At 29.7% G+C, this 126,115-nt stretch overlaps 10 protein-coding genes and 1 long non-coding RNA gene across 19 annotated transcripts; 5 read left to right on the top strand and 6 right to left on the bottom strand.

The window, feature by feature from the left end:
* The first annotated feature begins 5,680 nt into the window (after positions 1-5,680).
* Positions 5,681-14,224, top strand: LOC103572858 (uncharacterized). Of its 2 annotated transcripts, none has more exons than XM_053738093.1 (9): positions 5,681-7,554; positions 7,640-7,985; positions 10,781-10,956; positions 11,026-11,088; positions 11,161-11,288; positions 11,580-11,807; positions 11,870-12,025; positions 12,132-12,586; positions 12,669-14,224. In XM_053738093.1, exons 1-9 carry the CDS (start codon positions 6,358-6,360, stop codon positions 13,604-13,606), a joined length of 3,687 nt encoding a protein of 1,228 aa, XP_053594068.1. In that variant the 5' UTR covers positions 5,681-6,357; the 3' UTR covers positions 13,607-14,224. The 2 variants fall into 2 exon arrangements, with proteins under 2 accessions (XP_053594068.1, XP_053594067.1); XM_053738092.1 differs by having other exon boundaries at positions 12,129-12,586.
* Positions 14,225-15,045: 821 nt separating this feature from the next.
* On the top strand, positions 15,046-18,898 carry LOC103572854 (uncharacterized). The gene is made up of 5 exons (XM_008551648.2): positions 15,046-15,999; positions 16,154-16,438; positions 16,513-16,931; positions 17,018-17,172; positions 18,452-18,898. The coding sequence occupies exons 1-5, from the start codon at positions 15,336-15,338 to the stop codon at positions 18,756-18,758; spliced, it is 1,830 nt and encodes a 609-aa protein (XP_008549870.1). The 5' UTR covers positions 15,046-15,335; the 3' UTR covers positions 18,759-18,898.
* Positions 18,899-19,843: 945 nt separating this feature from the next.
* LOC103572857 (piwi-like protein Siwi) lies at positions 19,844-24,058 on the bottom strand. The gene is made up of 11 exons (XM_014444796.2): positions 23,957-24,058; positions 23,181-23,321; positions 22,965-23,097; positions 22,725-22,853; positions 22,413-22,636; positions 22,164-22,349; positions 21,886-22,059; positions 21,532-21,814; positions 21,095-21,447; positions 20,586-20,994; positions 19,844-20,509 (listed from the first exon to the last, which is right to left on the bottom strand). The coding sequence occupies exons 2-11, from the start codon at positions 23,301-23,303 to the stop codon at positions 19,860-19,862; spliced, it is 2,664 nt and encodes an 887-aa protein (XP_014300282.2). The 5' UTR covers positions 23,304-23,321; positions 23,957-24,058; the 3' UTR covers positions 19,844-19,859.
* Positions 24,059-25,846: 1,788 nt separating this feature from the next.
* Positions 25,847-28,591, top strand: LOC103572851 (uncharacterized). The gene is made up of 5 exons (XM_008551645.1): positions 25,847-25,935; positions 26,058-26,191; positions 27,670-27,797; positions 27,871-28,202; positions 28,277-28,591. Exons 2-5 carry the CDS (start codon positions 26,149-26,151, stop codon positions 28,440-28,442), a joined length of 669 nt encoding a protein of 222 aa, XP_008549867.1. The 5' UTR covers positions 25,847-25,935; positions 26,058-26,148; the 3' UTR covers positions 28,443-28,591.
* Positions 28,592-37,666: 9,075 nt separating this feature from the next.
* LOC103572852 (uncharacterized) lies at positions 37,667-42,944 on the top strand. The gene is made up of 9 exons (XM_008551646.2): positions 37,667-37,932; positions 38,036-38,174; positions 38,596-39,335; positions 39,561-40,005; positions 40,067-40,254; positions 40,335-40,473; positions 40,844-41,058; positions 41,140-41,290; positions 41,371-42,944. Exons 1-9 carry the CDS (start codon positions 37,836-37,838, stop codon positions 42,890-42,892), a joined length of 3,636 nt encoding a protein of 1,211 aa, XP_008549868.2. The 5' UTR covers positions 37,667-37,835; the 3' UTR covers positions 42,893-42,944.
* A 384-nt stretch (positions 42,945-43,328) lies between these two features.
* LOC103572853 (S-phase kinase-associated protein 1-like) lies at positions 43,329-44,138 on the bottom strand. Its single transcript, XM_053738402.1, has one exon. The coding sequence runs from the start codon at positions 43,824-43,826 to the stop codon at positions 43,329-43,331; it is 498 nt and encodes a 165-aa protein (XP_053594377.1). The 5' UTR covers positions 43,827-44,138.
* A 1,111-nt stretch (positions 44,139-45,249) lies between these two features.
* On the bottom strand, positions 45,250-49,408 carry LOC103576187 (piwi-like protein Siwi). 2 transcript variants are annotated; one of them, XM_053738823.1, is made up of 11 exons: positions 49,317-49,408; positions 48,629-48,793; positions 48,413-48,545; positions 48,173-48,301; positions 47,861-48,084; positions 47,612-47,797; positions 47,314-47,487; positions 46,960-47,242; positions 46,523-46,875; positions 46,014-46,422; positions 45,250-45,937 (listed from the first exon to the last, which is right to left on the bottom strand). In XM_053738823.1, exons 2-11 carry the CDS (start codon positions 48,767-48,769, stop codon positions 45,288-45,290), a joined length of 2,682 nt encoding a protein of 893 aa, XP_053594798.1. In that variant the 5' UTR covers positions 48,770-48,793; positions 49,317-49,408; the 3' UTR covers positions 45,250-45,287. The 2 variants fall into 2 exon arrangements, with proteins under 2 accessions (XP_053594798.1, XP_014300280.1); XM_014444794.2 differs by having other exon boundaries at positions 48,629-48,796; positions 49,317-49,406.
* A 1,273-nt stretch (positions 49,409-50,681) lies between these two features.
* LOC103572850 (ESF1 homolog) lies at positions 50,682-53,801 on the bottom strand. The gene is made up of 3 exons (XM_008551644.3): positions 53,601-53,801; positions 51,036-53,276; positions 50,682-50,947 (listed from the first exon to the last, which is right to left on the bottom strand). Exons 2-3 carry the CDS (start codon positions 53,262-53,264, stop codon positions 50,834-50,836), a joined length of 2,343 nt encoding a protein of 780 aa, XP_008549866.1. The 5' UTR covers positions 53,265-53,276; positions 53,601-53,801; the 3' UTR covers positions 50,682-50,833.
* Positions 53,802-54,372: 571 nt separating this feature from the next.
* LOC103572849 (putative uncharacterized protein DDB_G0291812) lies at positions 54,373-58,267 on the bottom strand. Of its 2 annotated transcripts, XM_008551643.3 has the most exons (5): positions 57,913-58,267; positions 57,642-57,762; positions 56,642-57,568; positions 55,201-56,509; positions 54,373-54,916 (listed from the first exon to the last, which is right to left on the bottom strand). In XM_008551643.3, the coding sequence occupies exons 1-5, from the start codon at positions 57,913-57,915 to the stop codon at positions 54,781-54,783; spliced, it is 2,496 nt and encodes an 831-aa protein (XP_008549865.1). In that variant the 5' UTR covers positions 57,916-58,267; the 3' UTR covers positions 54,373-54,780. The 2 variants fall into 2 exon arrangements, with proteins under 2 accessions (XP_008549865.1, XP_008549864.1); XM_008551642.3 differs by having other exon boundaries at positions 55,201-57,568.
* Positions 58,268-66,659: 8,392 nt separating this feature from the next.
* On the bottom strand, positions 66,660-69,554 carry LOC128667580 (uncharacterized). The gene is made up of 3 exons (XR_008403517.1): positions 69,020-69,554; positions 68,795-68,935; positions 66,660-67,333 (listed from the first exon to the last, which is right to left on the bottom strand). It is a non-coding gene; the product is annotated as an uncharacterized LOC128667580 (long non-coding RNA).
* Positions 69,555-78,147: 8,593 nt separating this feature from the next.
* Positions 78,148-123,733, top strand: LOC103572848 (NADPH:adrenodoxin oxidoreductase, mitochondrial). 6 transcript variants are annotated; one of them, XM_053738284.1, is made up of 5 exons: positions 78,148-78,926; positions 117,703-117,827; positions 117,884-118,102; positions 118,170-118,385; positions 119,931-123,733. In XM_053738284.1, exons 1-5 carry the CDS (start codon positions 78,824-78,826, stop codon positions 120,762-120,764), a joined length of 1,497 nt encoding a protein of 498 aa, XP_053594259.1. In that variant the 5' UTR covers positions 78,148-78,823; the 3' UTR covers positions 120,765-123,733. The 6 variants fall into 6 exon arrangements, with proteins under 6 accessions (XP_053594259.1, XP_014300336.1, XP_014300335.1 ...); XM_014444850.2 differs by having other exon boundaries at positions 78,150-79,078; positions 119,931-123,732; XM_014444849.2 differs by having other exon boundaries at positions 78,150-79,085; positions 119,931-123,732.
* Positions 123,734-126,115: the final 2,382 nt, after the last annotated feature.

Here is a 126,115-nt window from a genome sequence, read left to right as displayed (position 1 = left end):
CTGGTGGGAATTCAGCACATCCGGATAATCAATCGAGCATTAAATACAATGAATATATTTTAACAACGGCATTTCCATCATCTGCTTTAACATTAATACCCTCTGCAGCTTCTGTTTTATCAGCTTTTAGTTACAATCCAACCATCAATCGAAACAGATTAACAATCAATAATAAAAATAATCAAATTAAAATTCCATCAATCACATCTAAAAATTTTAAAAATAAAAAAAATAACAAAATGACACAACTATCAAGTACATTAAATTGCCCAACTCAAAAAAATTCAATTTCACCTCTAAAAAGTGCTAAACTTTTAGAAAATAAAATAAATATTTTTCCAGTTCCCTATAATTAATTATAAACTGTATAATGATTATATAAAATAAATAATTTAACAAAAGGAATGTACGTACTTGAATAAGTTTTGTTAAATTTAATAAGCCAATGAACTCAATTCATTAGACAACAAAAAAAAAAAAAAAAAAAAAAAAAAAGTTTAAACTCAGGAAATCTTAGTAACTTTAATCATAAATAAAAAAAACAAGTACTAAGGAAGGAAAAAAAATATTTGTTCTCAAGAGACTTGGGAAGTGAATCTACGGATAAGCCAATTAAATTCACAAAATCGGATGCCTCGTTTATGCAGGCATGAGCACGCAGGGCGATTCTACCGAAAGATGTTATTACTTATTCGTCGCGGTTTAAACTCGGAGTTTATTTAGAAATTCCGGATGAGCATCTGCGTTCGGTTTGCGCGCGCCACGTTTTATATTTTATTTTCTATTATTATTATTGTTATATCCTTTTTCCTAGATTTTATAAATTTTTTCATTTTTATTAAATATATTTTATTGACAGCATCCTTGTCTGATTACTGTACTGGTTTTAGCTCTATATTCCTTCCTCTGTACATTAATGTGTACAGTATTTGGATATTTAACCGGGTAGGGTGTGCGGGGGTGAGGATTCAAGAAAAGTAGCTGTTGCAAGGATCACAAGGGGTAGCCAAAGAAGGGATGGCTTGGATACCGCCTGATATTTTTACATAACATTAAGTTGTCGGGAGGAAGCGGTTTCTAAGTATATATACATATATAAGTGGTAATATGTATGTGATGGTGGTAAACTACCGGAGGAAACTGAGAGAAAGTGAGAAAGGAAGAAGAGGAAAGTATGAGAGCAAGAGAGGGAGGGTAAGGGTGGCTTGGGTCACTAATGGAGGTTAAAACGTGAAAGCGAGGAGGTGAGTGAGGAAACGCTTCTCGCGTCTCGATCACCGCGAAACAGTTGCACATCCGGTGTGGCTTTCAACCCTCTCGTATACTTTAGTACTCTGCAAGACTTCTGTGACATCAGGCTGTGTGACGACTTTTTAGTCAAGTAGTCGTCAATATTTTATTTTATTTATTTTTTGTACTTGTTGATAAAATTCTGGCTTTAAAAATTTTTCTTCAACAATTTATAATAAAATATATATTTTGTTTAAAGAGTATTATAAATGTGTGTACTTATGGAGAATATTTTGTTTGTTAATTATTGGATAATCAAAAATGTATTATCATAAGTTACTTTAAACGTAACATATATATTTGTATTTATATTTACATATATGTACTGAGCTGTTTACACAGACCGAGCGTTTTATTTGTTCATCATCACGTGTAGCAATTTAAATACAATAACCAAAAAAAAAAAAAAAATAAATAAATAAAACATATTGACTAAAACCTGTTAAAAAATAGGAAAGAGTATCCAATTATTAGCTTAGCATGGTTACATTATTGACAATAAAAATGATATTTTTCAATTCCTTGTAGAATTTCTCAATCTGTATCATGATAGAGGATGGTCCCTTATTGTTATCCACATATCGAGTATGAAAGAAGCGAGACAGGTATATAAAAGGCTTACATGAGGTAGAATCGGTAGAATTGAGCGTGAGAGAGCAAGAGATCATGTTCCCTCTCGAAATTGCAGCCAGGCATCCTCGACATGTCGATAACAGGCCAGCTCGGTCCCGCGGCCCACCGATACATCCTCCGATATATCCCTTGCACACATTGAGAGCCAACCCTATTGCCTCGTCAACCCCTCTCTTATTCGACCGCTAAATGGCCAACCACCACCCAACACACCATCCACTACCGTTACTCCCATCTCCACTATACCCCCTATACCTACTACCACCCCATCATGCTGCTCAATTATTGATACTTAGTATCCCACTCACTCTGATGCTACAACTTTACCAGTTAGATGTAATGGTAATAGTATATACCAGCTTTCATATTATACATATATATATTTTCACCCTTCCGTACCTAGTTTTCCTACTCTATGTATACCTTTACTTGTTCGCTTCTTGCTCTCATTCCCAGATCTGGGACATCCATTCGTTTTTTCACTTCATTAGACTCGACTACATTCGCTGATGTTCTCTATATATATACGTATACGTTGTTCTGGTCTCTCAGGGAAATAATCGAGAAACGAGAGGAACACCCTGCGGTTATAACCCCGTATCGGTACTTCCTATAATACCGCTGAATCTCGATTATACGCTACACCGTTGGTGTACGTTGCTTTCGTTTACGGTTTATCGTGGCTAATGAATACTTGCCAGTTGCGACATACACGGATCGATCATTAATTATATATGCGTACATATATAAATATAGTTATAGATATTTTGTTTCTTATCACCAACAGTTTCTTTCATTTCCTCCATTATTTATTTTTTATTTTTTTCTCTTATACTTATAATGATGCTAAATTTTATTTTATAAATGTAAATATGTATAGATATATAGTTTTATATTGTGTAAAACTTTTGTTAAATAAAAGGTATAAGAAAGTGTCGAATATATTTCTATTGTTACATTCGATATTTATTCTTAAGTTTAAGAAAGTTTATTTTTTTCACAAGCACACAATGACATTCTATTATCACTGACTTCCTGTAAAACTCTTCGAATTCGTCGTTAGTATCCTTTAAATGAGCACCGGGACTTTTCCGAGTTTTTTTTGTATTATTTTTTGAGCCCTCGGGGCTGACCGCGAGCTCAATATGACGGTTGAAAAGTTTAAAAAGTGATAAGAAAATAAAATAGAAAAAGAAAAAATGATTTAAATAAGTATAATATTGTATATATATATTCAATATAAAGATTGCAAAGAGAAAAAAAAATAAACACAGAACAAAAGTGTCTCAAGCATCGACTCTTTTGCGACTTGTCTCGATTCTTGCGTGGTCTGTACTAGTATCCTGTCTAAGTGTATTAGACTCGGTAACAAGTCAACATTTATTTCTCGTCTCTTTCTCCTACTGAGTAAAGAAAAAAAATAAAAAAGTGTATAGAGATGAGTCTAAGGTCCGAGGAGTACAGCAAGTCATAGAGGCTTATACGGTCCACACGAGTCCCGTAACACCCCTATAGATGCGCCTTTACCCCGCTAATGGCACCCTCGGGGTATCCCCGAAGAAGCCTCTCGTATTTATTATTTAGCTTGGTACGAGATGGGAGAGCCCAAACAGCCGTCTTGATGTTCCACCTTAACCAAACCCTAAACCCTCATACAAAAAAAAAAGAAAACCAAAAAGAAAAAAAAAACCTTGGACGATTTATCCGCAAACATCGACGTGAAAGTCAAGAGCTAGGACAAATTAATATCGGCCGATCGCTTCCTTCTTCGATTCTTGTATACAAGTATCTTGAATCTAGAAAGAATTATATATAGACATATATACGTATAAGGTTATTGAATATTGTGTTATACACACATATATTTTATATATCTCCAATTTATTTGTATGTGACGAAAAAAAAAGCTTATACCGCCTGCCGATGATAAATCGCTGATGGTCAGTCGAGCAAAAGATCCTGCTTGCCTGACATGGACGTGTAACCGTTTTCATAAATTCCATCGGCAATATTTTTATATAGCTATATCATTCATTTCTATTTATCAATAATATACAATAAAACTGTAATACTCGGTAATAAATTATTTTTTAATTACTACAAAAATCTTATTTCTTTATTTAAAAATCTAGAGCAAAATGAGACACTATTTTTGAGAAAAAAAATAAAAGTTCTTTAAGTGGGCAAGTTGATCAGCCTGGACAGTCAAGTGAATTAAAAGTTTATTTTTCTACAATTGTTGCCCATTTTACCTCAGCGACAACTATTTCCAGTTGTTAATAATTGAGATTAAAAAATTAGGTGCATTGTTGGAGCTGACTAACTTGTCTTATATAAATATTTATACTTTATAATTATATGATGGTTTATATTGTGTTGATTATATGGGTATCGATTATATCAGCATATTGACATTCGATTGTCTGATGTATATCGTATAGAATCGTATATTCGTGTATGGAAGCTCTCTACTGGGAGTTGTTAGGCGTCAGCTGCTGGACGTTATTGATACTACATTTATCCCGATTTGACGAATCGTCATTGTAACCGGGCGACCACCGTCGAGCTTAATGGTCCAACCCGTCCAACCGATAAAAAGAGATGAAATTATGAAACAAATAAAAAAGAGAAGCAACAAATTTTACCAAACCCAATTGGATACATATTTTCGCTCTCATGACTCGACAACTTCTCGATTGTTGTTTCATTCAGTCGTAAAAAAAATCAATCGCTTTTTATTCTTTTTCTTACAATAGATCTTACAACTTGACAAAAATCAATTCCTGCGGATAAATTATTATTTTCCTAACAGATTCCGTTTAAACAAAATCACAAAAATCCCAAAAAGAAAGCTACCGAGCGAAAAATCATCAAGTAATGCCATCTTTTGGCGTACATGTGTATTCTTTTAAAGTTACCACTTTCGTTATTGCCAATAACTTACTGCAGAAAACTGTAAGGCGATTCAAATAAACTGCAATTTCATCCCTCTCATAACATATATATTTTTCATACTCATACAGTTATCATTAAGATATGATTAATGATATATCTAATTACATTTTTTTATCGTTAGATTAATAACTTTATATAAAATAATATTTATTTTCTCTGAAAAAGCTAGCATATCTATCTTGAAAAAACAGACTACTGAGAAAATTTAAACAAGTACTATACATAACACTACACTAGTATAAGTAACATGATTGGTTTGATCTGGTCGATCTGATCTCTGGGATCCGATAATTACGTACATATGTGGGTGGCCTGAGGCATAAGGGGCATACGAGATGAGACTGAGAACTCTGAGAAATACAGAAATCAGAGAGGGCCCACATGTGTACAATCATTCGAGATAATACGAGACTGAAGCAAACTGAAGCTCAGTTTCTGGATCAAAGAGAATGCTGCTGTAAAATCTCTACCTGATTTCTTGACGAACCTCTCCCCTCTCTTTATATAGCCAGTCCTTGATATTATATATATAGAAAAGGAGCCCGAAGAGAGTGAGAGGTGGTAAGGTCCAGAGGGAACACAAGAACTCATACCATTCCAGTACAGTCCGTACAGGCACATTCCAACTGATTCTAACCGTAGTCTGTGAGCAATACAACCACTTTAGCAAACCAGGCCCTCGTTTTAATCCCCACTTCTTGGCTCTCACGTTCTCACGCTCTCACGCTCTTTCCTCTGTTATTTATCTTTCTTTTTCTTACTCTCACCCATTGGTGTAGAGTGTTAGTGTATGGGGCCCCATTCGAATTCGTATTTGTATTCGGAGTACAAGTAGAGTCTTTGCTTTTATATATTTATATATATCTCCCGGTTGATGGTTGATGCTTGATGCAGCGCTTCTTCACTTGTACGGTTTTTCTTTCTCCTGTCCCGACTTGTACCATCAGACGTACTCAGTTACGCGATCGGTCGAGTCGTTCTCAGTTGTTGGCTCTCGTTCTTTTTAATCTTTTTCATCTTCTTGCTCTGTGTGTTGATTATTATTCGTGAGAATTCATGACAAACGCTCTATACTCTATTATAAATAAACCTCAGTGATGATGAAAAGTTATCATATAAAGAAAAAAAAATAGAATCGTTTGTGCTATTTTTAAGTGCAATACCAAAGTTACAACATTAGTTTATGTTTATAATATAGAGTAGTGATGGGAATATTATATGGATATCGAAAAAATCAAAGTTTTGTTTTGTGAGATGAAAAAGCAACAGCTTGGCTAGACGTAGCCGGATGCAGCGGTTAAAATAATGACGACGTTCAAGGACCTTTTGGATGGTTCATTGGGCCGACAAGTATGATCAGCATTCGAGAATCGAGGGTCAACGAGCCGCGTCAATTCAACTTTTGTAATTAACTAAATTAGACGTTAGTGTTTATAATATATATATACATATACGGGATCGTAAAACAGGTTTACAAAAATGTCTCAACGAGGTACATCTCCGAGCTGTGGTATTACGGATATTACCAATCAACCACGAAATCTTCGAGTACATGATTATGATGGGGAAGATAATAATTGGAACAATCGTAAGAGTTGTAATAGTCGTCAGACACTGCAACCAGAATTAAATCATTTGCATAATCTTCGTGTAGAGTCACCTATACATTCAATTCAACACACAAGATCACGTCCAAGTCACAGTCCAATTTATCCCGCTGAATCAACATACACCACACGAATGGATCTTTCAGATCTAACCGATATTGGACTAGTAAGTAACCGTATTGATTTTGATTCACAGAAATCCCGGTTACATTATCCATTGAATCATCAAAACAATACTTACTGCAGTAGAAATTTATTATCTCCCGAATCACCTTACTTGCTCCAATCACATTCATCAATAAATGATAATAATGATGGTGGTAGTAATGAAAAACCTAGTCATTATCATTGTACAATAGAGGATCAAAAACATAGAAGTAATAAACACATGGATGAAAGATCAACGAGTCCAATGACTTCGAGTTCAGACGCTACGGAAGTTGTTACTTCATCACGACAAGCTTCTAAACATCGACAACATTCATCTCATCGTCATCGAACAGTTGGTTCGACAAAGGACAGTCATTTGTTTCACAGTACAATAAATTCTGGTCAATTAACTCATCAGCATTCATCCCCACTGGCTGATAAACATCGTCAACCAAATATATGTCATCGTTATCATGAAATCGGTCGACCGACTTCTGGTTCCCCTGTTTGTGATTCCGGTATCAGAGAAGACGATGGGTCATCTTCAATTCAATCGAATCATCGTGATCGTTTATCCAGTTGTGATGACATTAACGCAATGTGTTCAATAGTTGTAACTGGAACAACAACAACCAGCTCAACCTTGTCTCCCAATCTTCTATCTCCATTACCTAACAACGCCACTGTAGCGAATTATCATCATCGTGCCAGCTCTGGTATCTCCTGTGAATCATCAACATCCTCGCCTAGTATTAGGAATCATGGTACGCTTGAGAACTGCGTGACTGAGAGGCATCGAAATTTATCCCGGCATAATCACACAATGCAGCCTTATGCTCTGAATCCTACACAACGTGTTCAAAGTGTTCATGCACGTGAAACGAAAAGTCCACTTCTTATGGGCTTTGATTCTATCCAAGTAAATAACTTACATTATTATTTATATATCATTACCGTTAAAATACCGCTATGATATTTTTATTTAATTATTCTTAAATTTTTAGATGTCAACAACTTTATCAAAAAATAAATGCCACTGCCACATTGACCATTCGCAACAGCAACAAATTCAATTGCAGCAGCAGCAACAGCAACAGCAGCAGCAGCAGCAGCAGCAGCATCATCAACAAGAACAACTTCAACAGCAGACTCATCAACCGCATCATCATCACCATCATCATTATCACCAGCACCAGCAGTATAGTAATCAAGACAAACGAGGGCCAGATAGCGAAAACAATGATAACAGTATAGCTGCAGTAACATCAAGAATTCATCAACCTCCTGCATTACCACCTAGACCACCACCTCGGCCTAACAGACGCTGCGATGCAACACCGTATGATCTACGTAAGTAATTCATATTATTATTATTATTATTATTATTATTATTATTATTATTATTATTATTATTATTATTATTATTATTGTTATTATTATTATAAGCGCGATATTTGAAGTTTATGAAAATTTATTCATTACATAATTTCAATTTATCTAATGATTATCATGACAGTAAGTTATGAATAAATATTAAAATTAAACAGGGCGAAATAAGAAAAAAATGGATGAAATTTTTTCTTTGTTGTCTAGCTGAGAAATTCAATTTCCGATCCACCGTGTTCAGCGCTTTTACATATAGCTCGATCGATTCTGTCGTATTGCAAGCTCATTCACCGCCTTGTTTTTCACCCTTGTCGTCTCATTCTCACTCACTTACTCACTCACTCACTCGCTCACACTTATTCCTTTTTTATCTTTTATTTCAACCCCTCTTAATCCAACTAGCTGTTCGATTGGCGAATTGGTCACCCTCGATGAGTAACTCGATTAACAGATGAATCAAAGCATCAGGATCCAATAGATTCCCTAAAACTCCAAGGCAAAGATCAACTTGCTTAATATCCTGCTACTAACTATCACCAATATTATATATATATATATATATATATATATATATATATATATATATATATATATATATATATATCATTATATGTATGTGATCTATAAGGGTTTCAACTCATTAAAGAGAACCATACACTAATAATAATAATATTTCAAAGTACCAGTGCACTTGTTTATCGATATATTTTTATAGTTTTTTAAATTATTTATTTGGCCGTAGTCGACTGATTTTTCAAATTTTTTTTTCGATTTCATTCATCATCATCTTAATAAGCAATCGTTTTATAAGAAATAAATCTGTGTGCAAGCTCTGGATAACCCATTCCATATTCCAATTGCATACATTAAGAACAATTTGTTGTATTTCATGCTGTGGCAATTTGGTAGCATCAAAACTAAACAACAGAGGAAAGATTCCCGCTTGAAATTCAGAGTCAGTACTGATAATCACTGATGATCATGCCTAGATTCACTGATAGCCAGACATTGCTCTACAAGTGTTGCAGTGTAACATTTACGGCTAACTTAACGAGAAAGTTTCTGGTAAGCTTGGCTGAATAATACTTTCCTTTAAGTTGGCTTCAGAATACGGCAGTAGCTTGAATGTAACTTGCCGTCAATTTCAAGTGAAACTTTCAATCAACTTAACGTCATTGTTTGACGTTAATACTTGTAGTCAAGTTAAATAGCAAATTACAGACAATTTACTATCAACTTAAAGGTAACTGCTTGCTCTCCAACACTTACTTTTAACTTACCTTTAAAATACGGCAGTAGCTTGTAGTTAACTTATGGTTAGGGTGGCTATCAGGGTTCTTGTTTATATTTTTCACCCCAGCTACTGTTACCAATGCAATCTGCTGTACCAACTCGCGATATTTTGGTGAATATCACCCGCCTCTTCTCTTGGATTACATCATCCCCGAGCCCGGGAAAGAATATCCCTCTGATGATTACACTTGTTCTTTCCATCATCCCCTGTAGCTTTACTGGCGTCGCTTTTGTCGTTTACAAAAAAATTTTATCGACCAGTTTGTTATCAAGAGTCCCGCGCAAACTCGAAGAAAGATAAACGAGTGGCCATGGTGATGACAGCTTCGATTTATCCGCCAACAAGACACTATTATGGCTCGTTATTAACTGGAAGATTATATTTAATTGTGATAATAAAATTACCAGTATGTTTATTGTCTTTAATAACTATTTAAACGTTATTGATAAAACTTCTGAGATAATATTTCCGCGTTACTGGACACGTGCAATTAAGTTTGATGTTATTTTTTTTTGTGAGTGACTATAAATTATGGCATTTAGATACTTGTTGATAAATAATTTACCATGGAATTATAATTGCAATACAGTACAAATTAATAAATTTCAAAAATGCAATCGGTATCTGCAGCAACATCTAATGAAACGCGAAATGTAGCAGCTAGTGTTTATTCATTGAGATCTAGATCAGGGTCATTTTTGTCCTCTTCAAGATCACTATCAAATAAAGTTATGGACAGTTATCCAGTGTTACAAATAGTACGCTGTCGTCTAGCTCCTGAAGCTCCAATGGAAGGAACAATAGGGTATCCTTTCACAATGACCCCACACTCTCATTCACATTTACCACGTACTGGATATAATACTACTCACTTGCCACGGAATCAGTATCGTCATCCTTGTGGTACGTTTTTAAATTCCCCAAACTAAATTATAGATTTCTTTTCATCCGAAAATTCTGCAACAGACTCATCTATCTTTATTTATATATTTTCTTATACTTCTTCTTCTTTCTTTGGAAAAAGGTAAAAATTTAAAATCATTTATAAATATATATAAATTCTCATGCGTGAGAAAAGTTTTTTCTTTTTTTATGGGTTCTATACAATGAAATATTTAGCTCCGACTTCCTTTTCTTTTGTGATCAATGACAAGATGCAGGTAAAAAGGTCCAAGATTTAAAACGAACGCAGGTATTTTCGTATAAAATAAACCTTGGAAAAATTGAAAGCATTCAGAAGCAAGTGAGGACTAGATTGTAATTTGTTGCGGTCTCCTGATTTTTCACTTCATTTAAACATAGATAAAGATCGAACGACCAACGATATACAATATTTTTTAAAAATAAATTTTTATTATTGTTGTCATCGTAATCTCAATGCTCAACCGGAAATAATAGTTGTAGAAGCTATATATACTTATTTTAGTGTGTCGCTTATTGTTTATTTACGATGGTTTGCTTACAGGAACAGATAATGGGGAAGGTAGTTGTTGCAAAAAGTATGTCGTGCTTTGCTGTCTCTGTGGAGGTCTTAGTGCCGCTGTTGGATGCCTATTCCTCGCGGTTCATGCCGTATTATCAGCCCACACAGCAAGTCTTGCACTATTTGAGACTGTGCCATCATACATTCCAGGAACAATGGTAAAAATAAAATTTATCATAGTAGATAATAAAAATAAAATCATAATTTTTTTCTTTCTTTTTTTCCAGTTAATATTGATGGGATTATTTACGATGATTTTAGCGAGACGAAAACATAGATATAGTCTTTTGGTAATTTTTAAATTTTAATATTTATAAAAATTTTTCAATTGATAATAATTATAATAATTAAAATGAATGTAGATGAAAGTATGCGGTTCAGTTGGAGTCGTTTGTGCACTAGTCTGCGTTCTCGTCACGGTCACAACAACAGTCGTCCACATGTCAAGGCTACAAGGTCTTCGCGAGTGTGTTTATACAGCACGTGCAAGGTAATTAATAAAGATATAAAAAGATATAGTCAATAGTGTATAAATATAAGGGTCTCATTATAACTTTGAGTGTGACGTTAAATATTCATATATATATAAAAAAAAAAATAGTAGTCAAAGGGGATAGTATAAAGGATGAGCTTATTTTTCCTTTTCATACTGGTTATCTTGGCAGCCTTGAATTAAATCATTTAAAATCTATTGAATATGTACCCTCGAATTTATAAATAGTTAAGCCCTTTAATAAATTCCTATGGATATACATATATATAATAATTACATATATTTCAGATCATGCACTTGTTATGGGGCACTCCAAGGTCGCAGTGGCGATCAAGGTGTACTTTTTGAAGGTACTCCTCACTGTGAAGCTGTCCATGGTGCTCTGTATGCTTGTTTACGAGCACTATTTGGTGTTTCTGTAGCTGGTATTTTAGCTTGCATATTTTCTTGTATGCTTGTTTACCAATTACTCAGTCATGAGAAGAAAAAAATGTACTGGGAACAGTTAGAATTAAGGTAAACATTTAATTCATAGATTTACTTATTTATTTAAAAATTAACATTTATTGATAAATTAGATGCAGATCTCTGTATGGACATGGAGGTGGTGCAAATATGGCTGGGGCACCAGTAGGCTCTTGCGGTTGTTGCAATGATTGTGGTGGAGTTAATCCCTGGTGGGCACAAACTCCAGGGAATTTATATACTCCAAATCCTGACTTAGCACCGTCTAGGTAATCCTCATTGACTTAAATCTAATATTCCATTTACTATTAAACTAATATTCCGTCTAACGCTTTCTAATAACTAATATTTGTACACATTTTCTTTAAATAGAAGATGGCGCTTACCCTGGTCACGGTCACGAGGTCCAGCACCAACTCCCGATTCTAATTACGGTTTCCATGCACAATCTATGAGACAAGCCGCCGAAGTTAATGATTCAACACGAGAAAATACAACAGCAATACAAAATCCCTATGGTCTTCTTGACTCCCGACAACCTCACGCTTCTTACTCCGTCCTTAATGCTCAAAACACCTCCTATACAGCCAGCACGGGATCTTACAGTGTGCTTGAGACTCCTGTTCCTCTATGGGGACCTCCACCTCCCTACAGTGATCCCAATAGTCCAGCAAGAAGACCGCAAATAGTTGAACCTAAAGTCGCGTCTTCTGCTGGATCTACAACTTGTTCTACGCCAGCTGCTGGTGCATCACCAGCTCAACCACTGCCTCCGTCATTGAGAATTGTCGCTGTTAAAAGATCACCTGAGAATTTTGATAGCAATGAAGGTAAATAATAATAATTTTATTGCGTTTTTTAAATTTATAAAATAACAAAAAAAAAATTGAATTATTTTTTTTATTTTTTTAGGTGATTCTCATGAATTGAGAACCCTACAACATTGTACGCCTTCCGATAACTATGAAAATACAGAGAAATTATCAAATACCATAGAGCCAGAGTGCAGTGGAGCGCTCGAAGGGGCGGTAATAAAAACTAGACGGTCTCGAAGAAATTTGAAGGGTGTAGAAAATGACGCTTTTCAAAAAGAATCAAACAACCAAATGTCCAACAATAAACAATCAGAAAGTGAATTATACTTTGGGGATGTTTCTTCTTGTTGTGGACCAGAAAGTAGTTTATATGAATTGACCGTTGACAAAGAGTTAACAGAGGAAACACAGCAAGAACAGCAGCAGCAGCAGCAACAACAACAACAACAACAACAACAACAACAACAACAACAACAACAACAACAACAGCAACAGTCAGATTATATTCCACCACGAATGACTAAACAACGTCTTTCGAAACGATCTCGACTACCACTTCCGTTATTACCACAAAATCAAACATCGCCGACGCATCAAGATATAAATCTTGATGATGCCAATGAACGGAGTTACAGTAACAGTGACGAAACAATGGCAACTTCAGAAGGATTTCTAGCTCCGGATGCACAGTACGAAGTTATTCAGCAAGGCGCACACTATGGTTATTATATTTCTAAAGACAATGACTATCTAGATGCACCCTCGAGTTACTCCTTTTACTCACGTGATCCAGTTAATTCTCAGATGCCAGATGAATATCGAGGTGCCGTTAAAGACGAAAATAATGAATTAGCTAATTCATTGAATGAAGTTTGTAGTTTAGATAATGATTTATCACACGATAAAGTAGTTAGTAAAAGACCAGAGCATCAGTGTTGTGCGAATAATGTCGATGATATTAATAATTCTGAATGGCAAAATGTCGATCAACAGTCAAACTCAGACGACGACGGTGTCTGTCCAATTAACGTTTAATTAAATAAATCGTTCAAATAATTATAATGACTTTTTTTCGGTTCGTAGACTGAGAGAAAAAAATGTATATTTTAAAGAAGAAATGCTTGAATTTTATTTTTTTTCTCTCAGTATAAAATATCAACGGTAGTTAAAGTGAAGAAAAAAAGGCTGTCTATAAAATCATTGTAGATAAAAAAAAAAAATAAATGAAATCGAGTAGTTAAATTAAAAACTAAAAATTACCATCATAGTATTGCACTTAGATGAAGTAATTAATAATAATTAAAAGTTAATTGTATTTGTTGTTGATTAAAAAAAAGATAAATAATTTTCACCCGCCGCGATGGACCAAGGACAATATTAAGCGAATAAAAAATTAATTATATTAATAATATTAACTAATTACTGTTTTTTTCTTTCTACATATATGTGTACACACAATTTATCGCACAAATGTTAATATATCAATGTGCAATTCATAATATGAATAATTATTATATAATTTTTCGAAAATAAATATTTTTTAAGCAGACTGAAGAATACAAAAAATATAAACAAAGTAACGTAAAGTAAACAATAAATAATTTATTATAATTAAAATTCTTAATAATAATAATTACAGTTAAATAAACTAAAGCGTACCTTCAAACAACTTCCGGTTGTGAAGTTTGTCTCTGATTATTGTAGAATATAATTATAAATAAATAAATAAATGAAAATAATTTTTTTTTATAAATAAAATAAAAAGAAGAAATAAAAATTGACTAGTGTTATTTATATTTATAATATATTTAAGCTGTTATGAGTCATTGAATCTATTTGATTAACTTTGAGGATTGATAGTACCTTCCGTTAACTATCAATACACGCACGTATCTTTACACAAAACAGCAGCTGTGTGATCTGAACGATCTGGAAGAGCACACGCGGGACACGCGCCCCAAAATTTCAACGGTCGCAAACAGCTGCTCTGACAAAATCCAACTGTACGCTCGGTTTATTCAAACTTCTCATCCAATGTCCCTTTAATTCATTTAAATTTCTCTTTAATCAACAATTTATTCATTCAAACAATTTGTATCCATACAGACGACAAAGTTATTTTGTAAAGCTATTTTATTTTAAATTTAAAAGAAGAAATGTTTCCAAGTCCAGTAAACAAGCAATGCAAGTTAAGTTAAATTTATTATATACATATTAAAAGTGAGCATAGAATTATGTTACGTATGTTGCGATAGTGGTAGGGGTAGTGGTGATCCTGGTGATCCCAAAGTGGAAGTAGTGGGCAATGTAAGGAGAAACGACACCGGGCCCTACCCGTATTACGAATGAACCCTGTAATGCCTGTGACAAGCAACCCCTCGTCCCTTCCACTGGCCAACTAAAAACCGTCATTCTGTTCGTTCTTTTCTTACCAAGTGCCCCAGTGCAGCTGCCACTGTTCTGTAATGCTGCACACTCACATTTAGCTTTCCAGTCCACTTTCAACCGCCAAACTCTCCGGTTTATTATTTTCAGTTACAGTATTTTTTAAAAATGTTTTAATATTTTTTATTTTACAATAATTAAATAATAAAAAAATGTGCAGTAAAATAAATGTAATGACACAATTTATCAGTGCGCCAATTCAGTCTGTTAATTTTGCTCTAGAAACTTGGAGAAGGCCTTCGGTAGTCAGTAGTGCTCTGGTGATCATCATTCGTCGTTATTGATATAATTTTAATAAAACTTTTTTAAATAAAAAAAAATGTCACAATCAATACCGGGATATTGTTACACAAATCCATCGTTTTGCCGGCAATCGGAGCAGATACCAGATGATCATGGTGATGAATTGCCACCGCCGCCACAGTTTCAAGAACCCGATGAACTTCCGCCACCTCCGCCTCTACCACTGGGCTCAACTACGGTAACAACATCAGTTCACATTCAGCAACCACAAAATTATGGCCAGGGACACGCTAATCCTGGATTCCCAACGAGATCTGATCCCGACGCTATTGAATTAGATCGTTATACGAAACCAACAACTGATCGTTATTGTTATTTAGACGAAAATAAAAAGAAAGATATCATTCAGGAGAGATGTATTATTTATGATCGGAATACTCGATCGAGATATGAATACATTGAAGATGATGAACCTCCTCCTCCACCTCAACCACGACTTGAAAGAAGAGCTTCTTTAACACGGTTTGAATTAATGAACCACCGTAAAAATTATCAATTCATTCGCCAAGGAAGCTATCATGGACAGCAGCTGCAAGCTCTTGAGGATCGTAATGTAAACCAAAGAGTCCGTCGTTATCGCCAAGACGGAAATGACCGTTATGCTTTGGTGCCTGCAGATGAGGGTGCCATAGATGTAGAATCCAGTTCTTGGATAAACGCCGGACATTCTTCCCCTCGTGGTATGTATACTTGTATACATGTATATGTATATATTTCCTTCATTTACAATAATAATAACCGTATAAGTACTCATTAGTAAGCATTACGGGTCTTTGTTGTTATTTTGTATGGTTATTTACCGTCTATTCATTGAATCACCCCCTCAACTTTTAGGACGTTACGCAAGGGTACCCATGCAAGATGATGAACCTCCAGTATTACCAGATCGCAATAATGTTAGCATTCAGCCAGAGCTAAGAAATAATAATAATAACAATAGTTTTTCATCAAGAAATAATCTTGCAACGCAAAAACTACACGAGATATTGACTACACCAAGAAAACCACGATCTAAATCTGAAGATCGTAATTTATCACCTGGTAAAATTGACCGGGGAACGCCACACAGAGGAGGTTCTCAATTTACTCCGCCTATCAGTGCAACTACATCGCCAACAGGTAATCTATTAGCTGCTTATAAATTAGTAACTGATAAAATAACTGAATTTAATTTTAAAATTTGAATAAATTAGCTCGAGGAATAGTGGCAGGTTCAAGTCAAAGAGAAACGCCAATAGGTACACCTCAACGGGCATTATCACCATTAAGGATTCCCCAAACGTCTACACCGAACAAAGAAACACCTTCAGCACGCAGATGTCTTCCCCTTAATGAACAACAGGACATCTGTCCAGCGAGTAATTGTGGTCGTACACGATATTCACAACGTCGCGGTGGAACAACATCTTTAGCGACTTTCCCTACAGAATTATCGCAATTCAGTGAACCACCGCCACGTTATGCATTCTTGGAATCAAACTCCGAGTCCATGCCAATGGTTATTGGATCACCAAAGTATCAAATATTGTCATCACGTTCTGAATCACAGGCGCAACTAAAAAGGAATCCGTATCAGAGTATTGAAAGTGCATTTATTGCAAGAACAGCCGTAGTAAGTCATTATCATTCATTATTATTTATACTTATTAAATATAATTATATAATTATATAATTAAATTAATTAAATTATTTTTATAGGTACCTCCATTATCACCACCAAGCAGTGACGCTAATACGACATTAGCCAGTGGGTTAGAAAAGAATGAAAGAAAAAGTGCACCTTTGATCCTCGTATTAGTTGGCATTTTGACTTGTGGACTAGCACTTTATTTGTCATGGACACAAGGACGCCAGTGAGTATTTTTATCTTAATTAATTTTTTACAGTATATACTATAAAGGGGAAATGTAAAACAAGATCATTGACGTTTATCTATTAGTCATGTAGCATTCTATGATAAATTATTTTTATTGTATATGGAATATTCTACCTCCGAGTCTTACATGTCTCTCTACATTTGAGTAATTTTGTAGTGTTGCGTAGGGGAGAGTGGGGTCAATTGAACCAAAAATACTTTGACATTTTTTTTATATGAATAAAAGCAAAAAGATATTTTTTTTTTGACGAAATTAAAATTCATCATATAGACTATCATTTCTCGTAAGCACATAACTTGACAAATGATAAAAATTTTCAATAAATACGAAATTGTACAACTGCATCAAATGGTTCAATCGTCCCCTTTGCGGGGGCAATTGAACCACTAGTCGGGGACAATTGAACCAAGAGTATTAGAACCACAAACTAATGTCTTTAATGAATAATTTACTATTCATTACAGCTTAAAACTAAAATTACAACACTTCTAATAATATTTATTATTTTATATAACATTATATGTTAAAACAATCACTTTAAAAACTTCTGTCAATATAATTATTTTTTTTCTTGGTTAGTTTAGCTTGTTTTCACATTCTGTCAAGATGCGCGCGTATGTTTGATGCTCACAGTGTGATTCGTGTCGTTCAACCGTCCCCGAGAGTACTGGTTCAATTGACCCCATATGATTTTATTGAAATAATTAATTTTAAAAAAACATTCTAGAACTATTTCACTAGAAGTAAAGTTAGAAATTTATGACTAATATATATATATGAAGGTATTACAAAAAAAATGTTAAGATTACATTTGAAAATTAAAAAATTATTAAACAATTTGTCGAGAGCTGAAAAAAAAGTTCAGATGCCTAAAAACACAAAAACTTGAATTTTTAAAAATTAAATCATCATATTTGTTCGAAATGTTGGTCAGACTAAGGATTAGTGTATTGAAATATAATTCCACGAGGACGACTCATTTTTATTGTTTTTTCGATTTTTTAAGCTTACTGGTTCAATTGCCCCGTGGTTCAATTGACCCCACTCTCCCCTACAGCTATTTTTTAGGTTTAAAAAGTTCGAATTTAAATTTACTTGACATTAGATTCTATTTATTATCATTATTAGAGAAAGGAGGGGCAAAACGGGGAACTTAAGGAAATACTAAATCTTTGTTTCCTTCCACTCCTATATGTTAATATAATGTTGAAAAAATATTTGTAATTGTATTGACATGAATTTATTATTTTGAAAGGTATTATTTGGATAGTGCGGCTGGTTGCGGGGTATGTTGTGCACTGGCAGGAGCTTGCCGCAGTCTTCGACGTCCTTGGACAGGATTAGGTCTTGCTGGATTATCAGCACTCAGCTGTGGTGGATTATTGTTGCTTGCTGTTAAGTCACCTCGTACAGGAACTCCATTGCATGATATTACTGCCGGGGCACTTTGTGGGGTTTCTTTACTTGGAGCTGCTCTGGCTCTATTGGCTCTGCTTGCACCCAGATGCAACCTTGGTCGTCATCGTCGTGTCCACTCTTGGATGCCACGATTTTCCCCATAAAATACTCAAAATTTTATAAATATAAAAATATAAATTAAGTGTTTTTAAGTCATTACATTATATTATTGTCAATTTTAATGATAATTATCAATAAGCATTAAACACTATTGTTTTGTATAAAGTACTAAAAAGTTTTTTAAATTAATTTTGTCAATTTATATTTAAGTTTAATTATTTATCATGTACATTTTAAACTTTTAAATGATGAAACAATCGATGTTCATCTTAATTTTAAAACCACAGAATTTATATTTTACACGAAATAAACAATTATTATCAAAATTTTTGATGTCAGTAATTTCAGATTTATAAAAACTATATTAAAATTTATAAATCATAAAATTTAATTTTTTTAACAGTTTTTAAAATTTAATGCGTTGCTAATTTCACAGAATCGTTAAATTAAAAAAGGAATTTTTAAATTTAAACTTACAAATACTTGCTAATGGAAATAAAAAAAATAAAAGCATATAAACTTTTTAACAAAATTTTATTTTAAACAAAATTTAATATATCAAAATATATTCTGCTTCATAATTTTTATGAATTTTTTATCCTTAATTTTAACATAATTAAATATAACAAATTATTTGTTAGCCTATTAATAACTATATTAATTACAGTCAATTTTCATTGTAACTATAAATAAGATACAAAAAAATATTCTATTTTATTTATTTTTTTTTTTTAAAGTAAATATCTTAATATATCAAAAACAATTTTTTGATAACTAGTTTAGTCTTGATAGGATTTATGTTATAAGTTTTGTCTTGTTAAACTTTCTCAATTATTAAAAATAACAAATAGATAATTATAAAAATAGAAAAAATACATACATGTATATAAGTAATTCGATTTTCGTAAAGGTTTTAGTACATAAAAGTACTAAATTATTGTAATTTCCCATTAGAATAGATATATAAATATAAATATAAAATGCAAAAAATACAAAAAAAAAATATAAATATAAAATAAAAATAAAAATAAAAAAAAAATATAAATAAAAATAGTGAATATTGATTACTGATAAGTAAATTAATCTGAATATAATTAAAGAGAAATAAAATGGTTATTTCTCGTCTTTAATTTGCTGAAAATACTTTATAAAAAGTATAAAAGACTTTCCAAGTGGCTACTTGGTGATCGATGAATACTTTGAGCAACTAAAAATGCTAATTTGTGAGCGTACTGACAAGGTGCCGGCACTCTGACAGTTCCGCTCCAATTGAAATACATGTGAGTCAACTGGAATGTCAACCGTTGGATACTAGACACATCCAACCCAACATTGTCAAAAATAACATTATAAGCAGTAGGTGAGACAGATCCTTGTCTTACACATTGAGACACGATAAAGAAATCGTATCTCCATGGGTTTGTAATAACATCATCTACAACAGTACCTGGTGGTGGATTTTCACGACGATTGTAAAACAATCGTGTGTTGATACGTTTTGTGACGATGATGAAAGCTAGTTTTACTAGTTCGGCACGTCCATAGAACTTGGCAAGAGCTTCACGGAGATGATTTACTTCGTGTTCCAATACGTATGGAATCTGTCCATCACCTACACCATCACGATAGACGACAATACGGGAGGGAAGTTTACCTCCATTTAAGTCAGAATATTTACGAAGCGCCTTTATCATATTGACACTGAATTCATTGGTCAATTCTTCATTGCTACGATGAGCGCTGACAGCCGAAAAGTATCGAGTCATTCCGCGATCAAGTGATGCAACCATAGCACCTGAAAACAATTCATTTAATTATTTAATTCAATTCTTCAGTAGTTTTATTCTTGTAATAATAATAAAATAACATACCAAAGTCAGTTCCACGCTGATTAGGATCGTGACAAACATCAAATCCAACCACCATCAATCCTGACATTCCAAAGTCAATACTCCAAGGAGCGCCACCAATCTTACAATTTATCTGTATTGCTATTTTAGTAGCTATTGACATGGCTCCTTTAGATGCTAAATTTTTTTGAAGTATAACTTGACTTGGAACAGGACGATCAAGACAGCACTTTTTCTTGATAGCTGAGTAAACATCAGCGCGTGATCTAGCTGAAATACAGCAAATAAGTTGTGGAACTGAGCGGCTCATCACACGCTCTAATTCTTCAGCATACGATTGAGCCGAATCATTACGAATTTCACGGAGTTGAGGCTGGCTAATTACGAATGACATTCCTTGACTAACTTTAATTATGTTGCTAACAAATGTCTGTAATTATTTTATAAGCATATAATTAAAACTCAAAATTTGTTAAAAATAATTAAAAAAAAAAAAATGTATAATATAAGAGAAAGACATTAAATCTTACCTTTGCATCAAGTCTGGCACGTTCGGGAACAATGAGAATCCAATCAGACAATTTAGTGCAGACAATTAGCCTTGCACTGCGGAAATGTCGAGTCCAATCAGCAGTTTGAGTAGCTGATTGTTTCATGTTTCCAAAAATAATGTTCTCTGAAGTTATTACCCGGGCGGGAATTTCAACCAATTTAGTATCCAATTTTAAATTCCACTGACGAAACTCTTCAACAACAGTTGGTTCATCTTGTAACCGTTTATTGAAGTGCAACAATCTTTCAATACGTCTGTCAGGCGTAAGACGAGTGAATGTCGCTAACTTTGCCATCAACTTGTAGTCAGTACGCATTTCATCAGTCAATCCTGAAAATAAATTTAAAAAGTCATTAATTTAATTTATTATTATTATTATTTTTTTATTGTTTCTTAATAAGATAAAAATTTTACCGGTGGCCCGACAGAGTTCAGGAATCGAATAAAGTAACTCGTCTTTTCCAGCCCGGCGATCTCGCAGAGGTAAACGAGCAACAAAAAGAGGTTGTGATCGATTGCTAATATTAATGCCGTATTTATTACGATAGTAGTCCATGTAACTAATTGGCGTTTCATCCTTTCCCATTTTAAATGTTGATGTTGGATTTTTTGAAAAATCAATATCATCAATGCGATAGGTGTTATTATTATAGCCAGTCAATACTGTTATTCCGATTACTTCAGCTTTGCAGGCCCCCTAAAAATAAATAATAATCACTTACATGAAATTTATAATAAATATATTAAAAAATATCCTGTTAAACTCACTTGAACATCACCACCACGAGCATTAGCACGAATTCTACTCAAGATATCCAATAAATTATCTTGACGCATTACTTTGTGGGTGATTTCCACTCCCATCAGAACCTCACGTTCATGTTGACGAATTGATGTCTGATAACCCGGCCACAATTCGAACCTGTATTCAGGAATTTCTACCTAAAATAATGAAAAAAAACAAAAAAAAAAAATTATGATTAATTTTATGAAATTATTATATAAAAAATGTTGTATTAATATTAAATAATTAAATAAAAATTTACTTTTGCACGAGCATCGAAATAATTGCGTCCAACTAATTGGAGACGGAGATGCTCCAATCCTTTACGAGCGATGATGTTGAAAAATTGTGGATAGTGCGGATCACCCTTGGCTAATTCTCCTACTAATCGAATACTGATTGTTATTTTTGTACTATCAGATTGTCGTTCCGAAAATAATTCCATTGACTGCAATAAAAAAAAACAATCACACAAAGTACATTAAAATTTTAAAATGAATTAAAAACTTACCACTGTTCTAGAAACTCCGTGATAGCGATTACAAGTATACATAACACTACCATCAAACATATAAATTCCCAATCTTTCTTTATGAAGACGAAGCAGCCCTTTGCGAACGACAGTTCTGTCTTCCTCGGGAGCGAAATCGACGCGATATTGTAACAAACACCAATCTGGAGCGCTCAAAATCTTAAAGAAGTTGGCTTGCAATTTTATTGCGTTACCACCTGCTCCTATAATCATTATATCATCATCGATATAATCGTTAAAAAAAATGTTGATAAAAATATAAGTAAATTTATATAAAAAATATGTAAAAACCTTTCTTTGATGATTTAACATGAGCTGGCCGTGAATTCAAAAGATCTGCATTCTGTAATTTCCTTGCACGCGATGCTCCACGTCCAACATTGCTTGATGACGATGACGATGATGTATCACGCCTAGCTCCTAGAAAAATTTTATATTATATTGTTTAATTTAATTTTATTACATTTTACATTTTTTTTAATATTTTTTAATTTGATAGATAAAATTAAATAAGATAAGTATTTTTCATACCAACTGGTCGAACATTAGATGTAGGAGATCCTCGACGATCAAGTCCCGGTCGCTGATTATCTGTACAAATATTCTCAGCGGGTGCTGGTCCACGGATGGACTCATCTACACTCTGTGAACGAGAATATTTGGCCTGCACCTTAGATTATAGCAGTCTATCCACAAGGAGGCATAATAATAATGAATGGTTATAATGATAATTATTTATTAGTTTACCAGTGGAGGTCCATATGCTTGGGATGTATCAGGGGTTGAAGATGGTCCTGGATGGCGTGCCCAAGCTCCTTGAAGTGGTTGTTGGGGTGTCGGACTTGCCCTTCCTCGGCTTTTACCGGTCATTTTCGAGCTAAATAGAAACTTTAAAAAGAGCAAGAAAAAAAAAATTCATAAATATTCACAAAAATAAATTTTATTAAATATGTTTACTTTATATAATTATAATCTATAATAATTATTGTAAGTATTAAATTGAACCTTCAGTTTTTTTTTATTTGATTAGAAAATTCGTGGTATTTTATATATCCTATTACTATTAATGAGAAATTATAATGGAATTGAAAAGAATAAAAGCCGATTATGGATTAATAAAATACCCGGAACTACTTAACTTTGAAACAAAGAACCGAATTCTTTACATTTTTCGTACAACAGTCAGCGTCAATAAAATAATTAAATTTAAATTATCAATTATTCTAATGATATAAAAACTTTTTACGCTTTGAATTGAATTCAATTATTAGTAAAAAAAAATGAAAAAAAAAAAAAAAACAACGCGCATTTTTTACACTCAAATATTAATGTTTAATTAATTTAACTATGCGCGACTTTGTTTAGCTCGTATACAAAAAATGATGCCGTAAGAAAGATGCACGACTTTTCTAGAATATAAAAACCGAAGAAATAGATTTTCAGCAAAAAAAAGAATTAATTCATTAAAAGAGTAATGAATTTGTCAAGATGGAAGAAAAAGTTAAAAAAAAATAAAAACTCACCAATACTTATAATAAAGAATACGCGTTTTTTCCACATGAATGCTGAATAAGCTTTGATTTATTCTAAAGCTCAAGCTACCATCTCCTTGCGGCTCATACCAATTAAGGGTCATACTTTTTCAGCTTAAATAATAGAAAATATTAATTCGAGTAGGATCGTTGATTGGTCTGATTACTGAAATCACAGAGGAAAGGCAGTTGTATATAATTTAATCAACCACCACCAATCTAATATTGAATACCTATATAGTCAAAATTTAAATCTCTACTATAAATATATAGATCTACTTTTTAAAGTTCACTTTATTATTATTATTATTATTATTATTATTATTATTATTATTATTATTATTATTATTATTATTATTATTATTATTATTATTATTATTATTATTATTATTATATTTTTTCCTATTATCATAATGAAAACATCTTCCTAACAAAAGCTATATATTCATACAAATTATTATGTATAAAGAGAGAGAGAAAGAGAAAAAAAATGATATTGGACTTTGATTTAATTTTAATTTATTTTTATACTGAATTAATAATTTTTTTTTAAATACTAGTATTGTTTTATAATCGTTTTATTATTATAATGCTAAAAGCGTAATTAAAATAATTTTTAATGTAGTTTAATAAATTTATTTACCCGGAACTTTAAAGAAACATTCTTCTTTTTTACGAGTAAAGACTTATATGGAAAGATATTGCCATCAGCTTCTCTGATTTTAGTATAATTGTATCAGTACCAGGAAAGTGTTAAAGATAAAAAAATTTATCGAAACCATGAGGTAATTCGATTAATCAAAGAAATAAAAAATTATATATTTAAATTTAAGGCTGGGCCAAACGAACCAAATTTTTTTCTACAGCTTCCGAAAAAATGTGCAAGGCAAACTTTTTCGTAAAATTTTAATTATTCGAGTGACACAAATATACTAAGTTATATTTAAGCTTAGACATTACTTTCTCATTGGTTATTCTCCTTATTCGTATCTTCATCTTTCTCTTTGGACCATTTATCTTCTACTTTGACAATATCGTCATTGATAACAGGAATTTTCATTGGCGACAGGTTTAAGTCTATAATTATGGCAGCGTGGATGATGGCGAAGAGATGGCTGGTAAATTTTTAAATTTTAAGCAAGTCAGAAGCCCAGTCAATGATATCATCGCACTTCTTCTCTTGGTTTTCGTCATCTTCAGAAATCGGTGGATTGTCATTTGTGATACTCATTCAATAACTTTTTTAAAGATTCTGGCGTCGATATTAGATGGGGATACCAGTTGATCATCCGAATATTGTCATTTAATCATTTTTCATCTCCCAAACCAAGATCCTCCAACATGGTTTTTATTTTTATTTTTATGGTCACCGACATCTTAGCAACTTTGATGTCAACCTCAAAAATCTGATTGTCGTTGCTCTCAAGTTTTATTAAAGACATTTTTATTTATTTAAATAATATTTTTAACTTCCACAAATTATTTAATCTTTTTTTATTTAAATATTTGTTTTTAATATTTTTATGCGTCATCATACAAAAACCGTTTCACGCGTTATCGAGTTATCGGTTTAACGACGAATCGACGAATTGATGAATGACGAAATGACGTTCTCTCTATTCGAGTGACAATATTTAAGACGTAATTACTAATTACTAATTACAGTTTGGAGTATTTAGTCAATAAAAGTAATATTCGAATTTGAAAAATTCGGTTATATATATATATATGTATGGAATTCATACAGAATTCCTTCATTATCATCTGCTACTTTGCTTCTAATATATGTATGTATCATTACTAGATGTCTCTAGCCCCTTATTATTTTACAAATAAAAATTTATTATCTCTGTGTGAGTACACAGTGTAATAATAAAATGTAAACATGACTGTTAAATACATGTATATATTTTTAGAATGCGCACGAGTCATTTTTTGTCGTGGTATTGAATCGTCACATTCGTCACAAGGTTAGTAAACTCATCGACAACAACAATATCATAAATAGTGATATAGATCATAAAATTTAAATGCTAAAGTGATAAATGTACGTAAACAAAATATTTATAAAATTTAAAATTCATTATTACAGGTCCTTAAGGTCACAATAATCAATAACTCTTGACATAATCAACCTGTGATTTAGGATTTAGTATGTAGTGAATTGTTTTGAGGTAATCATCATGAATGTAGTTGATGGAAAATTAGTTGTTCTTGGTTCTCAAGGTATGCTTTACTTTTTTCTTTTTCTTTTAAATCTATTAACCAAAAATATTCATTTTCGGACATAAAAATAAAAAAATAATATTTAACATATTGTTGCATGTGTTAGTGAGTAAAACTTAAAATTAATATTACGTATTGGGATGTTATCAGCAAGTCAACGACTGGACATCGTAGATATTTTAAGATTATCTGTTTAAGAATGTAAATGAAGATTATTTTAATTATTCTCGACATGTGTAATATTAACACATTTATCAACTATTATAAATATCTCTTTTTTTTTCATCATGATAAAAAAATATTCATATTTTTATGTTACAAATAAAAAAAAATTTTAAGTGCAAATATTTATATTTTAAATATTTAATAAACACGAGATATTTTTACAGCATTGACGCGACGTCCCATTTTTATCATAACAACACAAATACAAACCACGATACTGAAACTACCCGACTTCTAACAATTTTTTGATTTAAAAAAAAAATAAATTATTAAAAAAAAAATTATTTAAATGAATTGCACATATAGTTTTTTTAATTTTATATAAAGTCAAAAAAGTTTTTGATTGTCTGCTAACTTTAAGATCATTACAAATCGACAAATTCTTTTTCAAAAATTAACAGAAAGATATTTTAATTCCAATTATTTTTATTCATTTTTAAAAATAGTATTTAACATATTTATATAAACTTAAAACTTGTCGGATGTCTGATATTGCCAAGATCATTTTTTTTTTTTTTTTTTTTTTTTTTTTTTATCACAGTGTAATAATTGACAAATTAATTTTTCTTATCAAATGACTCTATTAATAGATGACAATTATCGTTTTAACTATCACTTGAATAATATAGAAAGTTTATATAATATTTTTTTATTAAATTATTCATAACATATAATATTAGTCTATAAGTATTAAGATTTACAAGTTTATATTTAATGATATTAATTAATTACCTTTTAAATATAATCAATTATTTAATTAATACTATTTTGTTTATAAATTAATTATATATTTAGTAAATTGAATGTTGAATATTTTTTTTTTATTTCTTTAAAAGAACTTGATTAAAATACTAATTACTATACGCGTATGTTATCATTCAGATATCGATATTTATATCACAATATATTTATTTATATTGTTAATAACACTAAGTCAATTATTTTATGACATAGATTAAAAAATGTTTATTATTAAAACATGTTATTATAATCGCGTAAATTAAATTATTTATCTTTTATTTTTTAATATTTGTGCCATTTTGTGACGGATTAATCGGAGGTCAGATTTAAACAATTTTTATTTCAACAAAACTTTGTAACAAAAGTGTTTTTGACAAAACGTACTTCAGCTAACAGATTTTTAAACAAAGATTTTAATAATGTATTATGTCATTGCGTATTTTACGTATTATTTTATTCAAAATTTCAGTGACCAAAAAACATAAATAAATAATAATTTTTGATTACAATAGGTGTCGGCAAAACTAGTATGATTAGCCGATACTCAGGCAAGTTATTTAATCCATATGCTAGTCCAACAATTGGCGCATCATTTTTTAATTGTAATCTAAATGTAGATAACACAAGAGTCAAAATCCAGGTAATTGATTTATTTAAATAATTTTAAATGTTTAATAATCCACGTCGAAATAATTGATTAAATATATTTACAGATTTGGGATACAGCTGGACAAGAACGATTTAAGTCAATGGCGCCAATGTACTATAGAAATGCAAATGCTGCTCTCTTAGTCTTCGATATTACACAGTACAATACATTTACAGCTGTTAAGTCATGGGTAACTGAATTACAAAGAAATGTTGAAGGACCAATGGTATTAGTTGTTGTAGGAAATAAAAATGATCTTTTAGATCAACGTAAAGTTGACTCAGAAGAGGCTCGAAAATATGCAACATTAATTGGTGCGAGTTATTATGAAACTTCTGTACTTCATGACGAAGGAATCCTAAGAGTTTTTCAATCCATTGCCCTCGGTCTTGTAAGGTAAAATCTAAAATATTATTTATAATGTAATTTCATAGATATTATTTATCGTTATCATATTTTAATATTTTAAGATTAAATAATGGTGAACATCATACATCGAATCTAAGAATTCAAGATTCACCAAGCTCTGGAATAGGTAGCTTTGATTCCGATTTTCCTCTTACGCCATCAAGTGAAGAGTCACTTGCCACTTCTATTGCTCATGGAATACATGAAAAACCACCAGCGTGCTGTTAAAAATCGTATTAAAAAAACAAACAAAACAAAGTTAGATTTAATTGTTAAACAAAAACTCTATTGTGTTATATCGTATTTAAAATAGATATCAGGTGTTATAACTGCTGACAATTATTATATAAACTATGCTGATAGTGAGCACAAATCAAGACTGCCTCAGCATTCTCGTATTATTTATAAATTTAATTAATATCACGCTATTTTTGTATGAATAATTATTTTTCTATAAAAAAAAAAAAAAAAAAAAAAAAAAAAAAAAAAAAAAAAAAAAAAGGCTAATCAATATTTGAAGTTTTTATTTTTTTTTTTTATAAACAATTAAATTCTATTAGCTGTTAAAATAAATAACACATAATTTATAACTGAAAATTTGATAACAAAGCCTTGTATAAAAAATATAAAATATATACACAATTATAGCTGAATATTATAAATGTCTGCCAAAGTCAACTATAAATAGTTTAACAATAATTTATTTACTTTTAATTATAATTTAGTAAATTTGAGACTTAATTCTCACTAATTAATATTAAATCTGGGCATTATTTATAGAAATTATACGATAGTAATTTGTGTGACCAAAAGTTATTCTGGTGATGACCAAAAAAAAATAAATCTTGACAATTTTGATTTTTAATGACTAGTCTGTTAACACTCATTTCAAAATATTACTTGTAGTTAATTCATAATTTGCATAACAAATATAAATTCCATTAGAGAGAATTTCAGCTAAATGCATACACGATAAGATAAAGTTGAGTAAAAATAACTATATTTTTACTGATGATGACAATTTTACTCATGATTTATATAAATTTAAGAATTTAACTTGCGACACAAATTTAAGTTATTTTATTTTTTCTTTGTAGTAGCATTTAAGTAACAGAAGACTGTGTAAAGAAATATTTTTACTAATCAACTGATCTTAATCGATTATTCTATAGGTTGATGAAAATTGAAAAAAATCCTGATAAATAATAAAAACCGTTCATAAAGCACCCCCAGCGCTTTCACGCTTGAAGTTGTGATGATAGACCAGTTTGTGCGGACCAAGTTTGTTTCCTGTATGACTATTATTGTTTTATTCTTACGACTATTTGTTTTCTTATATCTACTACTATACTAACCTATTGTACTTTAAATTACTACTATTTTCTTATTACTATGACTTAATTACTAGAATAATTATTACTACTTATTACTACTTGTAATTTATAACTAGTATTATTATTTATAACTATGACGAAAACCTAAAAACTATGGTGCTATTATAATTACTATTTGTACTTAAAACCTATTTATATAATACTTAATTACTACATGTTTACTTATGATCTACTTATTTATGATTGAACATTTATTTGTCTCTATTTCTTTTGGATATACTAAAAACTATCACTATAACTATTTTGACTTATTATTTACTATGGCTGTGTATTATTATTACTAATTTTTGGTGTGATAGTACGATTATACGAGTGTATAGTGTGAGTGTAAAATACGCGCCGAGTGGAAATTGTTCTAAGTCCCGAGCCGACGAGAATCAAAGGGAAAGGAAAGAAACATGAAAAATAATTCTATATAAATCGTTCAAAAGATTCAAGAGATTGAAAGAAATACAAAATAAGACAAAATATGTAAAAGAAATAATGTGAGAGAGTTTAATTTAACTTAGTCTCCCGAGACGTTCTCTAGAGGAAGACCATTCCCTGGACAACATCTGGAACTTCGGCTACCCCGAGTCCGACTGGACCAAGGTAAGCGAAATTTTTATTCTCGGGGAGATTTAAGGGTCCCCACTCTGAGGCCTTCTGCCAAGGGGTGGTAAAACTAGCCGTGTAGGTTGGGGTTAAGCGGAGACCATCCGCTTACCCTTAGGGAAGGGGAACTCGTGCAGGGCCGACGGGGAAGTCGACCAGACACCCCTGAAGCATCCGGGAGAGGGTAGACCCGCGTTACTAGTCCGCGTAATTTTGTGTGTGTGTGTGGGAATTGACCGCGTAACCGTGTGTACGTATTTAAAAATCATAATAAACCGTGATGAAAACCTTGCTTAAATAATTGGTAGTAGAACAAGAGCTCGAAGCCTATGTAAAGGTGTTGATTTGAATAAAATTTAAAGTATTATATTTAATGATGTCTGTCAATCTTGAAAACCCCTTTTGTTTTTAACCCTGGACTCCGGCGAGCTAAACCGAGCAAAAAGGGGTAGTTTTGTATATTTTCTAATTTTGCTTTCTGGGATATTTTATGTTAACTTAAAATAATATTGGCTTATTATTAAATTCCTTGCATTCAGATATTGTTTATCTATTTACTGGTTTATCTTTTCTGGTTCTGGATGGTTCATTTTTCAACTTATCAAGTAATTAATAACTTTTAATTGGCAACTGAAATTAACCCCAGTGTTACCCGTTACAAGGTGTGCAAAACTTTCATAAATAAAACAAATTTAAAAATAAAAACCTAATGCAATATTAATTAGAGGATTTAATTAAAAATATTGACTCAAATGGATTTTACAAGTCTGTAAATAATCTGGGCCTAATCATAAGATTTTGAATTATTAAAAAAATTCATATAATTCGTAAATTATTGTAAAAAACAGATTTAATATCAGAAATTTGAGTTTAATACTTTAATTCAAAAAATTAAACGTACTTTGAACGTCGTGAATTATTCAATTTAAATTGCGAATCAAACAGCAATTCAAATATTTGGTTCAATGTTATCAAAAAATAGTAAGTTGGACTTTTCGTTTAGAGTACGTATACTTATGGTCTGTTCGGATTCTCCGCCCGGCGCTTGCAATATACCCGGGAAAATTTAAATTCATAATTAAATTTAATTAGTAGAAAAAAAGTGAATTACCAATTAAAAAAATATATATTAATTATTAGTGTATTGATTGAAGTGAAATTTAAGTAAAACGAATCTTAGTATTTCGAATCGATCATTAATTAATAGAAATTAATGTTAATTTCGTGTGCAAAAAAAGCGTCAAAGTACCCTGGGGTGGCGGGTCCGAACACACCAATTGAAATAAAACAAAAAATATATAATTCATCAATTATTTTAAATATATATACACATATCTATTTTAAATATACTTATACATATGTATATGTGGGCCGTAGTCCCGTTTCTACGAGACACGTTGGAGACACAGGACTTCGTTCCGTGACTGCAAGACAATCTACGAGACAGGTTGGAGACACGGGACTACGGCCCATATATACATATGTATAAGTATATTTAAAATATATATGTGTATATATTATTCAAATAATTCTAATAATTAATATATATTTTTTTAATTGGGAATTCACTTTTTTTCTACTAATTAAATTTAATTATGAATTTAAATTTTCCCGGGTATATTGCAAGCGCCGGGCGGAGAATCCGAACAGACCATATATGTATTTAACTGTTGTATAGCAGATTTAAAAGCAAAAGCAAAAAAAAACTGATTTAAATAAATTTACTCGGAGTAATTCAAACTTGCGAAAAATGAATTTGTTGTTATTTACTTTGTTTGAATACGGAAGAAAAAAGTTTATTGTAAATTATTTCTCCTCAGGAAAAACTAAGAAAATAAGACTCGGGAGTTCGGACCATGGGCTACTTAAGATAAACATATAAAAAATTCAACAAATTCTATAGTATAATTTTCATAAAAAATCTATAAAATTATTTTGCATATTGAACATTTATTTATTAATAAATACTATAAAACAACAGTAACTTAACTTGTTTTTTTAGTTAAAACTATCTGTTGATTAAATTAAGTAAAGTAATTTTAAATGCATAGCGACAAATATTTAATTACATAGTAGCTTTATTAATAAATTGTAAAAAATAATTTAATAAAGCCTAAAAAAATACTTGTTATTAATTAAAACTATTTTTTTAAAAAATAATAATAATTAAGCACTCGGCTATGTATAGATTCTACGATACGAAAATTAAGTTAAATTATTTTATTAAAAAAACTTGAGAGATAAAATAGGAAAGAGAATAGAGAATAAAATCGTGAGAATTAAAATGCAATTGTAATGTTAAAGAAATGAATTTTTTTCTCATTAATCTCACAATGGAGTATCAGCCGACTCTGTCTTGTGTTAATTTCATATTAACTGTCTTGTGTAAACAGGCTTTCATTAGACATTAGATACCACTCTAAACTATATAATAATAATAAACATATAAATTGTATAATATCCGATTCATAACCGAGATAAGTTTCTTTCACGTATTAACCGGATGTCGATGCATGAAACTTCTGGGCACTTGTTTAAATTTTAATACAGAAAAAAATAAAAATAATCTGCGAAATAAACATTTGAGACTTGAGTTAAATAAAACGATAAAGTAATTAGTGATTGAAAATAAAATGATTGTAACAAAAATAAAAAATTCGTATAACAAACTTTTGACTGAAATGATTCATGATGCATGTTATCGCGATAAAAAATAACAATGATAATAAAACAATGTAAGAGTATAAATGAAAAGACAAGAAGAAAAATAATACAAAAAATTTAGTAGTAGTAGACTTGCAAGTAAAACTGAAGCGATGCGTCATCCGGCAAATACAAGATTGTTAGTATACGAGTTTCTCGAAGCGTGACACGGTTTTATTTAGACCCGTTCAATTCTCATTGGGCAAGAATCAAGGATCTACTCTGCATGTTCATTAATATTATAACCGAGATATCTCCAAGGCAAAAAAAAAATAATCACTCCGTTAAACGTATGCCAATAAAATTAATTTAAAATTTTAAATTATTAACCGTTATCATATTAATAATTGCATAATTAAAAAACAAATTGATTTGTTTATTATTTACTTTACTCTCAAATTGAATGAATGATTGTCGAGAATGTCGAGATACAATTATCATTAAATTTGCGTGCGTCTAATTACTTTAAGAGTAACTAATTTACGTCGCTCAATCGTTTATTTGTACAAACAAATGACAAGATTGTTTCGCAAACTCAACCATCCCAACAATAGCTTGTAAAAACAACATAATGCTTTTATGAACATCATGTTTTAACTTTACAGCCCTCTATTATTTTGTTCTGCCTAAATTACAATAATTGTGGTTATTAACATACTTCTTTAATCGGTTTTTTTTTCTTTTATGCAACAAAATATTTACCACACCCTCATACTTAATTTTTTAATTTTCAACAATTTTAAAGCTAAAACTTGATGATTGAATTTGGTTTTTACAATCATCACTAGTTGATTAGCATTATAGTTAATTACAAAATAATCCAATAAGCTCTAATGGTATTTAAGTTATGGGTTGAAGACGAAAACAACGACAACGACGACCTATCCTATTATAGTAAAAGTATACAAAGGAAGGAAGAGAATAAATAAGAATGTGAAAGAGGTGCTTGTTTAGTGTGGTATAAAATGATGATACAGTTACCTGATCCTGCCAGTTGATGCGAATTCTACTCCAGTATACAATCGTTTGTTTTTACAATAACGAGATTACTCTCTTGTGTTATTATTATGTAGTAATAAATTACTAAATTACGGGAAAGGAAATCAATCTTACATGACTTAAAAACAAAACTTTTATATTTTATTTACTGTATACATAATATTTTAATTTTTATATTTTAGTGTTTTATAATTAATGAGTGTGTGTGTGTGTGTGTGTTAATGGTCTTGGAGACTTGATGAAAGATAAATAGTTGACTCATAGACAACCTTCAGGGCTAAAAAGCTTTAAGATTTTACATAATAATAATTATTGGAATGAGAAAGTCATGGTTTATGCTGATGATAGAGATGATAGATTGTGGAGATGATGGAGAGACGTATAAAAATTAAATATCCGATGTGGGAATACACTAAAAATTATTTTTTATTTTTTATATTTTGTTTTACTATTTTTAAATATAATGTTTATGCGCTGGATCTTACTATTGATAACCGTTTATTTGTTACTCCAAGTGGTAATTTTTTTTTTTTCTAAATTTGTAGTTAATTTTTAAATAATAAAGTTTACTTTATTCAATTATTTGATAATAAATTAAATATAGAATAATTAAAATTTTTTATTACTTGTCCCAAGCCAAAATATTGAATTTATTTTATTATAAATCTGACTCCATTATAAATATATAGTTTTGTCAAATTATAGTTTTTCTGTAGCAAATGATTTTTTTTTTATATCACTACTTTATAAGTAAATTCTTTCCTAAATCTTTAAAATTCCCTTAACTGTACCACTATTCGTCTCGTTTCTTTATTTTTAACTAAATTTCGTTCAAATGAATTAGCAATTTCCGACTGAAAGAAAAAATAACTATTCGAGAAAAATTTTAATTTTTTTATCAACAAAAATATTTAAATGGTTGAAATAAATTGAACAATATTTAATTTTTCATTAGATTGTTATAAAAGAATAATAATTGGTTCACGTCTTGAAAATTCTTCAATAACAACGACAATCGAAGCATCAAGTGTTTCAGATTGCGAGACCGCTTGTTCAGCCAACGGAACATCCTGTGTTTATTTTAGTTTTGGGTAAATTATTATTATTATTATTATTATTATTTATATTAAATCTTAAGGACACTTGTAATGTTGATAAAAAATTAAAGCCTAGTTTCTGAATTTTAAATATTTATTCTTTATGTCATCATTACATTTAATATTAAAATTTTATCCTGTAGTGTCGGAGCAAGGGGAAATGGTACGTGTATGCTCGGACAAAATATAACTCAAAGCACAAACCCATTCACTGCCGATACAGATTATGACATATATGCTAAAGGAAGAGTATCTTTATTGGGATGTCGAACTAGTAAAGATTGGTCAAAAAATATTTTATCAAATTTACTGCTGCCTATTGCTGCTAATAATCAGCATAAAATTAATTCAAATTTAAATAACAAACAAACTGCACCAACTTTGACTATCAATAATAATTTAGGAAGAATTTTTGGCAATTCAAATTTATTAAATACTTTTGGAAATTCATTTTTCACCAAAAGAATAAATCAAACTAATTTAAATATTAATCCAATACAAACATCTAGCACAACTCCGTCATTTAAAAATAATGCTCGAACAAGAATACTTGATATTTTGATAAATAAAAAACAAAATAACTACAAAAATAATTATCTAAATAAAATAAATGAGCTTAATAGTAATCCAGTGCTTCATCAGGATGACTTTGAATCTTATTACTTGAGTACTGGTAAAGACATACAAATTCCTGCAGCAGAAGAAAAAAAAAATAAGGAATTAACATTTTATGGAGAAAAAATAATAAATCCACAAAATAATTTTTATACATTTCGTAGTCAAAAAGAATTATTACCACCAGTTATTGATGACTATAATTATCCTACAGCATTAGAGTACTATTCTGATTTCGGTAAAAAAATTCATGATCAATCAAACTTTGAATTTCAATCTCAATTTCATGATGATGATAATTATTGGATCAACTCTGGGTAAATCATTCAAATAATATTCTATTTACTTCATTGAATACAACATTTGAAACAAAAAAAAATTTTCTATTTTTGTAGTTATGAAATTAAACAAAATCCGTCAAAAGATTTAGAGGCACAATTATTTGGATCAAGTGGAGTTGAACTGAAAGGAGATAAAGGTAAGAATAAATCAACTTTACAATAATCGATTTTATTAATAAACATAAATAAAAACCGATTTTATTGGGTTGTCATTTGTCATTTATTCTTATATAGACTATTAGAATAAGTAAATAAAAATATTTCAGATAAATAATAATCACTATAAAAAATGAAGATGATATAACAATTATCGATTGTTAATTTATTAGCACGATTTTACATTAATAAGCTAATTGACAAATCGCTTTGGAAAAGACGGCATTGACACAGTTTCAAAATGACGCACGAATTTACGTACATTAACCCTGTTACATTCTCTCACTTATATTAACTTCCGGTGAGGATCGTGCGAGCTGAGAATAATGACCACGCTCGTCATTACGTCGTTAATGAACAATGTAAATGTGCATTTTTTACACCTATATCTTTCTTCAGAAACAACACATACACATTTTATAACTAAACAAATAAATATTCAAATTAATAATCCCATACAAATACTTTTAAATCTAATATTTATAATATATTCACTTTTTCTTGCAACAATTATTACTGTTATCTAGTTTGAAAATATGGAAAATCGGTCGATTAATTTAAAAAAGTTGTGGTATGGGCATTTAGAATTTTAAAAATAACGAAAAATTTGACATTTATGTTTTCTTTCTCTTTTATAATGTTCCAATGAACCAATTTCATTGAATTCTTAAACCATTAATCTCATTTTTTTTTTTTTTTTTGCGTTAATTCCATAATTGATTGATAGAAAGAAAGAAAATTGGTTGAAAGTAAAAGTGTCTTTGTACTATGGGGGAGAGGCGAAGTTAATTAACGGAAGAAAAGGGAGAGGCATGCTGTATTATATTGTGCACAATCTAATTTCATTTTCTTTTTATCTCTTACATTTTACTTCATCTTCATTTAATTACCTTACTACTTTATCTACATTTGTATATAAAAATATTTTTTTTTTAATATTTGAACATTAAAGTTTGCGTGACACATTTTTAATTTAAAGTAATCAAAAAACAACAAACATTACAAAATTCATTAGATTATACAATAAAAAATAATATTACTTAAATAATTATCAGGTTTTTCATGATTCTGGAACGTAATGCTGTTAAATAAAGGAAGTTGAAACATTTAAGAATATATATGTATATATATAGTTGAAATAATTTAAAGAACTTTCAAGGTCAGCTAAATTTTTTTATGTCACGACAATTAAAAATTATTTAAATCTTGTTATTCATTTTAAAATATATGTTAATAATTACGTTGGCGTAAATATGGTACAGGAATTAAAATAAAGTGAGTTTGATGGATGAATTATAATTTATATGAGTGTTGAAAATCATGTATACATACAGGTAATTGAATTGGTAGTAATAATTATGATGATGATAATGATGATGAGGATGATTGTAAGTACTCATAATTTTATTTAATCCTACGATACATCAAACAAAGCCCCTCCCTCACGGTGTAATAAAATCCTCCCACCATTTATAAACATTCACTTTTCCGTATATAATAACGATGTAAGTCTTTGAATTTTGCTATTATTTTTCATTTCTTTCTGCGGTCAGTTTATGTATTTTATTAACATGTTTACATATTTTAAATTACTCAAACTATCCGTTTGATCTTCACCACATTTTGATTATTATTTATTTCAATAAGTCAAATATAAATTATGTTGACATTATATTTATTTATAAGTAGATAATTAATCAATTAATTAATATATTTATTAAAATGTTTAAAATGTGGATTTTATTATTTATGACTTTTGTATCAAAATCAATTAGTTTAGATACGGTAATTATAGTGCGTGATGCAGACTGTAATGATCGTAAGTTTAATAATAAAATCGATTAAATAATAAAATTAGTGATAAAATTGTTTTTTTTTTTTTTTTTTTTTTTTTTTTATAAATTTTGTGATTTATTTCTCAGCTTGTTTTCGAAGATCGGTCTCGGGTAAACGGATTATCAATTCATACATACGAAGATCAATGGATTGTAATAGATTGGAAGATTGTTATCGGATGTGTGAGTACGAGAGATCTTTTACATGTGAAGGTTTTAATTACAGGTAAATTGAAAAAAAAAAAAAAATATATAAATTATTACAATATTATTACTATTTTATTACAATTGTTTCGTCATTATAACGACAAAATGATAACGATAAATCTTAACGATTATCCACGCTTGGCGTGATTGTTGTATCCTCAAAAGGGAAAATATCTAGGTTAAATTATAATTCATGAGCATCATGCATACAAGTGATGTGCATTCAGTGCATTGTTTATCCGATTTAGCATTGCATCAGTGCGGATGCAATTTTTCGATACTCGCGTGGACAAAATGCCCAACAATTTCACCATATCAAAATTTATCCATATTTTCTTAAAAAAAATTAAATCTTGAGTAACAAATTTATAATTAACTTTTCAACATCTTTACCTAGATAACTTATTTCTTTATTTTATCTATTTGTTTATTTATAATAGAGCTCAAACAACCGGTAAAAGTATTTGCGAGTTAACATCTACGCCAATAAATCGGGTTAATGTACATAGAGATTTTACTCAAGATAGTCGTTGTGACTTTTACGAAAGAGACTGGACGCATCACTGTTTCCATGGGCATGATAAAAATAGACCATCGTCACAAAATTGGTGGTCTAATTCTAAACCGTGGAACCCAGATGGACAGAAAGAGTATCCATTTATTCCAAAAGACTTTTGGCCTTGGAATACTGATGAACAAAGAGGGTATCCATTAATTCCAAAAGATCCACGACTGAGATTACCTCCAACTCGCAACCCTCTCGTCACGCAACCGGCTCCTTATGGAGGATCGTTTAATGAAAATACTCAGCTGACTATCGACTTATCGAGACCAATTGATCAAGGAAGACGTCCAGAATCAGGTCAAAGACATGATGATTCGTGGTTTCGACCTGGATCAAATGGAGATAGGCCCCTTCCTGTAAGACCTATTGAAGATTATTATCCTGTTTATGATAATCATAGACCTGAAAGGCCTGAACGACCAACAGAAAGTGACTTTTATAACTATGATAATAGAAATCGGGCCCCCGAAAGACCTTATTTACCCGCAAGGCCGGGAGATTTTAATGGAAAAAATGGAAATCGATATTCATATGGTCATCCTGTGTCAGACAGGTGGCAAGGAAATTATTTTTCAAAATATCCTCAAAGAAAATTCGGATATGGTTCTGATCCAGGTAAATATTTAAGGTAAATCAGGGCAAAATAAAGTCACTATAATCCTCGTAAGTGTTTGTTTTTAATTTTAAAATTCTTAGTTAAAAATTATCCAACTTGCTCCCATTGATTAATCATTTGTTTTATATATAAAAAATGGTGTCTCATTTTGCCCTGGTCTTCTCTATATATTTTACTAACAATAAATGGACTTAAATGGACAAAAAAAAAATTTGTATTTTTAGAAACAAATGAAATAGCTCCATATAATCCAGAACGTAGAAAACCACTGAAACCAGGACATTGGGACTCATATGGCCCATCATACGCTGATGGTTATCATACTCATTATATTGGAGACTATAAACCAACTCAATTTCCTATAGCTCGAGAACCGCTTTCACTCCCACCCTCACCTCTGCCACTTCACCCACCGCCAGTATCTAATGATCATGATTACCCTCCTGGACCATATTATAATTATGGAGGAGCTTATGGTTACTCAAATACTCCAGCTTTGCCGCCTAAAAATTTACCTCATCCGTCACGACTGTGCTCTGTTAGATCTGCTGGTGGGTTCAGACTTGCACGAGGTATTATACGAAAGAGTTATCTCACTCCGAATTTAGAACAGTGTCAAAATTTGTGTGATGAACAAAAAGAATTCTCTTGTCTTACATTCGCTTATAGGTAAATTCAAATAATTTTTTAAATCTTTTTGTTATTTATCTGTTTATAATTTATTTTATAGATATAATTTAGCTGCAACATCACCCTCAGACAATTGTCTTCTCAGTGATATAGTCTTTGAAAATCTTGTATTTTATACAGACCTTGAGCCTGACCGTGATTATGACATTTATGCAATGACGAAAAATTCAAAATGGTGTCAAGTTAGAACAAAACCGTCAAATCCTAGACGTCCACATCCACCGGATGGTATGAAATATTTTTAAATAATACTTTTTTTATTTTCTTAGATTCTTTGATATTTTAATAAATAAATAATTTATTTTCAGAATGTTTTTGGCGTGTTAGGAGTGGTTTCAGTATGCCACCGTCAATGATAAAAAAACCAATACGCGTTGACGGTATGGGTGAATGTCAAGTTAATTGCGTTGGTTCAAGAGATTTTACCTGCCGAAGTTTTGTCTTCAGGTAATTTTTTGTTTTATTTTTAATAAAAATTCTGTAAATTATAAGATATATAAATTTAATAAGAAGAAACAATTTTATGTTAATATTTTTAATTGCGATAATTAGACTTAAATTAACTTGTTTCTGACTGATGGCTGCCAACACTTAAAAGTAATCACAAAAAATATAGTAAACTCTATATAGAACAGTTTTTTTTTAACCCTTGTCATACAATATACTTTTATATTCATATACTCAGGTATTATTCTAAAAATAATCAGAAATACTTAATAACTTTATAATATTAATATTTCCATTCCCTTTATAACCCGCTATAAAAGTTTAAAATATAAAAAATTATTATCAGATAAATAAATAAAAATTTTGATAGATATGAAAGATATTCTGGAAATGGACAAGCGAATTGTTTACTAAGCGACTGGCCAGCAGTAGAAATAAAACCAGAGGCCATGCAAGATATGGACGGTGCCGAATTATATGAAAGAGGCAGTTTTGGACGTGGTTGTGAGCCTCATCATCCAGTAGCACATCCTGATCCTGGTGCACATCGTCCAGTTGATCGTAGACCTTTTCGACCGGACGATGGTAAAGTTTACTAAACAAAATCTATTTATTAATTGATTATAATATTTTTAGTATCTATGGTAAATAATTATGATATGATAGCTTCCTGTTATACTGGGTTCGACAGGCCGTGCAAATTAACCCCGTATGCAATAATATTTACGTTAAAAGTTGGCTCTGAAGCTGAATGTCGTCGAAAATGTTCAAATATGAGACATCGAGATTCACCTCCATGCATGTCTTATAATTACAAGTGAGTTTTAGCCTTTTTTCCATCAAACAAACAATTAAATGTTTTCTAGAACTGACAAATATAATATTTTAAAATTACAGAATTAGTAGCGATCCTCAGGGTGACAATTGTTATCTCAGTGACGTTTCTTCACGAGATTTACGACTTGGCTTAGACTATACTCATGATAATGATTACATACTTTACGTTTGGAAGGAATTAGAATCAAGATGTTCACCAGACGATAGTTATGATGATAAACAACCAAGTTATTATCCACTTCCTCATTCATCTGGGCACAATATTCATCGACCAATAGCAGATAAACCATATGCAAAACCAAATGATCCTTATTATTACGATATAGGAGTTCCAGATCCAATAATACCAACAAAACCAACAATTACTGTATTAGGTCCAGCTTATGATATCGGTGGATATTCAGGAGGAAATGAAAACAATGGGTATCATGAAAAATTCTTTTTTTCAACACGACCCGATGAGTCATCAGTGTTCCGTCATTTTACCGTAAATGGAAATCCTTGCAAACGAGGAACAAAATGTGAAAGAAATAGATTAGCTGGATTTTGGACTTGTCAACCAGAAGGTTCGGAGCCCGATAGTTGGGAATATTGTTGTGACCCTGGTCATCAGTGTGGATTTTCACATGGTTATAATTATCCTTGGTGTTATGTAGGCCCTTCTGTAGATCAATGGAGACCTTGTAGTGAAAAATATCATCCTTATCAATTGAATCCTCGGCCATTAAGACCACCAATAATAAATCGTCCATTACGGCCTAGAATTGATAATTGTGAGTATCAATGCAGACATTGGCCTATTACTTATCTACATGGTGAACCTCCACCTAATGGTACTAATTCTGTTGCACTACCCAATTATGCTACAGACTGTAGTTCAAGTGAATCTGATAATAAATATAAAAAAATTTTAGGCGAATCAAAAAATTCAAGTCGATATAGAAATCATACTAAAAGACGTGAAATAGAACCATCATTTTCATCTTCAACTATATTTTTATCAACCTCAACTTTTTCAATACCATTATCATCATCATTATCATCATCTTCTTCTTTCCCCTCAACAACACCATCAACAACTTCTACTTCAACTTCTTTAACTACTCTATCAAATAAACGTAAAAGAAATAAAATAAATTTAGTACCAATAAGAATAATTAGAAATAAGTCAAATAGTACACATGGAAAATATGTTATAAGAAGATTAAAGCCGCGTTTAAAAGGATCAAATCTTGTTAATGGATCATTTAATTACTCACAAAGATTTTCACGGGATGAAAACACTGGACAGTATTATATAACTAAAAAATTATCAACATTGTCTAATAATACTAAACGAGCACAACCTACAGGTAAAGTTGAAAGAGTTATAATACGGGATAATTTTATTGATGATAATGATAATGATAACAATAAAACAATAGAGTCTCAGCTTGTAAGGATGTTGTCATCTGAATGGCCGAACAATACTCACCTTGTAACTATTCCGACCGTGACAGTGAATGTGATAAATGAGACTATTAATTTAAATGATACTAAACAGTGGGAAAAAGTGACAACTATTGATAGCCCAGATAATTGAAAAATTAAAATTGTCAGATGAAAATATACTATAGACGATTTTTTTAATGTGTACAACGTGTAAAAAAAATATATATATATATATATATATATATATATAATAAGATAAATATTAAAAGTTTTTTTTTAAAATTAGCTGTTAATTTACAGAAAATGATATTATATATTATAATTTTATAATCAAAGTCTTTTATGATGACAGTTTATTAACATATAAACTAAAGATTTTAGTAAATTCTGTGTACGACATATTTTTAAAAATTTTGCGAATTAATTATAACTTTTAGCGAATAATTTAAGATACAAAATAAATAATTTAGAGAAGGGGGGTTGAGAAAAGGTTGTTTATAAATAAAATATTTAAAAAGTAATTACATATAAATAAAATTACTATTTTATTGAAATTTTTAAAAATATTTATACATATGCATATTTATTTAATTGTTTTTGGAGCACCCAGGTTCTGGGTTATTAGTGCTGGTGTCATCATCAGCAGGAGCAGGGTTTCGAGTTGGAAGATTAAAATTTTTTCGTATTTGAGTTGGTGATTTTCTTCTAATCATATTCGCGACTGTTTTGCAAGTTAATTTCAGAAGAGCCTCAATGTGGAGGTAGTTGGCGGCTCGAATGATATCGAAGAGTGTGGGCTGATCAATGTCAACGAATTTTTTGTCCCATTCGCAGGTCTCGTCAGTACTTTCCTCAATACTACGAACTTGCTCAATTGGTGGTGGATCATCTTTGTGATATTCGGCCCACTCGATTATTTTTTTCAGAATCGCCGAATTAACAAGTGGCAGTGGAATCACATCGTCATTTTCATCTACTTGTTTAAGATCCTCAAGAATTATTTTTATCGTGGTTGAAAACTTTGCCACTCTCTCTTCAACTTCAAACAGTACACCATCGTTGCTCTCAAGTTTTACAATTTTCATATTTTATTAATTAATGTCACACTTTTATTAGCGAATTATTGTTTTCTTATTAAACTGGCTCGTGAGATTTTTTATCACACACTTTTATAATTTAAATTAAGTAATAGATTCACTATCAGCGAATAGACTTGACATTAACAAGAGTAAACTTTTTGAAAACGAAATAGATGCGTGTGTTTACTACAAGTTTCAAAGCTTTTATAATTCTGATGAGCCAAAGCTAACATTTATTAATCCATCCATCGAAAACAATAGATAAATATATATTTCAAGAGACTGGTATAGTGTAGTTGTTATGACGTTTGATATTACAACTCGTCGACCAATAATATTGAGTTCCCAATCAGGTATATAATTTGTAATTTTAAGAAAAAAACATTTGGGAACTTATTATAATGTATTTATTAGTAAGTAATTGAATATGCATTAGTTAAATCTATTTTCAAATTTAACCAAGCTCATCTTGATGTGGCTGAAAATATTCTATAGGAATATAATACTTATAAGTATTTAATTAAAGAGAGTATAACACAAAAACTTATGGCTATATTTAGTTTATATTTTTACTATATAATTTTTGCGAGACTCGTTTTTTTTTGTGTAACACTTTATTTGTCAAATAACGTACCTATGTAAATTTTAAAATGTTTTATAATTTAATTATTTTTCTCGGCCTTTATGTCTATAATTCGAATTTATTTAATTGACCATATTTTTATTGTGATGAAAGTTAACTTAATAATAATATTTAGCAACTATATAATGTTTAAAAACTAGCTTACTTTACAATAGATTTTTTTATATTTGGAATGAATTATGTGGCAATCACAAGTTATTTTTATGATAACATTGAACTTACTACTATAAAAAAAAGTTATTTAATTTAATATTTGCATGTAAATAAATTAGAAATAAAAAAAAATATTATTCATAAATGTTGGGATTAATATATTAAAAACTATCCATTGTTATATATATATAAACATTTTATTTTTGCCAACACACAATATTTTGATTAACTAAAACGAAGACAACAATTTTAATTTAAACTTTTAAATTAAGTTAAATTTTAGTCATGATAAGATATTTTTAATATCATCAATATATCTGTTTTAAGTATATACGTCATCAAATATTTATTTAATTAGTTTAATAATGAATATTAATACATAACTCTTAAGTATCTACATGTATCAAAATAATATAATACAATAATTATTTATCAATAATAGTTAATTGGTTTCGTCTTATTTAAATATTTCAATTATTTAAAGTAACAAGAAATTTTTATAATAAAAAAAAAATAAAAAAATACATATATATATATATATATATATATATATATATATATATATATATATATATATATATGAATATATATATATATATATATATATATATATATATATATGTATATAAAAAAATGAAAAAATCAGCTTAACTTGTATAAATACAAAAAATTTAAAGAAAAAACAAAAGACTTTCCAAGTGGCTACTTGGTGATCGATGAATACTTTGAGCAACTAAAAATGCTAATTTGTGAGCGTACTGACAAGGTGCCGGCACTCTGACAGTTCCGCTCCAATTGAAATACATGTGAGTCAACTGGAATGTCAACCGTTGGATACTAGACACATCCAACCCAACATTGTCAAAAATAACATTATAAGCAGTAGGTGAGACAGATCCTTGTCTTACACATTGAGACACGATAAAGAAATCGTATCTCCATGGGTTTGTAATAACATCATCTACAACAGTACCTGGTGGTGGATTTTCACGACGATTGTAAAACAATCGTGTGTTGATACGTTTTGTGACGATGATGAAAGCCAGTTTTACTAGTTCGGCACGTCCATAGAACTTGGCAAGAGCTTCACGGAGATGATTTACTTCGTGTTCCAATACGTATGGAATCTGTCCATCACCTACACCATCACGATAGACGACAATACGGGAGGGAAGTTTACCTCCATTTAAGTCAGAATATTTACGAAGCGCCTTTATCATATTGACACTGAATTCATTGGTCAATTCTTCATTGCTACGATGAGCGCTGACAGCCGAAAAGTATCGAGTCATTCCGCGATCAAGTGATGCAACCATAGCACCTGAAAACAATTCATTTAATTATTTAATTCAATTCTTCAGTAGTTTTATTCTTGTAATAATAATAAAATAACATACCAAAGTCAGTTCCACGCTGATTAGGATCGTGACAAACATCAAATCCAACCACCATCAATCCTGACATTCCAAAGTCAATACTCCAAGGAGCGCCACCAATCTTACAATTTATCTGTATTGCTATTTTAGTAGCTATTGACATGGCTCCTTTAGATGCTAAATTTTTTTGAAGTATAACTTGACTTGGAACAGGACGATCAAGACAGCACTTTTTCTTGATAGCTGAGTAAACATCAGCGCGTGATCTAGCTGAAATACAGCAAATAAGTTGTGGAACTGAGCGGCTCATCACACGCTCTAATTCTTCAGCATACGATTGAGCCGAATCATTACGAATTTCACGGAGTTGAGGCTGGCTAATTACGAATGACATTCCTTGACTAACTTTAATTATGTTGCTAACAAATGTCTGTAATTATTTTATAAGCATATAATTAAAACTCAAAATTTGTTAAAAATAATTAAAAAAAAAAAAATGTATAATATAAGAGAAAGACATTAAATCTTACCTTTGCATCAAGTCTGGCACGTTCGGGAACAATGAGAATCCAATCAGACAATTTAGTGCAGACAATTAGCCTTGCACTGCGGAAATGTCGAGTCCAATCAGCAGTTTGAGTAGCTGATTGTTTCATGTTTCCAAAAATAATGTTCTCTGAAGTTATTACCCGGGCGGGAATTTCAACCAATTTAGTATCCAATTTTAAATTCCACTGACGAAACTCTTCAACAACAGTTGGTTCATCTTGTAACCGTTTATTGAAGTGCAACAATCTTTCAATACGTCTGTCAGGCGTAAGACGAGTGAATGTCGCTAACTTTGCCATCAACTTGTAGTCAGTACGCATTTCATCAGTCAATCCTGAAAATAAATTTAAAAAGTCATTAATTTAATTTATTATTATTATTATTTTTTTATTGTTTCTTAATAAGATAAAAATTTTACCGGTGGCCCGACAGAGTTCAGGAATCAAATAAAGTAACTCGTCTTTTCCAGCCCGGCGATCTCGCAGAGGTAAACGAGCAACAAAAAGAGGTTGTGATCGATTGCTAATATTAATGCCGTATTTATTACGATAGTAGTCCATGTAACTAATTGGCGTTTCATCCTTTCCCATTTTAAATGTTGATGTTGGATTTTTTGAAAAATCAATATCATCAATGCGATAGGTGTTATTATTATAGCCAGTCAATACTGTTATTCCGATTACTTCAGCTTTGCAGGCCCCCTAAAAATAAATAATAATCACTTACATGAAATTTATAATAAATATATTAAAAAATATCCTGTTAAACTCACTTGAACATCACCACCACGAGCATTAGCACGAATTCTACTCAAGATATCCAATAAATTATCTTGACGCATTACTTTGTGGGTGATTTCCACTCCCATCAGAACCTCACGTTCATGTTGACGAATTGATGTCTGATAACCCGGCCACAATTCGAACCTGTATTCAGGAATTTCTACCTAAAATAATGAAAAAAAAAAAAAAAAAAAAAAAAAAAAAAAAAAAAAAAAATTATGATTAATTTTATGAAATTATTATATAAAAAATGTTGTATTAATATTAAATAATTAAATAAAAATTTACTTTTGCACGAGCATCGAAATAATTGCGTCCAACTAATTGGAGACGGAGATGCTCCAATCCTTTACGAGCGATGATGTTGAAAAATTGTGGATAGTGCGGATCACCCTTGGCTAATTCTCCTACTAATCGAATACTGATTGTTATTTTTGTACTATCAGATTGTCGTTCCGAAAATAATTCCATTGACTGCAATAAAAAAAAACAATCACACAAAGTACATTAAAATTTTAAAATGAATTAAAAACTTACCACTGTTCTAGAAACTCCGTGATAGCGATTACAAGTATACATAACACTACCATCAAACATATAAATTCCCAATCTTTCTTTATGAAGACGAAGCAGCCCTTTGCGAACGACAGTTCTGTCTTCCTCGGGAGCGAAATCGACGCGATATTGTAACAAACACCAATCTGGAGCGCTCAAAATCTTAAAGAAGTTGGCTTGCAATTTTATTGCGTTACCACCTGCTCCTATAATCATTATATCATCATCGATATAATCGTTAAAAAAAATGTTGATAAAAATATAAGTAAATTTATATAAAAAATATGTAAAAACCTTTCTTTGATGATTTAACATGAGCTGGCCGTGAATTCAAAAGATCTGCATTCTGTAATTTCCTTGCACGCGATGCTCCACGTCCAACATTGCTTGATGACGATGACGATGATGTATCACGCCTAGCTCCTAGAAAAATTTTATATTATATTGTTTAATTTAATTTTATTACATTTTACATTTTTTTTAATATTTTTTAATTTGATAGATAAAATTAAATAAGATAAGTATTTTTCATACCAACTGGTCGAACATTAGATGTAGGAGATCCTCGACGATCAAGTCCCGGTCGCTGATTATCTGTACAAATATTCTCAGCGGGTGCTGGTCCACGGATGGACTCATCTACACTCTGTGAACGAGAATATTTGGCCTGCACCTTAGATTATAGCAGTCTATCCACAAGGAGGCATAATAATAATGAATGGTTATAATGATAATTATTTATTAGTTTACCAGTGGAGGTCCATATGCTTGGGATGTATCAGGGGTTGAAGATGGTCCTGGATGGCGTGCCCAAGCTCCTTGAAGTTGTTGCGACGAAGAACTACCACTTGCCGTTCCTCGGCCTCTTTTATCATTTTTTTCGGTGTCCATAGTTTGACTTGCCTATACCTGGAACTACTTAAAACAAAGAACCAAATTCTTTAAATATCTTCGCAAAAAAAAAATCTACGCTAATAAAATAATCACATTAAATTAAAAATTTCTTTTTTTTTAATTATTTTAATGATAATTAAATTCATGTTATAAAAACTAAACAGAATTTTTGATTAAATGAAATTATTTGCGCAATGAAAATAGAATACAAAAAATCTGAAAATATCTATCTATTATAAATTTTTGAATAATAAAATACAAAAAAAAAACAATCACGTATTTTTACATCTAGATATTAATTGTTAAAATTTATAAAATATTAAATATAATCTAATTTTTTAACTGTACGCTAAATCTTAATTAGTTATACAAAGAAATAATGCCATGAAAAAAACGCGAAATTTGGAAAATCAAAGAAACGTAAATAATTTATTATTAAGCTAAATACTTATTTAATTATAAATGAAATTATCAATAAACTAATAAATTTGCAAATGAATTGCAATATAATAAAAAATATATATTTAATAGATTAAATAATTACTGATCACGATAAGATTGGTGAGACTCGCGCCCGCGTCCGTTCACCTCAGTAGCTGAGCAAGCTTTAATTATCGTAAGCTCAAGCTGCAAGCTACCTACCTACCTCTCCACCTCTCCACAAATTATCACAGTCATAATTATGCAGCTTGAATAGTAGAAAATTTACATTCGAGTATAATCGCTCGAGCTCGGAAAAATAATTTCAACGAACCAACTCATTAATAACTTGTTGATTGGTTCGATAGCTTAAACCAAAGAGAGAAGGGAGTACTCATAATTTAATCATGATTGCAACCACCAACAATTATTTATTTTTTCTATTATCATAATGAAAACATTATCATACTTTATTATAGTTATTTTTTTTTCTTTTACTTCTTTCTTTATTCTTGGAAAAAAACTATACACTTTTATATGTGGATTTAAAAAACAAAGAGTAGAAATTATTGTAAATTTTTATTTAATCACAATTATTGTCTACACTTTAAAAATCTTTATTGCAATAGTTTAGTATAGTATAGAATAGAGTTTTAAAAACCAAATTTTCATCAAGTGTTTTATTGTTCAAATTTTTATTATTATTTTTCAATTTAGCAGTTGAATTTGGTAATTTTTTTTTTGGCAATAGAATATAACTCGTACATTTTTTAAAATTTTAAACAAAAAATTGTAGTAAAATAATAAAAAAAATGAAATACGTAAGTTACAAGCGCTTCTATTAATTGATAATAACAGTATTCATTAAAATTCTAGGAAATTGTAAATAAAAATTATTATTTGTTTAAATTATCTATAGCTTGTATATTCTTCAACTTTTTTTTTTCATTCGTATGTTACATAGATGATATTATTGATAATAGAAAAAAAAAAATATTTATATATATATATATATTTTGGAGGAATCATAAAAATTTCTCAATTTTTATGGATATCATTTATAGGACAAAAATTTTGTGAGTAATTTTTAATAGAAATCTTTAAGCAGGATAAATTCATGCTTTTTTAGGTTGAAAAAAAAAATATACGTATATACAAATTTATTTAAAAAAAAAAACATCATCAAATTATTTATAGTTATTTTCTTTATGATAAAAATATATCAAGAAATAATTTGTCAGATTTTAATTACTTCATAAGCTTCAAAAATAAAATTTACCGGAAAGAATTTCAATACAATTTTTTTTTTTTTTTTCAACACATCTGAATTTTGCTAGTACTTAAAATTTCCTGGTACTGAACAAAAGTCCACAGTGAAAACACATGAATTATTGATATCATTTATCGTTGATTTTCTTATACTTTTAACTTAACTGTAGTTGGATTATCTACATTTTTTAAATTTTTTCCACTAATGAAACTTGATTGGTAGTTTTATTATGGATATCATATTTATTAAATACTTGAAAAAAAAAAAAAAGAAATATGTACACTTTAAATAATTCATTAGTAATCTGAAAAACTTATGTAATCTCTTAAATTCTACTATATCAATTCTTATCTATTATTAATATAATTAAATTATTTTTTTTTATTTTTTGACATATTTTTTGTGTTATATTTAACACGATTTACGAGTGCCTCAACGTCAAAATTCAACGTTTTATTGTCCTTAGGGCGTTTTATTGATGCCTCCTGAAAAAGTTTAAATAAAATGTTAATTTAATAAAAAATAATTGTTATGAATTATTTAAGAACTAGATAATAAACAAAAGAAAGTTACCTCTATTGGATTATCATTCTTTACTCGTCTTTTAAGTTTTTCTTTTACAAGAGCTTCAGTTCCTTTAGTTTTTCTATAATGGGGATCAGTGGGATCAATATTGTATTCATGAGAACTATAAATCGCAACAAATCTTGGATCATCGACATTGACTGTAAAGTTATCTTGACAATTATTTTTATCCTCTTCAGTCTTCTTCTTTCTTAGTCGTTTCTTTTTTGATTTTGATGATGCCTCGTTTTCTTCAATTTTATTCATATCAAAATGATTTTTCAGTTTTTCATCTTCCCTATCTAATAAAAGTAATTCTAGTTCAGCATTATCTTGTTTATTTTCATCATCATCAGTATCATCGTTACAAAGGGTTGAATTTTTTTTAGATTTTTTATTCTTTGTCTTATTAGATTTTATTTTCATAATTTCATTTTTAAAATAAGGATCATTGATATCAATATCAGACGGAATAGAATCTTCACTGTCAGATACGTTTCCTAACTTTTTTTTCTTCTCTTCTATTTTACTCTTTTTTTTTTCTTTTCGTTTTAACAAATATTTATCAAATGGTGCTAATTCATCTTTATTATTCATTTTCTTTTCAACTAATTTTTCACTTTTTTCTTTAAGATTTAATCCCCATGTACACTCTATTTCAATATCATCTTCTTTCTTTTTATTATCATTTTCTTCCATTTCTTTTAATAATGATCTGAATCTATCGATTCTACTTTGTTTTTTATCATTTTTAAATTTAATTCCATCATTTGAATTATCAAGATTTTCATTATCTGAGTCATCATCACTGGAAGATAATTTAACATATGTACTAATAACATCGCTACTAATATCATCTAATTGACCAGAATTAATTTTTTTAATAAACTCTTGTCTTCCCATATTATTTTCATCCCAAGTTGATTTAACGTTAACCTGTTGCAGTGCCGTTGTTATAAAATTTCTCGGTTTATATTTTGAAACATCTGGATATTTATCACAAACTTCTTTAGGTTTTTGATTAAATACTTTATCATCAGTAATAACTCTCAAATCAATTTTAGTTGCAGTTGATTCATACTCAATACCATCAAGAGCTGTATAAATTTTTTCAGCACTTGATTTTGAATCAAGAACAATAACGGCAACATAATATTTCAATCTATTTAATTGATATTGTCTTATTTTTTCCATTTGATTATCGGATTCTTGATCGTTTTCATCGGTTTCATTATTTAAATTATTATTGTCTTGAGTTTTTTTAGCTTCTGTTATTTCAATAGGTCCTTTTATATCTTCTTCTTTCATACGTTCAATCCCAAATTCTGTTGGATAAATAGTGACTGAACGAACTAAACCACCTGGTGGTAAAAAAGAAGTAAATAATACCATTAAATCAACAGCACGTATTTTATCCCAATCCATATTACATAGTGCCAATCGTTCCGTTGGCTCATCAACTTGTTCCACATTTTTATCTAATTCACCCCAATTATGCTCAATATTTTCCTCCTCTTCTTCAGATGACTCTTCTTCTGATGAACTACTTGACAAAAGTACACCCTTACCTCTCGCATAATCAACAGAAAGATCTTTAAGCTTTTCTGATACTTTAGATTTTAATTTAATATTTGTGTTGTTTTTTTTCTTGTTTTCTTTATTTTTAATTTTATCTATCTTATTTTTTATAACCTCTGGTTTGTCCACATCTGAATAATTTTCATCATCATCTGTCTCAGCAGAGCTATTAGTTTCATAATTAACTTTTTCAATGTCATCAATCTTCATTTTGCTTGAATCAGTTTCATCTTTTTTCACACAAGTTTTCTTCTTTATTTTTTCATTTTTATTAACTTTTTTTTTCTCTAAATTTTTTATTTTTTTATCAGCTTTTACTGATTCTTTTTTCTTTGATAATTTTCTATTTTTTGTAGAATTATCACTCTCGACTTGATCATCTATTTCATTATCACCATCGTTATTATCATTATCATCATCAGCAGCAGCAGTATCATCTTCACTAGATAAATCATAATATTTTCTGAGATTTTCCGATGAAGACTGATTAACTGGTCTTCCTCGTTTATCAACAGTATATACTACACGAAATTCTTCATTTTTCAACATTGAACTGAATCTTTTATCTATCTTTATTTTTCTTTCATTCTTAGGCATACCTCGGAATTTTGGATTTTTTGGAATACCCGCAAAACGTGGATCTTTCAACAATTCTGCCATCGTACAATTATTCTATAAACAAAAAATTTATATATATATTCATATAAAATTATTTATAAATTTCTCAACTGTTCATATAATTTTATTATAGATTAACAAAAAATTTTCAATAGACAGCTTTATTTATTGTCCTTATACGATTTAAATTGTTATTATTTGTATATCTTTTTGTGAATCTTGTCAAATGGCAACAATATACTAAGTAATAGTTAAGAAAAAAAAATTGTAATAAAATAAATTTACAGTATTTAATAACAGTAAATGAATTAATAATAAACGAAAAAAATGTTTAGTCAACAGAATGTTAAAAATAAAAAAACAGAAAATAATACATACTTTGTTCTTCCAGTGGTATAAAAATATTAAATATCTTGTTTTTTCTTAATATTTTATTAAATTTATGACAAAGCTGTCAAATATAATATTTGAAAAATATTGTTAATATTATAAACAATTATTAGGTTAAAATTACTAAAACACGTGTGTTTTGAGGTTTTAAGGAATTGTAGAAATCGTGGAGCCAGTGCTGCCAGAACGTGCGATATTTTTTCCCCTCCTGAGGTGAAATAGCATTGAGTGTAATGGCAAGAGGGGGTAAAAATATCGCACGATCTGGCAGCACTGCGTGGAGCAGAGAATCAACTCGGGAAAAGGATATGTGGCGCTGTCATAATAAAACTATACCATCGATATCGACATTAGATGGCCTTACTTAACTAACTCGAAAAATTATAGCGCGTTATTTAAATTAAAAAACTTACAACTAAATATATTTTGTAACCCTTTTACCATCGTAACTTATTAGTTTCGGTTCAGTTTCTGAAAATAAAAATTTAAACAGATCTTGACGACTTGAGGTCCTCTAGGAATCTAACGAACCGAATGATGAATCCTAATTTAAAGTTTTGGAAAGGCAAGGTGAACATGGGAAAATAATTTATTTTTAATACTGTAATTCAGTCTGTCATAAATTAAAAATTTTATTGTTTTCATTAACAAGAACTATATCATAAGCTATAATGTCTTTTAGTTAATATATATGTTTTTTACATACTATTAATAGTGACTCAAAGTGATATATTATTTCTTTTTTCAATTTCAAATAAAAAGTCGATTATCAAGTTAACATTGATTCCAATTATAACAATAAATAATAGTTGATGAAAAACCTTTCCAACAAATTCATCAAGTTAACATTCTTACAATTTAAAATATAACTTTTGTTTATGATTTATATATCAATTTATCGAATGGTTATTTCATAATTGAATAGTAAAATAAATTTACCAATTTTGTCATTAATCAGAAAAATCAAAATCAAAATGCTAAGATTCGCAAAAAAAAAAAATCTTTTTTTCTGTAAAAATATTAGTTTTATTGATTAAGCATTAAACGATATTGTATCGTCATTATTTAATAATAACTAAATCATTAATTTACGAATTATAAATATTAACAAAAATTTAATTAGAGTTAATAAAAAAATGGCTATTTAAAATTAAAAAATAATAATTATTCACTGTCGTCTTAATTTAGTTCCTAAACGTGGTTCTTTGAGATTAGTAGGAGCTTTCCGCCTTCTTGGACGTCCAGAAATTCTACTACTGGCATTACTGCTATCTGAATCACTCTGTTGATCAAGTTGTAGCGATCTATCAATATTTTGAAAAAATAAAAAATGAAGTATTATCAAATATTAGTGTCAATATATTATTAAAGTGACAGCTAAACAATCAAAGATACAATCAATATTAAAATTAATAAACAGTTTTTAAAGAGACTGTTAAAAAAAAAATAGATTTTTCTATCAATAATCTTAAAAAAAACTAAAAAAAAAAAAATAGTTTAAATAAAAATATTGTTTTATATAATATCATTAAGATTGATTTTAATAAAAACCATACATATTAGAAATAAAAAATTTAAAAAATCTTACAAAATAGAGTTTGAAGAATTCCGTGATGTTATTGACGTAATTTTCTTATTACTTTCATCTAGTTTTTCAAGCACAACCTTAGCACTGCTAGGATCTTTTCTTTTAACATTTTTTCGCTTACATTTCGATATTTTTTCCAATGGACTAGATGGTTCTGAGTCACTGGAAGATGCAAATCGATGTTTATTTATTCTTTTTCTTTTAAGTACATCTGGATGTCCAATAAAAGAATCACGAGTATTTTCAATGGTCTCAAGGTTTTCCAATTCTGTTGATGTACGAATCATTGATTCATTTATTTGTGGAATCAAGGCTGATGAATTATTAATACTATCCATCAATGATTCTCTTATACTTGTTCTAGGAGTAGCCGGCATATTTATAAGTCTTGTTATCATATTTATTTCAGTTGTAAAATCTGGTTCGGGTTCAACTTGTGGTGTTTCAATAAGCGGCCGTTCTAAAACAGGTAAATCTAATTCATTTATATCAAAAGGTAAATTACGAGTAGGACATGGTCTTTTTTTAATAAGCATCGTAAAGTCATCATCATCATCATCAATAGGTTGACGACTTCGTGCGACAGTAACATTTGTCGAAACTCTTAATAAATTATTATTTTCAAAATCATCAGTTTTTCGTGCTCGTGTATTAATTGAAGCCGCTAAACTACCCCACTCACCACATTTTTCATCATCATCATCATCTTCATTATCATCATTATCACCATCATCAACACGAGTAGAAAATTTACGACTCTTTGGACTGTCCGTATCAGCAGAAGAATATTTCGATACATTTCTAGTGGTATTAATAATATCATTATCATTAGAAACATAATTATTTATTCTTCTAGCTCTTGTATTAACTGATAAATATTTTGAATAATTAACTGATTTATTATTATCATCGACATTATAGTTATCATTATTATCATTATCATCATCACTACTTGACGAGGAGACAGTACAGCTATTTTTAGCCCATTCAATTTGTGAAGAGTCATTAGGATCATCTTCACTAGGTGGTTCATCTATTTGTGCAGAAGCTGCTACTGCTACTGCTTCTACTGATGCTGGTGATGACAATGATGATATAACATAAGTTTCTGACGGATTAATACGTGAACAATTTGAAACTTTGATATTATTATCAGCATCAGAATTATTTTGATCAATATCAACAGGTTCTGAATTATGCATCCAACTTGGTCCTTCTAATGGATCATCCTCATTGTTTGAATTCTTTGTTTCATGTTTTCTTGAATCAAAACCATATGTAGGAGCTGTCCATGACTCTGATAATTTATCTGTAATATTTACTGCACTTTCATTGTCCAATACAGAAATATCTCGATCATTTGACGATTCAACAATAGAATTGTCTTCTGATCTACTGATATTATTACTATTATTATTCTTATTATTATTAATAGTATTACCATTTTCCATAAAAGTTTTAACGTTTATGGTTTGTGTATTATTTCGTAAGAAACGTGATACATCTTGCAATGCAACACGTGGACTTTTAAACATTTCCGGTAAAGTTTCATTATTGAAACGTGATTCAAGATTAACAACAGACAAACGTTCAGAATTACGTGATTCACGTCGTGAATTTCGACTAGTTCTTTTACTTGTTGATCGTCTACTAATATTATTATTATCAGACAAATCATCAATTTCATCGCTTATTCTTGCAGCTGATACGCGTATTCTTTCTGGTAATAATCTTTCTACACGTCCAGTTGAAAACCCATTTTGTTGATTTACTGGCAATCTTATAAAACTGGTTGCTGTTGCATTATTATTATTATTATTGTTATTTGTTGTTGCTGCTTCTGCTGTTGTTGTTGTTGTTGAACTATTATCAATTTGAAGTGAACTGCGTTCTGGTGTTGATATGATACTTTCTTCGATATCACTTAAATTTGGTGATGTACGTACACGTGGCATATTTATTCTACTTAAATTAATAACTGGTTTTGTTATTGTATGTCCACTAACCATTGGTTGAACAACACCACGTGCTGGTGATTTAACAACTGATTGTCTTGATGATTCTCTTCGTGGCATTGGACTACGTGATGAACTAATTCGTAAATGAAGTGGTTCTGTTTGTACGATTGATCTGCATGATTGTATTGTATCAGTAAGATAACCAGTTGCTTTTACAAGTAATTCTAAGCCTTGTTTTGAATTCTGCAATATCTTTGATAATATTTCATCACGTTTGTTTAATGATATTTGCATTTCTTGAATTTGACTTGTTAATGCAAGACTATGAGAAAATGTATATTGATGATCTTGTTTTTCCTTAGATAATGCACGTGCAAGAGCATTATTATTCGCCTTAAGTTTTTCATACACTGATAAAAAATAAAAACAAATAGTAATAACAAAAATTATAAATTTAAGTAAATAATTTTAATAAACAATTACATAAATTACGAGGTTTTGAAATTGATTTCCGCTTCAATTGATTCCTTTTCACCAACACAGTTGGCCTTTTAACTTTTTTATATTTATTAGATGACGGCGGCATTATTTTTGATTGTTTAGCCTAGATAAAAAAAATTAAAAATAAAAAAATTTATATATATATATATATATACATACATATAAGAATAATTATTTAATTATAAACTCGCCAATTAAAATAGTCAACTTATTTTATAATACGATTAAAAAAAAAAATGTAAATATATTTTACCATGACAAATAATTCTTCAAAAGTATTAAGAAAAAATCAACTTTTGCAAACTTCTGATTAACGTTAAAAAAATATTTTTTTAACTATTACCGACTTCATCAAAATTATGATATTTTTTTTTTTTGTTCAATGGTTTAATGTCACTACTTTTTTTTTTAACACTTGAATTGTTTTAAAATCTTACTACTAATTTATTAATTAAATGTTTAAAGTCTATAAAAATAATAAAAACCGCTATACATAATTCTATAATTTTTTCAGATATTTAAAGATTAAAAGTAACATGTTTTAGTTTTTTTATAAACGTTACAGTACTTTAAGGCTGGGCCGTAGTAAAAAATTTTTCAGACCTCGATTTTACGCTCTCGGTGTTTACGGTGAACTCAGGAACCTTGGTGGCAACGTAAATCAAGTCGATAACAAAGAGAGCACCCGAAAAGCGGTAATTCACAGGAGCGTAGTAAAATCAGGCACTTATTGCTAGGGACCATTCGAAATTTTCGATAAGTTTTTTCGGTACCCAGTCATTCATTTGTAGTCAAATTGTAACGGGGTAAAATTTAATTTATCATCAAGGAGAATCGTGGTTTTTCACGGCTGGTCAGTTACCCGAGCCGAAACCCCAAAAAAGTACCCGTTAGAGTTTTTCGACTTGTCGCCGGGTGCGCTAATTGAAGAATCTCGGACTTCTGTCCCAAAATTAATTAAGTGGGGAGGCCATTTTCCGGAAGTTGCCGAAAATGGCTGAGCTGAAAATATATAACCACAGGCAGTGTGCGTTCTGGCAGCACTGACCACAGGCCACAGGAACACAGTGCTGCCAGAACGTGCGATATTTTTACCCCCTTCTGAGGTGAAATAGCATTGAGTGTAATGGCAGGAGGGGGTAAAAATATCGCACGTTCTGGCAGCACTGCAGGAACAGGACAGCAGCAAAATCGGACAGAGTCGGTCGAGCTGACAAGCCTAACGGACGTCCATCTGCCGTGAGCCTTATCCAGAAGACCGGAAACCAAGGAAAGACCAAGGGAAGCTAGATAGACGCCAATGGTATCATCCGGTGAATGCAAAGTTTAGTGTTAATATCGAAGTGCTGTGCGTAAATTAATTCTCGGCAGGTAAGCCAGAATTATTAAATTAATTAACATCGAGAATAAAGTTATCAGAAGTGTTAACAACTGTGCGTCTTCAATAGAGCAAATTCTCGGCAGGGGAAGCCAGAATTTATTGTAAAGAAATAAAATAATAATTAACCACGTGTTTGGTCAAATCATTCTCGGCAGCGAGGCCAGAATTTATTAATCATTAATTGTAAATTAAGGAATAAAATTTCTCGGCAGGAGGCCAGAAATTATAATAGTTATTAAGTCATTGTTATACAATAAATTAATCGGTAATTTACTAAGATAAAATTTACAAGACTGAAAATCAAGTGCTGTGGAAATCGTGATAAAAGATTGAGAATTTAATTAATTAAATTTGAGTAGAATAAATTGATGTCAGTAAATTTATAAATTCTTCAAGAAATTGAAATTGAACGCGAACAAAGAAAGACACGAAATAGAGAGAGATAGACTGAGACGCGCGAAGTACAGAGGGATAGCGTCAGTTACTCGAGTCAGAAAATCTATCACTTGATAAAAAATTTTTACGGGAAAATTTTGTGAATTAAAGTGAATGGTTATACAAAAGAAAAAATTTAAAAATAAGTAAATTTAAATTTTAGGGAGAAATTTTGAAGAAAATTTAAATTGTGTGTGTGTGAGTAAGTCCAGTGGGCAGTAGATTGATAAAATAAAATGTGTGTGTGTGTGTGTGTGTGTGTGTGTGTGTGTGTGTGTGTGTGTGCGTGCGATATAAAATGACTCCAGGGGAATTTCTAATTAATTATTTTGAAATAATTAGATCCAGGGGATCTGGCAAGTTGCCGATTTTGTTTTAATATAGATCCAGGGGATCAGGCAGGTTGCCAAAATTGTATAAGTCCAGGGGACTCAGTGTTAAATAGATCCAGGGGATCAGGCCGGTGGCCAATTAAATATTTTAATTCATAAAGTCCAGGGGACTAATTAATCAATGTAATAAAGTCCGGTGGACTCCGTTAGTTAATAAAATAATTATAAGTGAAGTAAAACCCGGTGGGTAAAAGTGTTTTGTGATAAATAAAATTGTTAATTATATTAATTAAAATATTGTGCAATAAATTTAATTCCTCATCCTTTCTCACTCTTGTAAAATTCAACGACCCTGAATTTTCTAAAATTAACATCTCCGGTTCTGGAAGGCCGAGTCTTATCTTCCATTGGCGCCCTTATTAAGATCAATTAATAAAGGGGCCAAATTTAGCAAGGTTGAAAATTACCCTGTTACAAAATCTTAGATTATTTGCAAAGTAGCTGCAACTTGTTGTCAAATTGAAGGAAGCTTCTACGAAGCAAACGTTTGCTGTACAAATCTGATTATTTGAGTGAAAACAGAAGTTGATATACATTGGCCGTCAAATTGAAGGGACTTCTACTCAGTACACTTTTGATTTCAATTCGCTCTAAATCTACAGTAACCCCTAATAGCCTCTCTTTTGCTCAAAATTGACAGTAATTTGACAATTGTAATTACCGACATTTTCTACCCGAATTTGTCAACGATTTGACAGCAACAGCTGAAAAGCAAAATTTGAGGTTAATTTTTTTCAATTTAGCGGTAAATTTCTTACTAAAAAAGAATTCTAATAAAAATTTCCTTGAATTTTTGTCAAATGTTTGTCAACTTGAGGCTTTTCCCTTTTTGACGACAATTTGTATGGCAACTTTCAAAGTAAATTGGCATTCTAATTTAGGTCGTAACTTTACATCACATTGTATAGCGAATTGTTCATAAATTATCGTCAAGGAAACTTTTGTGAGTAAACTTCTGAGAAAAAAACTGTGCTATTAGGAACCATTAGACAAAAGAAACTTTTGCTGTGCACATGGCTGTTTAGCTAAGGTAAGAGCCGAAATAGAAATAAGTATCTTGTAAAAACTTACTCTCGTTTTAACATCCAATATCGGCTGTAAATTTTGAATAACTAAATTCCAAGATTAGGCAGAATAATTCTCGTTAATTTGACGGCAAAGATACGTAAACTTCTAAAGGTCTACTTTACATTCGACAAAAGTGATGCTTCTACAGTTCGTGCACGATTTCTATTCAATTTGCTCGAATTCTATGGCAGCAATTAGGCAGTAAAATGAAGCTAACTTTTTTTGAGAAACTATCGATTTGGGACTATACAAATTAATAGGAAATTTACTCCGTATTCTCCCTAATAGCCACCTGAGCTTGAAATTGACAGTAATTTGACATTGAAATTGCTTGAACTTTGCTGCCCGAATTTGCAAACAATTTGACAGCAAAAGTTTAAAAGAAAAATTTACGGTTAATTTTTGCTTAATTTAGAGGTAAATTTTTACTAGAAAAAAAAGTCGGTAATGTTTATTCATACCATTTCATAAAGTAAACAAATTTATGCATGAATATGTCTACAATTTGAGGATAAAAAAAATATTTTACAATTTTTCAAATCATCTTGCCGACTAATACCGACAGGTATAGATTTTTGTCAAGATGAATTGCCTAATCAACGTCAACTTGTAGATTTGAGTGAATATTGTGTACAGTGCTGCCAGATCGTGAAATATTTTTACCCCTTCTCGTGGTGAAATAGCATGGAGTGTACTGCCAGGAGGGGGTAAAAATATCCCACGATCTGCCGCACGGCACAAATTGTGTATCTAATCAAGAAATGTGTAAAATTCATCTATTCAGTCAAGACGTTGATGCTGATACGCCAATGATGAAAAATTATCAGTTCTTTTTAAAAAAGTTATTTCGTTCTACTTTAGCTCTAAAACAAAAATTTCGAATTCTAAGAAAATAGAAATAATTATAAACAAATAACATGTTTGCTTCAAAATTTTATTATGATTAAATAAATAGTATCAATACACTTTTAAATTAATAATGAATATAATTAAAGCAAATAACATGATTAATCGAAGTATGAAGTAAACGTCTATTCATCGTCGAATTATTTTTTATTATGCGAAATAGTGGTTTTAGAATGTATAATTTTTTTTTTTTATGTTTTATAGCAGTGTTTCCATTGTCAAAGATTAAAAATTTGAAAAACGGTTAATCTTGAAGCAAGCCAACTCCAAAACTTCCTACTATTTTCGAGCTCCAAAAAATTATTGTGAATCATTTTCGAGCTCATCAAGAACTATACTTCCTTGCTTAAAAAAAAAAATTCGCATCGTTGTATGTATTCAGCTTATATTGGCCTACATCACATTCACATAGAGCTCATTCACTCTTAAAAAATTTATGTATTTTCATAAATAATGTTCTTTCGTTGGCGATATATTCATACCTTAATTATTCTGTTTTATGATTAGTTCAATGATTATAAATTCACAGTTGGGAATAAAATTGGTTGGTTATGGAGTTCTCCATCAAAAAGAATTGGATGAAAGATAACAATCACATAAACAAACCATTATCACAAAAACGGATGAAATCACGAACGTCCTTGACTTCATGATTATACCTCATGAAATTTATATATGATCGTGGATGATCAAATATGATAGTATCTGAATTTTTACTCAAGTATACATATTGTAATTGAATATATCGGAGAAGAAATAATCCAGATATGACAGGATGTGTACATATTTTACCAAACATAATTTTAGTGTGATAAGATTTCGGGTGAAAAAAATCATATGTATTTACTATATGATTATACACTGGTCACAAAAATTAAAGGATATAAAAAAAATTATAAATTTTTAGGTGATTTTCAATACGCTGTAACTCGGTGAAAAATGGTCGTAGACTAAAAATGAAAAAATCCAATTGTAACGTTAAGTTTCTAGTTTGCAGATCTTGAATTCTAATTTTTTATCATGCACGGTTCCAGAGTAATCCTAAAAAATCCAACGGAAAAAAAATTTTCCAAATTTTTGCTCGCCTTCCAACAAGTATATGGGCGTCAATAAAATTTTTTGTTCAATGTTTTTCAATAACTACCTTTGTTGGTTGAAGAAATAAAGTTTGTCGCTAAAAAAAAAACTTTTTGATATTAAAAAAATGATTGAAAACCAAAGAACCGCTGATTATATGATTTTTGGCAAAATCGATATATTTAAAGGTTCGAAACTCTAAGAAAGAAAAATCGCAGCGTTTGAAAATTTTCAGGGTTTTTTTAGGACAGTGAGGTTGAAAAAAAATCAACGGTATCCTTTGTTCAACCGTTAGATCCAAAGTTATACCAAGATTTCCGAATATCCTTAACTATGCGAATTTTTACCTGTTTTTTAATAAACATTATCGCTTCAAAAAAAATTGGTCTATCGATTGACCCTGCGAGCCAGTCCCCAAACTTCCCGCTCATTTCGAGCTCCGTGAGCTCGAAAGTATTGTCAGGAATACAGTTTCGAGCTCAAAAATACTTTTGTATGTCGTTGTTTTCGAAAAAAACGTTTTATACCATTTCTTTCTCCCACGATATTTCATTGACAAATGATTTGATTTTCATGTTTGAAATAGCAATCGACCCGTTTTAATAAAGTTTAGAGCTGATCCGATTTTGAAATCGTTTGGTTTAGTTATTTTAAAGATATTTGCAAAACCGTTTTTTACCATTTCTTTTTTCCACGATACTTCTTAGAAAAATAACCCGATTATGATGGTTGAGGTGGAAATCGACGCATTTTAATAAACTCTAAAGCTGATCAGATTTTGGAATTGTTTAGTTCAATTGTTTCAAATATATTCGTAAAAAACGATTTTTTAGAATTTCTATTTCCCACGATAACTCTAGAACGAATTATCCGATTGAAATGGCTAAAGGCGAAATCGACGCGTCTTATTAAGCCCGAGAGCTGATTAGATTTTGAAGTCGATCGTTAGACTCGTTTCTGAGAAATCAATAAAAAACTAAAAAAAAATTGTTTTTTTCGTAATTCGCCAATATTTTCGAGTCTACTTGATCAAATGATCTGAAATTTTCAGAAAAGTTGATGGCCAACAAGCTGTTTTGATTACCGCCTCAACCATCCAAATCGGTTCATTAGTTAAAAAGTTATAGACCGGTCACACACACACACACACACTCGGACATCATTCTAAAAACGGTCAAAATAGCTTCCTAAGACCTCAAAACGTCAACATCTGATGAAATTTCGATTTTCGCAAATCGGGGTGAAACAATAACTTCCCGAAATTTTCGAAAATAATCGATTTTCTTAGTCGGAAGTTAAGAATTTTTCCATCAAAAGTCACTAATTTTACCTTATAGAAAATGTATTTCAGTTTTCAAAACCTCACTTCCATTCTCTGTACGGCCAATATGTACAGAGTTATTGATCATCAAATCCAAAATGGACTTTTTTGCTTTGATCAATGATAACTCGGTGCCGAATTGTCATTGAGACGTTTTGAGGCTGGCAAATTAAAGGGCATAAAGTTTTTTAAAAAATCCATAAGGTCAAATTATCAAAAAAAAATTATTGAAGCTCATAGACTTGTTGGAAGACGAGCGAAAATTTGGAAATTTTTTTTCTTCGGTTTTCTTAGAATTCCTTTGGAACAGTGATGATAACAAAATTTGAAGTCCAGATCTGAAAACTAAAAACTTGAGACTATACTTTGATTTTTTTATTTTTACTGTACGACCATTGTTCACCGAGTTATAGCATGTTGAAAATCACCCAAAAATTTAGAAATTTTTTTATCCCTTAATTTTTGTGACCAGTGTATATAATTATATGCAATTCATATCTAATTATATCTAATCCATATTTAATAAGATATAATAATATGTACACTAACGCAAAAAATTTAAGGAAAAGAAAAATTTTATAAATTTTTTGCTGATTTCTACAAGGCTGTACTTTATGAAGAATAATCATATCGAGATTCGAAAAAGTAATTTTAAAGCTTGAAATCTCTACTTTCTGTGCATTTCCATCAAAATGTTTCTATAGCTACAGCTATTACGCAATGTCAAAAAGAAAAAAGAATTTTCGAACACAAAAAACAAGTTTCATTTTTTTTTATTTCTTTAACTCTTTTGACATTTTTTAGAAATTTTTTGTTTTTTTTTTTCTTTTCCCCGCCCGGGTAAAAAAAATTATATATGATTCAATATAATTATATATAATTCTACATAACTATATATGATTTCTATGGAATTATATATGATCCATATAGAATTATATATAGTTATATACAATTATATATATATAAGCTTATAATTATATATAATTATGCACAACGCCCAGAAAAAATCACAGATAATTATATATAATTATATATCGTTTTATACAATTAGATATAATTGCATATAATTATATATAATACCACGAAAAAAATTACATATGGTTATATATAATCTAACTTAATTATATATGGCTATATATAATTAACAAGCAATCTCTAGATTATATAATAGGTACATGTGTTTTACTACAACTTGAATTTCCAAATAACTCGTCATTTCACTATGTTCTAATTTCAATCGTTCGATTAAAAAACACAATTCATTTTCACTTTCAACGAAAAACTTTCTTTAAAAAAATATCTCCAATACTAAGAAATAAAAATACTTTAAGCAATTAAAAATTTTTCAATTCAAGCATAAGAATATGTCAATTTGAAAAAAAAAAATTTTGAGTTGAAATAAAAATATCAAAATAATTATTTACTTAGTGCAAGGTAATTTTGATTTTCCGGATTTTTCTGGATTTGAGTTAAATGTTTTTTCTATGAAGTTATAATTCACAAAAACAACCGATAGTTGTAAAATGTATATGTAATCGATACTAAAAAATGGAATTATTTTATAATATAAAAATTAGGGTGTGCCGAAAAACTCTTTTTACAACTTTAAGTTCAGAAAATTAATGTTTTTTAAACTCGATTTTTCCTCGATATGGAATACTTTTTATAGGAAATTAAATTTCCTACAAAAGCGTGCTTTTGAAAATTTAAAAAAAAATTTTTTTGATATAACATAAATGAAAAAATAACAGACAATTATTTAATACCGAGGAAACTAAATTTTTGTCGATCTTCGAAGCCCCGTATCTTCTTCCTAGTTTATTTGACGTACATAATGCATCAGCACTTTTTTGTAGAGAATTTTATTTCCTACACAATTATACCAGTCGAAATTTGAAAAAAATTTTTTTTCATAGTCTTAATAACGAAAAACTAAAATGAAAAATTTTCGCGTTTATTTTAAATTGAAAAGAAAACCCCCATTTGTGACAGATCAATTTTAAAGATATTTGGCTAAAATTTGGTGAAGATTTTTTTTATAATATAAAGTAACTTTTAGGCCTATAAGAGGTTCAAAAAAAAATATTTGTTTTTTTTCGGGGCACCCTAATACATATATGGGGTATTCTACGTCAAATCAGACGGTTTTAAAAATTTTAATTTTTGATTTCCGTCATTTTTTCATATTTTTTGGTACTCATCAAAAAACTCATCCTCTTAAATTTTGAGATTTTTTTTATCATTGGTTCAAAAGATTAAATTTAAAACAAAACCGCGCTTTTTAACGTTTTATGCTGATAATTTTTTGAAAAATGGTTTAAATAAAAAAACTCAAAAAATCAAAAAGTTTCATTTTTCCATTTACTTTTAGAAAAAAAAAAAATACAAATAATTCTTTGGAAAAATTTCCGCAATATTTTCGAGTTTTAAAACTTTAAAGTTGTTTTATGAAAACCATGCATATTTTGATTTTCCTGAGAATTTGTGACAACAAATTAATATCTATTCCACAACTTTTCAGGTGGTTCCGGTTGTGGGACTTATATATAACTCGATTATATATAATCATATATGAAAAATGGCCAAATATAATCATATATAAATATATATAATTGTATTTGGCCATTTTTCATAAATAATTATATATAATCAAGTTATCATTAAAAAATATTTTTGAAAAAAAAAAAACTAAAATAAAATAAAAAAATTAAATACCGAATTTTTGATTTGGTTATAATCGCGCGAACGCATTACAAATTCAGAAAGAAGAATTGATAGAAGTAAATGATGAAAAAATCCTGGACGTCTGCTGAGTTCGAACACGGCGCTCCTCTTGGCTGGTAGTCCTGAACATTGATCACTGGTCCACATCACGAGAGTTCAAGTCATGTGCTTAATTGATGTATTTAGAGTGAAATGCCGGTAAAGACAGAGTTCATAAGTTTTCGTGATGGATTTTTACAAAATTTAAAAAAACTCCATGAACTTATATGAAATTTTATAAAAACAATATTTGTCGGCCTCGATGATAATTATAAAAAATTATATAAAATTTTATTAAGTTTCTTCAAATTTTTTAATTTTCTCTTGTGATCTGAAATTTAAAAAAACTTATATTAAATTTTGAGAAACATTAAATAATTTCACAAAATTGTATGAAATTCAACCGATTGAAAAATTGGGTACTTTCGATCTTCGAATACCATGAGAAAAAAATTTTTTTTTTTTTTGAAACACCCTCATGATTGTATACAATTATATATGGGTATGTGTGTAAGATTATATATAATTATATATGATTATATATGACACTCTCCGTTTAAATATTGCATTATATATAATTGTATACAATTATATATGGATATATATATAAGATTATATATAATTATATATGGTAATATATAAAAAAATTTCTCCGAATAGTATTATATATAACCATATATAATTATATATGGCGCTACATATGACTTTCTCCGTTTAAATATTGTATTATATATGATCATATATAATTATATATAATTCTATATGGATGTATATACAAGATTACAAATGATAATTATATATGATCATATATAGTTATATATAATTATGTATGATTATATATAAACATTTTTTCTCGGGGATTAATTTACAATCGAAACCTTCCGGAAGTATCCGATTAAATTCGATTGAAAGTCAATCGGAAATTTCCGATTAACTTTCAATCGGAATCATTCGGAAGTTTCCGATTAAATCCGATTGAAACGGATGGAATGTCTATCAGAAATTTACGATTAAATCTGATAGGACGTTTTCAATAGGATTCAATTGGAGTTTTTAATCAGGGATTATCAAGTCTTGTTCAAAAATAGTACACTTTTCATCAGCAATATCTAATATATTCCTGTAGAGATTATGATCAATAAAATGCTGGTATTTCTCTTGAAAATTAGTATTGAAAATATTGCGAAAACCAAGATCATTCTGATTATTATTAATAAAAAAAATTCTCATCTGAAAAGCGACCGGGAAGTTTACGATACAATCAATTTTATTTTGTACTTACTATTTTATGAAAGCTATGAATCAAATCTGATTCTAAACATATACATTTTGCCGCGATAAATACATACTGAAACTCATGATTTTCCTATGAATTATTTTATTTTGAAATTACCTAATATTAACGAATAGATTTTTTTTTTATTGGTGGTTAAAATTAGTATCGGGCATTTTCTGATTCAATTCTACATATTTTATTACATGTATTGGATATTGTAAGTAGCTTCCAATAGGTTGATCGTAGTATAAATAGAGAGCTATCACTAGTATACACCGATGACTGCTTATTCAAAACTACATTAGATGATCGGAAATTTTTTTTATTGGAATTTGTCAGATTTTTTCAACAGGGTTAATTTTTAAGTTAAATTTAAGTTTAAATTTTATTTTTTTAATTTGTTGAAATTGAAAAAAAAAATTTTATTCCGCATGAGAAAATAAACTTCTCAAATACCATATAAAATATCAATGTAACCGTAATGATTGTTGACATTTCTAAAATCAATATATAAACCTATTGAATAGTCCCAACTATTAAGTTCATGGTTTGGCAGAGTGGTACAAGCTCCGACTGATACACAGAAGGATCCAGGTTCCCAGAAAAATACCGAACACTTTTTCATCGATAGAAAAATTAGTAATGAGTAAACAATAACTATAAATAAATAAATTTCAATGAATGTTGATGATCAATACAATTAAATAATTATTTTGTTAGTTTATATAATTTTTGTCAAACCTATATGTTGATCATATATAATCATATATGATCAGACATAGCCTTATATGAATGCTCATATATGGTCCGACATAAGATTTTTTTTACGGGGCCAAAAAAAATGCCACTTTTTTGTCGGTTATACAGTATTGCCAGACCCCTCTGAACATATTTTGCTATAATTCCCAAAAACTGTACTTTCAGCAATTCGGAATTTTTATCATCGTATTTCGATAATACCTGCAAATTTATACGTAAAATTGTCTACAATTTGAGCGTAAAAATATACTTAACAATTTTTTAAGTCAAATTAACGATAAATTGACATAAAATTTGCCTAAAAATTAAAGACAACTTTTTTCTAGTCAACTTTTGAAGTGAATTTGCATTCAAATTCGGGCAATTTGCATTCAAATTTACGTCAAATTCAGTTGTAAGTTGCATACAACATGTCATAAAAAATGGAAAAGTCCAAAGTTGACGGAAATTTGAGGAAAAATTCAACAAAACTTTTGTACAGTAAACTTTTGCTCAAGCAAATTGTGCTATTAGGGTTAGTTGACGTCTGCCGTAACTGCCCTAACAATTACTCCAGATTGAAATCGACAGTAATTTGTCAGTTGAAATTATCAAAATGTGCTGCCTGAATTGGCCGACAATTTGATAGCAAAAGTTGAAAAAAAAAAATTAGCGGTTAATTTTTTTTTTATTTAGAGGTTACTTTTTTTGGCTAGAAAAAAACCCTAGGTAAAGTTCCTATGAAATTGTTGTCAAATGTCGTCAACTTCGGGCTATTCCGTTTTTGACGAGAATTTGCATACAACTTGCTATACAATTTGACGTAAATTTACTACCCGAATTCGAATGCAAATTCATTTTGAAAGTCGTATACGAACTATTGTCAAAAACGGAAAAGCCCGAATTTGACAGACATTTGACAAAAATTTCATGGGAACTTTTATTAGGGTTTTTTTCTAGTCAAAAAAAGTAACCTCTAAATTAAAAAAAAAATTAACCGCTAATTTTATTTTCAAGTTTTGCTATCAAATTGTCGGCCAATTCAGGCAGCAGATTTTGATAATTTCAATTGTCAAATTACTGTCAGTTTTAATCTAAAGTGGCTTTTAGGGTAATTTCGTACATCTAATAACATTGTGGCGCTACCTGTCAATACCTTATTGGCGAAATTTGGAAATCAGGTTTTTAATCAATGGAAACAAATAATTATTTTTTAAGTTAATTTTTTAACGGAAGATTTAATATCATTATACAGAAACAAAATATCATTATACAAAAAAAACATATTATTTATTGAAGACTACTAATGGAAATTCTAGTTTTTTAATTACATTTTTGTTGTAAATAAATTACTGTTTAATTTGTTTTCACCAACAATCACCGACAAATGGTTTCCTAGCAATTTAAATAAAAAAATATCGAAATAGAGGGGTTCAATGAAAAAAATTAAAGGTTAATTTTTATTTAGTTTTTCATAATTAAGCAATTAACCCTCAAACAACTTTGATAGGTTAACCTTGATCGACAAACGACCAACAAACGATTGCAATTGAAATAAATCGGATCGGTTTATATTGAGTTGGTTTATAATGAGGAGTTAAGTTGGAGCTCAAATATACAACTTCATTAAGCGATTTCTGATAATCAATTTGGAAGCGAGCTAGTGGCAACCAACTGTAGCAACTTGCTACCAAGTTGGCCGCAAATACTGTTCCAATGTATGTCAATAGCTGGCATTCCCTTAGTTGACAGGATTGACGAAAAGTTGCCTTCAATTTTCTCAGAAAGTTAGTGACAGGTTGCGGTAGTAGATTATCGTCAACTTTCTACGAACGTTGGTAACAACTTGCAGTCAATATTTACGTCAAAATTTTAAACCCTTTCGTTGTATATATAGTTATATCCGCTAGACAGTACCACAATCAGGAAATTTAGTGCTATTTGTATATATATATATATATATATATATATGTATGTATATTCATATGTCCATGGAAATTCTGAAAAAAAAGAAAAGCATACCCTTGGGTCAAAGGGAGGGAGGATAAGTACTTTGCACCACTTGTTAGTTGTAATAGATGAAAGATGCTGGAAGAGGGGTCAAACCACTAAACCATTTGATATTTAAAATTATTAACAGAAAAGCCCGACGTTGATAATATATATTACGCTAATTTTGATGGGGACTGTGGTTAAACAACTGCAACTATTTGTCTTATAAAAATAGATCAAGCAGGTTATAATGTTTGGCAGTACTAAATTATTAGTTAGTACTATTATGTTGTTTCTAAAAAATAATACTATAAACAGTATACCCTCACGTGTTATATATCACGACTACGCATTACTTTAAGACGAATTTTTTGAGTTTAGTTTGGAAGTCGATTTTTAATAGTAATGCATTAAAACTATTCACAATCAACACGACAAAAAGAAAACAAATCCTACCAAAAACAGATTCTCTGTATAACATCGCGCCAAGTACACGTTTAAAATTTTTTACAAATAAGAAAAAATTATTTTTTACAAAAAAAATAAATCAAATCGAGAAAATACCAAGTACTTAAAATCCTACCAAAAACAGATTCTCTGTATAAAGTCGCGCTAAGTACACGTTTAAAATTTTTTAAAAGTAAAAAAAAAATTATTTTTTACAAAAAAAAAGTCAAATCGAAAAAATACCAAGTACCTAGTATGATGCAAAATCATAACAAACATTTTCATAAAATTTCAAAAAAAAATTGTATAACAAAATTTCAATGTACTTGGTGTGCTTACAAAAGAGTAAAAAAAAACATGTTTGATTTTATTAGAAATTAATTTTGCTTGAGCACATGTAGTAACGCACACCAAGTACATTGAAATTTTGTTATACAATTTTTTTTTGAAATTTTATGAAAATGTTTGTTATGATTTTGCATCATACTAGGTACTTGGTATTTTTTCGATTTGACTTTTTTTTTGTAAAAAATAATTTTTTTTTTACTTTAAAAAAATTTTAAACGTGTACTTAGCACGACTTTATACAGAAAATCTGTTTTTGGTAGGATTTTAAGTACTTGGTATTTTTTCGATTTGATTTATTTTTTTTGTAAAAAATAATTTTTTCTTATTTGTAAAAAATTTTAAACGTGTACTTGGCGCGATGTTATACATAGAATCTGTTTTTGGTAGGATAGAAGATTCTCTATTAGATGTTTAATTTAATCGCAAATGTCATGAAAAAATTGTATTGATGATTATCAGTTTCAAATTTTGGGTTAGCAAAACGAATTATCTTTACTTGAATTTTAATGAAATGAAATAGAATATTAATTAATATTTAATATTGTGATTTGAATTTGCAAAAGCCGAGACCCTTGAAACAATAAATTATCTACCTGCTAGTGTCATAAAAAAATTCTGTTGATTGTCAGTGATAAAAAAGAAAAGTAAAGAGTATTAGATTGTTGCAATTCATGCTATAATATCAATGAAATATTTTTAAAAAGTAGGCATTAAACAGTGGCCGTCAAATGATATTATTAATTGTTTTTTTGACAATAAATATTTCTAAAAATATGATGAGAAACTTTTAAAATTTTATGTTATTCAAGTCGACTTTATTCAGATAAATTTTCGTAAAAATCAATATGTAATGAATTTAGAGTTAAAAATTGTGATTTTAATGTGTAAGAAGCTAGTATCCATAATGAAATGATTAATTTGATTATAAGTGCCATTGAAAAAAATTATGTTGTCATTGTAAAATTTTAGGTTAGCCAAAAGATTTTGTTTATAAAAATTAACAAGTTTCTACTTAACAATAAAAAATTATGATTAAAATTTGAAAAAACCAAATTTCTTATTAATAATTAATTTAAATGTAAGTGATAAAAAAAATGTATCTTGATTGTCCGTGATAAAAAAAAATAAATCTAGACATATTGTCTATATTATAGTGTTGTTGTTTTTTTTTTTAATTGTCCTATTATAAAAATATAAATTAGATATCAAGAATGAGTGTGAATGTAACAGACATGTGACAAATTTATAATTATAAATAAGTAAAGTAAATAATTAAAAAACGAATATTTATAAAAAATGCACTTATTAATTTCAAAACTTTTTAATTGTGCATTTTTAAAAAATTTTATTTTATTAAATTGTAATAAAGTTACATTGTAATTGTTTTAGGAAATTGTAATAAAAATCAATAAGTTACTACTAATCAAAAATAGTGATTTAAATGGGTAAAAGCTGAGACCCTCAATAAACTGATTTACTTAATTGTAAAACATCATCAGAAAATGAAATTGATTTTCAGTGATGATAAAAAAATTAAAATAAATTATATTGTAGAAATACTAAGCAGTGGTAGTCAAACAATTGAGTAAATTGTTTTTGTTCACTATAAATATTGATAAAAAATTAAAAAAATTTTAGATTGACTAAATAAACTAAGTTCATAAAAATTTCAAAAAATTAACAAGTTATTAATTAACAATCGAAAATTGTGATTTAGATGTGTAAAAAAAAAATCTGAGATACTCAATAAAATGATTAATTTAATTGCAATTGTCATCAAAAAATTGTATTGATAGTCAGGGATAAAAAAACATTTAAGAATATTGTATTGTTGCTATTTCTAAAGCAGTGGCCGTAAAATTATTTTTTAAACTGTTGTTTTTTATGAACTTTTATAACGATATTATGAAAAATTTCAACTTTTTAAGTTAACTGAATGATTGAAATTTTTATAATTTTTTTATGAATGTCAACACTTAATTGATTCATATAGTTTAAAATTATGATTGAAATGTATAAAAGGTGTTCTCTTTATCAAATAAGCTTTTGAATGAATAATTACTGATTGTGATTAAAATTTGAAAATCTAATATCCTCAATAAGATGATTAATTTAATTTCAAGTATCATTAAAAAATTGTCTTGATTGTCAGTCATGGAAAAAAATAAAAAAAATATATTTTAAGTCACTATTTTATATTTAATTAGTTATTACAGACAATAACAGATTTATTCAGTAACGGCAACAAATACTTTTTGAATTGATTTTTTTATTATAAATATTTATTTCAATAAATATTTATAATAAAAAAATATAATACTTCAGTATTATTAAAAATTTCTAAAATTTTAGATTGGCCGAATGAATAAGGTCAATCGAAATTTTAATTAAAATAAAAACTTATTAATTAGTAATAGAAAATTGTGATTTAAGAATGTAAGTAAAAAGTGTAAATAAATTGCAAGTGATATTTTGTATTAAATTCAAGTTGACACTATTGTTCTTATATTATATGAAAATAACTTTAGCACTCAATCCGTCCAATTTATCAATTATGGTATTAAAAGGTAGCTAAATTAAAAAAATTATTTAAATTACTAATATCTACTTTTAACGGTGATACATTTTTAATTTGTTTATTATTCTTGAATTTCACTGCAAAATTATCTGTTTGTTTATGTGCTTACAGTAATAGTCACAAACTTTGCTTATTAGTTTTTATTCTTTTCAAATATTTTTATTAATCCAAGATTACTTATTTATTTATATTAAGATTTTGGATATTGAATCATTAAATTGAAGATCAATCCATTATAAGACAACAATAAAATGTATATTACTTGCTAGTTTGCTTGAACTTAGCAATATTGTTTAAATATTTACCTTATACTATAATTGATATTTCGCGTGCCAAAATGTATAAGGCCGCCTTGCTACAGATTAGTAGCCTATATAATAATGTTTTTAAATTCTTTAGCAAGTCTGCCTCAAGATCGATAGGTGCTAGTGTCTTTTATACGTATGTATCAAAATACATACTTGCTGCAGATACTTGTGACCAGATTTAAATTGCAAGCCTAGTGCAAACCTTACTCAAGAAATTTGTGCTATATTATAACTCAATTCTGGAGGAAGACTATAGTTGAATATAGTTGCACATGGTTTTCTCAAGATCTGCTCAAGGCTCAAAATTGACCTTGAGCCTTGAGCAGATCTTTAGCAAGTCATGCGTAAGTACCTGCCGTAAATTACTGGCGCAAGAAATGCATCAGATACTGTTTCATTGCCCTGATTAAAAGAAACGATTTGCAATGTTAAATGCCTATAAGAAAAGTGATTCAAAAATATTCAAAGTTTTCAAAAGCATTGAAAAGTATTTAAAGTTTTTTTTTCTAATCATTTTAAATCATTTCTTTTAATAAGGGTGCACGTGTTCAAGATATCTTTAATATTCTTGTGGAAGATACCATGAGCAAGATATACACAAATCTTGACATAGGTTTCTTGATACACGATCTTGCAAAAGATACATATGTAGAAAAAGATACTAGCAGCTAAGAGTCTAGCTCAAGAAATTTACTCCAGAATCTTGCTCAAACACGGTTACTAGGGTAGGAGTCTATGCTAACAAAATAAAAAAATTGAATTTTACTAATTTTTTCTTTAATTCTTGTTTTGGATTGTGGATACGCCATAAATCTTAATAATTGGAAAAAAAAGAAATATTTTTTGATTTTTTAAAATCAAAAACATTGATATCATCGTGTATTTTGTGATTTTTCAAGACATATTTTTCGTTTTAATATTAAAAGAACGCATTATTTAGACTACACCTTTTTAACTGCAACATTTTTTTTCATCTTTAGGTTTAGCCTGAGCTTTTTATAAAATTCCTTAGAAAAATAATTTATGGGCCCTTCTAGCTTAGGTCACAAAATTTCCAAATTCCTAAAGCTAAAAAACGCGTAGTTAACGACATAGGCTCTTTCAGTTTTAAAACATCGATATTTCATTCTCATGCGTAAAAAATTTTTACAGGTCAATTGGCGATAAAAAAAAATTCATGCGCCTTTTTACTTTTTGGCACGCGATTTATATAACTAATTTATTATTGATTTATTTACCAAAAAAATAACTATTTTCAGACTTGTTGTGTTTAAAGGTGATATCAGGTGTTTCTATTTGTAAATTAAGCATAGTAACTGAATCATAATTTTTATACTAAATAATTTTACTATTAGGGATTTCAATGATGCAAATAATATAGTACTTAATGATAGAGCTATGAAATAAGTATTTTTATTTGTTGTTTATTATTAAAAATTCAAACTATTAATTTCTAGCTGCTAATATTTGTTGAATTTTCATACTTTTAATTGATATGAACGAGTGTTTATGTATGGAGTTATAAGAAATAATTTATATTCTTTACAAAAAAAAAAAATACCGAGTAGAAGATATATATCTTGTGGTCAAAAGAAATTGCCGTAGAAAGTGTGCAAATTAAAAACTAAACAAAGGTTTAGTGTACTTGGTCTGCGTAAATATGACAATTACATGCAGCAAAATTCAAAATTCTCTTTCTATTTTCACCATAACATAATTTTAATTACTTGTTTCTTTAAATTCTTTTAAAAAAGCGATTATATAATACACATGCGCGATAAAGCTATTAATGCGCATGCGTGATGATTTTATTTGTGCGCATGTGCAAAGGCAAAGTGTCTCCCACTACTCATGACGTCACCATTTGACAACTATTTGAATCATAATAATTATTTTTAATTAATTAACAATAAATAAAAGTTATTTTGTAAAAAAACGTATTGGTATAGAATGAGCAAAAGGTGAGCAATTTGTTAGTTTGAAAAGTTTTAAGTAAAGTCTTTATATTTACTTAGATACAAAAAAAAAATTTTTTATATTTTTAATTACCAATAAATAATTAAGTAATTAATTAATAATGTGAGCAATTGCGGATTACAATTGAGCATTTTGTGAGCAATTAGGAGCACTTATTCATTATTCCCGATTGTTAAAGTTCCATGCCAACTTTTTCTCGGTCCTTAAGGCTGGGCTGTACTAAACGAATTTTTGAATTCTACTTTTCTTTTAATTTATTAATCAATTGTTATTACAGAAATTTTTATAGCTTCCGAAAAAATGTATAAAACAAACTTTTTCGGAAAGTTTTTATCATTCGAGTGACGTAATTATTCAAAATGTAATTAGAAAAGTAAAATTCGAAAATTCAGTTAGTACTGCTGCCCACCCTTAACTAGACATAAGTACTAATGGATACTGTATTAACTTCAAGTGACTGAATATAAACCTTCTTCCACGAAGTATAGATACCAGGAGTTCGAACGGTAAAGGATTTTTCACATTATTTATGTACACAAAAATGGACCCAGATCATAGTTCTTTTTTTTTTACCACTGGCTGCGCAAATATTCAGGACGTACCGATATTATTATTATTATTACAGTCGAGTCGCGTTGTAAGTCCTATTAGTGTCTCTCTCATATTAACGCGAGTCTGGTTAAAAGAAAAAGATACAAGCCGCTTATAACGCGACTCGACTGTACGTGTAAATACGCACTGGCTGACCTGGCTTGTGAATATAAAAATAAATTAAATTAACTATAAGTAAAACAAATTAATTATTCAAATTCAAATAATAATTTAAAATTCTTATTTGAGACTTATACTGTTAATAAATAATATGTTTAACAATAAGTTATTTATTTTTTTTTTCATCAAGTATGTTTATCGTGATACTGCAATAAATAGGCATTTGACGAGTTTTAAAAATATTTTTGCTAGTAAATTTTCATAGCGACAATTTTGAATACTTTTACATGGAAATATTAAAAATAAACTACAAATTCAACTCTTTCAAATTTTCGTTAGCATTAATCTACTTTTTTTAAAAAACAAAATGGTTTGGTGTATAGTAATTTTTGTATTATTATTTATTATTATCAGATGTTTTTAACTTTGCAGATTATCTTTTAAACTTGTCGATATTATTGGGTCGGAAACACTTGAAAAGTTTCCAAAAATTTTCTAAAACTTTTATTTAATTCCAAGTTTCTCAAAATATTTTTTTTTTTTAGAGCTGTCCAGTAGCAACAAGAATTCCCGCATAAATTTAAACGGGTACTTCTTGAAAAATAGCGAGCTCTACCGGCAAAATTCCGATCCCCTAAATTTATAGTATTATTTTAACATTACGTTCGGACTCCTACTACACTCGTTCTCATTAATGCCTGGTCCCCCAGACTATAAATTCTTTACCAAACAGCGGGACATTAATGACAATAAGTGTATCTATACTTCGTGCCTTCCTCAAACAACAATTCGAAATAAATACGGCCGTTCTTAACATCTTTCTCTTTTTAGCTACATCGGGATCGAAAACAATATGGAATTGGTATATTTTGAAATTGAAATTAACAGCGTTTTAGGATAAAAATAGTATGCCCCAAGTGTTATTGTCAGACAATGACGTTAAGTTGATTGAAAGTTTCACTTCAAATTGACGGCAAGTTTTTCTGTCAAATTACATTCAGATGACGATAGTTGGTTTACATCAATTAGCACGCAAGTATTATCCAGCCAAGGCTTACTAGAAACTTGTCGTTAAATTAGCCGAAAATGTTTCACTGCAGAACTGGCTGAGCAATTATATTTCAAGTGTGGCTATCAGGATAAGAAACACGGGACTACTGATGGGTGAATTTGACTGTTGGTTGAGCTCAACTGGCTATTTGGGATACAGCTTTTATACATATATGTATACGTTAAAATGACACTGTGGCAGTAAATAGAAATGCAAAGAACTATTGCATACTTATTTTTATAACTTTTTTAGTAAAATCATGTAATGCATGTAAATCAAAGATAAATTTTTTAGTTCATCACTCATTCAAAAGTCGCCCATTGGAAAGAAATATTTGTAGTTAATTTTTGCTCAGAGTATAGGCATGTTTCCAGACCTGTTAATACGGTCCTGATATGATAAACGTATATAATATAAATATGTTGTTTCTTCATTTTTTGAGAAAAGTATTTATAATTGGTACAAAACTTAAGTGTGAAATTTTTCTAAACAGTAAATGTACGGCTATATTCTTAACAAAAAAAAATTTATTTTTAGTTAAAACTAATTTTATTCAATTGAAAAAAGTTTGGGAAAAATTAGAAATATGAATTTATTGTTTAGGATTGACTAATTTTCGAGTAATTTATCAATCATTTCTAAGCGTACAGGTAACAGGTTAGAGTATAAAACCAACATTATTTTTACTTCATTTAGTACTTACTTATTTAGGAAAAATATTTAGAAACGTTTTAGGGGTAGAGATGTTTTAATTAATTGGTTCCTAAGTGGCCAAATGTTAACTTTTTTGTATAAAAAATGTTACCATTTATTTCGTGATGTAAAAAGGTAAATTTTTTCCAACAAATATCACCACTAATGTCTCGCAAAAATTTAACTTTTTTACATTTTGAAAAAAGAACTTTATGGTATCAATTTGTCAAGTTTTTGTCAACATTTTGGTAACTATTTAATAACACTTTGTAACGTTTTATTGACAAATGGCAATTAGATTTTTGGTACGAAAAAAGTAACAAAGTGACAACTTTTTTATGTTTACATAAGATTCAGGATGTTATCTTTATATTAACAAATTAAACATATTTATGTTGACTTAACAGTAGCAAATTATTAAATTTTTGAAGGCTTGTGGATAGGATAAATAGTAGTGGAATTAAGAGTATGTAAATAAACAAAAACAAAGTACTTAGCATATTTTATTGTAAACTTAAAAAATTAATACTTTGATATAATTTATTTTATAAATTAAACAAGCAAAAACAATTTCTCATTTCACAATAAGAGATAAAATGCACTAGTGTTTCATTTATTTATTAACTTTTAATTGTCCACTATCAGTTTATACAAATGTATACATCATATAATTTGAATATTTAAATTTATTTTTAATTATTTATTATATAATTCAGATGTAGCCGAAGGTATTCTAAGGCATTTATTGTTATCTTGAGCGCACTTTGATGTATAACGATCGACATATTGAACACACGAGTCACAACATTAAAAAAATGACAGCGTAAATAAGATAAAATTATAAAAAAAGTAGCATAAAATGATATAAACAATGGCAATATTTTTAAGTTGCCAGTTGTCAAAACAAAGCTAGCATTAAAATATAACAAAATGTTCACCTAAAATAATTAACAACTCAAGATTATCTTTTGAATAACGTAAAAAAGTCAATAGGGACCGATACAACACCATTCAAAACATCTCTACTCAAATGGTACGCAGCCATCTTTATTCGTCGACATGTAAATTTAACAACAACTTTATTCATCAGTATATACTTATAGCGACATCTATGTTGATAAAAATATGAATTCACCTCATGCTTATTCAGAATCACCTGAATTCACAATCATATTTATTCCATTATTTTGTATGGACGAAATAAAAAATGAACGAAATATGAAAATAAAATAAAATCAATAGCAATAACTTTAAAATTAAAGAATTAAATATACTTATTAAATGAAATACTATTGTAAATTACATTAAATAAAATTGAATAAATAAAATATAATTGATTCAACCGAAATAAAATTTTTTTAATTAATTTATTACGATAAATATTATTTTATAGGATGTGAGTTTGAAGATAATATATATTTCAATGATCATTTTTTATGGTTTGAGTTATATCTGTAAAAATCATAATAACCGAGAAGATTGTTGATCTGTTATTTGATTACTTATTGAACGTTTATCATTAACAAGCTATAAGTTATGAGAGTAAAAAAAAAATTTTGGAAAGTAATTTTTGATTGTTAAAAGTGCATATTAATATATATTACTAAATAATTTTAAAAGTTAAGTTATAGTTTTTTCTAAAAATGTAGTTACTCGAGTAGAGAGTATTTATTTAAGTCATTAAAAATTACTAAAGATAATTATTGATTAATCATTTTGTTAATTACTATACGTTTAGTGTTACTATAGGATATAAGTTTAAAAAATATGTTTTAATAGTAATTTTTTATCGTTTAATCTGCATGTTAATCTATGTTACTAATATATATATATATATATATATATGTTAGGATCAATTAATTGATTTAACAATAATCTCCAGCATATTTTCTAAAGTTAAGGTACAATTTATTATAAAAGTAAAGTTACTCAAATACATATTTGTTCATGTACTGGTGTGGTTTTGATAATTGCTAGAGACTAGAGTTAATCAATCAATTAATCGTATTTTTACTCATTTAAATTGGTAAACTATTTTATATTCTGTGCAGATTATTTGTTTTGAAAAATTTTGTATTACTGCCATCATATTAAGAATAAAATAAATTTATAATCATCGCTTATAGTTATTTATTATCTATTCGATCATATTAAAATAATATTTATCGTAATAAATTAATTAAAAAAATTTTATTTCGGTTGAATCAATTATATTTTATTTATTCAATTTTATTTAATGTAATTTACAATAGTATTTCATTTAATAAGTATATTTAATTCTTTAATTTTAAAGTTATTGCTATTGATTTTATTTTATTTTCATATTTCGTTCATTTTTTATTTCGTCCATACAAAATAATGGAATAAATATGATTGTGAATTCAGGTGATTCTGAATAAGCATGAGGTGAATTCATATTTTTATCAACATAGATGTCGCTATAAGTATATACTGATGTATAAAGTTGTTGTTGAATTTACATGTCGACGAATAAAGATGGCTGCGTACCATTTGAGTAGAGATGTTTTGAATGGTGTTGTATCGGTCCCAGTCAACATATAGTGAACATTTTCGGATAACAAATTGTCAGCATTAAAATGGTAACTTTTATTTATCTCCAAATAGTCATCATTTATCACGTCATATTAGCCATGTTCCGATATTCCCTGATAGCCAAGTTGGCGAGAAACTGACGAGAAACTTGCAGCCGCAACTCGACACTAAGTTGACCACCAACAATTGGTACCTCCAATAGTTGATGGACATTTTCTGAGAAAGTTGGTGGCAAAAGTTGGAAATTCAATAAGTAGACGAACACTTTCTGAGAAAGTTGGTGGCAAAAGTTGCTTGCAATAGTTGGTGATCATAAGTTGACGGTAAGTTTACTTTCAATTTCCTCAAAAACTTGCATTCCAGTTGCGGCTCCATACTGGCGCCAACTTTCTGAGAAAGTTGGCGGTAACTTGTAGCCAAAAGTTGCAAAATCTAAAGTTGTTGACAACTTGTCGTCAAGTTGGTCGGAAACTAATGAATGACCAACTTTTTCACAATCAACTCGTGCTATCAGGGTTGTACTGCGAGCACTGTTCAGTGCTCTTAATGCATGTCGGAGGTCATACCTTACAATGGTCACAGTGTATATTGGAACATAGCCTTTATGATAACTATCTATTAACATTTTTAATGTTACGTTTTGTTGGCGTTTTATTGGCAACTTTAAGAAATCTTCAAATGTTCACTTTTTAAAAATTCTATTTGTCATCATTTTATTAACATTTGGAATATCAGAAAGTTGACTTGGAACAGGCAACTAAAAGGTAACATAAAGCGAGCCTGGCCACTTGGGATTACACCTACATTTTTGGGTTAGTTATTCTGATCTGCAACACATCTGACAGCTGAGGTCATTAATTGGCACAGCGGTAAAATTTAAATTCTGCTTCGATTTAAATGATTTTATTTATGTAGTTGCTACTTATCAGTGTAATGATATCGTTCGAAACTACTATAAAAATCTTTTATGCAAATCATAACAAATGTTCCTACCTTGATAGCCGATTTGAATGCTAAATGTCGTCAACTCGATGTTTAAACTTCATTATTTACATAAAAACTTAATTAAATTGAACCTTGAGTTAATAGAGAATTTTAGAGACGATTCCGTGTACTACAATTCGTGGAATAGATCATTCAACAATTTTTTAAAAAATTAATAAAAATTTTTTTTAATTCGTAATTTTTGGCAAGACGAATGTGTTAAATAATTGTTGTACAACTATATTCACTGTTTTATTATTATATTCTGATAATTTATTTAATATAATTCATAAATAAAATTATTCAAGTTCATTACCTTTAAAAATCTTCATGAATGCAGGAACGATGTATGACTGAGTAAAAAAACAGTTAAACTTCCTGGAATTTTGTCATAAAAGTTGCCGAATTAAAAAACAATTGATTTCATTTTTATGTCAAATCTTGTAGTAATCGGTGAGATTAATAAAAAAATATTACTTAAGAAAAAAATCTGAAATCCGCCTGACCCTACGAGCCAGACCTAAAACTTCCCGCTATTATCGAGCTTTTAAGTTTGACGACCTATTGTTGATACATTTTTGAGCTCTTCAAGCTCGGAAATAGTAATTTTGGATCTCTCATTGCGAAAATCTAAGTAATAAACAGTAACAAGAAAAAAAAGCCACCATGCAGCCAGAATAGAAGGTAGATTTTTCGAAAATTTTCAGCACCTCCCCGATTTTTAGGTAGCTCGCGCTTAGTTTAAAGCGAAGGCGGCCCTTGTTCATTTTTACTGAGGTTGAAGCCAATTTTTCAAGGTCAGTTTTTCAATTCGAGATTCTGAATCTGCGATTTGAATATTGTTAGTATATGTAATTATATATTCAAGTATGAATGTATGAGCAATACTAATTTAATCGTGTATTACTAAAATCTCGGATTGACAAACTAGCTTTGAGTAAACGGGGTCAGAAACGAAAATATACATACGTAACGAAATATGTATTGATAAAAACTTACACAATTCATCAAAAATTCGAGATTTATACACAAATTCATTAAAATTGTCAAAAACGGCGCAAGCAAATATTGAGATATTTAAAAATGAAAAATTGAATATTAAGCTCAAAGATTTCTCATCGGATTGGTAGAGGATGTTGATAGATTAATAAACAAATAGGAGCAAGATCAGGTCGGGTACCATCAGTAAAGCCTACCAATGAAAGTGGCTAAAGAGTAATGTAGCTAAAAGAGAAGTTGACTAAGTTTCATAGTGAAACTATAAGATATGTACAAATTATCAATCGCTCAACCAATCATTGTGGCTTAATGTAAATTGTAACATATCACAAATGTTCTACATCGAAAAGCGGCAACATATTAAAGTGGCGACATATATTATAGATACACATACAATGAGTTACATAGTCATTGAGGCACTCTATCAGAACGGCTAAGTTTCATTTCGACAATCCTGATAGCCAGAGTTTCTGATCAGAAAGTTGGTGTATATGAGTACTTGTTAGCAATTTGGCGGCAACTTCATACTGTGAAACTGTTGGCGACAAGTTGACTACAAGTTGCTCAGCAACTTGTCGATAATCTACTGCCGCAACCTGTCACCAAGTTTCTGAGCAACTTGTAGTCAACTTGTAGGCAATAGTTACACGAGCTGAAAGTTGTTGACAAGTTTCTCGGAGTTACCTTCAACTTATGTAAATGCCAACTTTTTCGGCCAACTTGGCGACAGGTTCCCTGATAGCCAAGTTGGTGAGAAACTGATGAGAAACTTGCAGCCGCAACTGGAACCAAGTTGACCGCCAACAGTTGGTACCTCCAATAGTTGATGGACATTTTCTGAGAAAGTTGGTGGCAAAAAATGTAAATCCAAAAAGTTGACGATCACTTCCTGAGAAAGTTGGTGGCAAAAGTTGCTTGCAAAAGTTGGCAATCATAAGTTGACGGTAAATTTCTTTTCAATTTCCTCAGAAACTTGCATTCCAGTTGCGGCTCCATACTGGCACCAACTTTCTGAGAAAGTTGGCGGTAACTTGTAGCCAAAAGTTGCAAAAGCTGAAGTTGTCGATAACTTGTCGTCAAGTTGGTCGGAAACTAATGAATGACCAACTTTTTCACGATCAACTCGTGTTATCAGGGTTGCAGCAGTAGGTTGTCGTCAAGTTGCGGCCAACTTGACCATCAGGGAATATATTGCCGCAATTGACTGTCGGTATGACATTACCCATCGATATCAAAAATTTCTGTTGATAATGATAAAAATTAGAACACTGTAAAAATTTAAACAAGGAGAGCTAATTTGATTTTAATTATAAAAATTATAAAGTTAAACGAAATAAATTTAAATAAATATAAACACTCCGTAGACAGCCAAGAGAAAATGTTATTTTGTATTATATCCTCCGAATGTCAATAAATTCAAGCAAAATAATTATTGATACTTATATATTTTTTAAATTAATTTTCAATTATATAGTTTTGTCATTTCAATTGTATGCCATAGAGCTTAGCTATTTAGATTTTCATGACGAAATTATATGATGGCTTAAATAAGAAGTGCGATTTTTTCTTAAATGAAGCAGTTTTTATTTCATTATATTAATTTTTGACTTCCGCCTAGGAAAATTGGAAATTTTCAAAAATTCAGAAAGTTATTAGTTTCGGTCCGATTGTTGAAAATAGAATTTCTAACAGATCTTGGCTTTTTGAGGTTCTAGGAAGCTATTCTGACTAATTTCAAGATGATGTCCAAGCATATGTATGTATGTATGTACGTATGTATGTATGTACGTATTATCTTATAGGAATTTCAATTCTCTACTAAGGTGGCTTTACCACTGTTTATACACGGTGTTTCCACTGTGATTACGCGGTGGATACACCGTGGTATCACGGTGGCGAAATGGCACAAAGCCACCATGGAATCACGGTGGATACACCGCGCAATCACAGTGGAAACACGGTGTATACATGGTGGTAAAGCCACCGTGGAATCACGGTAGATACACCGTGTAATAACAGTAGATACACTGTGCATACACTGTGGTATAATGGAACAAACCTATCATGTAACCACGGTGGATTCACGGTGTTTACACTTCCACGGTGTTTCCACCCTGATTCAAATCTGCGAGGGTATTTAAGTGGAAAAGGAGACCCCCCATTGCGCCAGCTCAATTTTTGAGATATTGAGCTCAAACTTTAGGAGAATTTTTTTTCATATTGCAGAAACTTTTACGATACGTCTAATCGAAAAAAAAAACTTATTTTGACACAGTCTAATAAACGTATCTGATCAGACCTGAACATGTTTGACCAGATCTGGTCAGAACCGGTCATTTTTCATATCTGATCAGACCTGGAGACTGATGCCTGTTCATATCTGATCATTTTTTCCCGGGTAGTCTTGAAATAGGATTATGATGGGTTATGAATCTTTTTTAGATTTTGAAATCAATTATTTTTTTTTTTACTATTTATGTATTATTGGCGGTTTTATGAGATGATATCTGAAAAAATACCATACATTATGATAATAAACAATTAAAGTCAAAATTCAAATTTTTAGGTTTAATTTTATTTATAACTTTTACAAGTTTTTTTTTATTTTTTTCCGAAATTTTTACGTTAAAAATAACATTCTAGTTCCGGGTCAAAAGTAAAACTTGATTTACCAAAGCTATATGTTTTTTATGTACTTGAAATATATTTTTTAAATATTTTCATACATCTATTTTTTATATATTTTAAGACATAGGGAAGGGGAGGCAAAACAAGGTACCCCCAAATTTTTATTAAGAAAAAATTTAATTTTTTAAATGTTTTCTTATCTTTCCGAAGTATAATTTTTGTAAATATAATTAAGCATTATTTAAAATTTTTTATTGTTAAACTTTTTCGGCTTTCACTCTGAATTTTTACTTTTAATTTACTCTGGATACACCCTGAGGAGACACGTAATGCATTTCGGTTCTACTCTAGATTCGCTCTGGCTAAACTGTGCTTCCACTATAAAGAACACTTTGGATTCGTTCTGAAAACTTTCTCGTTTTACTTTGGAAAGACTCTCGTTTCATTCTGGACTTGCACTGGATTTGCTCGGAGTTTGCACTGGATTTACTCTGAATTTATACTCTTGAATTACTCTGAATACACTCTGGGAATACTTTGGATATTCTTTGGTTTCATTCTGATTTCAGTCCGGTATCATACTCAAAAAAGGACACAAAACCGCTCTGGAATCACGCTGGAATTAGTATGATTCCAGTCTGACTCTGATTCCAGAGTGGTTCCAGAATATATTTCATACCACTAGGGAGAATATATAATTCGTTTTTCTTTGCGTGGTTAACATGGTTGAACTTTATAAAATTTTATAAAAAGTTTTTTTTTTTACCAGGAAAGCTTAAAAACGCTTTGAGAGTCATTACTTTTATTAATATCCATGATTACACAACAAAAAATAAGTAATTATCATAATAGTGTCGTTCCAAAAAATAACTTCATGTTTTATTGAATGCTGACGAATGTATGAAATATTAATAATGGTTTCTCCTGCAATGTGATACTTAGTTCCACCAAGTATTTATTAGGTGGGAATTCATCTGGGAATGTATCTGTTGGCATTATATAACCTTCACTTCCATAAACACCCTAAAATATATTAGAATTAAGATTAAAATATTAGGTAACAATGAGATTCAAAAATCAATGCTGAATTTAATATAACCATTTAATTGAAAATGTATTGTTACGTTTTGGAAAATTACCCCAAATTAATTAAAAATAAAAAAATAATTTTTATGCGTTAAATTTAATCCAGGTTCGGCTTCGTTAGAGTGTTTATTAGGGTGCTTCGTTTCCGGCGAAAGTATTTTTTTCGTTGCTTATCAAGAAAAATATTGTTTTTTACGCTAAACAAAAATTCCTGCCAAGCTTGAGCTCTTAATTCCAATCCTAAGTACTTTCCATTTGATTTCCGAGATTTCTCATTTAAAATACACGTAAATTAAATTACTTTGTTTTTTAACTTTCTAATACTCAGTTGCGTTTCATGATATCGACGTGGTTTTGGTTGATATTTTATTTTTTAAATTATTAAAATTCTTATTACTCCGAAACTATGGACTTTAGCGACTTGACTTAGGACTTTTTTGGAAGGGAATAAAATTTCCTATAAAATTCCCATTAACATTTTTGGTGTGCATTAATTGGTTTACATTCTGCAAGCCAATAAAGGTCAATTTCATAGGAAAAATGACTTCCTCAGCGGACATCAGTGAAACAGCTGGAATTACAGCTAAGTTACTATAGGCACTTTTGAGCAATACCAAATGCCCTACAATTCGCGACTAAAATCTCATCGATATCATAAAACGCAGCGATTAATTTTCGCGATTTAAAATTTATTTTTCTACCCGGTCTCCATAATATTTAAGAGGATGCGGGATTTGGATAATCCTGGACAGCCGATGGCAGCGCCCAAGACTGGATAAATTATTGGGTCGCCGGTATCAGCGTTCCTAATAGCAGGAGAGAAGGTTACGACCGTCGGTATCAACGTTTCCCCATGTATGGGTGAAACCTTGGGGTGCCAATAGCACCCCAAAATAAAGGGTTAATTGATTTAAAATTAATTGTGGAGCTTATTAATTATGGAGAGCACAGGTTCAAGCTCCTTGATCTCTCTCCCAAGAGTGACTATTTTCTCATTATCAAAATATAATAACGCCAACAGAGTTGACAAAATGTTGACGCTGCATCTCAGGTTCCCTGTGAGAGAATCGTCGTGGCCCGGGTCTTAAGTATCGTCATCTGTTTTGACTACTCGCGAGCCACGGCGACTCTCTTATCTTAACCGATTTCCGTTATATTGCAGACAATCAATTTATTAAAAATAATTAATTTAATTTATTCAATAAATTATTACGGAAACGTAACAGCATTCAATATACTAATTATCTCTCATGTCTTAAGTCAAATATTGTTTCCATTACGGAAAAAAATTAATCAACGCTATTGATCACCATTAAAAATTTAGTATTGTCGATGAACGTTCGATTAGTGATCATTAGTACTCTGACTAGTGAATCTATTAACACGAGTGGAAATGGTTAGTGTTAAACTAAGTTTTGTACTTGTAAAACTAAATGCGTTATTAACTCTAAGCGCTAATGGCTTTAAATGTACTACTGACACTAAACAATTAGTGCTCTAAAAACTAAACCATTAGTGTTCAAATTCTGTTTCTCATCAATACTCATTGGTGTTTTTCCGTAAAGGTTCAGCTGATTTAACACTAAACTTTCTTATTTTCTATTCATTCAAAGATTGGAAAGAAAAAAATACATTTATGTCAATCATTCACAAAGACTATGTTCTTTCATCTCTAACTTTGGCTTTTAAAGGTTTTCTTCTAAATGTTTCTGAATCGTCATCATTATCGAGATTATACAGAGTGGTAGAAGCTTTAACTGATTTGCAGAAAAATCTCGATTTGAACCACTGTAATGACGCATAATTTTTCATTAGTAAACAAAAATTATTAAACATCAATTCATTAGTGCAAATATTCATTCCAACATATATAATTGTATACAAGTATTATTCATCGAGTTGTATCATCAATACTAGGAAATAAGTGTATTACATTTATAACATTAAAACATCGAGAACACTAAACGAACTAAAGACACCAAATGCACTAATGACCCTCAAGCATTGGTGCATGAAAATACTATTTTTATTTTTAAGAAATTTCAATATACCTATTACGGAAAGAACGAGATTGGACTGGGTACAATGTCGGATTGTACAAATTCTACTAAGCCTCATCTGTTATAAAGAAAATTTTCACATTCGAGCTGCTACAATCTACATTGCAGTGGCTACAATGTACATTTAACTCAGTCCAATCCAAGATTGCACTCAGTTCTATCCAAGATGGGGCTGCGTAACATGGGACTGAGTCACTGATCTCTAAAATAAAATGATAATCCTTTGTGTTTCTCTAAACGCTTTTTACAAAAGGCACAAGAAACCATTTTCTCGACACAGTATTTAATTAACACAAAATAAGTAAATATATCGAATGACACTTTATACTAACACTAAAATTAATAAAATAAATAAATAAATAAATAAATAAATATATATACATATATTTATATCTTTACTCCGAAGTTATTTTTCGCTTAGTTCAAGGATTTTTTTTCTTAGTTTTGGCATACAAAAATTTTTACGTTTGAAAAATAGTACTTATTCCGTGAAACTTTATCGTCTTCAAACAAAAAAATGTAATATTGCTTCAAAAAACTAACTCATCTTTCTTAAAAAAAAAAATATCTCTCATGTTTAGAAAAAATTTTTTGAAAATAAGTAAAATTTTTTTTTTATCTAGGTATAAAAATATGCTGACTTGGGGAAAAAAAAAATTTTGATTCACGATAATTATTTACTAGGTGCAAGAAAATTTTGATTTTCTAAATCGTTTAAAAAAATTTCTCGTATCAAAATCAATTTTCTTGGTTTAAGTGAATTTTATTAATTTGTGAAAAATAAGTTGTAGGAAGTGTTTTTCGGCACATCCTAATTTTTATATTGTAAAATAATTTCAACTTAGTATTAATTACAAATACATTTTACAATTATTTGATGTTTTTATGAATTATAGCTACATAAAATAAAACATTTAATTCGAATCTAGAAAAATCCAGAAAATCAAAATTATCTTGCACCAAGTAAATAATTATCTTGATATTTTTATTTTAAGACGCGTTTTCATTTGTTTCTCTATTCGCACTCAACTGGATAAACGGTACTATCTCTGTTGCACTTGTACATTAAATAGGAACTTTGTCCAAGCTTTTCTCGTAAACAAATGGAAGTTATCAAAAAATTCAAGTGCACTTCGCTAGTTCATAGAGTAAAGCATCGGGTCTGTGTCTTTATTTTGCGTTTAGAGCTTTCATTTCAGAGAAAAGCTGGGACAAAATTATCTGAAAACCGTTCTTTAGTCAAAATTTTTCTCTTCAAATCGACATATTTTTATGCTTAAATTGAAAAATTTTCAATCGCTTAAAGATTTTTATTTCTTAGTATGAAAGGTATTTTTTTAAAGAAAGTTTTTCATTAAAAGTGAAAATGAATTTTATTTTTTAATCGAACGATAGAAATCAGAACATAGTAAAATGACGAGTTATTTAAAAATTCAATTTGTAGTAAAATACATGCATCTATTAAAGAATCTGAAGATTACCTGTTAATTATATACAACCGTATGTGATTTTTTTTTCGTGGCATTATATAAAGTTATATGCAATTGTATAAAATCATATTATGTAAAATTATATACAAAGTACTGGCGGGTAATAAGGCCTAGCTAAAGGAAATTTCGAATAGAATCGCAAATATTGCATTTAATTATCGAAACGTATCATTAGTCTTTATTTCAATACATTAGCCATAAAATGTAATGAAGTAATGATAATTTTTACCATAAACAAACAAAAAATTAAACTTTCACAAAAACCATACGAATAGGCCTTATTTTACTACGGTAAGGTAATAAGGTCTACGGGTTAAATAAACTGGAATAGTTTAATTATACTTAATAAAATTGCTATTAGAGATGAATCATCACTTTAACTTAGCAACAATACTTTTTCAAAGACAGAAGACTAGATTGTTTTGTTCAACAGCATTTAAAACTATCAGTATTATTTTTAAGAGTCAGAAGACTAGGTTGTTTTTTATCATTTCTTCTGCAATACGACATCATATGACATATATGAAATATAGAAGACAGGGAACGTTGTATCGGGACTCTATAAACTTGTCGTAACATCTCTATGCAATATTCTTCTTCTAGAGTAGCCTCTAGCGAAGGCGGTTATTTTAAATATCATTTCTGTCACTTAAGCCTTATTACTCGCGGGTACCTTAATAATCTGTGATTTATTCTTGGCGTTATGTATAATTATATATAAATCTATAAAATTATATATAAATTTACAAAATTATATATAATTCTGTAAAATTATATATAATGATACATAATTATATGTAATTCTATATGAACCATATATAATTCTATATAAATCATGTATAATTATGTATAATTTTTTTTACTTGGGAAGTTAAGATCAATGCATAAAACTTTTTTCATCAACAACATTTGCAAAATTAATTGAAAAAAATCAAAAATTTCTATCAACTCAAAAAAGTATTTTTTTCAAATTCATAGTTGTTTTTAGCACATACATAGACGACTTCAGCTCCATTTCTTATTTTTTTACTGTAATCTCACATTTCATTTCATCAAATACATCGTTTTTGACAGAAATATTTCTATAGTAATCCTAAAACCGCAAAGTTTTTATTCAAACCTCCCTATGAACTTGTTTCAATTTCCATGTTTTTGAATCAATTGAAATTCAGTTAACTTAAGTGCGGTCACGCCAAGTACGTGGCGTATTTCGGAAAAAAACACAATTTTTATCAGTGCACATACTAACACATACACACGAACGTCCATCCGGAAATAGTCATAATAGCTTCCTAGGACTTCAAAACGTCGACATCTGATGAAAACTCGTTTTTCGAAAATCAGACCAAAACCAATAACTTCCCTTTTTTTGCAAATTGGAAATTTTCGTAGCGGAAAGTTAAAAATGTAGGAATTTTGGTTATGCTGTCAAACAAACTTAAAACAGAAAGTTGAGTCACCAAAAAATTATTATGCATTGCTATAATTATAACTATGAAAATTTTGAAAATTTTATATTTACAAAATCTATCAGATACAATCATGACATTGTACGCCGTTCACTAAACCGTTATCCCAAAAATAATAAGAATTTATTAAATCGTTATATCACCTTAGAATTTGTCTATCTCTCATAGTCAATTATAACTTACAATTCCAGGTGGACAATCGTCTACGGAGAATCCAAATGCTTTAAAAAGCCGACCCATTATAATAGGTTCCTCAAATGCATCACACAAGTCCAGCTGTACATTAAATCCAGTATTTACAACATATTCACCCATTGATGCACCCGTTAGTTTGAAACATCCCTAAAAATCAAGAAAAGGTCATTTTTTTTTATTTATGAGCTATAAATTCGGAAAGTTTAATTTTATTCAAAAGAAGACTTTATGGTCTAACATCTAAAGTTCTCACTTTACGAGATATACGAAATTTAAATGTGTTAAAACTCCAAATATTTTCATTTTATTATGTTTAGCATATGGAAAATTTGATTTTATGTTCTCTCTAAAAGTGAATCAGTAAAATCTACACTAAGAGAAAAAAAATGGTTTTCTGAACTATGAGAACCATAGTTCAATGGGACTTCCACTATTAACTGCAGTTTCAATAGCTGATATGATATTAGATAACAGTTACAGAAAAGTATAGTTAACATGACTATTTATGTACTAGTAAATTTAACAGTTTCTTATTCAGCATGTCAAGAAGAAAATTGTTATGACAATCATACTTCTGTAGATAACAACCCTAATTCGATATAATTATCACAATATAAATATAGTAACCAGTATAAAGAATTTATGGTCTTAGCTACTACATTAGTTTAGCGCCTTCAATTATTTCAACAATAATAGATTCAAAAAATTATTTTTTTTTGTTTTTCTCAATTCAAGTGAAGTACAAGGATGATTATTTTTATGCTCCCGTGAAAAATGAATCATACATGGCCATGCATGGCCGTATTGGCAGAGAGCGCGACGAAAACGCCATCTGATGGTTACAAAAAATCATGCTCGATAATTGAAAGAGATATAGAAAATCAGTGTAAAAAATAAAAATTCGTTATAAAATCAAAATATAAAACTTGATATAATAATTAGGGGTGTGCGAACACTCGAAATCTCGAATTATTCGAGGCGAATCGAATCGAACAATCCGCCTCGAATATTCGAGATGTTCGAATAATTTGAAAGGTTCGATTAGTTCGAAAGGTTCAAATAGCTCGAAAGTACTCCCTGAAAACATATAGAAAAAAACATTTTTTTTATTTTCCGTCAAGTTATGTCCTCTATAATGTTTTTATCATATTTTAGGCCAATATGTGGGGTAAAATGGACCACTTAAAAAAATTGTAACGAAGAAATTAACTAAACGGAAAATAAAAAAGATAATTTTTTCGTTGCAATTTCTTTTGAATGGTCTATTTCACCCCACATATTAGTCTAAAATATGATAAAAACATTAGAGGTCATAACTTGACGGAAAATGAAAAAAAAAAATTTACCTAATTTTTGAAGGGGGCCCTCGTGTCCCAGATCCCCCTAATAGTTTTTTGATTTAATAAAGCCATAAATACTAAATTTCTTAGATGCAATAATATTATTTACCGAAAATTCGAAAAAATTTCAAACTATTCGAATCTTTCGAACTATTCGAATCTTTCGAACTATTCGATATTCGACTCGAATAAGATTCGCACAGCCCTAATAATAATATCAATAAAAAAGTGAAATTGTATTTTTGTAATAGAAAATTAAATTAAATATATTTCGATAAAGAAAATAAATATAAAAAATTTTAATAAATATAATACTATTATTTTAGAATAGAATAAGGTAAACCGGTAAAATCAAAACAAATAATACACCTCAGCGACAATTATAAAAGTTAAAAAAAAAGTAGAATATTAATTTGATTTTTTTAACAAAATTTTTCTCATTGCACACACATTTCATATTTAATTTTCACATGTTTATTTTTAAAGAGAGCATGATTCAACGAAATTATGTCCACTGCGAGCGCTGAGATCGATTCAGTTGTCTCCACCATATACTAGGCTCCCTGCCAATATGGCTCATACATAGAGCATATATGGCCATGCATAAAGCATATATGGCCATGCATGAAGCATATATGGTCATACATGAAGCATATATTGCCATACACGAAGCATCTATGGCCATACATGAAGCATGTATGGCCATATATGGGCATACAAACTTTTTTAATACAGTCATACATGGCCATATACAGTCATAAAAAACCATGTATGGCCATACATGGTCTTGTATGGTTCATATATGGCCCTGTATTACTGTATTAAAAAAGTTGGTAAGCCCATGTATGGTCATATATGCTTCATATATGAGCCATATACGGCCATGCATGGCCATGTATGATTCATTTTTCACCGGAATGCACGCCTCGAACGCTCGTCCTGTGATAAATGAATCATACTTGGCCATGGGTAGCCGTATATGGTTCATATGTGGTCATACGTGGGCATACAAACTTTTTCAATACAGTGATGCATGGCCATATACAGTCATACAAAACCATGTATGGCCATACATGGCCCTTGTATGGTTCATATATATCCATGTATGGCCATATATGCTTCATGTATGGTCATGCATGGCCATGTATGATTAATTTTTCGACTATTACAATTACTTATAAACAGGATGTTGCAGTGTTAAAAAATAAGAAATTTTTTTGATATCACTAACAGCATATTGATGATTATATTTTGCTTTTTCGAAAGTGATTATATTCTTTGAACCTTACGTAGCACAACTAAACTTTGTTGTAACTGTCAGTCGCATAGCCTAGTCGTCAAAGCGTCGGTCTCTCGTACGGAAGGCCCCGAGCTCGAATCCTACTAAAGTGGGTGCGGATATTAATAAGTCTAGCGTTTTTTCTCTGAATTAAAAATTTTCATTTTGATTAGGAGTTTAATTATTCGCATATCTGATAATCTCTGCGTCGCCAAAATAATTAAAAAAAAAAAAATTTTTTTAATTTAGTTAAAATTTCTATACATGGTCATATATGGCCAATTTTCATACATGGCCATACATGGAGCATTCATACATGGCCATGTATGATTCATTTTTCACGGGCTGTATTAACATACTAAGATTATGCCTACATGTTCGCTCTTCTCTCTGAGGATTGGATTTTCGCTACTACCCTATGAAGGATTCGAACCTAACACCTAACACACTAAACGCGCAAGAGACCGATGATAATACCACTACGCTACGGAACCAGTTGAAAAATTTCAGCTTGACTGTGTTTTTAATGCTTTATTCCCATATCGAATTTTTAAATCCTATTAGTTTTAAACACAAACTTTTTCATTAAACACTCATTACTTCTGATTGGTCAAATGCAGTGTTTAAACTTTCTTAAAGCATTTGTGCATCCCTTCTACCACAAAATTCAACGAAAATAGGCGTAATATATCCCTACTCTATAATCTAAGTTATCAAAATGTTCAGGATAGGTTACCGGGGTGAACTCACCTTTACCTAAAGCTCACTGAAAAAAAAATTTTTTCTGACAATTAAATTTTAATTATGACAACAAAATGATTTGATTGCCCATTGCCAATCATATATTTGTTTGTTTTAACTCAATATTTTATAATCCACCAACAAAACGAATTATTAGAACCTATAAAATATTTAGTAAAGATAATTACGCGTTAATTAGCAATCATAAAATCAAATTGATTACTTGTAGAGCTTATAAAGTAGTCATGATGTATTAGTGAGTCTTAGAGAATAAGTTATTTATTATAATAAAATATTATTTTAAAATAACAGAATATTTATTTGACAATTAAATAAATGCATATTTAGAAAAATAACTTATTTCATTGTCACGTCCTTCGCGGTTTTGATTCACCCTGAAAACACGATGATTACACGGTGTACCCACCGTGATTCCACGTACACCGCGTAATCACCGTGGATACACTGTGGAATCTCGGTGAATACACCGTAGAATCAGGGTGGGTACACCGTGTTACCATCGTGGAAACACCATGTAACCACCGTGTATACACGGTGATAAAATGGCACAAACCCACCCTGTAACCACCCTGGATCCACCGTGTTTCCACTCCCAGGGTGTTTCCAGGCTGATTTAAAACCGTTAGGGGTACTTTTATTTTGGGCTATGACAAACATTTTTCTGGGAAACATTAATATTGAACAATAATGTCAAAGTGTAATACAGAAAACTCCTATATTACTATCAAAAAAGGGTTATCGTCACTCTGCTAAGTTACAGCGGGTAGCTCGTCCTATAAATGCTTCAAGTTTTGAATATAATAACTCTGAAATAAGTTTCTTACAAGGGACACTACAAGTGGTGGGCGCGATCTAATGGCAAGCACCGAACTACTCCCACAACTGTTGCCTAACACCATAACTTTTTAAATCAATAATCATTTGGTTTAAATATATATTTATTAACCTCGAACAAATATGTATATTTATTCTAAATAAATATATTCTTTTGTGTCTAAGTAATATTTATTAAAGTTAGCATAATGATATTTTGCTTTAATATTTGGATTTGTTGACACTACAAAATAATTTAGTTGCCTATCAAATAAATATTTTCTTAACTTTACCAAATGATTTTATTATCGTAGCAAGAAAAATATTAACGTCAATCAAGTAGAGTCTATCAAATCGTTTGTTAAAAATGGCAAAATAAGTTATGTTGACATAATAAAATTTAGATTTTCTAATTATATATTCATTTAACAAGATTTAACAAAACCAATTTAATTGTCCGAAGAGAAATTTTTTCTCATTGCTGCATTACTAGCAAAAAAAAATCTCTAGATTACACATGCGCATTAAATTGATCGCCTAAAGATTGGGTGACACGACATTTGACCCGGCGACAAAATACCTGGTGATAAAATACCCGTCGACAAAATACCCGGTGATAGAATATCCGTCGACAAAATACCCGCAAACTAAAATACCCAATGACAAATCACCGATAGATAAAATATTTGTTGCTAATTCTTGCCGATAACTTAACAATTAATTATATCAATTGAATTTTTCTAACCCGCCATCTTACGGTTACAATGAGTATTTAGTTGTCAAGTAAATTTTCATGCAGTTATACTCTAGATTATATTCTATCAAAGTCACAATTATAACGTGTTCATTATTTCTTATATTGGAATTTTTATGTGAATTTGAAATATTATTAATTTCTTTGATTCTTAGTAATACCATTATAATATGTAAAGTCCCAAAAAGGGAAAAATTTATTAAATCATAATGGATATTTATACACCTGTAAATCTCATAATAAAAATAGTGTTACGTGTAGATGTATCGAACATAACCGTCAAATGAAATGCTCTGTTATTATGCACACCACATCTGATAAAAAAAATGGTAATTCTTCAAGTTCTTAGAAAATTTAAGTTATTACTTTTTAATTTACGTTTATTTAATAACGATAGTAATCCGTTAGGAATGATTGCTCATGTCGTTAAAGATGTTAAATCACCAGTTATGTCTCGATTGGGTAAAATTTCAAGTATGCAGTGTACGATTCAACGCGTTCGTAGTGAGAAACTACCTAAAGTTGAAGGACAAACTCTTCACGATTTGACATTGCCAGATGAATTACATTTAACAGAAAAGAACGAAACTTTTTTACAGTATGACAGTAGACAAAATAACAATCGTTTTATGATTTTCACTACAAATGCTAATCTAATGAAATTATCTCAGTGTGAAATTTGGGCTGGTGATGGCACATTCCGATCCGTACCTGTTTTATTTAAACAATTGTATTCATTGCACGGTGTCATTGATGAACACACACTACCGCTCGTTTATATTTTGTCATCACGAAAATCTAAAACTGTATATCAACAAATTCTGGAAAAAATTAAAGAATTGCTGCCTGATAATATCACGTTACGTCGAATGTTGACTAATTATGAATGATCATTTGTTAATGCATTTAAGAATGTATTTATTGATGTCCATGTAAGCGGATGTTTTTTCCATTATACTCAGTGTATATGGCGAAATGTTCAGGCCAAGGGCTTACAAGAATTGTATAATAAAAACATTCGTATTGCTGAAAACATAAGAATGCTGATGGCAATTGCATTTGTGCCGACTAATGATGTGATCGCTGCTTACAATGAACTCATAAAATCTGAAGGTTATATTCAATATGAAAACGAATTAAGTGAGATATTAGATTATTTCGAATCAACATGGATCGGAGTATTAAAACGAAAGAAAGTTGATCGAAATGAGCCATTATTTGAAATTAAATTGTGGCATTGGTATAATAGCGTATTAAATGATGAAACTCGATCTAACAACGGTATTGAAGGTTGGCATCGTTCTTTTAATGCTTTAGTTCGAGTTCATCATGCTAGTATTATTAAATTTGTAAGTGCACTGATATCTGAGCAGACGATTCTTGAATTAAAGCTAGTACAACTAAATACTGGTGTACCTCTGCCTAAACGACGCTGTCAGTACCGCAATCATGATGCTCGCCTAAAAACAATTGTTACCGCATACGATCCCAATATGAAGTTGCAATACCTAAAAAATGTTGCGGGTGTATTACGGCTGTAGAGTCTAGTATTCGCATATTATAATATTTTGATTATTTACATTTCATTAAAATTTATTTAAATATTTTCACGTGATAAAAATAGTAATTAGACGATAATATTCTGTAGATTATAAAATTATTATGATAACTTTAGGTTTAAAATGAATAATAAGTATAACAGTGCAAACAATATATTGATAATTTGTTATTATGATTATAAATTGATGTATTATCAATTTAACATATTATTATATTAAATATAGATTAATAAAATACGTGGACTTAACTAAAATATATTGGATAATGAACCGTTTTATTTATGATTAGAATTTTTATGAAGCACCATGATTTGAGTACATACTTTCTTACAGGTATTTTGGCTTGCGGGTATTTTCTCACTGATATTTTAGCTTGTGGGTATTTTGTCGCCGGTATTTTAGCTTGTGGGTATTTTGTCGCGGGTATTTTAGTTTGCGGATATTTTGTCGCGGGTGTTTTGTCGTCGGGTCAAATGTTACGCAGCCAAAGATTGTCGATCGTCATTAACTGATAAATTTGTGTCGCTTTAAATTTATAACCTGAACTCTAATTTTATTAAAAAATGATTGAAAGTTAAAACAAATACATTTTAGTGAAATGGAATCAAAGGAGGATATTAATTAACCTAACATTTTTAGACTTGTTAGTTTTATATTTAGAAAAAAAACTTGTTTAAGTTTTTATATTAAATGATACGTGTATTAAAATTTCTATAAAAATATGACTGTTTTTGAACATCTCTATAAAATATAATATCAAATCAAATTTAAGTATAGATATCATATTTTATAGAGATGTTCAAAAATAGTCAATTTTTTATAGATATTTTATTTATAGAGATGTTGATTTTAGATAATTTTTTTTAGACATGTTGAGTTATGCAAATGTTTTTTTTTTATAGAATTTGTTTTTTCATAGTAGTTTTTTTATAGTTCTCTTTAAAATTACATACTTTCATTTATTCATTTATTCAATAAAAGAAAATATTTTAAATATATTTAAATGATTTTATACTTTTATAATTACAGTTTTTTGAAATTAATTATGTTTTTATTTATTGAAATTAAATTTTATACTGTACTTTATATGGAGATATATGTTTATTTATAGTAATTACTTTTTATTAACTTTTTAATTTAGTTTTTATAAATTATAAATACTTTCAAATATACACAAAAATTTTTTACTAATTTTAGATAGTGACCATATTTTTTTTAGTGGTTTACACATCTAGAGATTTTTTTTATTCACTCATTTTACAATTCATATTTATAATTTTACATTTAATTAACATAAACATATTTTGAAATATTTAACTTTCTTCTTACAATTTATTGTTTTTTAAATTTGTAGATTCAGTAGAAAACTAGTTATACATATTTTTATTTTCAGAGATTTCTTTTTTCCTGATGCTATACTACCCGGCAAGATCTAATGGCCAATATTATATACATATATATTTATATTAATCTATTTATTTATTTAGACCGACTCAATTTTAAAAAAAGTTTTACTTCTATTATGACCTTATGTCTGTGAGGCTCACTCGTTTTTTTTCAAGAACAATCATTCATGATTGAGGTTGGTCATGCAGCGACAATATACTGTAGCAACTTGTCACCGAGTTGGTTGTGAAATTGGCATTTCTATAAGTTGACAACTGGTCACCAACTCTTTGAGAAAGTTTTTGGTAAAAGTTGGCATTCCATTAGTTGATGGAAAGTCGTCTTTTCTCAGAAAGTTGGTAGCAGGTTGTGGCAGTAGATTGTCGTCGACTTTCTGGGAAAGTCAACTATTACACATGTTAATAGTTATCTATAAGTTGCAATATGCACATTGTAGTCAGAAAACTGAGTAACAAAAGTTGATGTACCGATGTGGTCAAATCAAAATATTATGTGCTCAGTAAACTTTAATCAATTTTGCATATCCTGATAGCACAGCTTGCTTTGCATAAGTTTACTTTACAAAAGTTTCCTTGAATTTTTCGCTATATGTCCATCACCTTCGGGCTTTTCCCTTTCTGATGACAATTTGTATACCTTAAGTGCGGTCCAGTTTTAAGCTGTAAATTCTGTCTATGAATATCGCCTTAGGATGGGTCAGTGGAATATTAATAAAAGTTAAAGTGTAATATTTTCAATTAATTTTATGTTGATTTGTATTGTATGATATATTCATGTTGCATTCATAAAACTGGTTAATAGGAATTGAGGTACATTTATCATTAATTTGAAGGAAAATTGGCTTAATATGTTTGGGACTCAGTTTGTTCTACATCTATCATCAGATTTCAGCGGAAAAATAGAAGTAAATTTACGATTATGGTCGTATTGATGAAGACTTCCCGGGTAAACAAATTATATTATATAAAATTATGTATAATTACATATGGAAAATGGCCCTGTATAATTATATATAGTTGTTGCGTAACTATCAAATGTTCGCGCCAAAACACTTGGTAACTCCGCACTATACTTCACCAGAGGTGCTGCTACCGACGCGCCCTCTGATACTCGGAACTTCAACTCTGTAGCCAGCCACGTGGCAACTATCACTATTCTTTCTCACGTGTTGCTGTGTATCACGTGCTCTACAGGAAACAATTATATTCATTATAAATCAAGCTAAATCCACCGGATTAAATTAACGTTACGAGATCAGTCAACGTAATCAATCGCCGCTGATACCTCAGGTATTTTTTTCTAATCATCATTTGTCAACTGTCATCTTAATTACTTCAAATATTCTGTAATCTATTTTGCTGACTGCGTGAAAGCCCTTCCATGCCGACTGCATAACCTACACATAAGCAATGCTTGTAAGTGAGCTCTGCAGTCACAAATAATTATCAAAATTATAATTAACATTTCATTGACTTATATTACTCATTGTCCACGTATGCACATAATCTCTCAAATCCCCGGGTAAAAAAAAATTCTATATAATTATGTATGATTTATATAGAATTATATGTAATTCATATAGAATTATATACAGTTATACAGAATATCTAATTATATATAATGCTGAGAAGAAATCACAGATGATTATATATAATTATATATAGTTATATACAATTATATGTAATTTTACAGAATTATATACAATTATATATACCCGTGAAAAATGAATCATGCATGGCCGTATATGACTCATATATGGCCATACATGGAGCATATATGGACATAAAAACTTTTTTAATACAGTCATGCATGGCCATATATGAAACATACAAGACCATGTATGGTCATTCATGACTCTATTAAAAAAGTTGGTATGTCGATGTATGGTCATACATGGCTATGCATGGAGCATTCATACATGGCCATGTATGATTTATTTTTCACGAGTAATGTCACGAAAAAAATTACATATCGTTATATATAATTAACAAGCAATCTCCAGATTCTATAACAGGTAGATGAGTTTTACTACAACTTAAATTTATAAATAACTCATCATTTTACTATGTTCTGATTTCAATTGTTCAATTAAAAAATAAAATTCATTTTCACTATTAACGAAAAACTTTCTTTAAAAAAATATCTCTCATACTAAGAAATAAAAACACTTAAAGCAATTAAAAATTTTCAATTTAAGCATAAACATATATTGATTTAAAAACAAAATTTTGACTTAAATAAAAATATCAAAATAATTATTTACTTGGTGCAAAATAATTTTGATTTTCCGAATTTCTCTTGATTCGAGTTAAATGTTTTTTCTATGTAGCTATAATTCACAAAAACATCCGATAATTGTAAAATGTATTTGTAATCAATACTATAAGTTGGAATTCTTTTATAGTATAAAAATTAGGGTGTGCCGAAAAACACTTCCTACAACTTATTTTTCATAAAGTAATACAGTTCACTTGAACCAAGAAAATTAATCTTGATGCAAGAAATTTTTTTGAAAGATTCAGAAACTTAAAATTTTCTTGCACCTAGCAATAATTATCTTGAATCAATATAATTTTTTTCCTCAAGTCAGCATATTTTGATACCTAGATAAAAAAAAAATTTTTACTTTTAAGTTTTTTTCTAAATATGAGAGATCTTTTTTTTAAGAACAATGGGTTAGTTTTTTGAAGCAATATTACATTTTTCTGTTTGAAAACAATAAAGTTTTTTGGAATACGTATTATTTTTTAAATGCAAAAATTTGTATACGCTCTAATTTAGAAAAAAAGAAATGCTTGAACTAAGAGAAAAATAACTTACGAATAAAGATATATGGGTGATTCCGTTCTGTGATATTCAATGTCCTGTATTGTTTGTTCTCACAGGTCATTAATTAATAATCAAATAATGAAATTTTCGTGTTAATTGGATAGTGATGAACATATTTCAACATTATTTTTCTATTTTATAACTTGCCACTCAGAGAAAACTTACAATATATCACTTGAATGTCAGTATCGTGTCATGTCCATTTCTAGAATTTACCTATAAATTGTTAATTTCTTTTGTCACAATAAATGATTTAAACTAATCACCTCATAAATTCTAATGTTTATGATCCAACTGAAAAAAAATTGATACACTTTCTGTATGATGTACTAAGTTAACATTGAATTCCGGTTCAATAACTTTTGTCTTTTAATTTTAACGGATTTTTAAATTTGAATTTGTGTGACTCGAATGCCATGTTCCTTAAGATTTATGAAACTACAGTTGTTATTTAAAATGAAACTGTCAGTACCGTGTCTGTCAGTACCATGTAAAATAATAATAATAATAATAGTATATAGTTATAATAATTAGTTGTGAAATTATTTTAATTATTAATTGTAATTTTTTTTAATACAGTTGGTACCAATATTTTGTGCTAGAAAGCTACCTGATACAAGTGACAATTAATTTATTCAATGTTTATTAATTTAATTAATTAATTTATTTTTTAGTAAATTCTACACTGTAAAAAATAAGGTACTGACATCAAACTCCCTAGGAGTTTGACGAATTTCCTCTTCAATGAAACCAAATTCGTTCGAACCAACAAAAATTAGTTTGTCTCAAGAAAATCATTTTTATTGAATTAAAATCTCTACTCGATTATGAGAAATTGCTTAAGCGTTTATGATCAAGTTTTTAAGTTAGACCGTAATTAAACTAACATTTGATTGAATAGTAAAGTATATTTAAATTAAAGTTTGGATGTACTTGATTTAAAAATAAAAACTCCTTGAAGCAAACTTTTCAATTTTGAGAAATTTAACTGAAACTCTTGAAACGTTTGGTTTGACAACTTTACATATTTCAATGAACTAAAAGTAGTTTCCTATAATACCGAACGTGTCGTGTCAACTGACGAGTTTCTTGGAGAGATAAGAACTTTAAAAACATCATTTTTAAATCTTTTTTTCTAAAAAACTAGACGTTGGGTCATATTCAAATTTTAAGAATACATAGATAAAGTACTTCTTTACATGTATACTAAGTTTCAAATCTTAAAGTTGGAAAATCCTTTTTATATTAGATTCGGTCGAACCTCCTCAAAGAAATAATTTCACGTACTCACAATAAAACTGAAAAATATTCGACAAGAATATAAATGTATTCGTTACAAAATATCGAACTATATTTGAATAAAAGTCTTTATGTTATCGATTCGATAAAAAAATGTATTTATAAAAAGAGTCACATATTTATCTTGTTTAGATCAATCTATAAGCAGTTGACTGTATATATCCATTCAATATGAAAACAAAGTACTAGAAGCACAACTAAACTAAAATTTTCCTGCTGGTTCTGTAGCGTAGCGGTAAGGTGTCTGACTCTCGCGCGTAAGTTGCTGGGTTCGAATCCTCCGGATGCTGATATTCAAATTATTTAATTTTTCATTAAAAACTGTGAGTATGTTAGGATGATTTGTAAAGTATAATTGATGTAATATAATAATATAATGTAGTTGTCCCAATACTTGATAAAACAAAATAATAATAAAAATAAAATCAAAAATAAATAAATAAATACATAAGAAAAAAAAATTTTTTTTTTTTAATAAATTATTAGTGAGATAATTAAAGGCAATATTTATTTGATTTAGATTACTATTTTTTTGGATCAATCCAATACAGCAATTTGAAATAATTAGATTTTTTATTGAATCAATTGCAAAGAAAGTTTCTACGGACCTAAAAAGATATTACTTTTAACACTAAAATTCATTTGCTTCAATAAAATTTTGAGTTAACTGAAAATTCATACCTTCAATCCCCTTCCAATTTACTTTGAGTGAAATTTTTAACTTATTCATATAAAACAAAAATCATTATTGTATCAACAGCATAAATGACTTGAACTAATTTCTATTTTTTTTAACTGAAAAAAGTTATTGAGTTTTATCAAATACCATAGAGTTAGCTCAAACGATTCGGTACCTTCCCTCAAGAAACTCTCAGTTGGAGCAAAGCATACTGTCAAACGTAGAGGGCGGTAGACTCAATCGCTTGACGCGCTTGGCTGTGTCCAAACGCACGGAGTACTTGAGCCAACCCGGGAAAAAATGATCAGACCTGATCAGACATTAACAGGCATGAGTCTTCAGGCCTGATCGGACATGAAAAATGACCATGCCTGACCAGGCATGTTCAGGTCTGACCAGGTATGTTCATGTCTGTTCATGCCCATCCGGGAAAAAAAATTATATATAAAAAATGGCCCTATATAGTTATATATAATTATGTATAACTATATTATGTTATATATAATTATTGCTATAAAAATAAAAAAAATAAAAATTCGGGCGTGTGCAGGATTTGAACTGTGGACCTTACGCTCGAAAGTTTAATACGCTACCCACTGACCTAAGAGATTTAGTTGATAAGTAAGTTTCGTATAAACTTTAAGTAATAAATTCTTGGCCAACAAAATTTCATATCTAAGAGCAGACATGAACAGCCATGAATAGACATGAACAGGCATGATCAGGCCTGAGCGTATTTCACGCTTCAGACATGAACAGGCATGAGCAGCCATGAACAGACATGAACAGGTATGATCAGGCCTGAGCGTATTCCACACTTCAAACATGAATAGGCATGAACAAGTATGGTCAGGTCTGAGCGTATTTAACGCTTCAGACATGAACAGACATGAACAAACATGAACAGACATGATCAGGCCTGAGTGTATGTAACGCTTCAGACATGAACAGGCATGGACAAGTATGATCAGGCCTGATCATGTCTGATTTCAGGCCTGATCATACATGAACAGGCATGATCAGGTCTGATCATTTTTTCCCGGGAATCGAATCTGGTATGATGTTAGGAATCTTTTTTTACAGTGTTGGAAATTAACTGCTCTACAAAAATAGTGTCTTATGTTTTGGCAATTAAATTAAGCTTTCAAAAGATATTCATCATCAAACTTCCGTGTGTACTGATTTTTAAAGTTTTTGATTAGATATTCGAAAAATTTCAATTTAATTCATAAGTTTTGAGAAAATTTACACGAACTTTAGTTTTTATCGACTGAGAAACTGCAAAATATCATCCAAGCTTTTTTTTTTGTGTAAGCCTTTGTCTACATTCGATAAAATAAATTGTACATTATTTATCGCTTAGTTAATTATTTATTAATAAAAAAAGCAAAGATTTCATTATAAATATATTATGATATGTTTCAGTTTAAGAGGAAAAAAATGTCCACTTAGTTATAAAAAAATTTTTTATTTCAATTTTCAACTGAATTATTGATTTTCAAACATTTTTCTGTTGCAAGTAGGGAAATTTTTTTGATGCTCTTTAACAACTTGCAATAAAAATTGAAAATGCTCTTCGTATCGGAAGAAATAACATGATCGTGATTTCTAATGATTAAGAATAAAATGCTTAGAATTATTGAAAAAAAATTTTTTTCAATTTTGAAAATAAAACTCAAATAATACTTATATTAATGACAAAAAATCAAATTGGTATGAAATTAATAAATTAAATTGAAATTTTTTGATTATCTAATCAAAAACTCTTAAAATCAGTACACATGAAAGTTTGATGATGAATATCTTTTGAACGCTTAATTTAAGCGCCAAAATATAGGACACTATTTTTATAGAACAGTTAATTTCCTACGGAAATTAGTATTGCACATTTTAGTATAATCATTTATTGTCGAGTTATAAAATTCATAAACAATAATAAAATTTGTCTTAAAATGATCAAACTTGAATCGTCAATATCATTGGGATGGTGAGGCTTACGGAAAAAATGTAAGATACCTTTTTTGTAGAGCATTCAATTTCCTACAAAATTCTTTTCGAACATTTTTTTGTACAATCAATTAATAATGAGTTATCAATTTTTTTCTATTAGACTAAGAAAAAAATAAAAAACTGCGATGCGGAGGATCTTTCTATTAAAATTAAGAGCTCATATTTGGTGAGAATTTTTTTAAGGTGTCTAGCAACTCATTTTTCCGTGGCACTTGTAAAAAAAAAAAAAATAGTTGATTTCTTTGAACCACACTAATATATATTGTAACGGGTTTTCACCACCGGGGACTTACTGGAGTGAAGTCCGAAAACACTTACGATTTTGGCAACCTTGTTCAAAATATTTAATGTTGGGTGCCAGGTGATTTTATAATCACCAATAAACAATTATCAAAAATCGGCTCAGGGTGGCGGATCGGGGAAAGGTCAGTCACTTAAGATTACGATAGATGATTGATCAGAATTAACAAAATAATTAGGCGTATATTAAACCAAGAGAATTAATTGATCGGTATGACAAAAGTAATCGGTTACAACAAAATGTAATTTGCCGTTGTCGACTTGACTCGATATAAACAAAAAAAAATTGTTCGTAAAAGTCGTAGTTGATGTAACACAAATTTTATTATTTTTATATCGAAATTGTTTTATGAAAAATTCATATAATCTGTTCAGTATTTTGCTAAAAGGTAAGATTTTTCCAAATTATTGGCGATAATAATTTTATTCTAAATTAATAAATAGGCTTAATAGATGTGGGCAAAGTAAACGTAGCCCGACAATGGCTGGGATGGCTTAGTTGCCCTGATTCAGAAATCTAATTTGGAATAATTCGAACACGATTCAAAATTCAAAGTTGGCAAAATTGACTGTATATAGGTATACACTGTAGAATGAATTGAATCATTTCAAATTAGATTTCTGAATCAGGGTGGTAAAGCTCTCGCGTGACGCCGAATCGGCTTGGGTTCGATCCCTGCGTTAAGCGATAATGGTTTTTCTTAATTTGTTACAATAATGTAGCTCATTGAGAAACTTTCTTATCCCTTATAAATGCCTCTGATAAAGTATTTATCTGCTTCACAGCATTGTTAATAATATTCAAACCAGAAAATAATTTTTGCGATAAAAAATAAAAAAAAACAAAAAGTTTTTTAGCTCAATAAATTTGTTTACTCAACTGAAGAAATTTATTTCTTAACTGAAATTATTTTTTTGTTCGCGACAAAAAAAAATTTCTTGGCCCAAGAAAGTTTTTTTTTGATTTATAAAATTATTTTTCTTAGCTCAAAAATATTTTCGTTATAGCTCAAGACATTTTTTCTTAACTTAACAAGATAAAAGCATTTTGAAGCAAGAGACGCGATTATCTTGAGAGGAGAATATTTTCTTGAAACAAAATAAAAACATTTTGGAGCGAGAAACTGAATTTTCTTGAGAGGAGAACATTTTCTATGATAAAGATCGAATCAATTACATCAAGAAATTGAATTTTCTCGAAAAAAAGAAAATTATTTTGAAACAAGAGAAACTTCTCAAACCAAAATGCAAATTTATTAAAGCAAAAAAAAAATTCTTAAAGCAAGAAACTTTTCTAAAAACAAGAAATGATTTTTTCTTCATTCAAGAATAAAATTATGAAGAAAATATTTTACTTGAACCAAGTAAATCTTTTTTTCTGTGTATTATTGTTGTTGTTGTTATATAATTTATATTAGATCATTTATTTTTTGTCATATATTTTGAATAATCACAGATCTCAACAATGTATAGTAAATACGAAAAAAGGAAGTTAAATGTACTACACCACATGGCTCTGAAAACATGTATATAGTATAAATGTTTATACCCGAGTCACAATATCTAGCCTCATCGAACCCAAGTAAGCCTCAATCCAGCTTCACTGAGTAAAAAAAGCATTTTGAGCCTCAAATGGTGTTCAAAAAGCCTCAATGAGCCTCAAATGATGCTCAAAGATCCTCAATAAGCCTCGATGAGCCTCAAATAAACCTAACCTGGACTATGTAATTTAAAATGTAATTTCAATTCGATTAGTATTATTTGAGGCTCTTTGATCACCATTTGAGGCTCATTGAGGCTCTGTGAGCATTATTTGAGGCTCATTGGGGCTTTTTGAATATCATTTGAGGCTCAAAATGCTTTTTTTCCTCAGGCTGGATTGAGGCTTACTTGGGTTCGATGGGGCTAAATTGAGGCTAGATATTGTGACCCGGGTATATACAATACACACATAACATAACACATACACAAAACAAGAAAGAGGAAAGGAAATAGGCAGCGCTGCGGGCTGCCTGAGGGCCCTGTGGCAGTGCCTTCTCTCTCGCTCATTCTTTCTCGCTCATTTCCGTTGCACTTTTTTCTGATATTTCACTTTTTCTGTGTTAGATCCCGATCCCAAACGCGCGTAAAGAAGCTTAGCTTCAAAAATCCCTCTATCAGTTGACCTTGCGGGCCAGCCCCACAACTTCCCGCTGTTTTCGAGCTCCTTGAGCTCAAAAAAATTGTTGTGAATACATTGTCGAGCTCTTTGAGCTCAAAAATACTTTTGTATGCCATTGTTTTAAAAAAATAACGTTTTTTACCATTTTTTCTTCAACGATATCTCTCGAACAAATTGACCGATTGAGACCGTTGAGGTGGCATTCGACGTGGCTTATAAAATTTTAGAGCTGGTTAGATTTTGGAATCGATCCATCGAGCATACTAAAAGATCTAAAAAAAACATTTTTTAAAAAATTATATTTTTGGAATATCTTCGAACGCATTTGACCGATCAAGCTCAATTTTTCACGGCTTTTAGATATTAACAAACTGTGTCGAATGACATATTGCCGATCAAAATCGGTTTATCCGTTCAAAAGTTACAGATATTTACATACGTCCGTACGTACGTACATAAATTAGGGTGGCCCAAAAAAACCGACTATTTTTTTTTTCGAGTCTTTTATGAAAATTTGTTGGCTTACGATGTTTTAAGAAGCCTCTCCAAAAATCAGCTCGATAAAAAATTTTCAAGAGGTCGCTCACTGTTCAAATCTCCCGCGCTCTCATTATCATTCTCACGGCGGATAAGTGATCGATACTATAGTCGATATTACATTCGATATTACATTCGATCACCAATCAATCATAGGAGGATCCGCTAGTCTCATTCTCACCGCAAAGACCACTTGAATGGGGATGAAGAAGACGAAAACTCTGTCTCTTTTACACGTTTACGCTCTCTCTCATAGATATTGCTAAAGTATTCTCATGGCTGACGCCTCGTGCATTTATTAATCTCTCATTTAATAATAAATCATTGGTGCTCTCATTAAATAAATTGCGATAACTTGCTTATAATAATTCTCAGTAATTATTCCACATATTATTTTTGCTCTTATTATTGATCTCATTGCTATTTTAATTAAATCAGTCTCACCTCATGTACCGGCATTGTTACCGCCAAGTAGCAATCTTGGCCATGTATTGATCGCGAGTGCAATCTCATAAAATAAAATACTAAAACTAACATCTCAAGTGTTTTCTCATGCAAAATAATTCTCATCAAGTGTAAATATTGTAAATAAATATCTATAGTTATTATTTATGCAAACTCAGTGTTAAATAAAATTATTAACTACCCGCCAATTCACACACACCAGATCCTCTCATCCTTATAATTAATAAGTATTAATTATTTCAACACTCACGAATTTTGAAAATATCAAAAATGATTGAAATTCGAATTTTTTACATCTTAATTTTTTCTTCCTCGTGGCGGCAATAGTTTACATTCATAAAATCATGCCTATGCTGAAAATTTCAGCCCAAAATTTAAATATTTAAACGGCACTCAAGAATTTTGAATATTAACTGAGAATATGTGACTAATACTTTGAATTAGTTTTTGTATTTTTTTATAACTCAATTATTTTCATTTTACTAAAATATAACTTTTTTATAACCAAAAATATACAGGACAGCCTTAAACAATAAAATTTGGTAAGTTTTGAATAAGCGAAAAAACCTAAAAATTGAATTAAAAAATAGAAAAGTATATAAATAACTTATTATTTCTATTTCTCTGGTTATATTTCCATTCATTGTGATGCAAATCGATGGTGAAAAAATCGAGAAACTCTATTATCAATATTCAAGGGTCGCTCGAAAATGTTCAAAAGAAAGCACTCGGAAACATTCAAAATTCTTGAGCGAGGTTTAAATATTTAAATTTTGAGCTTATATTTTCAGCGTAGTCATGATTTCACAAATATAAACTATTGCTGCCATAAAAAGAAAAAAAATTTTTAATAAAAATTCAAATTTCGAGCATTTTTGATATTTTCAAAATTCTTGAAAATTTTTTATCGAGCTGATTTTGGAGACGCTTCTTAAAACATCGTAAACCAACAAATTTTCATGAGAGACTTGAAAAAAAAATAGTCAGTTTTTCTTGGGCCCCCCTAACATACATACATTCACTCGGACAAAAAATTTCTTGTATCAAGATTAGTTTTCTTGGTTCAAGTGGACTGAATTACTTTGTGAAAAATAAGTTGTAGAAAGTGAAATGATTTACATAAAAGACCCTATTACATTTTAAGATAAGTCTGATACTTTCGCCGAAAAAGTCAAATAATATTAAAATTTACTATGAATTCAATTTTGACCTCGAATAACTTTCGAAAAATTATAAGAGATTTTTTTTATATTCCCTGGTGAGTGATAAAATTCCAAACTGTAAAAAAAATTTTTCCTGTTATTTAAATCGGAAATCGAAAAATGCGATGGGCTACCTCTAAAACATAAATTTGAGAGCCGATCTTCTGACAGAATTTTTATTTTGACATATTTCATCAATTTCTGGTGATGCCAAAAAAAAAAATTTTGTTTTTCAGCATACCCTAATTTTCATTCGATATCGATTTAAATTCGATAGATCAATTTGAAAATTTACAGGGTTATTGTGGGTACACTAAGCTAAAAAAAGTCCCTGGCAACATTAGTCTTTCCATCGATATTTATTGAGTAGTGGGGGATTTACTGAAAAACCAGAAAAAGTCATTTTTTTATACTTATTTCTAAAGGATGTTAAAAATAAAACATTTTTTTTTTTTTTCATAAAACGATGAGAGGGCCTTGTAGGGAATTTATTTAAGTTTTTAACACCACTCTCAAATTTACTGTGCGATCATTGGCACCTGAAATATCGATGATCAAAGTGAAAAGGATAATTTTTTGTTTGAAGGCTGATATCTCTGCGACAAACCTTCCTACGAGGTTAAAACAAGGCCAAATTGAACCTGAATAAATTTTTTAAACGACCTATGTATTGGATTAGTTGAAAAAAATTTTTCGCAGCCCGTGGATTCTCTCAAAGAAAAGAAAAAATTTAGAAAATTTTTGTTTCGCAATATTTCTCATGTTTGTGCAATAACTGAAGCTCTGAAGAAATTTTGAAGAAAATGCAACAAAACTAAAGATTTTAAGCTGTACAACGTTTTTTTGTTTTTAATCCCGATACAATTATTTTTCACGAAGCACATTTATGCTTGTATCTCTGAAAGTACTAAAGATAATGTCATTTATATTTGAAATTCATTTTTCTGGAGTTGAATAACATCAAAATTCATTGCAAAAAAAAAAATTTTTTTTAATTTTTTAAATTTCTAAATTCGATATCTTGAAAACTAAGAGAGATATCAAAGATTTTATTCCTAATAAAAGTCTTATTTCGTTGAGTTCTACATAAATCAGTGGTCATTTGGCAGCGCCACGGAAACTGTAGACTTGCCGTGCTTCTGTATATGGACATATATGATTGATTTTCTCGGGTAAACGTACAAAAGGCTGCATAGAAACAAAAAAATTTTTTTTTAGTCTTCAAAAGGGGGTTAGCAATTGGAATAGGATTTTATTAGTGTTTTACAATAAGATATACGAAAATTCGTTCTATAGAATTAATTTTCTAAAAATGATATAAGTCTGTGTTAAAACGTAACAAAATGTTTAACCTCTATAATATAAAAGATATGAAATATATATGAAACCAAACTGTTCGTAATGTGATCAACCTTAAAAACCTGAATGTTGTGAACCACATAAAAATATACACAACTGACACAGAAATATGTATTGAAATAACTATATGAAAAACGACACACGCGCGTTTTTGCGTTCTCTTAAAATGAATCTGTAAAAAACCTACTAATCAGTGAATATTAATTGCGAATCAGCCCCAAGTATATGACTGATTCAATTAAATATACTTGGGACTATTTGTGCAGTGAATATTCACTGATTGGAGTACTTTTCACTGATTCATTTTAGGAGAGCAGGCGAAACATGTACGCTAGTTTTGTAATTAATATGACACAGAATTCACTGAGATAAGAAAAACCTTTACTATCATTGTAAAAAAAAAAAGGTAATAATAAAATGAGTAATAACAAAAATAATAATAATTACTTGAGATTCTATGGGAACTGGTTTAAGGACCGAAACGTTTACGACCAATGCATTTTGATCATTTATAAAAGTGTCAGGTTCGTCGAAATATTCCTCACTGTAAAAAGGACAAGTCATATCTTCGAAAACTATATTCATGGCTCCCTAAAAATTATATTAACGACAATATATTTCCGGTGAAAAAAAAATAATAATTAGAATATATAATTGACATTATCATTAAATATATTACCTGTATGCCAAATGATTGAGAAATAACAACTATAGCGATCGGTAATATCATATTTTCGTATAAAATTTAATACCTACGAAATACTACAGTATCTATGATCCATATAATTTTAATCAGCTTTATATTATATCGAGTGAGAGATTGTAATTAGATCGAAAATTCCAGACCACCAGTGACGTAAACGAACACCAGGCTATTGTCGCAAAATTTATTCGCATCAACGGAGAATCATAATATACAAACGATGATAAGTAAATAATCAGAGAATCAACTGTGAATGAAGTGTGTGTGTATTCATAATTATATAAGAAGAAAAAAAATTGTCACGAAATTCAGAACTTATGTAATACCGTACGAAACCGGAAGGCAAATAATAATAACAATAATTTTATTAATAATGATCAAATATTAATAATATAATAATAATTAATTATTAGGATTTATTAATTGTTTAAGTCCCTCCTCTGGAATTTTTAAAAATACCGTTTTTTTAATTTTCTCACCTGATAAAACTAAAAGATTTTGTAATTGAAACACTTTAAAAAAAGCCATTTATAATTAAAACTATTTTTGAGTAAAAAACTCATTTCAATGTTAACATTATCAAGTGTGATGATTTTTTTTTTTTTTTAAACAAAATCGAACGTAAAAAACACTATTTCTGTCAATTTCTTCATTTATTAAAAATTTTTTTTTTCTATATATAATACTTTTTCAATAAAATTCAAACAAAATATTTTCTATTTGAATTATTAGTGTTAATCAAATACGATTATCCTAGAGGAACAAAATAGAAGTACCATTTTTGGCCATTTTAGGCTCAGTTTTGACCACTTAAAAACTTTTAATAAAATAATATATAATATACACAATGACATAATTAATTTTTGTAATTCGTCAGACAATTTTTTTACTGTATTAAATTGCAAATTCTTCTTTATACTTTCTCGTTTATTAGAATAAAATATTAAACGTCCAGAAATAGAGCACTGCCCACAAATGATACCCTTTATATAATTTTAATAAAAGGAATACTGTGACGGTAGAGGTTAAAAAAATCAATTGAAGAATTTTGAATTACAATTTTAAATGTAAAATAATTTAGCAACTGAATATACGTATAAAATTCAAATAGCACGCATCACCAAAAGAACAGCAAAAAAGCAGGTGATTTTAAGGAATAGTGTAGGAATTATGTTTAAAAACGTTGATATACTCGGATAAGTCCCATTCCGTTAAATTAGTTTGTATAAAATTGGAGTTTTCGCTGGAAGGAACGTCACTAAATTAGGACTTAAATAAATCACATAGCTGATGATTCCCGCAGAGCCAAAATGATAGAACATAAAAAAAAAAGTATTGAAATCGAGTGATTTTTAATTTCCCGCTAAGACAATCGATGATTTTCAAAAATTTCGGGAAGTTATTGTTTTCACCCCGATTTGCGAAAATCGAAATTCCAACAGATGTCGACGTTTTGAGGTTCTAGGAAGCTATTCTGACTATTTTCAGAAGGATGTCTGAGTGTCTGTATATATATATATATATATATATATATATATATATATATATATATATATATATATATATATATATATATATATATATATATATATATATATATGTATGTGTGTGTGTGTGTGTGTGTGTGTGTGTGTGTGTGTGTGTGTGTGTGTGTGTGTGTGTGTGTGTGTGTGTGTGTGTGTGTGTGTGTGTGTGTGTGTGTGTGTGTGTGTGCGTGTGTGTGTGTGTGTGTGTGTGTGTGTGTGTGTGTGTGTGTGTGTGTGTGTGTGTGTGTGTGCGCGTGTGTGTGTGTGTGTGCGTGCGTGTGTGTGTGTGTGCGTGTGCGTGTGCGTGTGTGCGTGCGTGTGTGTGTGTGTGCGTGTGCGTGTGCGTGTGTGTGTGTGTGTGTGTGTGTGTGCGTGCGTGTGTGTGTGTGTGTGCGTGTGTGCGTGTGTGTGTGTGTGTGTGCGTGTATGTGTGTGTGTGTGTGTGTGTGTGTGTGTGTGTGCGTGCGTGTGTGCGTGTGTGTGTGTGTGTGTGTGTGTGCGTGTGTGTGTGTGCGTGTGTGTGTGTGTGTGTGTGTGTGTGTGTGTGTGTGTGTGTGTGTGTGTGTAAACCTCTCATATCTTGTAAATGAATGAACCGATTTAGATGGTTCTTGCGGCATTTGAAAGATTTCTTCTGAACTTAGATTTTCAGAAAATTTTAGATCATTTAGTCAAATAGACTCTGAGATATTTAAGAAATACGAAAAAAAAAAATTTTTTTTTCGTTTTTTTTTTGATATTTTGAAAACTGTCGAATCGATCATTTTTAAAATCTAATCAGCTCTAGAACTCGATAAAAGCATTCGATTCCTGCCAAAAGCGTCCCAATCAGATAATCCGTTCGAGAGATATCGTTGACGGAATAATAAATGTGAGATCTGCATCTGCTTTTTTCATTGAATAACATCATAATTACTTAACAACATAACTCCCAACTAATATGTTCTTCTTTATGTAAATCATTGGAAGTGACTTCTTAAAAATCATCATGTTCGCTCGTACCCCATTGAACATAATTGTGAATAAATATGTAAAAAACGCTTATTTATCAATTATTTTGGATTCTAAATTTTTCAATTTGAATATAATACGTCACCCTTTTGAGCTTGAAAAGCTCATAAAAAAGGCAAATGAAGGTATTTTCGCGCTCGAAAATGTATTTATACTAATATTTTCGAGATCTTAGAGCTCGGAAACAGCGGGAAGTTACGGGGCTGGCCCGCAAGGCCAACTGATACACAGATTTTTTTTCATCATCTTCAACGATATTTTCACAGTAGCTCAAGAAAAAAAATTAGTTCTTTTTTTTTGGCCCACCCTAATATACTCTTGATTATGTACGTCGCTATTCACGTGAGTCAGTATTTATTCCATTGACTTCTGTGAAAAAATAATAATTTAATATTTTACTAGATATAAATATAATTAAGATGCTATTTTTAACAATTTTCATAAAAATTTTCAAAATAAAAAAACATTGAAGTACAGAACAATAATATATTTATACGAAGAGTACGTCAATCATTACATCACGGATTTTTTATTTCTTCATCAGTTATTTTTTGGTGTCATAATGAATATGCTATTTACACTTACACGATCACATGCGCAGTGGATAGCATCAAAGACTTTGAATCGGAAGGATCCAGATTCGAGCCTAGCAGTCACAGGGATTTTTTTATCAGTCAAACTCATGTATACTTCCTCTAAGGAATAATTCTAATAAATTAGATCATATTTCAAATCTAATTAAAAGTGTCTTATTTTTTTTTCGCAATATTATATTTTTTTTACCGATGAAATCAGTGAATCCTTATATTCACTTTCCAATTCATTGGATTCTTATATTTACTTTGCAATTCAATGGATTCCCATATTCACTTATCAAATCAGTGAATTTTACTATTTACACATTCATATAGTGAATATTCACTAATTCTGCGTGGTTCGATTGTAACATTGACAAAAAGTGAACATGCACTTGAAATTAGTAAAAACTCACTAATTCATGCTTAGAGAGTACTTGGGACTATTCGTGCCGTGGATATATATAATTATATAATTTTATTTACAATTAAACATTCTTTTTTTCCGATTATTGATGTTAATGTTATTTTCCATGGGTATTTACAGGTCGCTCCATTATGAGTTTAAAAATGGTGAAAAAATTTAGTCATTTCTCGAATAAAGTCACTCCCCGAGTATGTATTGTTGGTTCGGGTCCAGCCGGTTTCTATGCTTGTCAACAATTGCTTAAGGTAAAGAAAAATTGATGATTTTAATTTGATATAAGACTTTATTCGAGTTATTATAGTTATGTGCAGATGTGCATGTTGATATACTGGAACGTTTACCGGTGCCATATGGACTAGTCCGTTTTGGCGTCGCTCCTGACCATCCTAAAGTAAAAAATGTTATCAATACATTTCATAAAATTGCGAAAAATTCTCGTGTAAATTTCATGGGTAATATCAATGTAGGTGAAGACATAACAGTGGAGGAACTGAAAAATAATTATCACGCTGTTTTATTGGTAATTACTCAATCATTCGAAAATTATTGTTTTATTGACGAATAACTTGAGAAAGTTTAATTTACAGGCTTACGGTTCTGATCAAGACAAAGTACTTGGTATTCCTGGTGAAACATTAAATAATGTTATTTCTGGACGTCAATTTGTTGGATGGTACAACGGAGTACCTTTTGATAAAGATTTAAAAGTTAATTTAGACACTGAAGAGGCTTTAGTAGTTGGGCAAGGAAATGTTGCATTAGACATCGCTAGAATTTTATTAACGCCAATCGACGAATTAAAGGTAAAAACTTTTTCTAATTTAGTTGGGGTTACATGAGCTGTAATTGATTGAAAGTAGATCAATCGAATTTTTCGACTGCAATAATATTATAAATACTCATTTGACTTCGTAACCTCAAAGATAGCAACTTACATTTATAATGTAAAACTAATTCTTATATAGCAGTTTTTTTCGAGGCTTGCACAAGCCTGCTCTCATGTTCAATAGTTACTAGCGTTACTATTCACCTAAGGGTCCTGCTTTAGATGTTTGAGATAGATTTGAATTGCAAGTCTTAGGTTAGCCTTACACAACCCCCGCGGAATCGCCATAACGGTATTTCTACGGTATTTTCCTAGTATTTTTTAGGGTATAAGTATTATTACGGTATGTCCACGGTATAAATGCAATATGTTTGTAAAATTTTATTGCCATATTAATACCGTAAATATATTATGTTTTTACCGAATTTATATTGGGACTATACCGTATTTTTACTGTGATTATACGATATTTAAACTCTCGCTATAACGCATTTTTACGATGAGTATAATCAATTTATATGGCTTTTATGCCGCATTTAAACGTTGATTATACCGTATTTATACGGTTGCTATACTTCACTCACAGTGGTTACACAGTATTTATACAATGTTCGTATCATATTTATAAAGTGATTATGCCGTATAAATATCCCTTGCGGTTTTAAAATCATTCTGGAAACACTCTGGAAATATTCTGGTAACATTATGTAACCATACCGGCTTCAGAGTATTTCCAGAACGATTTTGTGTCCTTTTCTGAGAGTAAACTCAAAGTATTTCTAGAGTGAATACAGAGTAAATCCAAAGCGATTCCAGAAATTATCCAGAATAGGTACATACTGACACCGTAATGCACCCACAGTGAATACATACTGATACCAGAGTGTTTCCAGAATGTTTCCAAAGTGAAATCAGAGTATATCCAAAGTGAAACCAGACTGAATACATTTTCAAATTGGAGGGTATCCATAGTAAATTTAGAATATTCAAGAGCATTTATTGAATACGAAAATCACTTTTTCTGGATTGTAAAAAAAATTATCCAAAGAAAACAAAAATATTAAACATTGTTGTCACAATGTAATATAGGATATACTATATTATCATCAATAGAGTCACAAGTGACTCTGTCGAATGACAGAGAAGTAGCCGAACCAGAGTCATTCTCAAGTTCGGAATATATCAATTCGAAATATACTTGTTACCAGGGACACTTCAAAAGGCTGGACGCGATCTAGCGTCGAGCACCGAACTCGAGAAAGCAGCGACTGGAGTAATCCCCCTTTTGATTAAGTTTGAACTCATCATTGTTCTCTAAGTTTTTTGTTAAAGTGGTAATGCGCGTAATTTTTTATCATCTAACATTTCATTTTGAATTTTCTACATTCCTCAAAAAGACGACTTTGGGCAACATACTATATTAAAGAATATTTTTTAAAGCAAGTCTTGAAAAAAAATCGATTTATCGACTTTCAACCAAATTTATTTGATACTTTCAATTATATAGTCCTTCATATTTCAGAAAACAGATATAACATCGTACGCTTTAGAACAATTATCTCAGAGTAGAATTCGAAAAGTATGGCTAGTTGGTCGAAGAGGACCCTTGCAAGCTGCTTTTACAACTGCTGAACTACGTGAAATTTCAAAAATGCAGAATTGTACAACCATGTGGCGATCTGAGGATTTTCAAGCTATTGAGGAACATCTCCTTAATTTGCCACGTCCGAAAAAGCGAATGATAGAACTAATGCTCAATAATTTATCTCACACAACATTTGCTAAGGAGAATTCAACTAAAATGAAAATACTCGCACCAATTTTTTTCAGAAGCCCAAAAGAAATAATTGGCACAAACTTCGTTCAAAGAGTTATACTTACTAAAAACAATGTTACTGGTGATAACTTTCTTACCGCAAGAGCAGTACCTACATGTTTTGAAGAAGAAATATCATGTGGTTTAGTTATTAAAAGTATTGGATATAAATCTGTACAAATCGATAAAGATATTCCATTTGATCAATGCGTCGGTCGAATAATTAATTCTTATGGTAAAGTCAAAGATAATCTTTACGCTGCGGGATGGGCTGCTACCGGGCCTACAGGAGTTATTCTTTCAACAATGACAAACGCGTTTCAAATTGGAAATTTGATAAATCAAGAACTTGATCTAAGTCACCCCAAAGTAGGTACTAAGAGACTTATTGAAATTTTTAAAGAAAAAAATGTAGCCATTGTTAGGTTTGAAGATTGGGAGAAAATTGATAAAGTTGAATGTGAACGAGGAAAAATCTTAGGAAAACCAAGGGAAAAGATAGTTGATATCGCAGAAATGTTAAAAATAGCACTAAGTTGAAAATGAAACGAAAAAAAAAAAAATAATAAACACAAATATTTTTCCACATTCTAAAAAAAAAATATAATTTCTAATTTTCATAGTCACTCAACTTTTCGGGCTTAATAAATTAAAATTCAAACAGTTTTTTATAATATCCCGATGAAAAAAGTTTTTGTCTAATTATATATGATTATATATGTTCATATATATAATCATATATGATTATATATAATCATATATGAAGTTATATATAATCATGCATGATTATATTTGGGGTCAAATATAATTATATATAATTATATATGACCCCATACATATCTAGATCTGATCATACCTGGCTGTTATTAGCCCATATATAAGTCTATATATGATTAGATCTGATCAGATCTGATTATATATGAGTCTATATATAATTAAATCTGATTAGACATGACTGATACAAATCCATATATAATTAGATCTGATCAGACATGGCTAATATAAATTCACGTATGGTCGTGCATAAGTTTATACATGATTGGATCTGATCAGACATGACTGATATAAAGTTATATGTAGTTATATATATATATATATATATATATATATATATATATATATATATATATTACATAATATGACAATTTTTTAATATAAATGTTATTAAATTTTTATTTTGTCAACTATCAAATAAATTTAAATTCCCAATACTTAAAAAATGTTCAAAGGTTTCGGCAGCAATTCAAAAGTAGTAATCGATATCGATTTATATACGAATATTTATAAGTTAATAGATAAATAGATTTGATTATACGTATCTAATGAATTCTATTGTAATTTATGTACAAAATCAAATTCATTATTAGGTGCATTATTAACGTATGATGTATCGACTTGTTTATTTGAGTTAAGTAATGCCATAAACTTTCCTTTATTGTAAGTTCATAACAGACTAGAGGATCAGAGTACAATCCAGCGATCACTAAGGTTAAGCAGCATCGGCGTAGGTCATTGATTGGATGGGTGACTTCGAAGTAAAGTGGTGGTCAACGAATAGTATTTTTTTTTTTTTTTTAATTAAATTTAATCGATATTTATATTGATGAAAACAATAAATCCTAATTAAATTACCCTGCTTAAAAAATCCCATAGATTCTTATAGCTGTATGTATAAGACCCTATACTTAACTATAGCATTTCTCATAGAACTCATTAATTCTTATAAAATCTCTATAGGAATGGATGAGAATTTATTGGATTCTATGAGATTTTCTAAACAGGGTACTTAATTAATAATTTAAAGGTATTCTAAATGAGATTTTAAAAATGACTATATTCATTCATGCATGATCATGTATAAATAGATCTGATTATATATAATTAGACCTGGCCAATTTTTGGATCCAATCATTTATAGATAATTATGCATAATTATATATGATTAGACAAAAACTTTTTTCATCGGGTATTTACAACTCCCAGAATTTATTAATCCTGATGAATATGGTTTTAAATAAATGGATCTAATTATGTACGTAAGTCTTGGTAATAATAATATCCTTTGATAGGGTAATTGTCATACTATAACTCAGTGAAAAATAGTCGTAGAGTAAAAATAAAAAAAGTAAATTGTAGCTTCAAGTTTCTAGTTTTTAGATCCAGGCGTAACTCGGTGCCAAATCGTTGTAGAGACTTTTTGAGGTCCGCAATTAATGGAAATAAAATTTTCTAAGAGTCATTAGGTCAAATTATCAAAAAAAATTTATTGAAACCCATGGACTTGTTGGAAGACGGGCAAAAATTGGGAAATTTTTTTTTTCATCCGTTTTCTAAGAATTGCTCCAGAACCGTGCATGATAAAAAAATTGAAGCCTGGATCTAAAAACTAGAAACTTGAGGCTACAATTTACTTTTCTTATTTTTACTCTACGACCATTTTTCACCAAGTTACAGCATATTGAAAATCACCTAAAAATTTAGAATTTTTTTTATATCCCTTAATATTTGTGACCAGTCTAGTTACACTTAAAAAATGTAATAAATAAAAGTGATTATCCTAAATGTGCCTCATTGTTTATTTCAGTATCTCCCGCCAAGAATTGTACCAAATTCTTCTTGATTAAAAAATCTTTTAAAATCCGATAGATTTTCATAAATTCTCATTAAAATAAACTGCTCTGATATATAGAACGGAGGTTTTAAGAGGTGGAAAGAAATTAAACCTCTTTGTAAATTACAAAGAAAGCTTAACGCTTGCGTTCATTTCATTTTTAAAGTTAGTAGATTTGAGCACATTACATCATATTATCGCAGACTAGGTTGAATAACTCTGAAAACTAGGAGAAATTTCTTTTTATCTTGGTTATTATATAAAGTACTATATATGAATCAGGGTCAATTATTCGATAATGAATTAGTCTTTCTGCAGCTGATACTGTGTAGGGGAGATGTAAGGCAGGACTTTACGTCTGCCTACCAGTCATCTTGCTTTTTATGATAAATCATTTATTGTATCTGCGATTCGTGTTTAGAATACACTTCCTCCGAGCCTTACATCTCTCCCTACATTTATGGAATTTCGCAGTGCTGTATACAATTATTTTTTTGAACTAAAAAGCTCGAATTGAAATGCACTTGACGATGGAACTTATTCTTACGATTATATTTAGTGTTATCTTCAATTTTACCTTTATTATAATAATTATTTTTGTTTTATATGATCAAATATTGTAATTATATATACAAAACTAATGTAAATATTTTGTTTTTGAACGGCCACAGGAGATCGAGATCTCATGGTCGAATAAAATTTATTATCTATCCTGAATTGAAGGTTGAAATGAGGTTCAATTTTTTGAGACATCGAGCAATGTAAATCAAGTTGCGATAACCGACGGAAAACGAAGAAATTTTTATTGTAAGTTCATGAAAACACTTTAATTATAATACTAGCAGTTTCCTGTTTATTAATTTAAATACATAAATTAATAAATTTATAAGATATTATCATTCAGATAGTTATAAAGTTTATGCCCTGGTGGAAATTTTTCGGACTTCTGTCTTAAAAAGTCTTTGGAACTCCGAAAAAGTCTTTAGAACTCTAGAACTGAGTTTTTAAGACAGAAGTCCGAAAAATTTCCACCAGGGTGGTTACCGTGAAAAAATTTTCTGATATGGCCTGATAGGAACCGCCCATATCAGACCTGATTTGAAAATTGGCCATATCAGAAAGTATATGTACAGATCAGATTTGATATGTTCTGATATGGACAGATCAGAACATGTATAGTGAGATCAACAATGTTATTTTGGGAATAAAATTTATATATAATTTTATAAAATTGTATACAACTTTATAAAGTTGTATACACAATAATTGTCATGAAAAAAAATAAAAAAAAAATCCAGCCAACTCATGGGTTCGATCCCGAATCTTTTAGATTTACAGCCTGGTCTACTAACCACTGTACCGAATCACAAACTTAAAATGTGAGGTTGATTACATTTATTTGACTAAAATTGAAGTTAAGAAAATAAAAGACATCAAATACATGATTAATTTTGTTATTTGTATTATGTTCAATTATGATATAGTTTATAGAGTTACGATACTATTAGCGGTATACCCACTAATAATGGGGCAAGAACTACTTCTTTTGGTAAATTAAAAAAAAATGAGAAGTAAAAATTCATTAAACTTAATTTAAAATTTTTCTTTAAAATGAGTTGGTGTTTTACTATCTTTATGTAGTAATCCTACACGTATTGTGATTTTACCGAACCGTTGATCAGTTTCCGATTAAAATTTTTTTAAATTTACAAACATTGTTTGTAATTTGATTTACTTTTAATATTTTCAGTATTTTTACAACACTTGTATTGTAATATTACTAAACTTAATGTATAATTTAAGCATAAAAATATGTCGACTTGGAAAAAAAAAAAAAATTTGACTTAAGATGAAAAATGAAAAATATCAGAATAATTATTTACTCAGTGCAAGATAATATTGATTTGCCAGATATTTCTGGATTCGAGTTAACTGTTGGAATTATTTTATAAAATATATAATATAAAAATTAGAATGTGCCGAAAAACATTTTTTTAACTTCCCGCTAAGAAAATTGATGATTTTCAAAAATTTCGGAAAGTTATTGTTTTCACTCTGATTTGCGAAAATCGAAATTCCAACAGATCTCGACGTTTTGAGGTTTTAGGAAGCTATTCTGACCAAATTCAAGATGATGCCCGAGTGTATGTATGTATGTACGTATGTAAATATCCTGTAACTTTTGAACGGATGAACCGATTTTGATCGCCAAGGTATTATTCGACGCGGCTTGTTATTTACTATATCGGCGTCGATTGCCACCTCAACCGCCTCAATCGGTGAATTCGTTCGGGAGATATCGTTGTAGAATAATGGTAAAAAACATATTTCGAAAACAAAGGCATAAAAAAGTATTTTCGAGCTCGACGAGCTCGAAAACGTATTCTCAACAATGATTTTGAGCTCAAAGAGCTCGAATGCAGCGGGAAGTTTTGGGGCTGGCCCGCAGGGTCAACTGACAGACTGACTTTTTTTTTGGCCCTACCAGAAATTGAGGAAATATGTCAACATAAAAATTCTGTCAGAAGATTGACTCTTAAATTCAAGTTTTAGAGGTAGACTATCCCATTTTTCGATTTCCGATTTAAATAACATAAGAAAAATTTTTATTACAGTTTAGAATTTTATCGCTCACCAGGGGATTAGTGTATCGAAAAAATCAATGAATACTTGTATTAAAAATTAAACGCTCTACAAAAAATCGGTCTGTCAGTTGACCCTGCGGGCCAGCCCCAAAACTTCCCGCTGCATTCGAGCTCTTTGAGCTCAAAATCATTGTTGAGAATACGTTTTCGAGCTCGTCGAGCTCGAAAATACTTTTGTATGCCTTTGTTTTCGAAATATAATGTTTTTTACCATTTTTTCTACAACGATATCTCCCGAACGAATTCACCGATTGAGGCGGTTGAGGTGGCAATCGACGCGTTTTATTGAGTTCTAGAGCTGATCAAATTTTAAAATTGATTTATCGAGACGTTTTTGAGAAATTTCAAAAAAACTAAAAAAAAAAAATTTTTTATTCTTTCGTTAACGGTTTCTCTTGAACGAATGAACCGATTTTAATGGTTGAGGTGGCATTCGACGCGGCTTACAAAGTTTAAAAGCTGATTAGATTCTGGAATCAATCCATGGAGCGAATTAAAAGTTATTAAAAAGAAACATTTCTAAAAAAATTTTATGTTAGAAATATCTCCGAACGTACTCGAACGTGCTCGAAAATGTATTTGCAACGATTTTCGGGAGCTCAAGAAGCTAAAAAACAGCGGGAAGTTGTTGGGCT

This window comes from Microplitis demolitor, chromosome 4 (assembly GCF_026212275.2).
Source record: "Microplitis demolitor isolate Queensland-Clemson2020A chromosome 4, iyMicDemo2.1a, whole genome shotgun sequence".
Lineage (NCBI taxonomy): Eukaryota > Metazoa > Arthropoda > Insecta > Hymenoptera > Braconidae > Microplitis > Microplitis demolitor.
This window is presented reverse-complemented; position numbering and strand designations above follow the sequence as displayed.

What these genes read in the sequence shown, in the direction of transcription:
- LOC103572858 (XM_053738092.1), top strand. Translation starts at nt 6,358, where the DNA reads ATGTCTCAACGAGGTACATCTCCGAGCTGTGGTATTACGGATATTACC. An exon ending in TGCAACACCGTATGATCTAC is followed by an intron (nt 7,986 to 10,780) that starts GTAAGTAATTCA and finishes GTTTGCTTACAG; the next exon opens with GAACAGATAATGGGGAAGGT. An exon ending in AACATAGATATAGTCTTTTG is followed by an intron (nt 11,089 to 11,160) that starts GTAATTTTTAAA and finishes AAATGAATGTAG; the next exon opens with ATGAAAGTATGCGGTTCAGT.
- LOC103572854 (XM_008551648.2), top strand. Translation starts at nt 15,336, where the DNA reads ATGTCACAATCAATACCGGGATATTGTTACACAAATCCATCGTTTTGC. An exon ending in TGCAACTACATCGCCAACAG is followed by an intron (nt 16,439 to 16,512) that starts GTAATCTATTAG and finishes TGAATAAATTAG; the next exon opens with CTCGAGGAATAGTGGCAGGT. An exon ending in TTATTGCAAGAACAGCCGTA is followed by an intron (nt 16,932 to 17,017) that starts GTAAGTCATTAT and finishes TTATTTTTATAG; the next exon opens with GTACCTCCATTATCACCACC.
- LOC103572857 (XM_014444796.2), bottom strand. Translation starts at nt 23,303, where the DNA reads ATGACCGGTAAAAGCCGAGGAAGGGCAAGTCCGACACCCCAACAACCA. An exon ending in AAGCATATGGACCTCCACTG is followed by an intron (nt 23,098 to 23,180) that starts GTAAACTAATAA and finishes TCTAAGGTGCAG; the next exon opens with GCCAAATATTCTCGTTCACA. An exon ending in ATCTAATGTTCGACCAGTTG is followed by an intron (nt 22,854 to 22,964) that starts GTATGAAAAATA and finishes AAATTTTTCTAG; the next exon opens with GAGCTAGGCGTGATACATCA.
- LOC103572851 (XM_008551645.1), top strand. Translation starts at nt 26,149, where the DNA reads ATGAATGTAGTTGATGGAAAATTAGTTGTTCTTGGTTCTCAAG. An exon ending in ACACAAGAGTCAAAATCCAG is followed by an intron (nt 27,798 to 27,870) that starts GTAATTGATTTA and finishes ATATATTTACAG; the next exon opens with ATTTGGGATACAGCTGGACA. An exon ending in ATTGCCCTCGGTCTTGTAAG is followed by an intron (nt 28,203 to 28,276) that starts GTAAAATCTAAA and finishes TAATATTTTAAG; the next exon opens with ATTAAATAATGGTGAACATC.
- LOC103572852 (XM_008551646.2), top strand. Translation starts at nt 37,836, where the DNA reads ATGTTTAAAATGTGGATTTTATTATTTATGACTTTTGTATCAAAATCA. An exon ending in TGTGAAGGTTTTAATTACAG is followed by an intron (nt 38,175 to 38,595) that starts GTAAATTGAAAA and finishes TATTTATAATAG; the next exon opens with AGCTCAAACAACCGGTAAAA. An exon ending in TGTCTTACATTCGCTTATAG is followed by an intron (nt 40,006 to 40,066) that starts GTAAATTCAAAT and finishes TTTATTTTATAG; the next exon opens with ATATAATTTAGCTGCAACAT.
- LOC103572853 (XM_053738402.1), bottom strand. Translation starts at nt 43,826, where the DNA reads ATGAAAATTGTAAAACTTGAGAGCAACGATGGTGTACTGTTTGAAGTT.
- LOC103576187 (XM_053738823.1), bottom strand. Translation starts at nt 48,769, where the DNA reads ATGGACACCGAAAAAAATGATAAAAGAGGCCGAGGAACGGCAAGTGGT. An exon ending in TGTTAAATCATCAAAGAAAG is followed by an intron (nt 48,085 to 48,172) that starts GTTTTTACATAT and finishes TAATGATTATAG; the next exon opens with GAGCAGGTGGTAACGCAATA. An exon ending in TGAACTCTGTCGGGCCACCG is followed by an intron (nt 46,876 to 46,959) that starts GTAAAATTTTTA and finishes ATTTATTTTCAG; the next exon opens with GATTGACTGATGAAATGCGT.
- LOC103572850 (XM_008551644.3), bottom strand. Translation starts at nt 53,264, where the DNA reads ATGGCAGAATTGTTGAAAGATCCACGTTTTGCGGGTATTCCAAAAAAT. An exon ending in AGAATGATAATCCAATAGAG is followed by an intron (nt 50,948 to 51,035) that starts GTAACTTTCTTT and finishes AAACTTTTTCAG; the next exon opens with GAGGCATCAATAAAACGCCC.
- LOC103572849 (XM_008551642.3), bottom strand. An exon ending in TTCAAAACCTCGTAATTTAT is followed by an intron (nt 57,569 to 57,641) that starts GTAATTGTTTAT and finishes ATTTTTTATCAG; the next exon opens with TGTATGAAAAACTTAAGGCG. An exon ending in AATTCTTCAAACTCTATTTT is followed by an intron (nt 54,917 to 55,200) that starts GTAAGATTTTTT and finishes AAATATTGATAG; the next exon opens with ATCGCTACAACTTGATCAAC.
- LOC103572848 (XM_053738284.1), top strand. Translation starts at nt 78,824, where the DNA reads ATGATAAACGTATATAATATAAATATGTTGTTTCTTCATTTTTTGAGA. An exon ending in CTTGTCAACAATTGCTTAAG is followed by an intron (nt 117,828 to 117,883) that starts GTAAAGAAAAAT and finishes GAGTTATTATAG; the next exon opens with TTATGTGCAGATGTGCATGT. An exon ending in CGCCAATCGACGAATTAAAG is followed by an intron (nt 118,386 to 119,930) that starts GTAAAAACTTTT and finishes TTCATATTTCAG; the next exon opens with AAAACAGATATAACATCGTA.